The sequence below is a fragment of the Vombatus ursinus genome, unplaced genomic scaffold, assembly GCF_900497805.2.
Source record: "Vombatus ursinus unplaced genomic scaffold, bare-nosed wombat genome assembly UNPS02010639.1, whole genome shotgun sequence".
Classification (NCBI taxonomy): domain Eukaryota; kingdom Metazoa; phylum Chordata; class Mammalia; order Diprotodontia; family Vombatidae; genus Vombatus; species Vombatus ursinus.
The window spans coordinates 1,694,200-1,838,378 of record NW_020950417.1 but is presented as its reverse complement, the minus strand read 5'-3'; the positions used below and the strand labels follow the sequence as shown (position 1 = coordinate 1,838,378).

Below are 144,179 nucleotides of genomic sequence, written 5' to 3'. Positions count from 1 at the left end.
CAGGGTGAAGTGACTTGTCCAGGGTCACACAGCTAGTTAGTGTCTGAGACCAGATTTGAGGACATAGGATACATACACAAATAGCTACATGTAACAGGAACGATTGGGGACCTCCTCATCTGCTGGACTTGAGCACCTCCCATGGAACTGAGCATGCATACATTGGCTCTATGGGAATGAAAGTAAGGTAGAAACATAATTTGTCAATAAAAAAAATTCTAAATGCAAAAAAAAACCCTGTCTTTGAGCCAACTATGCTTTCTTAACTATTATTCCTGTCTGAGTCTGACTTTTCTTGTTTGTATCTATCCAGAATGAACATCCACCCCTACTATAACTTTTCTTAAAACTCTTTTCCTCATTCCACCATGGTATAAATACATACCACACTGACGGTTCTTAAAAAAAAAAAAAAAGAAAGAAACTCTGAAGCAGAAGAAAGAACTGTTGAGACACGTCTCTGGGACAATGTGTCAAAGCTGAATCTTCATGTTTTTTTCCCTTTAGGAATACATCTCCAATTTTATTATGCAAATCATTGGGGAAATAGGATTGTACATGCAAATTTGTCTTTATAGACAATTCTTCAGCAATGTGCTTCATCCATATACTAAAGGACACACCTAGTTTTTGTTTGTACAATTTCTGTTTTACAGTTGTTACTCATGAAAGAGCAGCTGATGCCAGGGATACTAATTCAATATCATTAATGTGGCACTGATCCTCTCCTTCCCCAATATAGAGGAGATAGTTGGATTTATTCATTATTCACTAAATCCAGGTGCATCTGAATTCCAGTGAAGATTGAAGGACAAAATTTCAGGAAAAACAAGGGAAACACTACTCTACACATCTGGTTGCAATCATTTGGAACTTGTTACTCTCAGAGGCCTGACCCAGACTCACCATGATGGCTAATGCTCACAACGTACATTCATGCCACAATGCTGCTAGTACCCACCACCTCCAACTCTTAAAACAACGATCAAGGCAACAGTACCATTCCTAGAAAGGACATGTCAATTCTGTGCTCTATGACTCCACTCACCATTCCACTGGCTTCCCTGAGCAAACCACCCCATCCCTAACTACCATTCCTCATGTATTATCTTCTCTTATCAGAATAAAAACTCCCTGAGGGCAAAGAATATCTTTTTTTATTTGTATTCTCAGCACTTAGCAGAGGTCCTGTTACATAGTGAGCACTTAATAATTTTTTTTAATTTGTTCATTCAGAAATTGTACAAGCAAAAAAAATAAATATGTACAAGGATTTAAATAATTTATTAATTGATCGAATTGTGTTAAAAATATGATAGAAATGGTTGGGGTCCGCTAATACTGACATGAATTTTATTCATCAAATATTTATGAAGGAACTCTGTGAGTCACTAAGCATACAAAAATGGAGAGTAGGGAGAAAGCATTATTTCCAGCCCTCAAGGAACTTATATTCTCTGCTATGATTAGGGCGGTACTAAGCCTATACAAGGTTTACAGATAACAGTACATGGTAGGGTATAGGGTGAGGACAAAGAAGATATTCAAAGTGCTCTAGGAAAATTTGTCATTGAAAAAAATCATCCTACTTTGGAACAACCACTCATTGGCTTAACTGTTAGAGACAAAGCACTGGCTTGGATGGCCCTTGGATCTGACTCAGATGATATTTTTTATGTCCTTATCATGAAGTACCAGAGTCTCACACTGTGTAAGCAGTAGAAATGCCAGCTGGAGCAAGTAGCGTACATCACCAGGAATGGCCTGGTACTTCTAATAAAAGGAAACCTGCAGTGCCTGCGATAGTGAGAAGATGGATAGATAAATCACACTTACACTGCCACCCTTTGTGTCCAGCCAGGACCATCTGGGGAAGCTGGAACTCAAGGGCATTTTGTACTACAGTTCTGCTGGTTGTAGCCCACAGCTGTCCCAAATGTGGGAGTAAATCAAAACTAATAACAGCAGAGATAAAGGCAAGGAGGAGAATAATAGTAATCAATTATTTTTACTATTATTGTTAAGGCAACTAGGTGGTGCAGTGGCTAAGTGCCAGCCCGAAAGCTAGGAAGACTCATCTTCCTGGGTTCAAATCTGGCCTCAGACACTTACTAGCTGTGTGACCCTGGGCAAGTCATTTCAACCTGTTTGCCTCAGTTTCCTCATCTGTAAAATGAGCTAGAGAAGGAAATGTCAAACCACTACAGTATCTTTACCAAGACAACCCCCAATAAGGTCATGAAGAATCAGATACAACTGAAAAATAACTGAATCTGGAATTACAACATGTTGTAAATTCCTTTTGTGCAATTCTAAGAAACAAAGAAAAAAAATCTCACTAATTAAATTAATTCACTAATTAAATTAATTCACTAATTAAAATAATTCTGATGACAGTAGGAGACATAGATTTTTTTTTTAAAGTAAGGCAATTGGGATTAAGTGACTTACCCAGGGTCACACAGCTAATAAGTGTCAAGTATCTGAAGCAGGATTTGAACTCAGGTCCTCCTGACTCAAAGGCCAGAGCTCTATCCGCTGTGCCACCTAGCTGCCCCAACGTAAATTTAGATATCAGGTTTGATATCTAAACCATCTCTTTTTCAATATCTAAATGCTATGTCCAAATTTTGTGGCATTGCCATGGACTAAAATCTTTTCTCATATCTATGAAATCTGGTAGAGCTAGGAGTCCGTGTTTTTTCCCAACCCAAAGACTGAACAGCTCTTCCTAAGGAGTCTCAAAGTATGTGCTCCTGAGTTTGGCAGTTCCTGAACATAGGGAAGAAGACATAAGAACAATTTGGCTCAAGCAACTGTTAAAACTGTCAAATAGACTTTTTGTAACGGTACCTTGAATGAGATTGGAATTCTTTTGAAAACAGCAAATGCCTTTCTTCATCCCCTCCCTCAAACTCTGCCAAAACATTTGTTGCTCCACGGATTTCTGAAAACCATATTATTTGAATTTCCATTTTAATCTCTGCCTTCATTAGATGATGATTAAACTGCATTTGTAGATGCCACCACCACTGAAAACTGAAATACTGGGTCAACTAACCAGGCTTCTGTTCTACTCAAAGCCAACTAGTCAGTTGAACTGATTTTGTTTTATTGATTGCTTGATTGAATTCACTCTCAAAGAGGAAAAGGAAGAAAGGGAATCAGGGATGGAAGTTTCAAGAGTTCTAATTAAAAGTGACACCAGTAGACTGTGGCAGAGCCAAAACTAGGACCTAGCTCTCCTGTCTCCCAGTTGACTGTGCTTTTTTCCACTTAGTAATGATATCTCTGAATAGTGTAGGCCAGGCATGGATGGACAACTTAGAGGCAGTGTGGTACAATGGAAAGAGCATTAGCTTTGAGTCAGAGGAGCTGAGTTCAAATCCTGCCTCAATAACATGGATCAAAATTCCAAAAGACTCATGATGGAAAATGCTATCCACATCCAGAGAAATAAGTGTGGAGTCTGAATGCAGATCAAAACATACTATTTTCTCTTTTTTTGTTGTTTTTTTTCTTTCTTATGGTTTTTTCCTTTTGTTCTGATTCTTCTTTCACAACATGACTAATGTGGAAATATGTTTAATATGATTGTAAGTGTATAGCCTATATCACATTGCATGTCATCTGAGGGATAGGGGAAGGGAGAGAAGGAGAAAAATAATTTGGAACTCAAAATCTTATAAACATGAATGCTGAAAACTGTCTTTACGTGTAATTGGAAAAAATAAAATAATATTAAGTGGGAAAAAAATAACAGATCATTTCTAACCTGTATGACCTTGGGCAAGTCACTTAACCTCTCTAGGCTTCTGTTTCCTTATCAATAAAATGAGAATATTAGAGAAATGGCATCTAAGGTCCTTTCTAGCTCTAAATACATGAAAAGAAAAGGATCCACACACATATGTATGTGTATATATGTATATATACATATATATGTTTATGTGTATGTGTGTATGTATGCATAGGCTAAACTGGGGGTTGGGAGTACGTAAATTTCCAGAAAAACTACATTAGAACAGCCTTAGCATAATATTGCTTCTTTGTGTCAATGGGTGGGAGAAGACCTGAAGGGAGGAAAAGAAGAAAATTTGGAATTTAAAATATTAAAAATGAATGTAAAATTTTAAAATAAATTTTTAAATAATGTTTAAAAAAAGAAAAGCCTTATCAGTTCATATGTACTCATGGACATAGGATTAAGTCTCATCAGATCTTAACATTCTCCCTGCATTATAAAGTGTTCTATTATAAATCCTGTTATTTAAAATTTGTTTCAATTTAAAAAGTTAAGGATTCTAATTTCAAAATTTTCCTAAAGTATACCCTAAAGACAGGAAACCAAGTAACCAAATTGGCTTTGTTATCCCAGCCGAATGAAATCAAACAGTATACAGAAAATACACCCATATGCTCCAATACCTATGTCAATGTTCAGATTATTCAAAATCATTAGCGTAAGTGAAGTTAGCAGAACCAGAAACATACGACTAAAATAATGTACATGAAAAGAACAAAAATAAATCAACTGAACACTGAAATTACAATGATCAAGTTTATCCTCAAAGATGATAGGAGAAAATGTCTCCTTCTTTGAAGAAGTAGGGGACTATAAGTATAGAATATTGCATATACTATCAGATTTGATACATGTGTTGATTAGTTTTGCCAAGCTACTTTATTTTCCTCTCTTTTAAAAAAAATTCTTGGTTACAAGGAATGACTCTCTGCGGAGGGAAGAAGAGAGATTTATTTGTAATCAAAGGTGATATGAAAACAAAGTATATCAATAAAACTTTATTTTTAAAAAGAAATTACATTTCTTAAAAAGGTTGTATTAATGTAAATGTGTTGTTTCTAGTTTTGATACTTCTTTTATTTCTGTTACCTTCATGCAAGGTCCAAAGGACAGAAGAACTCTGGTTGAAATCCAGAGGTGATTAGGAGACAACCAGGTAAGAGGTTAGGTGAGGGACAATGAGGGAAGATGCCAACAGAGAGCAATATGGCAATGAAGCAATGAAAAGATGTACCCAATGTAGGAGGTAACTCTTAGGACTCCATCAGACCCATTTCCCCAGAGGACTTTGTGTGAGTGGCTCAACAAGGATCCAAATACAAAATATTAGAACCAAAAATAAAATAAAAACCTTCATACTAAGCCTGTGACACAGAGAAATACTCGTTGTAGGATCTTTGGGAGTTGGAGGTCACTTGTATATGCTTGTTACCAAATATGTTACGTGCATTGATTTTTTTCTTTTAATAAAACCTTCCTTGGGTACTTTATAGAGACCATGCTTACAGATGGGGAGTTGGTGCCCACCTCTAGGTTGTTTGGCAGAGATATTGCTCAGGTTTCTTCTTGGGAATTGAAGAAAAGTGAAGTGGAAACCTTCCATATGAGTGTATATAATGTAGATAATATGTGCACAATATGTGTATATATATATATACATCTATACTGTATATGCATAAGTGTAATACACATATGTATATACATATGTACATATATACTACACATGCACCTTTATATACTATATATGTACTATGTATATGCTGTATATGTAGTACATATAAATATATATACTATACATATACATGTGTAACATACACACATACATGTGTGGTGTATATAAAGTATGTGTATAGATGCATATATGGTACATATAAAGTATATATACACATATATAGTATATATAAAGTATATATACCACATGTGTATATAGTGTATATATAATGTATATATAAAAGTACATGTGTAATATATAAAGTGTATATATGTATATGTATGTATATGAAGTATATATAAAATATATATAACACTATATATAGTATATCTAAAGCATATATATAAAATACTATATATAGTATATGTAAAAGTATGTTGTGTGATATATACTTATACATAGTATATATAATGTGTATAATTATATATGCTTGTGTGTGTATATATGGGAAAGATTTACACTTCATTTGTCTTGAATTCCCAACAAGAAAATTGAGAAATATCTCTGCCAAACAGCCTAGAGATGGGCACCAACTCCCCACCTGTAAGCATGATCTCTACAAAGTAACCAAGGATGGTTTTATTAAAAGAAAAGTCAATGAATGTAACATATTTGGCAACAAATCTATACAGTGACACCACTCCCTCCCCCAAGTCCCAAAGATCCTACAATGAGTATTCGTCTGTGTCATAGACCTAAGCATGAAGAATCTTCTTCTATTTGGGTCTTCCTTGAGTCGCTTACACAAAGTCCACTGGATTATAGGTCTAATGGAGTCCTGTTTCCGCCTAAAATCAAAGTTGTGTCCATCTCAGCTATGCTGCTCTCAGCTGGCATCTTCTCTCACTCCTCACCTTACCCCTGGTCTTGTTGTCTCCTAACCGTCTCTGGATTTCAACCAGGGTTCTTCCATCCTTTGGACCTTGCATAAGGTTAACAAAAATAAAAGTGTCAGAACTAGAGACCAGTGACCATTAAGACAATCTTTTCAATGGAATGAAATTTCTTTTTAAAAAAGATTTTATTGACATCCTTTGTTTGTATATCATCTCATTTACAAATATATCCCTCTTCTCTCCCCTCTCCAGAGAGCCATCCATTGTACACACACATATACATACACACAAGAATATATAGGTATGTATTTAGATATACATATGTACAGAGGTTGCATGCCCACCAAAAAGAATAATTATGAATCATAGTACCAACAAGCCTTTCTGACTTGATTAGAGGTCTCAATCTCCCTCAGTTACTCCTCTATTCTTCTCTCCTTTCTTTATCATGTACCCTCTTTCCCTACTCCCCACAATCCCCTAGAAATGACTTATATTGGTCTAGTCACTGTCAACAGCTTTCAGCAAAAGGGCTGTGAGAAGCTTGTCATGAAAACCACAAGGAGGACATTTTATAACAAACAGATGCTTAAAGCTCTGAAGGAGCAAGGTGTTTGACAAATGGCTTGTGCATATTATTTGACAGTTCCTAAGCAACATATTCTTCCCAAGAAACCAAAAGAAAAATGGAAGTAATAAAACCCCCACTAATGTCATCCCTATAGATGCCAACCAATAACTCAAGTTTTTGCAGAAGACTTGGATTTCCTTAACATTACAAATAAAAAGGAAAGGAAAAAAGCAAAATTCTGCTGTATGACATAATATCTAAAATCCAGCACTCCCCACTCCCACCTTGGAGGGAATCACAGAGCAAGGTTACACTTGGAGTTGGGAAGATCTGGGTTCAAAGTTAATCTCAGACAATTGCTAGTTGTGTGACTCCAGACAAATCACAAGCCTCAGTTTTCTCATCTATAAAAGAAAGGGGGATGATAATAGCACTAGGTGGTGCAATGGGTGGAGCTCCAGGCCTGGAGTCAGAAAGACATTACTTGAAATCCAGCCTCAAACACTTGCTAACTGTGTTAGTAAGTCACTTAACCCTGTTCATCTCAGTTTCCTCATCGGTAAAATGAGCAGGAGAAGGAAATTGCAAACCACTCCAGTATCTTTGCCAAGAAAACCTCAAATGGGGTCACAGAGAGCTGGACAGGACTGAAATGACTGAACAACAAGCAACCAAGAAATCTAATATGATTGTAGGCTACTTTAAAAGACTGATACCTTCAAGGGATAAGGAGGAAAGAGTCCTTCTGTACTCTCCCTAGGTTCATTTTTGAGTGGCACATTTTAGGAAGAACTTAAGCTAGAGAGAGTTCAAGGAAGAGCAACCAGGATGCTGACAAGACTGAAATTCAATGCTATGGGAAGATCAGTGGAAGGAATAAGGGATTTTAAGCCTGAAGAACAGAAGACTTATGGGGGATGTGATAGATGTCTTTAAGTATTTAAAGAGCTGTCACCAGGGAGAAAGATCAGATTTATTCCATTTGACCCCAGATGGCAGAAATGGAACCAAAAACTGTTGCAAAGAGGAAATTTAGACTTGACATCAAGAAATTAAAAAAAAAAAAACCTTGCTAACAATTAATTGTCCCAAAATGGGATAAACTGGCTTGGAATATGATGCATTTTCCCTTACCAGAGGTCTTCAAGAAAATACTAGCTGGTCATTTGTTGAGTGTGCTATAGAGAAAGTTCTAAATGGCCAATAAGCCCTCTTCGAACTTAGAAAATCTGTGAATTCTGTGATGATATGAAAACAAAGATGACTTATAATCAGGGATGTGCTGGTAAATGTTTAACAACCCAAAAAAATGCCTGAATAACACACTTTTAAGCTAAACTGCTTTTTTTCCATCACTTTCTTAATTCAGACAATCAACAAAATAATAAATCAGGCCCTGGTTTTTTCAGCCTTCAGATTTCTGAGGTGTAAATGCTCAGAATGAAGAGTGAACAATCAACTTTTGTGCCCTGATTGGAGCTGTTTACCAGCACCCTCCTGTCTGTAATAGAGAGGAAGGTAGGTTTAACCTATGAAAGAGGAAGGCATTTGGCTATGCTGGTAAGTAATAACACTAAAGGTAAAATATTCTTGAAAACAAACTCCAGGGAATGATGTGTATGTGATCAAAATATTCTGTCATGCTAAGTATTTCTTTCTTTCTTTCTTCCTTTTTTTTTGGAGGCAATCAGGGTTAAGTGACTTGCCCAGGGGCGCACAGCTAGTAAGTGTCTGAGGCGGGATTTTAACTCAAGTCCTCCTGACTTCAGGGCCTGTGCTCTATCCATTGTGCCACCTACCTGCCTTCTAAGTATTTCTTAAAATAATTTCCTAATCTATAAAATGAGGGAGTTGAAGCAGGACATGTGACACAACCATTGGACCCACTGGGTCCCAACCCATGGGAATGATGTCTGCCAAGTCTGGAAAGATAGGGGCCTCAAGCCCCTTGAAGCCTCAAGAACCTCAGAAGGCCACAGCTTTCCAGGTTGAGAGGATGTTAGCTCTGTCTGGGTCATTTCCACCTGGAGGTCTCCGATACTTCTTTTCAGGGAACAAGGTATACTACGTGTCTTCAACATGTACCCTCTATCTATTGCCTGCCGTGTGCTTTCAGTAAGCTATAGGTTATATAAATATTGCTTTTGAAGTCATCATTATGACAAATATTGCAGCCTGTATGATCTTGTCATACAAGTAGATTGTTAACTGATCTGGGGCTTGGAAATCTTTGTTTAATAGAAATTTTTCAGCATAACCGAGTGTGCTGATTTTTGACCTGGGATACTGCTTATATGATACTGCTTATAAGGGTGTACAGTTTTATAGTCCTCTGGGCATAGTTCCAAATTGCTCTCCAGAAAGGCTGCATTAGTTCACACTCCACTAACAGTGCATTAATGTCCCAGTTTTCCCACATCCCCTCCAATTTTATTATTTTTCTTTTCTGTTATTGTTATTTCTTTTCTGTTATTTTCTTATTCTGTATTGTAAGGATGTGACCCTTTTAGGCTTTGGCAATTTTACTGTTTGAAAGGGACAAAAACAAAGACACATATGAGATTGACATATTAAAAAAAAAAAAACCAAGAAAGCAACCTGCAGATACAATGCCCTTAGCCAAGACAAATATTGCTTCAATATAGTGTTTCCTAGCTATTCGTTTTCATATGACCAACAGGAGGAGAACATTATAGATTAAAAACTAGAGAATGCTGAACCCTGAATTGTTTTGTGATTATTGGACAAATTATGTTGCCTAGTTATGGCTTAGCTGGCAGAGATGAGAATTTGGTAAATGTACTGATTGATTGCTCTAGGTTAAGTGAGGTCTTGAACTGAGGGAACCCAGCCCTAAACTTGGAAATTTGATCTAAGGAAAGGCCTCAGATTCTAGCAAAAGAGAGGCTCTATTTCTCTACATTGCCACCTGTCACCTAGAAGAGTTGGTTAGAGAAAGAAAGGTTATATCTCTCTGTATTTCCACCTACTGCCTGGGAGGTAGAAATCCGTCAGAGCCCAAATAAGGAAACAGAACTGAAAAAGCTTCTGCCCATACTAGGCTAAAGGTCTCTGCTCTTTCTGGTAGAGTATAGGACAACCCTAGCAGTGAAAAGATTTGGCCCGGCAAAGGAAAGGTCTAGCCCAGCAGTCAGGTGGCCTAAACTAGCAGAGAAATGGCCCAGCCCCGGAGAAGAACAGCTTGGCCCTGAAGCCCAGACACAGAGTGGCTGTAGAACAGCGCCATTTTGCAGCAGTCACTCACCTAATGCTGACACTGTGCCCACCAGTGAATTTTGTGGGGATAGTACCTAAGAAAGGACATTAAGACCCACAGTTCCAAAGTTGTAAGTTGCCCTGACCATGTGTTTCCTACAATGTGCCTCAGTATTATATAGTTTATGGACTTTCCCCCAAAGACACTTTATGCATTGGTGCAAGTGTCCCCCTGGGTTTATGGGCAGAATGTTGTGTAATTATTATAATTTTCTTGTATAACCTTTAATTATTTTAAGAGTTAATTGAGGGGCAGCTAGGTGGTGCAGTGGATAAAATACCAGTCCTGAAGTCAGGAGGACCTAAGTTCAGATCCAGCCTCAGACCAAACACTTAACACTTACTAGCTGTGTGACCCTGGGCAAGTCACTTAACCCCAATTGCCTAAAAAAAAAAAAAAGAGTTAATTGAGTCAGCTAGTTAATACCAAGTATACTGGTAGGTTTCCAAAGGTATAATAGTAAGACCCACAGGGTTACCCCTTGACTCCTAAGAGTAATAGTTGCTGCCCTTTGAGGACTCAGCCTGCTACTAAGGATGAAGGTTGGAGGAATGAGTCAACATGTGGACTCCCACTATAATAATCTCAACCAAGCTTCTCAGTGACATTTATATACATAGATTCTCCTGTTATATAATGTAGCCTGCATTCTGTGGCTCACTCTTCCAAAATTGAGCTTCTGTATCTCACCCTCAGGGTTCTAGATGGGTAATCCCGAGGGCTGGGGATGTCTCTTCCCTACTGACATCATCTCAAATCCTCACAAACTATGTTCCCCCATTGATATGGACCAGTGACTAGGCCCCAGTTTCATTTAACCACTTAACACTGACTAGCTTTTTCAAAGTGATATTTACTTCAAAAATGTAGCAAGAATAAGCATACAAGGGGCTGCTAGGTGGTGCAGTGGATAGAGCTCCAGCCTTGGAGTCAGGAGGACCTGAGTTCAAATCTGGCCTCAGATACATGACATTTACTAGCTGTGTGACCCTGGGCAAGTCACTTAACCTTGATTGCCTCACCAAAAAGGCAATAAAAAAAAAAGTAAGCACACAAACATTTTCCCCACTACCTCCAGGGCATACTCCTCCCTATACCACCTGTGTCTGGGGAACTAGACTCAAAATTTGGCTCACTTCCTATATAATATTAATCCAACCAAATTCACACCCAAAGGTGTCATCACTACTGGATAAGTCTTCATTTTAACTTCCATTGGGTAGAGGAACTGAATGTCTTCCATAATGTTGCTCCTTAGAACATTGATGCTGGGCTGGCTACAATACCCCTTCATCCTGGGCTGTGACTCTCAGATTTCTGCAGATCATTCTCTTGACCTTTCAAAGTTCCCAAGGTCAGAGACTCCACTCCTATCACCAGATGCTAGGAGGAAAGGAGTCATCAAGATCCCCTAGAAACAAATGAAGCAAAAAAGCAAGTAGTTGAAGCTAATGAACTTTTAAAATAATAATAATAGTAATAATATTTTATTTTTCCCAGTTACACGTAAAAACAATTTTAACATTTTTTTTTAAATTTTGAGTTTCAAATTCTCTCCTTCCTTCCTTCTCTTCCCTCCCCTCTCATTGAGAAGGCAAGCAATAGGTTACACATGTGCGGTCGTGCAAAATATATTTCCATATTAGTCATGTTGTAAAAGAAAACACAAACAAAAAAATGGAAAAATAATAAAGTGAAAATGGTATGCTTCAATCTGCATTCAGATTCCATCAGTTCTTTTTCTGGAATTGGATAGCACTTTTCATCATGAATCCTTTGGAATTGTCTTGGATCATTGTATTGCTGAGAATAGCTGAGTCATTCACAGTTGATCATTGCTTGATTGAGTATTGCTATTACTGTGTACAATATTCTCCTGGTTCTGCTCACTTCACTCTGAATCAGTTCATGTAAGTCTTTCCAGCTTTTTCTGAAAGCATCCTACTCATCATTTCTTATAAAACAACAGTATTCCATTACAATCACATACCACAACTTGTTCAGCCATTCCCCAATTGATGAGCATCCCTTCAATTTCTAATTCTTTGCCACTACAAAAAGAACTGCTAAAAATATCTTTGTACAAATAGGTCCTTTTCCTTTTTTTTAATCACTTTGTGATATAGACCTGGTAGTGTTATTGCTTGGTCAAAGGGTGCACAGTTTTATAGCCCTCTGGGGATAGTTCCAAATTGCTCTCCAGAAAGGTTGCATTAGTTCACACTCCACTAACAGTGCATTAGTGTCCCAGTTTTCCCACATCCCCTCCAATTTTATTATTTTTCTTTTCTGTTATATTAGCCAATCTGATAGGTGTGAGGTGGTACCTTAGAGTTATTTCAATTTGCATTTCTCATGAGCTCTTTTGAATGCCTCTGAAGCCAATCAGAGATCCTCCTCCTTCATTATGTGGTTAGCTGACCAGAATCAACTATGAAATGTAAGGGGCATGCTCTATAACCTCTCCAAAGTGCTTCCCTTATACATCATCCTGATTCTCCCAGAAGAAAGCTCCCAGAAAGCAGAGCAACCTGATGGGGTCTGTGCATGTACCTAATACCCATAACAATTTTTGTGGTTGTTCAGTTATTTCAGTCATGTCTGACTCTTCGTGACCCCTTTTGGGGTTTTCTTGGCAAAGATACTGGAGTGGTTTGCCATTTCCTTCTCTAGCTCCTTTTATAGATGAGGAACTGAGACAAACAGGGTTAAGTGACGTACCCAGGGTCACACAGCTAGTAAATGCTTGAGTCTGGATTTGAACTCAGGTTTTCGAGATTCCATGCCCAGTGCTCTATCCACTGCACTACCTAGCTGTCCCCTATCCATAACAATAGCATTGCCAATTAAGGCAGACACAGAAAATAAAATAACTCACTAGCAGCAGAATACAAGGGACAAAAACCAAAAATTAAAGTGGAAATCATAATAAATATAGTACTTTAATATTTGCAAAGTGCTTTACAAATATTATCTCATTTGATCCTCACAGCGACCAGAAGATAGGTGCTACTTCTATCCCCACTTTACAGATGAGTAAACTAGGGCAGACAGAGTTAAGTGATTTACCCAGCATTCTCATACATTCCATAATTGGTTCTGGTCAGCTAACCACATAGTGAAGGGGAAGGCTCTCTGATTGGCTTCAGAGGCATTCAAAAGAGCTCATTAGAAATGCAAATCGAAACAACTCTAAGGTATCACCTCACACCTATTATTACCCTTTCACACCACTAATAAGAATCTGAGGGAAGATTTGAACCCTGGCCTTCCTGACTCCAAGTCCAGCACTCTACCCCCTGAACTCTGATCTTCCTGACTCCAAGTACAACATTCTACCTATCTGAAGTAGCATGATGTTTTGGAGAAAGCATTGGACGAAAGGTGAACATAGTAAATGTTGGAGGGGCTCTAGAAATTCCTACTAGTGGAGCTGCAATAGGTCTAACTATTGTGGAATATCAGTTGGGACGCCACTAGAAAAATCACTAACTATGTACGCTTTTTGACCCATCAATATCACAACTAGGCATAGTCAAAGATAGAGGTAAGGGTCCCATATATACAAAATATTAATAATAACAATTTTGTGATAGCCAAAAATGAATAACAAAAGGGATGCCCACCAGTTGGGGAGAGCTAAACAAACTATGGCATATTAATGTAAAGGAATATTATTCTGGTCTCATCCACGACATGAAAAGAATTCAGAGAATCATTCTATCAATAGACACTGCTTCTAGATACAAAGACAAAAGAGACACTGTCCCTGACCATATAGACTTAATGAAGAACAAAGTAAGTAGAACCAAAAGAATAATTTACCCAGTGAACACTAACTATTAAAGGAAAACAACACTGGAAGACAGCAGAACTCTGATCAGTAGTGTGAGCACTGTTGACTCCCGAGGCTGACTTCCTCTCGCCAGAGAGAAGGTGGACTACAGGTGCAGAAGTAGAAAGACACATGGGCAATGGGATGATTTACTTTGCTCGCCTTCTCTGTTATAGGGAAGGATTATATGACACAGGGCAAGTATCGAGAAGTGACTAGGCTGTTTAAAAAAGACCTCAGTAAAATTGGGTTACATTAAGAGAAGCGTGGCTCCCAGGAAAAGCCAGATGATCATTTCATTATTCCTTGCCCATGTCAAACCTCAACTGGAGAATTGCCTTTAATTCCAGGTGCCACCATTTAAGGACATTTATAAGCTAGAGACTATCTAGAAGAAAGCAACCAGGATGGAGAAGAGCCTTGAGTCCATGTAATACATGACCACCTGTTCAAAGAACTGGGAACGTTTAGCAGGAAAAGAGAAGACAGGGTAGGCATGATAGTTGTGTTCAGATTTTGGAAGGGTTGGCGTACGATAGAGGGGTTAGATACATTCTCGTTGGTCCCTGATTGCAGAACCAGGAACAATGGTTAGAAGTTACAAAGAGGACAATTTCAGCTAGATGTCAGGACAATTTTCTGAACAATTAGAGCTGTTTAAAATCGGAATGAGAGGCCTGGAGAATTGGTGAGTTCTCCGTCCCTGAAGGTTTCAATCAGCGGCTAGGTGACTGCTTGCTTCCTATGTCTTAGCAGAGATGCGTTCATGTAGGGGTTAGACTAGATGGCTTTCAAGTCTTGATTCAGTGATTCTGTGGTTCTGTGATATTTTTTATTTTAAAAAAAAATAAAGAAGGCAAACATTGGACTAGCAATTAATGGAGCTGAGTTCTAGTCAAGTTCTCCCATCATTGAGTAAAGTCATTTAATTAAGTCATTGGTTAAGTCATTTAATCTCTCTGGGTCTGGTAAGATGAATAAGTTAGACTTAACGATATTTAAGATCCCTTCCATCTCAAAAAATTCTCTGAATTTTGATTTACATTCCCCCATATACCATTGTCCCCATCGTCCCTCCCCTACACTAAAAGTTTCAGTCTGATACAGTCAACTTTGTCAGGTTTAGCTCTGCTCCTACTTTCCCCTTTGGGACCTGGCCATCTCTTATTTGGGTTATACAAGAAACAACAAGAAACACCCAGGGATCCAAGATTAAGCTCGGGTCTTCAGCAAAGGCTGAGCAGTAAGAAAGTTTCTGCAGGCCATGCCAAAATGCTATTTTTATACACAAACCTCATCTGAAATTGGTAATAAGAGGGATTCATGTGAGCGAGACAATACTGCCCTCTGGTGGTTACCAGTAGAGTGCCGTGCAAGCCGCACTAATAGGAGTCAGGGAGTGAGATTTTCCCCTAAAACAAAACACATCTCTCCATCTTTCTGGATCTGAGCCAAAAGGGCAGGAACTCTTTCAGCTCCCAACAGTCCCTAATAGAGGACTCTTCATCCGTGTTTCTAAACAGTAGCTCTCTCTCTGCAAAAGGCCACTAGCTATTGGTATGCTTGTCAAAGCATTATGACACCCCACCATAATTACATAGCACCTTTCTAAATAATGAGCTCAGAGTACCTTTCAAATCTGACCTATTCAATCCCCACAACACCCCATAAGGCACCATTACCATATTTTTGCATATGTAGAAGCCTTCCCTTACAGACCCACTGTTCCCAAAACTCTTCTACCCCAAAACAAAGGTTGTCCACAGGCTACAAAACTCTAAGAGCCACTTGCCTGGTGGGGGTGGCTCCAGTAAGATGTGCATAATTTGGAAATGAGTTCCAGAACTGTGAAAGCACAAAGCCATCCTTGGGACAGAAAAGAAGAACTCGGAGCTATGGTATGGCACACTGAAAGCATGGGCTCTGACTTGGAGCTAGAAAAACATACAAAGCCACGTAGTCTACCCTCTCCTCGCTTCCTAGAATGGAAAATTGCTCACCAGAAATGGTTAATAGACAATAAACATAAAACAAGTTTTTATAACACCTAAGCACGCAGCCCTCCATGTCACTTTGTTCCTTAGGTAAGATGCAAGCCACTGGACCCCATCCTAAAAATCAGGCGTGTATGCCCCCTGAACTCTCACAGAGGAAGGTTTGCAGATGGAGGGTGCATAGAATATAGTCCAGGGGTGCTGGCACAACCTGAGACAAGCATCACCCTAAGGCTAGACAATGAGCCTGGATCCCCCAAAGTGAATAGGAAAAAGGAACTAGAGAAGCTTTGGGAAATTGTGGTGCTTCGAATGACTCCAAGCTTCTCTCTGACCCGAAAAACATTCTTTTTAAGATCAATATTCTTCTGGTAGTGGTGTAGGATTGAGTTGTGGGATAATAATTATTATAACTAGCATTTATCCAACACTTTAAGATTTGCAAAGCACTTTGTAAATATTAGCTCAATTTATCCTCACAAGAACCCCAGGAGGTGGGTGCTATTATTATCCCCATTTTACAGATAAGGAACCTGAGGCAGACAGCAGTTGAGTGACTTGTAGAGGGTTTCTCAGCTAGAGTCTGTGAGGCTGCATTTGTACTATCTTCCTCACTCCAAGTACAGCACTCTATCCATTGCTTCACCTAGGAGCCTGTCTTGAGTACTACTGAAGAATGTACCTTTCAGATACTACACACACATCCCAGAGTACACAGGGGCCACAGTATGGATGCTTATGGTCACAAACGCCCATGAAGACTCAACTACCTTTGTATCTACAAAGGTGACTGATTTGAAAAGAGGTCTTTGTCTTTCCCAGGCATCTGCTCAGACATGAATGCCAACACTTCCTTTTCTATGGGCAGCTCCAATGAGGACTGAGAAATTCCTGGAACTGGACAGCCCTGTTTGATACTTATTATCATGTTTCCATAATTCTACAAATCTATAATCTCAGAGATGTAGGTACTTCCTCCAACAGTTCATCTGAAAGCCCATTCTTGCCATATCTTCCTGCATGATGAGAATCCTCTGAGACATCCTACAAAATAGAGTCTACTGAAATATTCTAATAGTGTTTTTTGCAAACTTGAAAGCACTATATAAATGCTGGCTTCCATTATCATCATCATCATTATTATTAACTTGCTGAAGGCCATCCTCTGAGGCTCTTGACATTGTGCAATAAACAGCATAACTGTCAAGTTATCTATCACTTACTCTTCACTGCCACTATCTGACTGGTCAACCTCTTCTTCTGGGCATACAGCTAAAATAAAGATATGAGATAAAATGAGATAACATTTGAAAATGCTTACATAAATGCTTGTCATTATTATTATCATTATTGTCTCCCTGATGACATCTTTCATGTTGCTTCTCCTGTGTAGTTCTTACTCAGTAATATTTTGGAGCCTTTTCATGCCTGCCATGTTTATGGCTCCCTGGGTAACCTGAAACTTTAATTCTTTAAAGACTGGTATCTCCCAACCTACAGGAACATAGCATCACCGAAAGAATGATGATGTTTAAAAGACAGCCCTTTGTTTCAGAGAGAAGCTTGGGATCATTGAAAAGTGCCACACAGTTTCCTAAAGGTAGCCCATCCCCTTTGAGTTCATCTGTTTCCAATTCACTGTCCACCTAGCATCTAGGTGAAATCTAAACACTGATTGACCAGTTCAGGTACCTAGGTGGACTTCATCACCAATAGTAGATATATAAATATTGAGAACCTTATGCTATTTTTTCTTTTTTTCAAAAAGATTATCACCAAGTATTGACTGGGCAGCTAGATGGCACAACAGATAGAATGCTGGGCTTGGAGTCAGGAAAACCTGAATTCAAATCTGGCCTCAGACACTCACTAGCTATGTGACCCTGGACAAGTCACTTCACATCTGTTTGCCTTAGTCTCCTCATCTGTAAAATGGGGGTAATAAGGGGGTAATAACCTAACAGGGTTATTGTGAGCACCAAATGAGATGATAATTGTCTAGTGCTTAGCACAGTGCCCAGCATAAAGTAAGTGTTATATAAATGTTAGTTATTATTATTTGTTTATCAATAATGCATCACATTAATTTACAAATGAATAGATAGATAGATAGATAGATTACCTTAACACCAGTAACTCCCTATTACTTCTAAGATTCAATACAAACTCCTCTAGCTTGGCATTTAAAGCCATTCCTAACCTATCTCCAGCCCACTTTTGTATCCTTCTTATATGTTTCTCCCCTTCGTGCACCCTCTTGTCCATTCAAACTTGCCTTTCTGCTCTTCCTCATACATGACATTCTATCCCTTGTTTCTGTCCATACCTTGCTTAGTGCCTCATGCCTAGAATGCCCTCCCCTCTTCCCCTCTGATTCTTAAAATCCCAAGTTTCCTTCAAAGTTCTACTCAAACACTACCTTCTACATGAAGCCTTTCCTGATTTCTCTCCAGTTGCTAATGTCCCCATTAGCTGGTATTTATTCAACATATGCTTATATATTATCATATGTATGTCCCCACCTATCCCCCAAGAATTTCAGCTCCTTGAAAGAAGAAATGGTTTCATTTTTTTTTTCTTTCCATCCCCTAGTACAGTGCCTGGAAAAAAGTAGGGGTTTAATAAATGCTTGATTCATTTATTGAGCAAAATTCCTGTGGGCACTGTGAAGGATTCAGAAGATGAGATGGCTCCTTCCCTTTCTTGCTTGTTGAAAAACTATCAGTCTTTCAAACATAATACTCAATTCTATATTGTCTCATATACTTTATAAGCATTCATTCTCTGCTCCATTCATTCTCTGAAGTTCCTTGAAGACAAAAACAATTTAATCAATTCACCAACCACATATTAGGTAGTTACTGTGCACAGAGTGTGCAGAGCCCAAGAATCCACTCAAGTTCTTCTTTTTCCTTGAAGCCTTACCTCATCCACAACCTTCCCCCTCCGTCCCACACATTACTTATTTCATATTTCTCTAGTGCATTTATCTTGGCCTTGTACACTTGTTAAGCTAAAATCTCCATGAGGGCAGGAACTGAGTCTTCTATAAACTTTGAATCACTCCTAGGCTCTGTACTTAGTGCTTAATAAGCGGTTGTTCAATTGAATTGAATTGTTTTTGTCTTCAAGGACCTTAAGTCTAGTTGGGGAAAGGATTCATACTTAAAAATTATAAAGTATACAGGACAGTATAGAATTAACTATTGTACTATATAATTATATAATATTAAATAAGTAATAATAAATAAATAATACTAAATAATTATATAATATTATATCATTTAGAGCCAAGAAGGAATGTTAGCAAGAATCTGGTTCCATCCCTTCATCTTACAAATGAGGAAGCAAAGGCCTTAAGAGATTGTGTGACTTTTCCAAGATTGAACAGATAATAAGTATTAGAATCAAGATTTGTACAGATGATCCCTGACTTTAAATCCAGTGTTCCTTTGAAGAAGTAAGCCAAGGAGGACTGGGGTGGTCGGAGACAGCTGTTTGGTTTTTTTCAGTCACTCCAACTCTTCGTGACCCATTTTCTTGGCAAAGATACTAGAGTGATTTGCCATTTCCTTCTCCAGCTCATTTTACAGATGAAGGGAACTGAGGCAAACAGGGTTAAGTGACTTGCCCAGGGTCACACAGCTAGTGAGTGTATGAGGCCAGATTTGAACTCAGGAAGATGAGTTTCCCGGAATCCAGGCCCAGCACTCTATCCACTGCAACACCTAGCTGATCATTTGGCTTTTTAAAGCCCTTTATAACCTGACCCTTTCCATTCTTTCCAATGTACTCTTCAATCCAATGACTCTCTGCCCTCCTTGTTATTATTTGAACGAGACACTCCATTTTGTGACTCTGGCCATTTTCACTGTCAGTCCTCCATGCTGGAATACTCTCCCTCCTCATCTCTGCCCTCTGGTTTCCCTGGCTTCCTTCCAGTCTCTGCTAAAAATCCCACCATCCACGAGAAGCCTTTCTTGATCCTCTTCCATACTTCTGCTGATTATCTCCAGTTTATCCTGTCTATATCTTATTTGTACATAGTTGTTTTCATGTTATCTCCCCCATTAGAATTGAAGGCAGGGTCTGCTTTTGCTTTCCTTTGTACTTTCCCAGCACTTGGCTCAGTGTCTGGCACTTGGTAGGCACTTAATAAATGCTTGTTGACTGACTAGAAGAGATGAGCCTTGAAGGATGAATTCAATAGGCTTTGGATTTGGGCAGGCACAAAAGGGTAGGTGACAACCTAGGAAGGGAAGCAACATGATCAAAGGTAGGAGTAAGCATAACCTGTCTTGAGTAGAGGATGGATGGTAAGAAGTAGTGGGAAATAATGTTGGCCAAGTAGGTGAAGCCATATTTTGGTGGAACTGGAAAGCCAGGAAGTGGTTTGGTCTTGATTTGGTGAAAAAATTGAGGGAGGGAGGGAGTATGTTTTATTAATGACTTTTTTTTTACACCTGTTATCTCCCACCCAACTACCTCCAGACAGAACCTGACCTTCTGACAAAGAAAAATAATTAAGCAAAAACATCTGTATATACAATACATCTGTGTATACAATAGCCTATGTCAGCAGCCCCCCACTTCTCTACCATGAAGGAGGAGAGAGGCTTCATTTGCTCTTCTCCTGAAGCTACACTGGTTTCTCCATGACTCAAAGTCCAACTTCCTTTTAGCGATCTTTTCATTTACATTGGTGTATAGATTATTCTCTCGGTTCTATCTATTTTTTCATTGGAGCTTTTTGGACAAGAAAAGCACATGATCCCACACGTACAAAAATATTCATAGCAGCTCTTTTGGTGGTGGGAAAGAATTGGAAATTGAGAGGATGACCATCAATTGGGGGATGGCTGAACAAGTTATGGTATATGAATGCAATGGAATACCATTGTGCCATAAGAAATGATGAACAGGCTGACTTCAGAAAAACCTGGAAAGATTTGTATGGTCTGATGCTGAGTGAAGTGAGCAGAACCAGGAGGACGTTGTACACAATAACAGCCACGTTGTGCAATGACTAATATTGGTAAACTTAACCCTTCCCAGTAATACAAGGATCCAAAACATCTCCAAAGGCCTCGTGATGGAAAATGCTATCCACATCCAAAGAAAGAATTATGGAATTTGAATGTAGATCAAAGCATACTATTTGCTACCTTTTTTTCTCTTCTGTTGAATTTTGTTTCCTCTTTCTGGTGGTTCCTCCTATTGGTTCTAATTCTTACTTACAACACCACTAATGTGAAAATATGTTTAATAGGAATGTATACGTATAGCCTATATCAGATTGTGCGCTGTCTTGGGGAGAGTGGTGGGGAGGAAGGGGGAGAAAAATTTTACACTCAAAAGCATATGGAAGTGATTGTTGATAAATCAAAATAAATTAATAAAAAAAACTTTAAAAAAAAAGAAAAGCACATGATGAGAACAGTGTTTTACGAAAGTAATTTTGGGGATGTAATGTAGGAAGATTAGAGTGTGGGGACTCTGTCAAGCAGACCCCCAAGAGGCAGCTACAATAAATAATATAGAAAAAAGTGATGAGGGCCTGGAATTCAACTGGTGGCAATGGGAATGAAAAAAAATGGATAGAAAAGACATGTTACCACCCCCAGGTCAAAGGCAGTGTTGGCAGCTTTAAACAGAAAGAATGTCTAAGAGGCTACTAGACATTAGTAGCAGCTACAGCACTGAACCTGGATTCAGGAAGACCTGAGTTTAAATCCAGCCTCACACACTTACTAGCAGTGTGACCCTGGGCAAGTGACTTAACTTCTGCCTGCTTCAGTTTCCTCGTCTGTAAAATGGGGATCATAATAACACCTTCCTCCCAGATTGTAAGGATAAAATAATACTTATAAGGTGCTTTACAAACCTTAAAACACTATATAAATGACAGTCTCTTTCAACTAAGTGATTTGTGTTTCTCTGAAAGGAAAAAAAAATTAAGTCAGCCTTTCAACTCAGACTTTGTATGTCCTTCCTATGGTGCTTTTTACATGCATACTGCTTTCTTAGAATAGTTGATTAAAACTGTCACCTTCAAGGGACAGGAAAGCTGGTTATCTTCTGAAGGATGAGAGTGGCACCTGGTGGCCAAAGAGGCTTTTTTATCTCTGCTCGGGTTTGCCATGTCTGAGAGAGACTACTTCTCAGAACAACTCCAACAGAAAGACTGAAAAAACTGCAGAGGTGACAGTACCTTCCCTCTGTGGATTATCTCCAATTTATCCCATATATTGCTTGTTTGTACAGAGTTGTTTGCATGTTGTATCCTCTATTAAACTATGAGCTCCTTGGAAGTGAGAAATGTCTTTGCCTTTCCTTGCATCCCCGGTGCTTAGAGGCACATAGTAAGTGCTTCCTAAATGTTTATTAAGTGACTGTCACGTAATTCCTAAAACCATTTTAAGCACCTTCTGCCTTTTAAAAAACAGATCAATATTGTGATAGAATACTATTGTGCTATAAGAAATTACGAGCAAGATACTCTCAGAAAATGGAGTGGAATGACTGACATGTACTGATGCGAAGAGAAATGAGCAGAACCAGGAGAGCATTGCACACAGTAACAGGAATAATGTATGATGATCTATGTGAATAACTTAACTATTCTCAGCAATACAATGATCCAAGACAATTCTGAAGGACTTATGATGAAAGATACTGTCCATTTCCAGAGAAGAAATTGGTGGAGCCTGAATGCAGATCGAAGATACTTTTCCTTTATTTTTCTTGGGGTTTGAGTGTGTTCTTTTTTTCACAGAATAACATATGGAAATGTTTTTTGCATGACTACACATATACAACCTAGGTCAAATTGCTTACCTTCTCAATGGGGGGGGATTTTGGAACTCAAAATTTGAAAAACGAGTTTTAAAATTATTTTAATATGCAACTGGGAAAAATACAATACAAATTTTTTAAAAAATAAAAAATAAAGAACATTTAAAAAATGAAATAAAATAAATCAATAATTACTTAGGAACATAGTATTAGAAGGAAGGAAGGAACCTTAAGGGAAATCTAGTCCAATAATATTTGTAAAGCAGTTAAATGGAATAGATATGATGGAAAGAGAATTTTGACCAGTTTTTGTACCCTTTCTTATGTAATTTATTGTGTTTATCGATTGATATTTATGTATAGAAATATACAATCTATATAGAGACATGAATGCCTCTATATGTGTATACATATATACACATATGTAAACATTATAGACATCTATATGTATTATCAGTCTACACATCAAAAGGACCGATTTTGTTGTGGTGGTTGTTGTAATGATGGATGACCTCTAAGGTAAATTTAAAATACACTTATAGAAAGAAATACAAATAAAGCACTGGTGTTCTACATGAGCTCAATAAGGAACCCACAAGATTATTTCAATTCTATTACATTTTACCTCTGACCCTGACCTCAGAACCAGAAAACCTGCATTTTGAGTCTCAGATCTTATTAGTAGGTGACTATGGGCAAGTCAACGAACCTTTCTGAGCCTATTTTCTAAACTGTCAAATATGACTTGAATGACCTATCTCATAAGGTTGTATGAAGGGCAGTGCTTTGTAAACCCCAAGATATTATAATAGAGCGTAGGCTCTGATGTTAAAGACTTGGTTTCAAATCTTACCTATGATGCCCATTACCTGAAAGACTTTGGAGGGGCAGCTAGATGGGGCACAGTGGACAGAGCACTGGCCCTGGATTCAGGAGGACCTGAGTTCAAATCCAGCCTCAGACACATAACACTTATTAGCTGTGTGACCCTAGGCAAGTCACTTAACCCCATTGCCTAGCCCCCCCCCCCAAAAAAAAGACTTTGGACCAATCTCCCTGGGCCTCAGTTTCTTCAACTATAAAATGGGAAGGTTGGGCTAGGTGGCCTCTTAGCTTTCCTCCAGTGCTATATCTATGACCTTCAGGTGCTATATAAAGAGGAACTGGTACTGTTTTTAACTATTATTCAAAAATATTGGACATGAACTCATATAGAAAAAATGTGGCAATTTTTCACTATGAAATTGATTTGAATATTTCTGGTTTGTTCCATAATTTTCCTCCCCACCATGCCATTATCCCTGTACTGATTTCATACCAGTAGATCTCTCCAGACCATTATTTATTAATTTTGCCACATACTTCCAAGCTCAAAAGAGCTCCATGACTAAATTAGTTTGGAAAGTGCTGGCTTACATCAATGTCACCTGTTATATTATAAAGGTCAGTTTAAATAGATTTAGGTGAAGATCCAGTACAACTCTATCTACATGTGAACACAACATGAGTTGATAAAATACTTACTCCTATACAACTTTTTGGTTATATTGTGGAATATTATCACATATGAATATAATGAAATAAGAAACATTAAAGATGAAGAATTCAAAGAAGCAGGGGAAGGCCCTTAGAAACTGATGCAGAATGAAGTAAATAGAACCTGGACAATATAAATAATAACTATAATAATATAAATAAAAAACTACCAAACAGCAGCCAAAATCTGATCAACTGTAATAGCCAATCTTAGCCCCAGAAAACATGTTTGCCTCTTCTCAGTAAAGAGATGAATGCCTACAGATGTCAAGTATTTCATTCCCTGTCAGACATGGTCACTGTCTATTACAAGGAAAAGGAAGAGCTCAATGTTCCATGGTGGAATATGCCAAGAAATGAATGTAATATAACAGCAACAATTAATTTTTTAAAAAATTTTAATGAAATATAAATAATTGAACAGCTATTCCTTATCTACAGCAGAGTCACACCAGCATAGTATAAATGGCGATACTACTGAAATTAATTTACAAAGCTAGCACTAAACCAAACTACTGCAGCACACAATGTCAATGGGAGAGGGAGAGCCAACAGAAAGCTTATAGAAAGCTACCAGTGAGGCACATTATGTAAGGAGACTCAAACACTCAGGGCAATTTCCAACTCTGGACTAGATGTTGGCCTAGATGCTTATGGTCTCTTTAGGGAACAGTGGGCACCACTGATCAACTAGTAGTTGGATTGCTTCCCTTCTGAGCCTCTCTGCTCTCCTGTTGGACAAATCTATTTCTCTGTTACTCTCAGGATACTGAAGCAATGTCAAGTTCCTTTAGCTAACCACAACCTTAAACTTGGGATCTGCAGAGCTTCCAAGGCATGCTTCCTTGGCTGGACACCAAGTCACATGACACTCTTTCAGTGAAAACCAGTACCCTTTAAGCCTGGGATCTGCAAAGTTATTCAGATCTGCTTTCTACAGGTTTTGAGGAATTTTCCTCTCTCAAGCAAGATAGGGCAGGAAAAGACAATGTAAGCAAACTGGGTTTGGGGCTTTGGGGTTTTGGGGGGAGAAGACCCCCTTCTCTCAAACTACAAACAGCAGGAGAGAGTAATTCGGCCTCTTCCTAACCAGTTCGCCACACAGCATAGAATGCTTTCCATCAGCTCCCATCATCAAAGCTTTCCTCCAATCAGATCATCTCCCTGCATCAAATGCAAAGCCTGTTCGCAGGTCTTAGATCTCAGTTTTTGCCGGCTACACAGCTCTAACGGCTTCTCAACTCCTTTGGTTTCTGTCTTCTGACGTCTGGGCTTCTATAAACAGCTTTTCTCATCGGTTTCTCTGTGTCTTCTCTAGCTGGCTTCTCAAATAGCTTCGGATCTAATTTTTAATGCTTCAGATCAGGATATCCTCATTGTGAAAGTGACTCATTATGTGGAAATATATGTAAGTATAAATTAAAGGCTTTCTGTCTGCATAAGCTTTACACACATATAGTTCTGCAGGTTAAACCTATTTAAAGTGAGGCCTTTTTACAAGGTTCAAGGACATAGCAACAAAGGTATATTCACAATACATTCTACTTAATAAACAAACATTTCTGTCTTGATTTGAGATCTCCTATATAGTGTATGTTTCTGACAGTTACATACGTAAGGAGGGAATTGATACAATCCCCCACATGGAAGATGTGGAATGGAAATACCTTGGTCCCTGATTTTTAGTAGACATTCTATAACTGGTTCCAATCTGCTGACCATGTGGTGAAAAGAGGTTTTTTTGATAGGTTATGGAGCCAGAAGTGAGGTGTATTCAAAAGACACTAATCAGCATGGCAACCTGGCCCTTACTTTGCTTGGTCTCTCATCTGCCTAGCAACTGTTTGGATGAGGGAAATAATGGAATAAAGGGAGAAGTCTTGGGCCATTTCCATCTGAGACCTACACGTGGTCCATGAATACACACATCTGTTCTTTGAATTTCATCTTTGCTGTGTCAGGTAAGGAGATTGGAGATGGCTATGACACTGTGAGCTTTGAAAGGTCAGAAAAGCCAGGCACCAGACACCAGAAGACGGAGACCGTGTCCAGATTTTCCAGAAGCCAGACAATGAAGAGCGAAGACCTAAACAATTTCTTGACCCAGCACGGCAGCAGCAAAGATGTAAACTCACCCAACCATTAGCCATGCTACATTTGGGAGTTAACCTGGTGGAGTAGACGCTACATAGAAACAGCATAGACTTTGAGCCCACTCTTCCCAGAGACTGAAGTGGTATGAGATAGTGTGCCCATGAATGTTAAGGGAAAATGTAACTCTTGTCATTGCTATATCATTTGCAGCAAATATCTCTCTGTAAAAGCTAATAGATGTTAATTGTTTATATGGAACTGGGGCTTTACTTACTGCTAGTTAATAGGAAGAACAAACCAGAATGGAGGCTCCAGCTGATAGCATTAGGCAAAGACACTCTCAACCCTCTGATACCTCTACAACCCTGAGGGGAAGACGTAGGTAACCTTCCTCTGGGAGAGTATAGGCCAGAGTCATCGGTGCACATAGGCACGATCAAAACTCACAAGTGACCTATGCGTTCATTTGGGCTATAACTTTGCCCTCCCCTTTCCCCCTCCCCAATACACAGGCACAAACTCCATTCCTGAGTAATGAAAGAACTGTTAGATGTGATTGCTGAGAATACTGTCCATGATTGTGTGTGTGTGTGTTTTAACACATTATTTCCCAGCTCAAAAATCTCCACCAGTCCCCTGTTGCTTCTGGGATAAAATACAAATTCCTCTTTTTGGCATTTAACTCTTCATAACCCAGTCCCAACCTAACATTTCCAGGATTTCTGCACACCCGCCTCCAAACCACACTCTGAATTGCAGCTAACCTGGCTGTCTTGCTGTTTCCTTGTCCCTCACACTCGGGATGGACTCCCTTTTCGTTTCACCTCATGGATCCCCTGGCTTCCTTCAAGGCTCAGCTCAGAGACTGCCTCCTACAGGAATCCTACTTATCCTGATTTCCCTAATGGCTAATATGCTTCCCTCCAGAAATTACTTGGAATTAACTTTGTACGTATTTTGTATTTAATGTTCTATGTCCACACTGTTTTCTCTGTAGAAGTTCATCAAGGTCAGACTTTTTTTTTGTATTCTCAGAACCCAGGACCATGGCTAGCATATAACAGCTATTTAATAAATGCTTCCTGAATGAATAACTAAACTCATTTCCTTCTTTTGGCAAAGGTACTGGATTTATAAATCAGTGAAAAAAGCATTGCATTTGGAGTCAAAGGACCCGAGTTCAAATTCTGCCAATGTCACTTACTCTCACCTATGTGACCTTGAATAAATTGAATACTCCTCAATTTTCTCACCCATATAAAATAGGGAGATTGTACTAGATGGCTTCTAAGGTCCATTCCAGTTAGGAGGCAACTGGTTGTGCAGTAGAGTGCTGGGCCTAGAGTCAGTGAGACCCAAGTTTGAATCTGACCTGACATTTATTAGCTGTTTGAGCCTGAGCAAGTCATTTAACCACTATTTACCTGAGTTTCCTCAACTACAAAACGGGGATAACAATAGCACCTAACTCCCAGGGTGGTTGTGAGGACCAAATGAGATAATATTTATAATACTGGCTTAGCAGAGTGCCTGGCATATAGTAGGTGTTATGTTAAGTGCTAGCATATCCTACATCCCACTCACAATGAGAACACACTCATCATCTTGCCGAGTTCCAGCCCCAATGTGCTCCTTCTACTCATGGGGTACAGGGGAATCCCTGAAGTCAGATACCTCAGGATCCAACTACGAGGGTGAACAGTGATGGTCACTGAAACCTTTAGTCTCTATCCTCTTGTAATCCTTAACCCAGTCTGCATGGATTGAGAGAGTATGTAGGTCCCAGCTTGTTGCTTGCAGCATCCTGCTAGAATTTTTATAGGACTAGAATTAGTTCCAATCAGTGCTGACCTCCCAGTGAGTACTGGAATAATAACAGTGAGAGAATAGTTATGAGCTAAACAAACTTCCTGATCCTCAAGGGAGGATTAGAAGGGATGGAGGGAAAGAAAGAACTACAACTAGGGAGGTGTTCTAAATTGTCTCTTATGCAACTAGAGAATGGCTGAACAAATTGAGGCATAGGAAAATTATTGCATCATAAGAAATGACAAAAGACATGACTTCAGAGAATTGGATAATAGGAACTGACTCAGAGCAAAGGGAGCAGAACTAGAAAAACAAATTCACACAAGGACAACAGCACTTTTGAAAGACAAAAACTCTAATCAAAGCAATGACCAACAATGTTTCCAGACAGAGAAGTGATGGACAGAAGGGGCAGAGACGTGTATTTTGGACACAGCCGCTGTGCTGACTCATTTTGTTTAACTATGCTCATCTGTTCCACTAGTCCAAGTGAGAAGTTATTAAGGACCTTAACTAGAGTTGGTTGTGCCCATGTGAATGCAGAGAAAGGGATATATAGGAGAGACACGTAGAGGTGGTTCTAATAACGCGTGGCAACTAATATCCACAAACACGTTCCACTGTAACATTTTACCTCTAAAGAGGCTAAGATTAGCCCTCACACTTTATCACTGAGAGTTTAGGACAACCAAAGAGCTCCAGTTGGCTAGCAATTTCGATGAATATCTGGCAATTTCTTATCAAAGCAAGTGACAGCAGACCAAAAAAAGCATGAGGCATGTTTAGTGGGAATTCTTTTTCAGGTATGGGTTGAACTAGCCATTGAGAATCATTCCAACTCTAAAATTCTATGATTGGCTAGAAGAAATTGAGGATAACTCTGAAGTTGCCTACCTGAGCATATGAAAGAAAGGGGAAGCTTTAGACTTGTCCTTCATGAAGGCAGCATTATGGATCACTTAATCTAAACTACCTTCCTGCAGATCTTCGTCAAGTAGAAACCGGAAGAAAACATCAGAGATATTGTAGAGGGAATTCTGGTTCAAGTATTGATTGAATCAGATGACCTCTTAAATCCCTTCCCACCCTGAAACTGTGAGATTCATCTACCTAGGATGACTTAAAAGAGTCTTATATAAAGGCAGGAGGAGGCACTAAATGTGCTTTTAAGAACCTCCTAAGATCAACCTCAACTGCAAAAATGACTATGAAAGGGGCAGCTAGGTGGTGCAGTGGATACAGCACCGGCCCTGAAGTCAGGAGGACCCAAGTTCAAATCCGGCCTCAGACCAAACACTTGACACTTACTAGCTGTGTGACCCTGGGCAAGTCACTTAACCCCAATTGCCTAAAAAAAAAAAACCCCCAAAAAAATGACTATGAAAGAATGGAAAGGAAAGATGAAACACCTCCTATTTCCAAGACAAGCTTGCCCAGAGAGAGCTGTAGGTCACAGAAGAGAAGCCCGGAAGGATTAAGTATGTACATAATCCCATCTCAAAAGTCCCTCCTAACCCCAAGATGTCACAGGTTTCTTCCAGTTCCATTTCTCCCCACGAGGTGTCTTGTACAAGACTTTCCCAGGAATGGAACAAGGACCCTACCGGTTATTTTTTTATATAGTGTCCGCTATAGTATGAAAAATCCCCCCACCCACACCCTCCAATAAGGGCATCTATGATGTAAGTCAGTGCTGGTGCTGACAAGACCTGAAACAGACCTCAAAGTAAAAAAAGCTGAGATTCAGGCCCAGTCATGTACTATGGGGACTGTCAGTTCTGAAGGACAGGGGAATGGATTGTGAGGTTGTTGATTGCTACCTGATCCTGTGTGCTTTTAATAAATCTCTATTTAGTCCAGGAAATCTCTTGCGTAAGTCACTTGTATCACCTGAACTGCAAACCATAAGACCAAGTACTTTCCAACTTTTCAAAAACATTTTAATAAGACAAACTAGTCATACAATGTTACAAGTAGACTAAACCTTGCAAAAATTGAGATAATGTTTTCAAATGATCAAGGGTAATAGTGTACAAATCAATCCTTCCTTAATGGAACAGTCTCCTCTTTAATGCCATCTTTAGTGACAATGCAAATCTTAAGTGAGTCTCCAGTGTACACATCTCTCTCAGCTGCAGAGATAAAGACATCCTTCACTAGCTGCATAGCCCTTTCCAAGGACAGAGGAACATGCTCCACATTCTGCATATTCTTAAAACCAACCTAATGAGGAAAAAGAAAACAACTAGGTGATTAGTGCATGTTGTAATATTAAGAAAAAAGGCTTTTAAAAATATTTTGTCTAAGACCCTAATAGTTTTAAAAGTATAATTTCTATCATATATGAAGAAAGGTGAATACATTTTCATAAACACTTTCAAACACTTCCCCCTACTGCCAAAAGAAAGTCCTTTCAAACATAGATAGCCACAGCATTTCCCAAAAATGCTATAAGATACAGTGTGTGATCAAAAAGTGCTCACTTAATAAAAAAATGAAACTTAACCAAATTCACAAAGTAGCAAGAGATTTTGATTTCTTAAGTCTTCCAAATAAACTGAGGAAATTATATTACAAACATTATAAATTATATTACAAATTACAAATTATGTTACATGAAATTAAAAGCAAAGTATTTATTTTTGGACAGGATAAAAAATTGTATACAGGTTCATTACCTGATTGTCAAGGAGAGGCTGAAGCATAGCACTTGCTGATCCTCCAGCCTTGAAGGAGTCTCTCTGGTAAGACCCTACAGGATCAAAACTGTACACAGCTCCTTTCCCTTAAAAAAAAAAAAAGAAAATTTTCACTGATTCCACACTAGAAAAGCATTAAAAACTGGAAGACAATTCACTCTTAGATTCAAATGTTGTCTATCATCTGATTCAAATACTTAGGATACCTTGTTAGTAAAGGTCACGGAATTTTAAAATTACAGTTGGAACAGCAAGAACTTTCTATAAAAATTCTAGTCTTTATTGCATAATACCATCTTTTGAGAAAATCCCAAAGGTTCTTTTTAATGGAAGTGTTAACCAGATAGACCAGAGGTTCTGGGCTATTTTCTTTAGGGAAATCCATTACTTATTCCTTCCAAGTCAAAGCCAATTTCAGTAATGAGAAAACTGGCCCACTCACTTAGATTCTGTGTTCAGGATTTCCAATTTTATTAGGCTTTTTTTTTGAGCGACTAGTTAACAACTACACACACACACACACACACACACACACACACACACACACACACACTCTCTCTCTCTCTCTCTCTCTCTCACACTCTCTCTCTCTCTCTCTCACTCTCTCCCTCTGTGCTTTTTCTCAGAAAACTGCATAGGAACCAGGAATTGAAATAAGACTTTAAATAAGTTAATAATTTTTGCATTGCAAAAACATGTCTTTCCCACATTCCAAATTCCGTCGGCTATATAAATTAGAATTCCTCATTCTTTTATTAATTCTTGAAATTGATCTGGATAGTGTTACTCAATCTACCTATCTGTCTATTCTTCTCAAACCTCAAAAAGGCTTAATTTGGTTACCAACCAGAAATTTCCTCACTTGGAAAATACAATACCTGGTTCTATCAGACTTCTACTGAGTACACTAGAGGAAATACAGCTCAACATTTTTACAGCTCAAATGTCAAATCCTTATTCCAATGTCTCTATTCCAGGCTCCACGGCACAATTATAAAGAGTGATTATAGATATTTTGGGAGCGAGAAATTATGTATTACTGAAGGCATTACTATAAAGTATTACTCAGTGGTTTTTATAAACATACCAAAATACATCTAAACAAATACTGTTTCCTTCAAATTACTTGCTTTATTCCCAACATGCTGTTACCATTGATTATAAAAGGGAGATTAAAAGGAGAGAAACAAGGGGTAAAACCAAACAATTTATGTCTGGACTGTGTAAAAAGACAAAGAGCAAAGGAGCAGGATCAGATCACCTCAATCAGAGGCTACTAGGCTAGATCCCATTGTCTTTCACCATCTTCTTTTTCTTTGTAAAAGGAGAAGGAGCCAAAGACAGGAAACATGATAATAGGGTACAGTGGAGGGGAAAACATTTAATAATCTAAACTAACAATATGAAATGGGTAAACTCACCTAAAAAACAAAGAACAATGAAATGGATTTGAAAGTAGAATCCAATAATGATACTGTGCCATTTACAAGAAGCAACTAAAACTATTCATGAAATGAAGATGAGAAGCTAGAAGAGAATCTGTTATGCTCCAAGTGAAACCAAAAATCAGGAGTCATAATCACGATTTCAGTCAAAGCAACAGTAAAAACAGACTCGGTCAAAAAATTGCCATTGCTCAAGACATTTTCTGGAATGCATCTTTTGGAAATGCCTTCATTCAGAATCTATAGTACCGCCTTCTTGAATATTCTCAATGGTGACACATCTGCATTCTTTGAGGGTAGACTTGATTATCGGCAAAAGCCAAAAGTTATAAAAATACAGAATCTGAGAAATAGAAAGGACCTTAGTAATATCTAAGTTCATTTTTAGATGAGGAATCCAAAGCCCACAGAAGTCAAGGACCTTCCACTGAGCAGCTGAGCTGAAACTAGACCACCTGGTCTGAAGCTGTATCTTCTAGCTTACACTGTGCAGAATCTGTAATACATCCCACTTTTGATATTTTTTTAAAGTATGAGAAAGTTTTAAGACTGATTTTCAAATCCAGGAAACTGGATTCAATGGAAATTTCAAATACATTAATTTAGCCATTCAAAAGTTTACAAGTCACTTTCCTCTGAATATCTTGTAAGTAGTGCAAATATTATTATGCCCATTTTACAGACGAGGAAATTAAAGTACAACCAGATGAAATGGCCTGCTCGAGACCACACACTTAGTAAAAATCCAACCTGATATTCAAAAGTCCAACTACAGAGTTGGACTCTGAGATCCCTTATAGCAACAATGACTCCTGAAAAATTCCAGAAGTGTTTTGAGGTCAATGGCCGCAATACTGGAATAGAAGAGTAGGGCTATTGGGAAAGACAACATTCAGCGAGATAGGAAAATTCTGAGATGATTACTTAAAATATTTCATTACTTTACAGTCTTACATAGAGTAGCTATTTCTACCATTCTCTTAACTATATAATTCTAGCTATCTTATTTAACTTCTCAGAACCTGTTTTCTGAAATGAGATCAAAATATTTTCTAATTTACTGTAAAATAAGAGTGAGAATAATAATACTGCTATTCATTTTTAGTAACATATAGCTGAAGAAATGAGAAACACCATTCACTCTCCCTTTTTCTCTAGAAAGAAATTCTAACCTTCTTCATCAAGTCCACCAATGATGTTATAAACATAGTAAGGAAAGAAGCGTCTTGAATAGAGGATTGTAGACAACATTGCTGCAATTGCTCCTGTAGTCATGGCCTTATTATTGGAATGCTTATACATCTGAATTTATGAAAACAGAAATAAACGTTATTACACAGGATAACTCTGACAGGCAAATACAAGGCAATTTCACCATTATTAGATAAAACAACATAATTAAGAATTATTATATGCTATAATTAAGGCTATCAGACTTCTTTTATAAAGACATTTTTAAAATGCTGAATTTCTAGTATCTTTTAGTAGAACAGTCCAATTTTGCAAGCCTATATTTTCTAAGGCAGTTATATGTATTTTTTCATGTTTTCTAGGCCACAAAGTTCCATTTTAGCACATAAGCATACAGAGAAGACCTAGAATATCACCATGGTACTCTGCATAGTAAGACCATTTCTAGCTTACAGTCACATACATCAACCATTTGAAGGAACAGGGGAAATGGAGGTTCACAAGGCATTCTTTTATTCTAGATAAATTTAGAATAGTACATGGTAGCAGCCTTGGCACTTAAGCTATCCCCTTGGAATACAGAACTACACAAAATACACTCATATTGATTCCTAGTTCTGGTTTTGTAACACCCCAGGGTTACCATTTATTGTCTGAAGGGGTACCAAAATTCTCCAGAATATTCCAAAACTAATTTTAGTTCAACTTAACCTATTTCTAAAATATGCCTAGTAGCTATTTTTAAAGAGATGTGAATTGATGCAAAATCAAACAATAATAGTGTCACAGCTACCAAAAATTTGCGAATCATTAAAATACACATATTAATCAAAATATTTTTTTAAGATATACAGGTTTTGAAATGAAAAATCCTCTTTACAACTTTTCATTTCAAAAACATGTCTTATAATTTATAAATTCAATAAGTACTCTCACAACTATGATGGACAGACTTCTGGCAACATAGATGAGTAAGAGGTAGTATCTAAACCCAAATTCCCTCCAGCATTACAAAATAGCAAAAAAAGTACCAAGATTGAGCACAAAACAACAAACAATAAAGAGGGAATAGGAAACACTGGCTCACAAGATAACCCTTACAAAAAAAAAAAAACACAAAAGACTGCTTTTTAAAAAATAAAACAACCAAAAAGAGGCTCTAAAAATGAATACAATGGAGAAAAAGAAAGCAATTAAAAAACCCCAGCTAGGAAGAAAAAATCTGCACCAATAACTATAAAAAATAAAAAAATGAAGATTTGTTAAGTGCTTTACTATGTGCAAAGCACTGTAAGCACCATGGTAAGTTTTGAGTAAGACCCTCCCCCCAAAAATGACCATGAAACAGGAGCAAAAAGCCCCACAATGTTTCAGAAGAGCAGTATATTAAAAAAAAAAGGATAGAAATGAAAATTACCAAACAAATTTAAAAAAAAAAAAACCACAAAACAGCAAATAACTTAAAACTACAGAAAATCACTTAAAAACATTAGTGTCTGAAAAAGAGAATGGCAGATCTGGACCTCAAAAATGCAGAGAGCAGCGGATAAAGCACCAGCTCTGAAGTCAGGACGACTGGAGTTCAAATCCAGCCTCAGACCAAACACTTGACACTTACTAGCTGTGTGGCCCTGGGCAAGTCACTTAACCCCATTTGCCTTTTAAAAAAAAAAAAGCAGAGAGCAAAAAAAACTAACAGCTAGGTCACTGCTAATAGTTGTGATAGCACATGTCAAGTGTCACATAAAACCACACAAAGCAAAATAAAGCTAACCTCTAATATCTCAAAGCACTTACACTAAATATATAAGTATTGCTTAGTTTTGCTGAACTGCTCTTTTTTCCTCTTTTTTATTCTTCATTTCATAACAAAGTTCAATCTCTGGGCAGGGAAGGGAATTGCTATATAACGGGAAATAAAGTAAACAAGATAGCTATAAAACTTTTTTTAAAAAAAATTGTAAAGTAACCATTCTGCCCCCACCCTCAAGCAAAACAAACAAAAGGTTTTAAATAGTAATAAGCATCTATGTTTATCAGTAGCCTTCTTTTTTAACTAAGCTATATTTGGAGCTTCTTAAAAAATAATTACCGAAAGCTGAGTCTATGTATCTATATGTTGTCTTAAGTAGTCAAAAGACGGCACTTTAATATTGTTTTGAATATTTGTATTACAAAGCAAAACACAAAATTTGGCATACAGTTTGTATAACAAATACCAAAGGGTTATATCAAATTCTTTTCTTGCAGTTGAATTGTTGCCCCAAATATTACTTGAAATAAGACTAATACACCAGCAACCTAGAGTAGTAGGAGATAATTCTGGGTAACAATGGCCACAATCAACCCTGAGCAAAACTACCAAGGTAAATTTAACCTCTTTTCTTCCTCCTCAAAATCCTGAAAACCATTCTTGTTCTTATCTGGCTTTTATCTAATTCTTGCTAATATTCTAACTTATAACTAAACTGCTAGTTGATATTAGGGTTAAGGTGTGACCCTCTTTCAGAATGGTTCCTGGTCTACTCCACTCCAAAAACTCAAGGCTTTAGTAAGCATTTTTCTCCAGGGTACCCAACTAAGCTCCTATGTTCTAGCTGCCTCACACAGCAAAAGATCTTTTGGTAGAGGGAGGCCTGTTTTCTAGACAAACTACTGATTTCTCCCTCACAAAAACGAAAAACCGGTGCCTACCCTACCCTCTGTACTCTCTGAGGATGCTACTTCTTAAAAATTACTGACCCCCCTTATTTGGTACAAAGATGTTTGCTAATAGTATTTCTTGTAACATTTGAGCTATATGGTATTGAGCAAATGGTATTGCTTTAGTGACACTGCATACAACCCATTTACCATGGCACGACATTTAGTGGGGAAAGGAATGTTAGGTTTCTATAGTTTCATTGACCTAGTGTTCAAAGAGTAACAGAGTCTGTGAAGCTGTCACGCTAACAGGGCCTGTTGAATCAGTGAGACTGTATCAAGGACATCTACCTTTAATCTTGCTTCAATAATTTTAGTAAGTGTAAGGCAGTCTCCATGAAAACCACTGCATCCAATGACTGTTTTGTCTGTTCTGTAAAACACAAATTCAAAAACAGTATTATTTGCACTGCAGGGAAGGAGGGAAGGACAGAGGGAGGAAAAGAAAGGAAAAAGAAGGGAATGAAGGGAATGAGGGAGGAAGGAAGGATTCAGAGGAGGAAGGGAAGATATGAACAACAAAAAGGGGGCAAAGAGAGGTAGCCTGAAGAGAGATGTTCTTTTTAAAATGTAAATATGTCCAGGAAGATTAGGGGCTCTCACTCATACCCTAATAACAGATTAATTGGATTATTTTCTTCATTTCCATAGGTACTTATTAAGCCAGGAATTATAGCAGACTATGGGGATACTAGAACAAAAAAAAAAAAATCCCTGCCATCAAGGAGCTCACATTCTACTAGGAGAAAAAAAATACATACGAGAATACAAAGGATATAATACAATTAAATACAAATTAATTGGGGGAAGAGGAGGGTGCCCAATGAGGGAATCAGTAACAACTTCTTCTAAGAGTTAGTATTTGAAGTAATCCTTGAAAGGCATTATGGATTCCAAAAGGCAGAGCTAAAAAAGAGAGAATATTCCAGGCATGGGGACAACTTGTGCCAAGGCAAAGAATATTATGTTTGGAGAACATCAAGTAGACCAGCTGGCCAAATCATAGAATGACTGAAGGAAGTGATACATAATTATCCTAGAAGAATGGGTTAGAACCAAACTGTGAAGTGCTTTAAATGGCAAACAGAAGAGTTGGTATCTCTCCTAGAGGCAATGGGAAGCTACTGGGTATGACATGGCTGTCAGATTTGTGCCTCCTAAGATCTACTGACAGCTAAAAAAAGTAATGGGATTTTCTCTAATTCTATGTAGAAGACAATTTTAGAACATAAGGCACTTTAGGAGAAGCATAGGTCTAAACAGAGTGCCAAACTGGGGTCCTAGGTCAACACAAGAGAACTAGATGACTCAGAATGGAAGAGAACACCAAGAGGTAACAAAGGTGTACAACGAAGATGTAGGAAAGGTGGCAAATGCCAAGGGCTATCCATAATCGCCAAGAAAGGAGGAGAAAAGTCTCTTCTTATTCTATACCTCTGTCCTCCTCCACTGAATGTTCCCTTCTTTAAGGACTAAGAATTCAAACTCATCCTATTTCAGTAACATTATGAATTAAATAGGCTTCTATGGACTAGCTTAGGAACCTATCATTTAAAATAGTTTCTACGGGAAGACAGAATGCACATACCTCACAGGTAAGTTGTTGAGAGGAAAGTATTTTTAAAACTACATAAACGTGAGTAATTATTATTAACAGACTTTTTAAAAAGATTTTTGGAACACATAAACCTGAAATTGCCTCCATTTTGCATATTATTCATTCATCTTGATGAATACATGGTGTATTTCCTCAGAAATTTACTTACAGTTTATAACATTTGGGGCTATCCCGAGTGTGAATTGAAAAACCTTCACTTAGTCGGGTATCAGAGGCAACAATGGAAAAATCTTCTCCAGCAATTGCCAAAACAGTTCTAGAAAAAAAAGAGAAGGTAAATCAATTAGGTTTCCCCAAGGCTCTGTCCTTTAGTCCCCTCTCTCTCTCTCCCTGATCGTCAATTATTAGCTCTATACAGATGATTCCCAAAACTATACTTGGGATTCCTCTAAGTCTCTGGCCCAAATTACCAACTGTCTACCAAACCCCTTTACATGGATACCATGACAGCATCTCAAGGTCAGTAAAAAAACAAAACTTACTGTAGACTCAGGAGATATATAAATCTGTCTCTCTTCCAAACTCCCCTTTTTCTCAGTCTCTACCCTGAGGCTCAAAATCTTGGAGTCATCTTTGACTGTCTCCTCTCCCTTACTTACTACTGTATGCCAGTTAGGAGATAACTGCAGTCCAGTTTAAGGGCCTATATACTAAGAGAGCGGTCAAGGGAATAGAAAGGAAGTGGGAAGACAAGAAGAATGAAGGAATGGCCAAGTAAAAAGGAAGAAAAAGGACTCCATGAGTGACTCTAGGTTGAAGAAGAATGATGAAAGCAAAACGGAGTAAGGTAGGGGAAGAGTTCTGAAGAAAAAACTAGTTTTAAGTATGTTGAATTTGTAATACTGAGGTGATAGCAAGACATCCAAGTGATGTCCAACAATCAATGGGAGATAAAAGACTTACTTTGTTCAAAAGAGAGGTCAGGGCTAAAGGTGTGGATTTGAAATTATAACAGTAAAAGACTGTGTAAAGGTTAAATGAAGCCATGAGAGATGAGCTTTAAAAGGAAAAAGATAGATAAAGCAGGAAAGATGGCAACTGAGCTGGGAGCTTTTGAGATCAAAAAAATGAATGATTTAGAAAGATTTCTGTTTGGAAGTGTGCACAGGGCTACACAGTTGAAAAGGAAAGTAATCACAATACTAGACCTAATCTGTGTGAACTGTAGATGAAAGACTGGTCAGTTTCCAAGATTCTCATGCACTAGTGCCAACAAAAGCAAACACAACATTTGAGGAGAAAATACATTGATGGAGTACTTGGAAAACCCCAATAAATACATCCCTAGAAACAAAATTATCTTTGGTGGCATTAGAAAGGTCAGGCTTGATAGCCTATAACAAAAAAGCTACCAGTTGTCTATTGTCTTATTTATAACAAAAAAGACATCTCTTAAAATGAGCCACTTCATGTATGTAAGTTTACAATATTTAAGCAGGCTTCAACAGAAGAATCTTGATCATAAATGGCCATTTAAAACTTTTGCTCAATAGTCCTAATTTATGAAATTATGTAAATGAGATAGATTTGTGTTTAAATTAATGCAACTATTTTCTGCATTTAGTCATTTCAGTTGCAACTGTCACATTTTAAAAAAAAAGATTTGGGGCAGCTAGGCAGTACAGTGCATAGAGCACCAGCCCTGGAGTCAGGAGGACCCGAGTTCAAATCCGGTCTCGGATCAGCCACTTGACACTTACTAGCTGTGTGACCCTGGGCAAGTCACTTAACCCCAACTGCCTCACCAAAAAAAAAAAAAAAAAAAGATTTATTCTAGTGTCAAATGACCGATATAATAAATAATGGGAAAAATCTATTTATTAAGTCTTCTGAGACTTGTATTGGTGGGGGGAGGGGGGGAATTGTCTCTGGTGCACAAAGTCCTATTTGTTCCTATTTGCCTATCACTACTCCAAGGCAATAGCTAAACCAAGTCTATGATTAAAAAAAAATAAATCTTATGATCTTTAATTTCCAGAAGCAGCTGGTGGAGCAATAGAGCATTGAGTCTGGAGTCAGGAAGCCTCAATCCAGTTCCAGGTACTCACTAGTTGTGTGATGTTGGGCATGTCATTTAATATCTGTTCCTCAGTTTTCTCAACTCTAAAATGGGGATAATACCTCATAGAGTTATTGTGAGGAGCAAATGCAATATTTGTAAAAGATACTTAGCACAGTGCCTGACGTAAAGTAGGAGCCAAATGCTTCTTCCTTTCCCTCTCTATGAAGGAACCTAATTATAATTCTCTTTCATAAAAGGAGTCTATTAGTGAAACGCACCAAGCACTTATTAAGGAGTTATTTGCCAAGCATTCTGCTTTGTTTTACTGTATAATAATTCTAAATAAAGTGTATCTAATCCATATCCCCTTTTACAGTGTATAAGATTTTTGAACAAATTGCCCAAGTATCAGGGAACTTAATTAAGACACAGACCTAAAGTTCAGTCACAGAGTTGGATTTTGTTTGAGCTTTTAAACATCTGAGTCATTCTAAAGTGTACCTCAGAACTGCTCACAATATAAGACTTGCAGTTACTTTGCAGAGTAAATAAACAGTAGTGTTTCAAATTTCACCTGTGACACTTATTAGTGTGACCATGGGCAAATCATTTAATCTCTCTCTGCCTCAGTTCTCTGCATTTGTAAAATGAGAGGGCTGAACTAGATGGCGTCTAACATTCCTTCTAATTCTAAATCTATAATCCTATGACCTTTTTATATCTCATTTCAAACATAAAATTATTCAGGGGAGACAATATGACCTCTAATATAATTAAGTCTATGTATTAATAAGCCTTGGTATTGGGTTCTACTGTATCATATTGCTACCAAAAAAAAAAAATCAACTGTAATTATGCAAAGGACAAAAAACAAACATAAACAAGAAAAACTTTATAGTATTTTAAAAATCATAATGACCTAACTACACTCATTTTTTCTGACTGAAAAAAATATCTACCTGATAATATCTAAAATGAGAAAAATGTACACACAAAAACTTGTTGGAATGGAAAACCTTAGCCACTACTTTGATTTATGTTTTATGTTAACTGTACAAGTCCTAAACAGAATATCCGAGTTACAGTGGCAATAGTGCTGTGCTTGAGTCAGAGAACCTTCCTTCATATTTGGGCTCCCCTTCTTATTAGATATGACCATATGACCATAGTTAGCATCTCTGCTCAGTTCCTGCATCTGAAACATGGGAATAGATTCAAGACTTCACAGAAATGGTGTGAATAAAGACTGTATCCACCTTATGTTAACCAAATGTAAGTTATAAATATATGCGTGTGTGTAGACACATAATATAACATTCACCAGAACTTGAGGATTCAAATTGGATTTACAGAGATTGTATTTAATGGCAATATAATTAGTACTATAATTAGTAGCTTTAAAAAAAAGAGGGACTTTGGACTTGTGACTTCACTGGTATAGGAAATTCTCAGATGAAGAAACTCCCTGTACCAAAGAAACTTATGGTCTTAAAAGTTCCCTAAAGCACCGGTTAAGTGACTTGCCCAGGGCCACACAACTGAGAGGTGTCAGGGGCAGGTCTTTCTGGCTTGAAGACTGGCTCCTTCCACTATACGAGGCTGCCCCTCCTTTAAAGCGATGAGCAAAACTAGTGTAAGATGCACTACAATTAAACGGTCCTTTTCAATTCTAAAATTCTATCATTCTTACAATTCTTTTAAAAGTACTGACACCAACCCTGCCAATACAATTTGACAACTTTCTTTTCCCGTTAAAATAGCACGCGCAAAAATATTTTATAAAACACGATAACTTAAGAAACCAAATTCGATCAATTATATATATTTTTGGCGAGGATCCAAGATCGCATACATGGGGGGGGAAGAGGAGGGTCCCCAGTGAGAAAACTCCCCCCAACGCACAGTTGGAGACGCTGGGGGGGGGGGGGGGGGTGGAGAAAGAATGTCAAAGCTTGAATTCAGGTCTCCCTGATTTCCAAGCAGCTTCCTGTGCACCGTGCCACACTGCCCGTCACATAATACAGCAAAGCACAGCTGGATGCTCCTTCTTTTAGAGGGGGCAGGGGCGGAAGGCGCCTCGGATTTCTGCATACGAAAAGGGGTCAGAAAATATCCAACCGAGCCCACTGCCACAAAGGGAAGTCTAAGGCTGGCCTGAAACCCCCGGGGAAGTGGGTCGGAGGCAGCAGCCTCGAGATCCGGGGGCCAGGAGCGAAACGAAAGTGGAAGCGATGCCGGGTCCCCCGCCCGGCCTCCCCGGCAGAGCGCGGCGGCGCTGCGAGGCCCAGCGAGCCCTTACCCTCCGTTGAAGGCGTAGGGCGAGAAGCGGCGCTGCACGGGGCCCGCGCTGCCATGAAGCTCTAGCTCCCGCTCCGTCCCGAGCCCCGCGAACATCGCGGCGAAGTGGGCAGCAGACAACATCGCGAGGAGCGGCGGCACGAACGCTTCTACCGGCTGCTGTCTCACGGAGAGATTGCTACCCCGCCGGAAGCCGAGTCACTTCCGGATCCCGCCCCCCGCCCAACTCTGCTTCCGGCAGAGCCGCTCTATCTGCTCTACAGTCTATCATCCGCGCCTTCGGGCACGGACACCCCCTGTGGTTGGGAGCCGCTCTGGGCCTCCTAGCTCTCAGGGGGGCGTAGCCACTGGGTGTGGGGGGTGTGAGAGGAAGGGGTGGAGGAAGGATCTTCTTCCTTCCGAGCCTTTAAAAACTTGCTGCTATTGTCCTGGGCTCAAAACAAAAACAAAAACTTGGTCCTAAGGTGTTACCAGTTCTGTGAAACTTATTTAAGAATCCTTGCTACTAAACTCAAATCATGTAATACAGAACTAACCCCAAGAGTCCTGCGATCAAGTCCTGCCCTTAACAAGTAAGAGCCCTGAGTCACAACTGAAGAACTGTCCTTGGAGAAAGGCAGCCCCGGGTTCAAGTTCCACCTCTGATGCCTACTGACTTCTCTTGACCCTGACTGGGGAAGTCCCTTGACCCCTGGATCTTTGAGCTCACTGGAAGGGACAACTCCCGGATGAGCAAGCTCACTCTCCCAGTGCAGATCGCACCTTCTCTGCAATCTCCCGTTTTGGAGAGTTACCTAGAGAATTGAGAGGTTCTCGCCTACCCCTCATTTTTTGGATAAAGATGTGAGGTTCAGAGTGGCTTGCGCAGGGTCTCGCGGGGAAGGAACAGCAGGATTCAAACCCAGGCCCTCTGACTCCAGATCCGGCTAGGAGCTCTCTGTGAAAGTACCAGCTTTCATCAGGAGCCAGCGCTGAGGACTGGCCTCTTTCATTCAACCCAGCCATGGACTGCCCTGGCAGCCAAGCCATTGTATTCTGCAAGTAAAGGGGTGGCTGTGTCGCATCCAGAATTGGGAAGGGGAAGGGGAAAATACTTAATAACTCTCGCCATGGACTGAGCTGGTGGGAGATAGTGTACTTTTGATTCTGGAGGGGTTTATGTTTTTGTTTTTCCTATATCTTCTTAATAAAAATATCCTTTTGTAAAAGCTAAAAAAAATCAAGTACTGGCTTTGCCCTTTGGTGGTTTGTTTAATTCCTCTGAAACTCAGTTTTCTTCTCTATAAAATTGGAGAGGGTGGGAAGAGATGATATTTGGGGTGCCTTCCAGTTCTAAAAAGTTCTTGAAAATGACAATATTGGTGCAAAATCATAAAGACCAAGCTTGGCTTCAAAGAGAAGATAAGACACTTCCCCACCCCCCAACCCCCTCCACCTTTGCATTAGGGGTAGTCAATTGGACCACAATCAGCTCTGCCCTGCCCTGCCCAAGCACCACTTAATGGTTATTTTTTGGGCCCTCTTGGCTCAGAGTGAAAGTAAATAATCCCAGTTTGATTTTTTTTTCTCTAATCAAGGGGCCTACTCACTGAATGGGCATTGCCTCACTCAAAGTGAGAACTTGAAAAGACCTTAGCATAAAAAGGCCAAGGTCTCCTACTGCATCCTGGGCCATCTCCAGTCATCCCGATGGACATCTGGCCACTAGACCCTGTTGGCTCTTGAGGAGAAAGTGAGGCTAGTGACTTTGCACAGCCTTCCCTCACTCAAATTCAATTGCAAGTCATGTCACCATCTCCCTGATGTCATCTTCGAGAACAAAGGACAAACCACACACACACACACACACGAGTCAATTGGTGAAGAATATTGCATAAAACGTCTGATTTTTTTTATGTCAATCTGAATGCTGAAATTTTTTTCTCTTCCTCTTTTAAAAAAATGGTTAATAAAAAAATGGTTAGGAGGCAGCTAGGTGGTGCAGTGGAGAGAGCTCTGGTCTTGGAGTCAGGAGGACCTGAGTTCAAATACATTTGACACTTGATAGCTGCATGACCCTGGGCAAGTCACTTAACCCCAATTGCCTCGCCAGAAAAATAAAAAACCACAAATAAAAAAAATTAGTTATAAGGATCAACTCTATGGGGAGGACAAGAAGCTGGGCTATGTACAGAGAGATAAGAAGCAAACAGGAGCAATGTGGCTCAGATCCCAGGAACAGAAAGGGATCTCAGTTCCAGCTTCAAGCTCATCCTGAAACCTGCAGAACAATAACCAAGGCAGGAATCCCAGAGCTGAGGCTAGCCTACAATTCTCTACCTCTGGACCAGCAGAATTTCTCAGATGGCTGATAATAGCCAAGTCCGGCAGTAGTCCACTATTACCCACACCAGGAAGTTGCAGAGGTCAGACTAAGCAGGCAGCTATCAGACTTTGCACTGGATCAGACAACTTTACGAGTATTGAAAACTAGCAGTTCCAAGCCTGAGCTGCTGCTGAGATCTTGAAGTAAAACAACATTCAATACGCCAAGAAAGCGGCCCTAGAACCAGCCCAGACGTTCCCTCCAAAAGTGTACAGATGCTGGCCCTAACATTAAGTCTGAAGTCGAAAAATAGGCTTGAAAAATGAACAAAGAATCCCATCATAAAGACCTATTATGGTGATAGGGATGCTCGAAACAAACCCAGAAAAAAAATTACTTCAAGACAATTACAAGCAGAGTTTCAAAAACCAGCTTAGGAAAAAAAAATCAACCAGAATTCCTAGAATAGATGAAGCAAGAGGGTTTCTTTTTTTGTTTTGTTTTCAGCCAGAGATGAGGTTTATTAGAACATCCGTCATACTGGGCAGACTCTTAAGGAATCTAAGCATTTGTATCACTAATACAAGGGGGCCAGATTTTAAGAATCTGAACAGACTCTTAAGGAATCTAAGCATTTGTATCACTAATACAAGGGGGCCAGATTTTAAGAATCTGAACATTTGGCTAGATTATAAGAATCTGAGCACCTTAATGGAGACAAGATGGACATTATACGCAGAAAGACTGTGAGAGGGATCTAGGAGTGGCCAAGTAGTCTTCGGGTAATAGAACAACAGAGATCTGGACCACATGGCCAAGGGAGAATGGAGCCTACCTAGGATTAAGGGTGGGAAGTGATTGGGGGGCCATAGGGAGGTTAGGTGAAGTGGGGCTAGGGTAGGTTAAGGGTAATAGAATTGGGAGATTGGGTGCAGGCTATAACAAAAAGGCCAGTTGATGGGATTATAGCCTCAGGCAAACACCAGAAATTTGGCCATGTGGGAAAGTCCAGGTTTTTCCTTTTTGGGGTTCATATCCCAAAGACATGGTCTTTTCCTTTTAGGGGTTGACATCCCATCCCTATCATTCCCCCCTCAAACAAATGGGACCCACATTCATTTGGAGTAAGGGAGGAAGGTCTTGGCTTCTGAAACTGCTTCCTGCTGGCAAGGGGCATAGAGCTGTCCCTGCCTCGAGGAAGTCCCAAAGAGGTTGACTGGAACTGAGCACAGGCTGCATCCAGGGGATAATGGGGGGATGTTGGCTGGTACCCACTGTTTGCTACCAACTGTAGGTGAATGGCCTGTAATCTGGAAGTCACAAATCTGACAGAAAAGACTGCAGGGCCCAGATATAGGGAGAAGTAAAAGTGTAAGTGCCCCATTAAGATCATTTACATTTGACCTGCTGGATTATCTGATTATTACTTGTTACTTTTTCTAAAGTTTAAGTAACACTTTTGCAGGTAGAAGTTTTCCACCCCTGAGTGCAATAGTCATACAAATGAATTTGCCAGAGTTTGACTCACTTCAGTTATCACTGAAATTTTCCTCCCCAAACTAAACTGAGGATGTTTCTGACTTAATTTCAGTTGTTTTGGGGGTATTGAATGACCACACATTCAAGTCAAAGCAGTGAGATCTCACACACTTGCATTGATCTTTTACTGACCACTTGTTCTGATTATAGAAATTTGCAATAAAAGGATAAAGTCAGTGACTAGATTTAAGGCCCAAATATGACAGGATAAAACATCCTTAGCTCTGTTTGGATTCAGATAATTCAGTTTTCCAACCATGCAGTATCAAATCCACCTGATAGCCAGATTCAGGAATAGCCAGGTGGGTAACATTCCTTTTCAAAGGAACATAATGGGAAACTGAGCCAGGAGGATCCCATCTTAGACTGAGGCTAAAATTGTCCTCTCAGCTTTTCCTGATTATTACTTCTCATCAGTATCACATTCTCTCTGAGAAGCTTGTGGCATTTCTCTCAGTTGGTAGATTATTGATTATCAATGGATTATTATGATCCATCAGACAACTCAAAATAAAATCCCATGAACCTTTACCTCAAACAGCAAGTTTCACTAATCATGGCTTAGGAAAAACTTTTCCAGGATTTACATCTCAAATTTAAATTTGTCCTGGTGTAAAAAGCCAATCGTTAGAGATTGTTTTTATATACTTGCAAATTCTCAGTAAGACAAAACCCAAACAAGCTTTTTGGCAAGTTTACACATTAAAACAATAACCAACAATAACCAAATTGTTTTAGCGGTAACCAAATTATGAAAAGTTGCTTGACATAACTGATACAAAAAGTTCACCAATTTGAAACTTGAAACAAACCCATTACCAATCAGGTGACTTCAGTTTTGTTAAATGCATTTCCAAATTACTTTACACAGAGAATCAACATCTCATCATTAACAGTTAAAACTTTAAAAGAGCGTGCTTACCCAAGTTCGGAGGCTAGCTTCTTTACCTTGAGCAGGATGTGCTGAACCTGGGTGATGCTTCCAGGCAAAGGTTGCCCCAGGGCCCAAGGCCATTGACAATGGGGCCCATGTTGTAGACAGCATATATTCAGGTGGGGGTGGGTGGGAAGGGTGAAACTCTTCTCCTATGAGAGGGATTAACAGATCTCTCTTGACTCAAGGGAAGGGAGTAGGAGAAGGAAATGTCCAGGATTGTAAGGAGGTGTTTCAAAACACCTTAATGATTCATTACAAAACTTTCAGAATCTGCTAAGATGTTTTTAGCTGTTGTAACTTTTCCCTGTAACCTCCATGAAGCAGAATTCAGGGGTGTAGAGGGAAGGGAGTAAATAAGCCTCAGGGAACCCAAAAGCAGCTAGTTTTCCCCGATTCCCTAGCACTGAGAGAATTGACAAAATTGGGTATATGCTTCCAGACAGATCATCGGTTCTTGTCCTCTTTGCTGTGGGAGGAGTACCCAGGTCCACGGCCTCAAACCAAACCAGTGGACTGACAGCCTGAGAGCGCCATGCTGAGGTGCTAGACAGCCTGTCTGCCCAAAAAGCACCTCCAAGCCTTCCTAGGTGCTTGGAGAGCAACCCCAACTGCAGGGCAAGAAAGAAGGGGATGGGGAGGCTTATATGCCTTCCACATCTTGGCTGGAGAACTTGGGATTAGGCAGTTTCCCATATGGGCCACCAAAACATTGATGTTTAGGGGTTAGTGGTGCTGGGACCCCAAAATCATGACACGCAGGACCTGCTCCAAAGAATTCAACCCAAGCCTTCCTTAACCTGAGACAAGGTTTATTAGAATATCCGTCATACTGACCAGACTCTTAAGGAATCTACGTATTTGTATCCTAATGCAAGCAGGCCAGATTTGAAGAATCTGAGCACCTTAACGGAGACAAGATGGACTTTATATATAGAAGGACTGTGGGAGGGATCTGGGAGTGGCCAAGTAGTTTGGAGTGACTGGAGGAGGGGTCTAAGGAGATCTGGATGGGAGTGGCTAGTAGAAAATGGAGTCTAGATAGGATTAAGGGTGGGAAGTGGCATGGGGCAGTTGGTAGTTAACTGAACAGAATTGGGAGATTGAGTTTAGCCACAATGAAAGGCCAGTGGATAGGATTATGGCCTCAGTAGAACTCCAGAGATTTGACCTGGTGGGAAAGTTCAGGGTTTTTCCTTTTTGGGGTCCAGATTCCACAGACATAGTCTTTTCCTTTCAGGGGTTCAAATCCCATCCCCAGAGTGGAGCAGTAATTTTTTTCTTAATTTTTTTTGTATAAAACCTGAAGGCAATTATGTGCTTAATTATTTTAGAAAAAGAAGGGGTTGAAGTAGTAATAAAAAACATTTTAGGAGGAGCGTGGCTAGCAAAAAGTTTGGAAATCCCTGTCCAGGAAAGGTATAAACTACTGCCTGCACCCAGAGTGCAAAGGGCCTAGCTCAACTGATGGGTATGGGGGCGTGAACACGTGACTCTAGAAAGAGAAAAGTGAGTCTAGTGCTTATGACACTCTTGCCCCAGAGAACTAAAAGAGAAAAACCACCAAAGGCCCAACACCAGAAGTGTGAAGCTACCCACTAGCTCCGCCCACACATGTTCTAGCACCGCCCACTCCCAGTCACGTGAGAGAATTTCCGGAAGTTATACGACTGCCCACACTGAACATGGCTATATAAGTCAATGGCTGCGGGTGAGAGTGAGGCTAAACGGAAAGGTGGCGGAAGTGGCGTCGCTCAACGCGCCTGGAGGTTAGGAAGGCCGGGTAGACTCGGGTAGCCGTGGCGGGTGCAGAAACTGCCTCCGGTTCCACCGGCAGTAGCGGTGGCTACGGTGATTCTAGGTATCATTCCTTTTGATTTCCCCCCTCGCTGGAGATTCAGGAGATGGGGAAACCGGCAGAGCGGCTTCAGTGGGGCGGCCGAAGCGCCGGCCACAGCGCCGGCCACCGTGTCGCGCGCGGGCTGCCTTTCGGGAGGGAGGGTGGGGGGGATGGGAGGAGGGTTGGCGGGCGCGCGGGAGGCGGTTGGGGGCGCGGGGCTGGGGGGCGGGGGCCGCCTCTGGAACGACCGGCGGGAGGCGCGAGGTGCTTCGCAGGGCTCGCAGCCGCAGCGCGCCGGCCCTGGATGCGGCGGCCGCTGGCCGTTTTATCCCCTCCCCGCCGGCTCTGTCTCGGTCCCCGGGCCCAGCGCATTGTTGGGGTTTGGGCCACTTCCCGGTAATTTTCTCCAAAGCCGGAGGAAAGGCTGAGGGGAGATTGCGCACGTGCAGGTGACCCGTAGAAGAGGCATCCCTGCAGCTCGCTGCAGGCTGACTTGGGCGATCCTCTTGATAGGATGCGAGGGGTAACTTGGATTCCAGGGCTGACTGTTGGCGTCTTTGTGACCCCGAACCAATCTCGGTGCCCCCGGCAGCCCTCTGACGTTGTTATCTGGAGGTGATTGTTTGAGTTGATACAGTTTTCTAAACCTTTCTCTTTGATAGTGTGTATTTCTTATACCAATGAAATCACTGGGTCGATCCACAAAGCACTTATTAAGTGACTTCCTAGTTGTTTGGAACTGTGCTAAACCTGGGGATGGGAAGGAAGATGGAAAACGGCCCCCGCCTTCAAAAATCTTAACAGTCCAACTGGGAAGACATATAGTTATGTACAAGATGCAGACCAAGTAGGTTCAAGGTAACTTAGTAGCAGCCGGGAAGACAGAGAAAGGCCTGTCGTGGAAGCTGATGCTTGAGCTGACTCTGTGTAAGCCCACGAGTCCCAGAGGAGGAGGTGAGAAGGGAGAGCATCCCAATTATGAGGGATTGCTAGTACAATTGCACAGAAAGGGAGATGGAGCATCCTGCGTGAGGAACAGCAAGGAGGCAGCTAGAGCCTATGGAAGAGCAAAGTGGGTGAGACTGGGAAGATAATTAGGAGCTAGAAGAGTTTTAAATGAAGAACAGGAGTTTATATTTGATCCTAGAGGTAATAAAGATTCAATGGAATTTATTGATTTGGGGACTGATGTGGTTGCCGGCAGCTGGGTGGCCTATTGGATATAGGACCGGGCCTGCTTTGTGACCCTGGGCAAGTCAGTTAACTTGTGGTTGCCCTAATCCACTGGAGAAGGAAGTGGCAGACCACTCCAGTATCTGTAGTACTGCTGTGCTATGGTTCATGGGGTCAGGAAGAGGAGGACATGACTGAACAACGTGGTCAAACCTATGCCTTTAGCGTGATCACTTTGGCAGTTGTACGGAGAATGGAGAGATAGCTGAGGCATTCCAATTGGAAGGCTAGTGTAATCCATCCAAGAACGTGGTGGCTGTGTTAGTGGAGAGAAGAGGACAACCTGTAGAAGAGATAACATGAAGATAAAAAGGACGAGATCTGAAAGTTAATTGGGTATGTGGGGTTGAGTGACTGAGAACCAAGTGTGGTTGGTGTGACTGGTGTCCTTCACAGTAATGGGGAAGGTTCAGAAGAGAGGTTGGTTAGGGGGGAGAGGAAAAGTTCTATTTTGGACTTTTTTGAGTTTGAGGTGCCTTCCAGTTTGAAATGTCCAGTAAGCACTTCTTTGAAGCAAGTGGCACTTAAGAGAAAGACTAGAGTTAAATATCTAGATCAGGGAGTCTTCTATAATAGAGATGATAATTGAATACAGGGGATCTGATGAGATCAGCAAGTGAAAGAATGGAGTAAATGGGATTCCTTTCCCCTTTTTTTTTTCTTCCTCTCTTTAAAAAAATTGACCTACCTCAGAGGAGCTTGGGGTTATCCTGTGTCCTATCCAATCCTTGCTGCTTTCCCAAACTAACTTTCAAACTAGAATGCTGAAATGTAGGTGATATACTGACATCCTGCTGGAGAGCTGGTAATTTCTTCAACATACTGTAAAATTTAAGAAATAAATGCCATTTCCAAAACTCCATAATATATGGGTCTTAAGTCTCTATGCCACTGTGATAGCCCAAGTTGAAACACTGCTTAAATTTCTCAGGGGTTGTTGACAGATTTGCTCGTTAGGTGCAGCATTTAGCACTTGGTAGGTACTTAATAAATGTTGATTGATAGATCTTGCTTGCTTCCTAGCAGAGTGTAAACACATACTGTTATCTACTTCTTAAATTGAGCCTTCCCCTTAAGAAATCTTTGATCACCAAGAACTGCTGATAAGTAAAATGGATTTAAAATGTTTATGTCTTGTTTTTTGTTCACATTATATTAAATATCTACTACATGAAAAATACTGTGCTAGGGATACATCAGGCAAGAGGCAGGTGACTCAGTGGATAGAATATTGGGCCTGGGTTCAGGAAGTTGTTCTTCTTGGTACTCTTCAGTCGTTCAGTCATGTCCAGCTCTTCATGACCTCATGGACCATAGCACTACAGGCCCCCCTAACCACCTCTCTCTCACACAGTCTGTCCAAGTTCATGTTAATTGTTTCCATGACACTATCCATCTCATCCCTGCTGTCCCCATTTCCTTTTACCTCCAATCTTTCCCAACATCAGGGTCTTTTTCAGTGAGTCCCATCTTCTTATTATATGACCCTTTGGTCATATAATTAAGTTTCAGCTTCAATATTTGACCTTCCAGGGACAGCTAGGTAGCACAGTGGATAGAGAGCTGGCCCTGAAGTCAGGAGGACCTGAGTTCAAAATCCGGCCTCAGACCAAACACTTGACACTTACTAGCTGTGTGACCCTGGGCGAGTCACTTAACCCCAATTGCCTTTAAAAAAAAATTTGACCTTCCAATGAATAGCCTGAATTAATTTGTTTTAAGTATTGACTGATTTGATTTCCTTGTTCAAGGGGTTCTCAAAAGTCTCCTACAGCACCACAATTCTGCAGTGCTCATCCTTCCTTATAGTCCAACTCTCATAACCATACATTGCTACTGCAAAAACCATTGCTTTGACAATATGGACCTTTGTAGGCAAGATGATGTCTCAGCTTTTTCAGTATGCTGTCTAGATTTGCCATAGCTTTCCCATCAAGGAGCAAAAGTCCTTTAATTTCATGCCTGCAGTTGCCATCTACAGTGATCTTTGAGCCCATGCATATAAAATCTGACACTGCTTCCATTTCCTCTATTTGTCAGGAAGTAATGGGACCTGTTGCCAAGATCTTAGTTGTTTTTGTTTTTGTTTTTGTTTTTTATGTTAAGCTTCAAGCCAGTTTTTATACACTCCTCTCTCACCCTCGTCAAGAAGCTTCTTAATTCCTTTTTACTCTCTGCCATCAGAGCGCTATCATCTGCATATCTGAGGTTGTTGATGTTTCTGCCAGCAACCTTAATTCCAGCTTTTGATTCCTTCAGGCATTTCACATGATGTACTCTGCATATAAGTTAAATAAGGTGACAATATACATCATACTCCTTTTCCAATCTTAAACCAATAAGAAGTTCCACGTTTGGTTCTAACCATTGCCTCTTGGCCCACATACGGGTTCCTCGGGAGACAAGTAAGATGATTTGGTACTCCCATCTTTTTGAGGACTTGCCATGTTTTGTTGTGATCCACACAGCCAAAGGCTTCTTAAGGCCCACTTGACTTCATTCTGTAGGATGTCCGACTCTTTGGTAATATTAAGATCTTTCTTGTGTAGTTCTTTTGTGTATTCTTGTCACTTCTGCCTAATCTCTTCTGCTTACCATTTTTTTCTTTTATCATGCCCATTTTTACATGAAACAGACACCAGCTTTATGACCCTAGACAAGTCATTTAACCTCTGTTTGCCTTTATCAGCTGGAGAAGGAAATGGCAAATCATTCCAATATCTTTGCCAAGAAAACCCTTGGACAATATGGCCCATGAGATCACAAAGTCAAACAGGGTTGAACCAACAACAGGGAGTACAGCCGTGGTTTCCAGAATCTTTTGAATAAGCACCGGCTTTGCCTAAATGATGGGTATCACTTAAGACTCTGTCCTGGGTCCTCTTCTCTTTTTGGCAGTACTATCCCTCTTGCTGATTTTGCTTGTTCCCAAAGGTTCCATGATCACATTTCTGCAGAGACTCTCAAGTCTGCATGTCCAACCTCAAATAGCTCTGTTGAATTTCAGTTCTGCATTGTAAAGTGACTCTTAAATATCAGACATTTTATACCTGGATGTCCTCCCAACCCTCAAGTTTGATCTGCCTGAAAACTAAAGTGATTGTGTTTTCCAGGCCTCCCAACTTTCCTATTTTGATTGGTGATACCATATTCTTTTTATCTTTTCTTTTTCTTTTTTTTTTTTTTTTTTTGGTGAGGCAGTCAGGGTTAAGTGACTTGCCCACGGTCACACGGCTAGTTAAGTGTCAAGTGTCTGAGGCCAGATTTGAACTTGGGTCCTCCTTTTTCCAAGGCTGGAGCTCTATGCACTGCACCACCTAGCTGCCCGGTGATATCATATTCTTATGCCTTAGCATGGAACCTCAGTGATCCTAACTGCTAAACCATTCCTCCACACACACACCAAGGGTGCCAAGTCCTGTCAGATTTTTACCACCTCAATATTTCTTCCCTCTTCATCACTCATACTGCCAATGTGACGAGGATTTAACTATCCAGTGAGATATATATAATAGTAGTAAATTAAGAGGTGACAGCGGCAAGGGGCATGTGCATGTGTAACATTCCTCTTGCAATATTGAGTAAGCAGAATGAGTTGAAGCAATAGTGAAAGCATTTTCTTGCACTTTTAAATTTCTCAAGAAGTATTGTGAAGAGCACAAAATAATTTTTTTTTTTATCGTGATAGAGTAACTTTTTAGAAACTTCAAATTTAGTGTGAACGTTCAACTTATAAGTTTTAGAGCTGGGAAAAAACCTGAGGGATCACCTACATTTTTCAGATAAAAACACTGATGCCCTGAAAGTGTCAGTAACTTGTCTGAGATAGGAGCAAAGCTGGGATCCAAGACCAGGCCCCACTACTCCAAATTCAAGTCATATTCCATGACACTACCAACTTGCAAATGGTTCCTGATATTCTTGCAACAAGAGTGCCTGCTTTTCATTGAAGGGATCTCCAGTTGGTCCAGGGGCTGCTCTAAAATTCAGATTATAAGGAATATTTTTAAATGTATAAATTTTAACTTGAACAAAAATGGGTGTTTCTCCCCTTTTGAAGCAGGACATAATTAAGAATTTAAAGGTTCCTTAGTAACAGATTTAGTATTTCTTTTGCCATGCTAAGGGCACAGATCAAAGAGTTCATGGGCCATTACAGAAACAAAATCTTGGCGCCCTTAGAATTTTTTCTTTCTAAACCTAGCCCCCTGTATAGGCTGGAAATGACTAGGCTGCTCCACCACAGCTTTCTCTAAGGCATCTTTTCCCATCTCCATCTCTTACAGCCGTTCCTTGGATATGCTTATATTTACGGTATTCCTCTTCACAGTGTATATACCACAATCCTAAAACAACTTGTAGCCCTTTTTTTCCTAAAAGGTTAAAAAGAAACAGCAAAATGTATAATTTTTAAGTGTGTGTGTGTGTGTGTGTGTGTGTGTGTGTGTGAGCGAGCGCACGTGCTCGAGAAACAATATGGAATATGGGTAAAGAAACAACCTTAGAAACCAGGAGAAAAGTATACACAGTAACAGCCACACTGTGCGATGACTAACCTTGAAAGACTTAACTCTTCTCAGCAATGCAAGGATCTAAGTCTACTCCAAAAGACTCATGATGGGAAAAAGCTATCCACATCTAGAGAAAGAACTATGGAATCTGAATGCAGATGGAAGCATATTATTTGCTCTCTTTTTCTTTTGTTGTTTTATTTTGATTCTTCTTTCTAGTGGTTCCTCCCATTGATTCTAATGCTTTACATCATGACTAATGTGAAAATACACCTCATATGAACGCATAAGTAGAGTCTATATCAGAATGCAAACTGTCTTGGGGAGGAGGGAGGAGAGGGAGGGAGAAAAAATTGAAATTCAAAATCTTATGGAAATGAATGTTGAAAACTAAAAATTAATAAATTGTTTAATTAAAAGAAATATGCAACATTAGAGTCATGAAGTCCTGGGTTCAAGTCTCTGCTAGATGATCGCGGCCCCGTCACTTAACTCTTCAGTATCCAAGGCACCGTGTTGCTTATCTGCTTGGTATGAAATCATAGTTTGGGACCAAAAAATGCATACATGCATGTAGGTATATATGTGTTTGTTTCATCAAAATGCATCATTCGACCCTGTCAATCAAGGATTCTCAACTTGGGTCCAAGAAACTTATTAAAAAAAATTTTTGGTAACTGTTTCAACATAATTTGTTGCCTTAAAATCCTGTGTATTTTATTTTATGCAGTGAAAAATGTCATTCTGAGAAAGGGTTCATAAACTTCACCAGACTGCCGTAGGGTCCAGAAAAGACTAGGAACCCCTTGCTGTAAATTATAAATTAACAAGTCATTGCCATGCTTTGTGTTGGTAACTCACAGAGCAACAAGTCCACAGTTAGTGTTTAGTGCTTTGGGACCGATAATACCTATTGCCTGTAATATGCTTTAGAATTCGAAAATTAATCTTTTTCTATAGTGGTCACAACCTTTATGTGGCATACTTGACCTGCCTAGGTAACAGGAATTAACTGTCACAGAGACTGAATTTGGTCCAGTGAGTGACTTTGACACCATAAACTTAAACGAGGTATTGCTTTGTAATATTAACATTTTCATAGGGGAAACTTAAAGATGTGGGAAGAATGTGGCATCTAGCAGTGTGAGGTGCAGAGGAATACTTCATTGATTGTTGGTATTTGTGAGGCCTGGCTTTAAGATGTTGTTTACTTCACATTGTTTCTCCATTTAAGCTTCAGATTTTTTTTCCCCCAAGAGACATCATATTTCCTTGAAGTGGATATAACCCAAAGAGTTTTGAAAGGAGCTAAGCCATAAATACTTGTGATGCTTTGAAGGACAAACTGAAGCAAAGGGAGCAGAACTCTTTGGTTTGTCTCAGAAGGAAGTCAACATCATGGATCAAAACAACAGCTTGCCGCCTTATGCCCAGGGCTTGGCCTCTCCTCAGGTAATACAGCTGGACCATGGGTAGAAAGCTGCATTGTAAGGGACAGGTAAGAGGGAGGGAAGGGAGGTGAATTGTTGAAATATTGGCATGGATTTGCATTTATTGTTTGAACCTTGTGTTACTGTTTGTTCAGACAACTCCACCAGGTTTTGAATAGAAATTATGAAAGCTTTTGTCATAGTCAGGATTTTATTTTAAAATAATAAAAGTATGTTTTTTTAACAAGGGGGATACCTAATTTCTGGATAAATCCTGGAGGTATACCAAATGATTATAGAGGCAGATTATTAAAAGCTTGTGATAAATATTAGTATTCTAGTTTTATCTTTAAGCCTATATGTTTAAAAATCTTAAACCACAGGCCCATTTTTTAAAAATCTAGTTGTAAAGACTACTTTGCATCAGCTCTAAATGTGTGTGAATCAGGTTGTTCTGCATGCTGTAAATGTGTTTATGAACCCTTAAATAGAAAGTTAATAAAGTAGGAAAATGCATGTATTGTTAGAGCTTTAATATGTGGCTCTTTCCCACCCCCACCCCTTTTCTAGTCCACCTTGTTTCTACCAGTATTTTGGGTGGTGGAAATTATTTAACAGAAATATTCTATTCCTATGAAATAGGAAGAGTTCATAATTTCTGCCCTGTGTTACAGGTAGGGAGGAGTTGCAAATCTTCAGTATCTGTCAGTTATTAGTACTTAGGGTCTAGTAGAGCACCGAGATAAATGGAGTCTGAACTTCCTTGCACAGCCACTAGCTAGTGCGGTAATCTTGAGAAAACTGAGACTTGTTTAACTGTAAAGTTGGGGATAATCATGCTGTTAACTAGCTGTGTCTTTGTGAGGACAAAATAATCTACGTGAGTATAATTTGAAAAGTTAGAAAGCATTTTAGAATTGCAGGATATTCAGGTAAATGATGGAAAAACTGTTGATTTGCCTTTTTTGTGAGGGTTAGAGTTCAACTCTGAGGCACTGTTGAATAGAGAATAACGATTGTGGTCATTTTTGAGAGCAGTCTCTTTTTTGTTTTCAGTATCTCAGATGTAGAAAGAACCTCAGAGCATATATTCTTTATAACTACAACTGAAAATGCTGAATACTAAAATGAGGACATTCTCTCCCCTACATCTTACTAATGCCAGTCACACCATATATACTCAGCCAAATGCCTGAATAACTTAGCTTATTCTTGTTCTCTACAGGGTGCCATGACTCCTGGAATTCCTATCTTTAGCCCAATGATGCCCTATGGTACAGGACTGACTCCCCAGCCTGTCCAAAGCACTAGCAGTCTTTCTATTCTGGAAGAGCAGCAGAGGCAGCAGCAGCAGCAGCAGCAGCAGCAGCAACAGCAGCAGCAGCAGCAGCAGCAGCAGCAAGCTGCCCAGCAGTCCACGTCTCAACAAGCAACACAGGGAACTTCTGGCCAAACCCCACAGCTCTTCCATTCACAGACTCTTACCACAGCACCTCTGCCGGGCACTACACCCTTGTATCCTTCCCCAATGACCCCTATGACCCCCATTACACCAGCCACACCTGCATCTGAAAGCTCTGGAATTGTACCACAGCTACAGTAAGTGTGTCTGTGTCTTGTGTATCTGTCTACTTCCTTCCACTGAATTAGTAGGGAAAGTATTTCTTTTGGAGGTTTATCTATTCATTTTAGAGATGTCCATAGTAATACCTTAGTTAAAACTTGGCTTATTTTTTACAGATCTCAAAGAAGCTTCTGTAAATGAGCTTTAGTAAACAGATTATTATTTTTGTATTTTAACTGCCTCTAACTCCCTTTAATTTTGTGCTGTATAGAAGGCACTAAATAATTATTTGTTAAATTAAATTGAATGCAGGAACTTGGTTATGGGAATCAAGACGGTCCTTTATTTACTCCCCTGAATAGTCAATAATTAAAATTAACCCACTGATCAGATACTGCTTTAAAAATTCTTTACCCTTCCAGTCTTCCTTTCACAGATAATTTTTTTTCTTTTTGGTCAGTGATAGCCCACTTGATCAAGGAAAGGAGTCAGTCTTTTGTCTTAAATGGAAGACAGTAACGTAGAGCCTGAATCTATCACCTTTTGCCAAGAGATCTTTGCTTTAGAAGATAGGTTTGGTCCCTCTTACTTGTATTGCTCCAGTATCTGAATAAGTAGGCTGTTTTGTTTTGTCTTCTTCATTTATACTAAACTGATTGATGATGATTTTTTTAGGCAGGCTCAGTATTTAGGCAGAGTTCAGTATTGTTATGAAACTGTTAATCCTAGTCCATTCTGTATGTTAGGACAATGATTAAATTATAGTGATTAAATAATTATGTAAATTATTCCTGTTTTCTCTTTAAATTGCTTATAGGAACATTGTATCCACAGTGAACCTTGGTTGTAAACTCGACCTAAAAACCATTGCACTTCGTGCCCGAAATGCTGAATATAATCCCAAGGTAAAAGCTGGTTTAATGTTCTCAAAATTTAAAATTATATGAGGACACATCCTGCTTAGAGGTAAAAAAATTGAAATGGCAGTACATCCAGAATTGAGGAGCTGGTATCATGTTTTCAGGTTTCTTTCAATCTCCAAACCAAGGCTATAAAGCCCAAAATACTTTTATATATAAAGTGATAGCCTCTTTAAGAGAGACATTTTTCAGTGACTAATAGAAAAAGTTGACAAGTGCTCTGAATTTTGTTTCTAGCTTAAAGTACAGGTTCCATTATAACTTTAGGGGGATTTGCCCTGTCTTTCCTTAAAATGGGTAAGAAAATTGCCACATATTTACTAGTGGATATTGTAAAATTTAACTAGCAGATAAAGCTTTTATGGAGACTGAGTAAATAATATTCTGAAAACGCAAATTATGTTCTTCCTCTTAACTCACTTGCCTATCCAAAGAAACTGTCCTAGAGGCATTTGTTAAATTTAACTTACCATTGACAAAGACTGGTACTCTTAAATCAGTGCTAAACATGGAACCTCCATTCTTTCTGTCTTGCATTGATATAATATTTTTAAGCCAAACTGTGCATGTATGGAGTACCAGTGTGTAAAGACTGCCACTCTCTCCGTATACTTGTTACGAATATCATCTTTGGGGACCTGAAAAAAATTGAGATTCTGCGAGGCATATATACTCCCAGAGGTAAAAAGAAAGGCTCTGTATATGCCAAAATATCTGTACCAGGGCTTTTTCTTATAGCAAAGATCTAGAAACAGTTCTCAGTTGGAGAATACCTAAACAAGTTGTGCCACATGAATATAATGGAATATTAAATGATGAATATGATGAACACAAATATGGAAAGACTCACATGAAATAATGCAGAGTGAAGTAAAAAGAAAACTATAACCAGTGACTACAACAGTGTAAATAGGGGGAAGTTGGTACAAAGCAATCAAAAATAAATGTTGCAAAATTGCAGAGAATAAGCTTGGTCCTGGAGGAAAGACATGAGAAGAAACCCCCCCTACTGCTTTACAGAGGTAGGGTGTTTGGTGGCAACCATGAGTATGGAACATGGTGTATACTGTCAAATTTTTTTTTTATCTAGTATATTGATCACTTGCTGAATTTTTTTTTCTCTTCCTCTTTTTTCTTTTAAATAATTTTTTGCTATAAGAGATGGATCTTTGGGAGGGGTAGGGATACAGGAAGAAATTTAGGCAATGTTAAAACAAAAAGACCTTTTTAAAAATTAAATGAAACCTAAACAAAATATACACCGGGCAAATGGGAATTTTAAAAAATTATAATATTCATAGCACCAGTATCCTCTAGCTAGTTGCTCCTTAGCTTCAGAGAGGTCTTTTAGAGTAAGACCTTCACAAAGAAGCATTGGCATTTTGGTAGAGAGCTTTGTAAGTCAAGCCCTGTATTGTTTAGTAGAATCACTGTTTGCTCAGTAATATTGCTAAGGATTTTCTGTGATAACATTTCAGCGTTTTGCTGCGGTCATAATGAGAATAAGGGAGCCAAGAACTACTGCGCTTATTTTCAGTTCTGGGAAGATGGTGTGCACAGGAGCTAAAAGGTAAGAGAGAGCATCACTTTCCTTCTGGTGAACATTCAAGGAAAAGACCATGAATCCTGGGGTTTGGGAGCTCTTAGGATAAATTAAAAGTTTGCTTTGGTGTTTTAAATACCATTCTTTTAGTAGAGTGAGCTTCCAAGCTTCTTGGGCCAGTGGTTCTCAACATTTTTGGTCTCAGGACTCCTTTATACTCTTAAAAATTGAGAACCCAAATAGTTTTTATGTGGGTTATGTCCATCAATATTTACCATATTTAAAATTAAAACTGATAAATGTTTTTAAATATTCATTTAAAAATAATAATAAAACAATTATATGTTAACAAAAATAACATTTTTATGAAAAAAAACTTTTTCAAAAAAATTTTTAATACAGAGAATGACATTACCTTAATATCTGGTTTAATAGAAGATACCTGGATTCTTCTATCTGCCATTCTGATGCTATTTTTTATTTTGGTTGAAGTGTATTAGGAGAATCTGGCCACACAAAGATATGTAGCTAGAGAAAGGAAGAATATTTTAATAGGCAAATAACCTCTTAGTTTTATTATGAGGAGTTTTGACCTCACATACCCCTCCTGAATAGGTCTTGGGGCACAGACCACACTTTCAGGACTCCTGCTCTAGTCAATAGCAACTTTTTTCTGTTTATCATCATCACACATCTGTTATCAAGAATAGATGCATGCTGTAAACAGTGCTTTTTTTTTTTTCCCATCTGTATTTGGTAATAGTCATAATGTGAATAGTTTCTAACGAAATTTTTCTAATCTGGTCATTACAAATTTTTTTCCTTAACCACAAATATGGTAGCATGTAGAAAAAAAAAACAAGGAGGAAAATATTATTGTGGGCATTTTGATTTTTGCTCTTTCAGAAAGTAGAAAAACAGAATAGTTTGGTTTTTCACTTTACCTTGGCCCTATCATGAATGATTGTCCCCTTTTAGTCTTATTTGTTTCCACAGAATAGAGCAGAGGTATGAAACTCCTACATGAGACAGATTAAAATGTAATTGAGAAGTGTTTAACAAAATAAATAAAAATATAATACAACATAGATAATGCTTATTTGTGGTTTTTCTGAGTCAATATGCTGCTCCAGGGATTGTTTCTATTTGAGTTTGACATCACTGGGCTAAAAAACAGGCAAAGTAGACTTTTTCATAGAGATAAAATATTCCTTTGCTTCATCTTTTCCTTCAAAAGTACAGTGACTTTTTTCGGAATAGGAAACTTCATAGAAATATGTACTATGACATTTATGATTTGTCTTTCAATTCCATAAATTTTTTTTTCATTACTCCATGGCCTTGTTGTTGTTGTTGTTGTTGTTTTTACAGGCAGCTAGGTGGTGTAGTAGAGAGAGTGCCAGGCCTGGAATCGGGAAGATTCATTTTCATGAGTTGAAATCTGCCCTCATACACTTACTAGCTGTGTGACTCTGGGCAAGTCACTTAACCCTGTTTGCCTCAGTTCATCATCTGTAAAATGAGGTGGAGAAAAAAATGGCAAACCATTCTAGTATCTCTGCCAAGAAAATCCCAAATGGGGTCAAAAAATCAGACATGACTAAACAACAAATATTTTTAAGCCCCTATTGTATATAGGACATGGGCAGTAGAGGAATGATACAAAATTTAGGTGAGAAACCCTTGTTACCTTAATGTGACTTACAGCTTAGTAAGGGGTAGAGGTGTAAGCTGTATGCTGAGATGCAGAAAGTGAACAGGCATCACTAACTGCAAATCAAGAAAGGAAGTCGGATTTGAGTTGGACTCTACAGAATGCATTTAGGCTTCTAAGAAAAAAGGAACCACGTGAGCAGAAGGTCTGGGGAAAGCACAGCTATGTTGGGAAGATGGTGAATGGACCTCTAGTTAGAGAGCAGTGTCAGGAGTGCAGTGGTATGAAATCAGTTCTTAAAGATGAGGCCCTTCTGTGCCAGGCTAGGAGTTTGAACTTTACTGACTAGGCAGTCGGGAATCATTGAGGTCTTTTAAGCAGAAGAGTTACATGAATTGAAATGTGAATAAAAAAGATTAACTGCACAGTAAAGGATATATTGGGGGGAGTGAAGAAAAGGGAATGTAATGAAGGCAGAATGCTCATGCTAGGATGGTGGCAACGGAACAGAGTTAGAAGCAATGGTGTGGATGGGAGAGATGCTGACAGTACGTGATACTGATTAGATATGAGACAAGAAGAGCAAACTGCCCAAGAGAACATTAAATCTGAGCTTGTGAGAATGAGTGGGCAAACAATAGTGCTGCTGAAAGAAATAATGAATCAATTGATCCAAGTAAGACATCCAAATAGAGGTGTCATATAGGAAATTAATGTAGGTCTGGAATTGAGGAGAGAGGGCAAGGTATCTGCATCGAGGGCATAGTTGAAGCCCAGGGAATAAATTAAATTGCCTTTTGAGTGAGAAGAGAGGCAGGTAAAGAAGAGAACCTTCAGGAAGATCAACTTTAAGGATATGAAGGGCTGCTTGGTATAAAGGAAAAAGCATTAGAGCTGTAGTGTGTTAGAACCAGATTTGAATCCTGTCTCTAACACTTCACTAGCTTGTATGCCATGAACAGATCATTTAACTTTTCTGTAGTGCTTTATCTGTAGAGATAACAATACCAATGGCACTTGCCTTACAAGGTTATTGAGAAGTCTAAATAAGAATGAAGTACGGAGTCAGTAAGAGTAGAATTACTTCTACCTTTTTTCTTTGGAAATTTAGGGGCAATTACCAAATAATGTCACAAAGAGCAAAACTGACCACATCTTCATACTTTTATTAAGGGACAAAGCTTAAAGCAAATGTTCTAATCTAACATTAAAGAACAGTCATAATTTGCTTTATCATAAATTTAAATAGTGTTTTTTTTCCTATTGGTTGGTTACCAGATGAGACGTTTTGTTTCTTTTATAGTACTTGTTTTGTCTGATAACATCTTTTGACTATTTGGGGCTAGAAATAATTTTGTGTTTTTTCTCCTCAGTGAAGAACAGTCCAGATTAGCAGCTAGGAAATATGCCAGAGTTGTACAGAAATTGGGCTTTCCAGCTAAGTTCTTGGATTTTAAGATTCAAAATATGGTGGGGAGCTGTGATGTGAAGTTTCCAATAAGATTAGAAGGGCTGGTACTGACACATCAACAATTTAGCAGGTAAGGAAAAATATAAGGAATTTATGTTAGAGACTATGCTTCCAAAATAAATCTAACACCTGTAATTATGTCCAAAATTTTAAGTCTCTTATTAGCTGCCTGGACTATCTATAAATCTTCTATCTTCACCAGCTAAATTTTCCATCTTTTAGTCCACTTCATCAAATCAGAATTCCCTTTCATTGGAATTAATTTGATTTCACTCCTATAGTTTTTGCCACATTATTTTTTTCTAATATGAAAAGGGATTTTGTAGAGTAGGAATGAAAAATAGCCATAAAGGGACCAGGTCTTTGCTGTTCATGTGTCTGGGTAATATGAAACATTTTTTAGGAAAGTTGTAACTGATCAAAATATCAGATAAATTGAGGATAGACAGTGAAGCAACAGCTGCACTGAAATAAGAAACCTTCCTGATTATTAAGGGCACAGTTTTTAACTTCATTAACTTTTCTATTCAAATCTCTCAGTCCGCCTTCATTCACATGTAGTTTATAATCGAAAGAGGAGGAAGCCTACTTCCGTAATCTCCCTGGCAATATGATTCACGGTAATGCTGTGCAACTAGAATTTAACTTCTTGGAAGCTGTGCCCCACAGAAATATTTATTGAAAATCCATCTTATGGAAATGATTCTAACTTTGCGACTATGTATGAGCAATGTCCAGTGCTGCAAAACATTTTTGATAAAATCTCATTAAAGTTCATTAATGGCCTATTTATTGCCAAAGGCCAACCAAGATTCACATCAACTTTAAAAGGATGTGTGTGTGTTAGTAAAGTATGATAAGTTACTGCAGGTTGAGGCCATCATTGTTTCTTCTATTTATTTAATGTTCACATGTTCTAATTTTAAATGGTTATAAAAAATTAAATCATTTTTGAAGCAAAAAATATTTTTATTAAATGAGTTATAACTGTCAAACTAGCTAGATCTCCCAATCTGTGTCTCATATTTTAAAAATGAATTAGTTAACTATTAATTAGGGAGAAACTAAAATTTGCTTGTGAAATTTAGGAAAACTTAAATAACACAATTGTTTCTCAAGAGTATTTGATAGATTTTAATTTAGAGACCACTTCATTTGTGTCTAATTGAAATCTTTAGCAGGTAATGAACATTTTTTTCATTTCCTGGGCAATAGAATAATACCTGTGCCCATTGCAAAAGTTTAAAGAAAAGAGTATTTAGTACATTGACGGCTAGAGCTTAATGAAAAACAAATATCCTTTCTGTTCATCTTTACTATCTTCTAGTATTATGGATATCCATTAAATGCAACCCCCCCAAAAAAGAAAAAAGAAAATAGATTTGTAGTTTGGAAATATTCATATTTAATATTTAAGTATCATATGTAATCGGAAAATATCGACATGTTGGTTTAATTTTGTAAGTTAAAATTATCTTTTCATTCATTTTCTTCAGTTTCTTCACCCTTCTCTTTTTTCCTTTCCTCCCTTGTAGTCTACCGTCCCTCCCCACCACTCTATTTGACCTCACAGAGATAATCAGTGATAAGCTAATTGGTTGGTTGTTGTCCTTTATTCTCGGTGACATCACTATGTTGGGGTTGGGGTCAGGGTACAGTGTGGCTGATCAGACCCGTACCAGCTTGGAATGCTGTATCACAGGTTGGGCACAAATAGTCCACACGAACATTTGGAGTAAAGATATCTCTAAATTTTGTGCATCTTGCATTTCTTTTCAGCTACTGAAATTCTGCTTTGCTTATAGAACGCAGCTCTTTCTTTGATACAGGCACATCATGCTGGGTGGCCGGGCATGTAATGGGCACATTTGTTTATTTAGTTGAAATCATTATCAAATCTGTGGCCTCATCCACTATGACCTTTGCATCATTTGACACTATTGATGACCTACCCCCTCCATTGTGATATTATTGGCTTATTTCACCTTATTTCCCATTCAGTCCTATGTTTCTGTCATCAAATCTTTATTTTCCCTAAAAGGTTCAGCTTAGCTGTCTTTTCCTCCATAAGCCTTTTCTGATCTTCATTATTAGTGTTTTTTTCTCTCAAATTGCCTTAGATTTTGTGTGTGTGTGCGTGTGTGTGTGTGTGTGTGCGTGCGCGCGCGTGCATCCATGTATCTCTCCCAATAGAATGTAAGCTTCTGGTGCATGATAAATATTTGGTGAATTGATGGAATTTACCTAAGTTGACCTCTCTAACCCCTTCTGTATCTCCTTTGCTGACTCTTCATCCTCTTCCCTACTTTTTAAAGTGGGTGTTTTAGAAAGGTGTGAGATTGGCACCCTCTTTTACACACACACACACACTTGAAAGTCTTAGCTGTCGTATCTATCCACGTGGTATCCAACAGGCTCACATCTCCATCTGCCTTCAGTATCTACTTCAATATCTGCTGAGATATTACAAACACCCTAAACCTAACCTGTCCAAAACTGAACTCGTTATCCTTTTTTCCAATGTTTTCTCTTCCTACTGACTTCACTGTTTCTGCCTATGACAGCACCATTCATCCAGTCTCCTAGGTTGAAAACCTTGGTTTTTATCTTTGATTCATCCTTCTCCCTTTCCTTTAATATCCAACTGTGACTCTTGTTCATTTCTTCTCTGTGTCATCTCTCCTTTCCTTCCTTTCTTCTCTATTTTCAAGCTGCCTCTCTAGTACAAGTCTTCCTTACTAAGAAATCTTTCCTGCATCAATCTGGTTGTTTGACTCCATTGTTCAAAAATTTTCTAGGACTCTCCTTAGCATGGTATTCAGGATCCTTCAAAATCTAGTACCATCTTGCCTACTTTTTAGCCTTCCCTTTCCTGTTACTCCTTTGTGTTCTATGCTCCACTCAAACTGAATTACCTTCTTTGCATTAAACAACATGCATCTGTGCTCACAAACTTTTAAAAATAGTAATTACATCGGTGTGGGAAAATTAGAAAGGCATTTGCCAATAAGTCAATTTCAAAAACACTCTCAAATTTTAAGTGTAATGAACCAGGCCTTCAAAATACTGGCTAAAGGGGGAACCACGTGTAGTAACTAACGTTTTTCATTTTCCTACAGTTATGAGCCAGAGTTGTTTCCTGGACTAATCTACAGAATGATCAAGCCCAGAATCGTCCTGCTTATTTTTGTTTCAGGAAAAGTTGTATTAACTGGTAAGTTGGAAGGTGGTTTTGGTGGGGGGGGGGGGGGCGCAGTTATCCCCATACTAGACTGTGTGTTCTGTGAGGGCAGGACTTCTACACTTTTATCACACCTAACATAGTTCCCTGCACACAGTCGCCACTTACTCAGTGTTTTGGTATATTTAAGTAAATTGGATGTTTACCAGGTGTGTTTAAACAACTCTTTTTTTTTCTCTATCTCAATCCTTTAGGTGCTAAGGTCAGAGCAGAGATATATGAAGCATTTGAAAACATTTATCCTATTCTAAAAGGATTCAGGAAAACAACGTAACTTCTCACATTTGTATTTTTTTTTTTTTACAAGTTGTCTTGGTACATTACATGGTGTTATTGTGTACAGCACGGAAGTGAGATGGACTTTTAGTTGCAAACTGCAACACTTAAAGATACTTTTCTAGTGCCTATTTCCTGGCACTGTTGAAGGAACATTTCTTGCAGAGAACATCTACGCGGCGTTACTGTGAGTTGCTTTTATGGGGCTGTTTTGAAGCAGCACTGTCCATTTATTTATGTTTAGATTTTAAACACTTATCCTCAATTGTAATTCACAAGTGGGCAAAAACTATGTTACTAAGTGTTAAAAAAAAACTACTTCCATTGTTGGGGGGGTTTGTTTTAAACTTTCATCTGCAAACCACAATTTTTATATTTCTACCATAAAATGAAACCTTTTTAAAAGTGTTTATTTCTGATTTATAACTTAAAAGGGTTTTGTTTCTGTTTTGTGCCACACATTCCCTTTCCAGTGTTGCAGGACAAAATAGATGTATTAATAGAAGCTTGGCTGTACATATTCTTCTGAGACCAGAACTGTCATATTTCTTCAGAGCACTCTGTACAATAAATGCTGTTTATACAAGTGTGAGAAATTGTTTTAATGTTATCTCATCAGGTGTTATCTAATAATAAGGTGTTCATATTACAAAAAGACAGTATATTAGATACAGCATCTAGTATCATCTCTTCATGTGTACTGAATCCAAGTAAAAAGGGATTCTACCTAATCCTAACTGTTCTTTTGCCACACAAATTGGTCAGCCAATTCAACAACATGACTACCCTACAAAAATAAAAAAAATATTTCTCCACAGCTCTGTTAAAACAGCCACAATAAGTACCCCCAAAAGAATAATCTGTGAACCTTTCATCTTTGAATTGGTGTGTCTGAGGTAGCAAGGGTTTTTAGAGACATTAGTCCAATCTCCACATCACAGAGGAAGAAACTGAAGCCCTGGGACAAAAAGAATTGCCCAAGGTCACAGCTACACATGTTGAAAGATGTCAAGTTGGAGCATTTACATTGTAAACACCTTCATCTGTACAGTGTAGACATAGGTGCTCAATAAATGCTTGCCGAATGAGCTAATGAAATTTCTCTACCAAAAGGATCCCTTGTTGGATGGACTTAAATTTTTGTTCAGCAGTAAAGTTTTCCCATGCAAAACAGTGTTCAAATTGGCTGGGATGTATAACCTTGTTAGGATGAAATTCAAGGTTATTAATACTTTTTATTAAATACCAAGGATTCCTTTGTGATAACAGGAAGTAAAGAATGGGAGTAATGGAGTAATGAGAAGGTAGCTTTCTGTGTTATAGCTAGGGCAAAATCACCATTAGTAAATAGTTGGGTCACACTGGATAACACTATCTCCTCAGAACAAAGAGATTTAACAAAAGGTTATGCTTTCCTTAATCTTTCTGCTGACCTCTAATCTCTGGCTGCCTTTCAGACATTTCAAACTGGATGTCCAATAGACAGACATCTTAAACTCAAAATGTGTAAAACTAAACTCATCTTTTCCCCCAAACCCTCCTACTCTTAACTTCCCTACTATTGAGGGCAACATCATCCTCCTAGTCCCCTCCCCCAAGTTCGCAACCTAGGTGTCATTCTCAACTCCCCAGTTATCTCTCACCCACAATATCCAATCTGTTGCCTGGGTCTTTTGATTTCACCTTGGCAACCTCTCTCCTATATGCTTCTCTCCTTTGATACTGCCACCACCCTGATGCAAGCCCTCACATAACCTGTGTATGTCAGAAACAGAACTTGAACCCAGGTCTTCCTGACTCCAAGGCTAGCTCTATCACCTAGAAAAAAACATTATTTTTAAGGGAAGATCAAAAGAGAATATATTACTTTATGTTTAAAATCCTTCCCCAGTGATTGAAAAACTAACTGGTAGTTCATTGGAAAAAATTAAAACCCTATCTAAAAGCCACCCCCCCAACACTGGAAAAAAAAAAAGTGCTCAAAGGATACCAAAAGAATTTCAAACTAATAACCACATGAAAGTGTGTTCCAAATCACTGAGAAATGCAAATCAAAACAACCTTAGGGTTTCACCTCATACCCAGCAAACTGGCAAAAATGGCAAAAGGAAGTCAGTGTTTGAGTTGCAAAAGCATGATAGGCACACTAATTTATTTTTGGTGAAGCTATGAATTTGGTAAGACTGTTTTGGAAAGCAACTGGCACTAAGTAAATAATGTTTGACCTTTGATCCAGAGATTCCACTGCTGGGCAAATACTTCAAGGGAGGTCACTGATAAAAAGATTAAAAAAATAAAATTTATAAGCACTTTTTCCAATATCAAAGAATTGTAAATAATGCAGAAGCCCATCAAATATATAATGCAATATTACTGTCCTCTAAGAAATGACTATGTAAAGAGACTTATTAAGGTTGAACTGTTTACATTCCTACATGGAAAGATGATATTTGTAACTCATGAGACCTTTGTCAGTATTAGGGTAGTTGGATGGAAATAATTATATGTATATATAGATAGAGGGCACAGGGTGAGTTAAAAATAAAGGGATGATATCTAGAGAATAAAATTAAGGGGTGAGAAGATTATACTGGGAGGAGAAAGGGAGAGGTAGGATGAGGTAAATTATCTCACGAAACAGATAAGAAAAGGCTTTTACAGTGGAAGGAAATGGGGGAAGGTGAGAGGGAAGGAGTGAATCTTACAGGATTTGGCTTGAATAACATACACACTCAGTAGGGTATGGAAATCTATCTTGCCCTACAGGAAAATGGGGGGGAGGGGACAAGAGCAGGGGGATGATAGAGGGGAAGGCAGATTGGGGGAGGGGGTAATCTGAGGAAGGACAGGATCAAAAGACAGAATAGAACAAATGAGGCGGTGGGATAGGATGAAGGGAAATATTCTTAGTTTTTCACAACATGACTACTATGGAAATGTTTTGTATGACCACACATGTATAACCTGTACCAAGTTGTTTGCCTTTTCAATGGGGGTAGGTGGGGAGGGAGGAAGGGAGAAAATTTGGAACCCAAAGTTTTAAAACACATGTTAAAAAAATTGTTTTCACATACAATTGGGAAATAAGAAATACAGGAAATGGGGTACAGAAATCTATTCTGCCCTACAGGAAAATAGAAGGGGAAAGGGATAAGAGAAGGGGAGGAGAGATAGAAGGGAGGGCTGATTAGAGGAAGGGGTATACAGAATGCATGCCATCTTAGGGTGGGGGGAGGGATGAGATAGGGAGAAAATTTGGAACTCAAAATCTTGTGAAGTGAATGTTGAAAACTAAAAATAAAAAGAAATGTATGATGTATATATACAGAGAAGCATGGATTTACATTTGCAAAGCAGAACTAAGAAAAAATACAAAGTAATTTTAAAAACATAAATGGAAAGAACTACAGAATAATAAATGTTGCAAAATAATAAGCTTGACTCCAAAGAAACGTGCCTCGAGTTAGCAATGGGGGAGGGTTCCATAGATTTAGAACACTGCATAATATCAGATTTCCGATATATTGGCAATGTTTTTCTCTTCCTTTTTCTTTCCAAAAATTATTTTTATATGGAATGGTTCAGAAATGGGAAAAGGAACACAGGAAAAATTTTAGCCTATATAAAAATAAAAATTTGTAAAACTACAATTTGTAATGGTCAAGCAGTCTTACAAACTATAGCTTTGAGTAGTCTAAATTAAAATTCAACTTTAGTGATTACCATGTAGCTTTCCATTATGGGGACTGTTAAACCTCTAATTATTTTAATAAAAGATACTCTCAAAGTCGAAATTTGAGTATTTTCCACAATACTCCAATTAGTCACTAAATATAACCTTGCCCAGAGTCACACAGCTAGTAAGTGTTGTGTCTGAGGCCATATCTGAACTCAGCTCTTCCTGACTCCAGGACCAGTGTTCTATCCACTGTGCCACCTAGCTGCCCCTCAAGGATAATCTTCAAATTCATACTACTCAGTTCCCTTACCCTAGTGTGTAGCTGATCCTGGGTTCCTTAAGGCTAGATCAGGTGACCTTTCCTAAAAAAATAAATGAAACATGCTTCCCTATTCTCAAGTGAAGAGGATGATGACTCAGATGTTACACACATTGTTAGACTTTGTTGCTTTTTGCTTAACTTTTTGTTACAAAGGAGGGTTCAACTGAGGGTTGGAGGGAATTGGTATTTGGTAGGCAGTTAAAAAATAAAAGCACAGGGGCAGCTAGGTGGCACAGTGGATAGAGCTCCGGGCCTCGAAGTTAGGAAGACCTGAGTTGAAATCCAGCCTCGAACATTTAACACTTACTAGCTGTGTGACCTTGGGCAAGTTACTTAACCCTGACTGCCTCACCAAAAAAAAAAATAAAAAGCATCAATAACTTGGGGGAACAGGGGAAAGGGGCTTGGAGTCTAGTTCTGGTAAAATCCCATGCCCACAATGGAACCGTTTAGAGGTTTGGCAAGGCTAACATGTCCATTATCAGACCAAACAACTTAAGTAGCGAGGGGCTCACCACCAGTTAACCAGTATTGGCTTTGGCCACAGCAAGTTATGAATATCTTTAAAAGTATGGAAACTGTATGATCTGTTATACTGGACAGTATACCCCCAATCTTTAAAATATTGAAACAACATACTCCTAACTCTCGGACAATTGAGAGCTGCAAATACAACCCAGTTTCCCCCAATAGCTGCCTCCCTTTATGCCAAGTACAAAACCTTTCAACATGTTACTCTGAGACACTGTAATCTTGTATACATACAAGATGTACTGATGAACAATGAATTGGGGGACCCAGAAGTGGAGTAGGTCAAGATGGACTGCACTTAGGAAACTCTACAGTACTTTTAAGGTTTTGAAAATCTCTGCTAGTGAAAAAATTTCTTTAAAACAACATTTTAGTGATGCTATGTTGTTATGGTTCAGTCCTGATCTACTCTTCATGGCTCCATGGACCTGGAGTGGTTTGCCATTTTCTTCTCCAGTGCTGTCTAAGGCCGGATTTGAATGCAGGTCTTCTTGACTTCAAGACCAGTGCAATCTAGCTGCTGTATGGCTTGTGAATTATGGAGCACCACAATGTTGGAAGAATTAAAATTACAAATAATCCAGAGGCCAATAGAAGCATGGCAGACAAAGTCATACAGCATGTTTACCAAAGACAATTTCTGCCCAAGTAGAGTAAGATACATCAAAATACATCATTTTATCTGTTTGATCATAAAATGAAGTAGACTCTTCCTTCACATAGTGGGATATTAATTCTGATAGTAAAAGCCTCCTTTTAGTACTCCGCATAATGCGCTTCGTTCTTTTTGCCTCCAGCAACAGTGAGTTCCTCTGGAATTATGAGAAACAAGATTAAAATCAACCAGGATAAGAAGGTATAGGGGAATGGAGAGAGTGTTTGATCCATATCAGAGGTAAAACTCAAACTGTTAAAACTGCTAATCCAAAATCACCAAAAAAAAATATTTTTGTGAACCGTGACAAAAGCAAGATATAGCTGAAACTACTGCCACTATGCAAAACGTGGGGCCATAATCTGTTTGTGAGTAATTTATTACTCAAGGGAAAAGAAATCTAGACCTAGATATATTTTAATTTTGTACAATGGCCCTGACCATAAGATTAGACCCTTAGAGGTTCCACAGTTCAATCAATTCATGTTACAGAGGAGAAAAATAAGGCCTGGAGAGGCTAAGCAACTTGCTCAGTCACTCAGGGAACTCACCTAGTGGTAGAGCCAGAGTTTAAACCCAAGTCCCTCTGACTCCAAATCTGGAACTTTCTCCCCTGTACAATGCTTATGACTGAGGTTGGAAGGGGAAAAAAGCTAAGTAAGGATATTTTAAAATTTATGATTATAGCCCGGCTACTTTCAGAAACAGTTTGAGAAAATGTATACAGTTAACACAAAAGACAGGAAATTTTTATTTTTTAAACAATTAAAAGGAGCAAATGTGGTAAATTTGTTACTCCAGATGAGCACTGAACTTAGCTCTTAACTTTGTGGCAGTTAAGGCAAAAAGGATTGGTTTAAGGAGGTGTTAGTGTCTGAGAGGTACGCAGATCAGAAGTAGAAACAAGACGACAAAAAAAAAAAAGATTGATAGAAGGCAAAGCGGAAAATAAAACAAAACATCCAACCTTAAACTTAAGGAATGAAGTGATCAGCAGCCTCATATGCAAAAGGGAGTTCAATTATTCCTGTCATCCCCCACCAGAAACAGGCTGGGCTAATAGCTGAGGAGTTCTAGTCATTAAAAAGATAAAAGTACGGCTCTGTATTATTGTATCATGTCAGCATACTGAGTGTGTAAAAAACAGTACTTCAAGGGCTTTGGCAAAAGATTCTGTTAATTAAGAAAACAAGAAACCACCATCAATAAGTTGATACTTGATTATGTGATTATGAACTAAGCTTAAGTTCTCTGATATCCAGCTTTGCAGTTCGCTATAATAAAATCCTTCATCCCATGATGTAGCAGGCACATCGGTAGGTGCATTAAACTAACTGTCCATTACAATCAGCTCGTCAGCAGACACTGGGGCTGTTGTGATGAGTTTTATCTAGATTACTGTAACATTAGCTTTTCTCCTCATTACACCAAACATACAAGGCTTGAAGATTGTTAGGTATTAAAACGTGTAGAGTATAAAATAACCAGACTAGAGATTTGTCTTTCACGATTTTAAGTTGCCTCTGTAAAGTCTTGTTTCCAAATGAACTCCTCTTTGTACTTGGTGCCCAAGTTGCAGTTCTCCACACAGGTAAAGACAGCCAGAGTCCCCCAGTCAATACTTCTGCCCAGTCTGTCAGCCTTCAGGTAATTTAGAAGCTGTGGCATAACCTGAGAAGATTAAGGCTAATTATAATAAGCTTGGCTTTTATACTTTTATCTTAAATTATTAAACTCTTTAAAAAAGATCATAGTTATTATGTAACTGACATTTTCAGCAAATTTCCTGGCCCCCTCAATGGCTCCACCTCCATGTGGCCTTCACTTTAACATATGCCTGTTTGTTGGGAAGGAGCAGCCAAGTTAAGTAAATAGGTGCAACTCTCACTTCACAATCTACAGGTCCCAGAGAGATCATCTGTCCTGGTTGTTTGTTTTTTTTTTTAATTAAAATAGCTCTAACAGCTATGGTGACTAAAAATGTTAGAATACTAATGTTACCCCAATTTATAATTGGTCAAAGGACAAAAACAGGCAGTTTTCTAAAGAAGAAATCCAAACTACCAATGGCCATATGAAAAAATGCTCCAAATTATTGAGAAATGCAAATTAAAACAACTCTTGAGATTCCAACTCATATCTATCAGACTGGTGAAGCTGACAAAAAAGGACAATGATAAATATTGGAGGGGCTAAAGGAAAATAGGTAAATTGATGCACTGCTGGTGAAGCTGTAAATTAGCCCAGTCATTCTGTAAAAAAAATTGGAACTAGAACCTCTAAGTTACTGAACCATGCATACTCTTTTATCCAATGATACCACTATTAGGACTAAAACCTAGAGATCAGAGAAAAAAGAAAAGGACCCATATGTACAAAAATATCTATAGGAGCTTTTTCTGGAAGCCAAGAACTGGAAACTTAAGGAGATCATTTGGGGAACAGCTAAAGAAATAATGATAGATAAATATAAGAAATTAAAGGTGAAAACCAGAGAAAGTTGTAAAGACACATACGAACCGATGAGAGTCAAGTAAGCAGAACCTAGAGAACTATGTATACAATAACAACAAAACTAAAGAAAAACTACTTTGAAAGACTTAGAACTCTGAACAACACAATGACCAACTATGATTCCAGAGAACCCATGAAGAAACGTGTCACCCACCTCCTGACTCAGGGTGCAGAACGAGACATTTTTAGACATGGCCAATGCAAAAATTAAGTTTTGATTGTGCATATTTGTTACAAAGGTTTGATCCCTCCACCTCCCCTCCCTCGAAAAATATAAATTTTTGTTAATTTTATTTGAAATCTTTTTATTTAAAATATTCTAATGTTAAGAAAGAGTACTATTAATAACAATGTATAGGGGGCAGCTGGTTGGCGCAGTGGATAGACAGCTGGCCCTGAGGTTGGGAGGACCTGAGTTTGGATCCAGCCTCAGACCGAACACTTGACACTTGCTAGCTGTGTGACCCTGGGAGGGTCGCTTAACCCCAATTGCCTTAAAAAAAACAATGTCTACAGAAACCATAACCTATTGAGTTATTTTGAGAAAGAGTAAAAAAGTAGGATTGTGCCAATATAGTTCTACTTGAAACTGTATTCTATAATAGATCATATACTGGCTAATCTAAAAATCACTGCAATTCCAAAATAACCAACTAGGAGACACATATCAAGTGCTTTAAAAATCAGTCTCAAGTTGATTTACGGAAAGAGTAAAATTCCTACTTAATGTGAATAGTCCTTACTCACCACCAAATAATGAAACTATGTTTTCAGGGCATTTCTACTAATTATGTATTTATTGCAATATGCATATTAATTGTATAATTTCTATTAAATGCATATAGATTTCAATGTTATTAAACCATATGATATAAAAATATCTAAATTTTTTTAAAGATCTAGTCTCTCCCTCCCAATTCCCTCTACCCAGTGAAAAAAGAAACAAAACAAAATCCTTTTAACAACTATGCATAGGTGGACAAAACTAATTTCTGCATTGGCTATTTCTAAAAAAATATATCTCATTCTGTACATTGAGTCAAGAAGCGTATGTCATGTTGCCTCATGGGTCCTCTGGAATCCTGGTTGGGCACCGTGTTGCTTAGAATTCTAAAGTCTAGGGGCAGCTAGGTGGCGCAGTGGATAGCGCTTCGGCCTCAGAGTCAAGAAAATGTGAGTTCAAATCCGGCCTCAGACCAAACACTCGACACTAGCCGTGTGACCCTGGGCAAGTCACTTAACCTCAACTGCTTCATCAAAAAAAAAAAAAAGAAGAAGAATTCTAAAGTCTATTAAAGATGTATCTTTATAATACTATTGTTACTGTGTAAGTTATTCTCTTACTTATGCTCACTTCACTCTGCATCAGTTCATACAAGTCTTTCCAGGTTTTTCTGAAATCTTCCCTTTCATCATTTCTTCCAGTACAAGAGTATTCCATTACATTCATATACTATAACTGGTTCTCAGTTTCCAGTTCTTTGCTCCCACAAAAAAGAGCTATTATAAATATTTTTGTACATATGGGTCCTTTTGCTTGAAAAGGGACTCTGTTTACAGTTAACTACTACAGAGTAAACACTCCTTACAGTCTGATCCATGTTCATCACTGAGTACTTCCCCTGATACAGATCACCTTTCCCCAATGTTTTTTCATCCCATGTGATTCCAATTTATGACTTTTCACAAATGTTCCATAAAGAATCCATTCCTTTTATGTGTCAAGGGCAGATACACAGATTAAAAAAATAGTAATTCAGAAAATAGTGTAATTTTTAACCATTTCAGAACTCATACCTGAAATTCAAATATCCTCCTGGCACCACATGGACAATTTGGAATATCTTGTTCTTGAGGAATATTTTCACCAGAAATCCAGATAGGGTCAATTCCTCTGCCATATCTAAGAATCTAAAATCAAACAGGAAAGTTCTTAACACATTATCACTCACAAATCTTACAAAAATAGTTATGAGGAAAAAATTTTTCATCAATAATGTGGTTTTACAAATAGCTTTGGAAAGTTTACAGAGGTTTGGAAAGTTCCCCTAAATATGGCAGAAATATTTATCTAAACTAGTCTGATATATAACATAACATGTCCCAGAAAATACCTGTTATTATGCACTAGTAATACTTTCTCAAAACATACACTGTGATATTAAAACTGATAAATCAACTCAGTTCATCAGTAATGAAGGCACTATGACTCAAGAGAAAGATCTCAAAACTATTCTATGCTTATTCCATTTATCACAATCCTTGCATTCCACTTAGTGCAGCTGGCAGCAGAGCAAAGTAGAGCAAAGCAGAGTAAGGAGGCAAAGTGTCCAGATTAAATCTAGCCTATGGTCCAGCAGAAAATATCTCCAGTCTTTAGCATCCTATACTTAAGATATATGTTTAAGGTTGGTCAGATGAAATTAGAAACTAAATTAGAAAAACTGAACAAATGCCAGAAGAAATACTCTCTGGATCAAGGTAAAATCCATTAATGAATCAACTCTACCAAATGTCAGTTCTGCTCTAACAGGACGCTGTTAAAATTAATACATAGCTAGAAACCATACACTTCATTCCCAGGATCCAAACACCAGAGATGACTGTGGGGTACCTTTCATATGAAGTAATGCTCCGAACTTCTTCCCATTTATGCCCTTGTTCTCTTCTGAGCTTGTTGCTTAGGTTTCATTATATTTTAGGGACAGGACTTACACAAACTTAACTGTGCTTTTTTCAGGTAGCTGGCATGTTTAAAGTGAAGAGAAATGAGGCAAATTGCAGAGTAGAGTCCCATGAATGACAGAGGAAAAAAGGAAAGCAAATTATCTTCTCCTTTTTGAAAAGGCAAACTACAGAGACCTCATCATACAATGATGCAAAGACATCATAAAAAGAAAAAATTTTTTATAAAGATTATCAATCATAAAGAATTAATATAACCACATTATCAGAGCATTGTTTTTATAGGCTGCCCATCAAGGCACAGTCCTTTGTAAAAAATATTTGTTGTGGTGGATTTTACCTTCTATGATAACAACTCAAAGAATATTTTTCTAAGGTAAAAGATGTAACAATTACTCTTAGTCTACTTTACCTGGTCTGGCTCAAGGGCTATGTGAGTTTTAAATTTCTGGAATATTTTATCTTCCTTAGATTCATGCTTTGCTATGGAATCCAATTCTGCCTCAAGTGCTTCATCTGAAAGAAACAAACAAATGCTATAAACAAATTCTAATGGCAGCAGATACACAACAGTAACAATAACTCACTTATTTAGCACTTCATAGTTCATAGAGAGCTTAACAACTGTGAGGTAACTATTAACAATATTATCCCCATTTTACAGATTAGAGCACTGAGGATCACAGATGTTAGTAACTTGTCAGGGGGGCCTTCCTCTATACCATATCAATATTAACTCTACTCAAAGTAGTTTTCATGCACTTATATCTTCTGAACATTTAAGTGAGGCATATAGGTAGTACAGGCTCTGGAGACAGAAAAATCTGAGTTCAAATCAGACAATAACTGTGTGACCCTGGGCAAGTCACTTAACTTCTTCTGTCTTCCTCAGTTCTTCATCTGCAAAATGAGGAATATGATAGTACCTACCTCCCAGGGTTGTTGTGAGGATCAAATGTGATCTCTGCAAAGCTTTTAAGAGTACCAGACACATTGGAAACACTTAATAAATGTTTCCTTCCTTCGATCATAAATGCTTTTTCATTCAATCACTGATTCAAATATTCCCACCTCTCCTCTACCCAGCAAGCCATCCCTAGCAAACAAAGAATAAAAAAGAGAGAAAAAGACCCTGCAAAATGAACCAACAGATCAACTGAGTCTAACAGGACATACAATGTTCTACACAAATAATCTCCTACCTCTGCAAAGAAGACAGAGAGGTGTCATGCATTTATTTTCCTTTTAGTATGTTAAAAATTAAAGGCCAGCTATTTTCACTGCCTTCCTCAGGATCTGAATCATATCCACGCTTCAAATTCCATCTCCTCCTTTAAGCTATCCCTATTTCCTTCTTTGTATGGTAATACTAAGTTGTAAACATAGCAGCAGTGCAATATAACAGTTAACTGTTCTGTTTCTTTGTGTTATGAGACAGATTCCAGACTCAAAGAGTTTACAGTCTCATGTGGGAAATTACAATACCATTTAACATTTACATAGCACTTTAAGGTTTACAGAGCACTGTACAGACATTACTTCATCTGAGACCCTATAAGGGACTGGCTATTAATCATCTCCATTTTACAGAGGAGGAAACAAGAGAAGTAAAGTGGTTCCCCCAGACAAAATGATCATCAGAAGACAAGGGTCAGAATCTATATCTTACAAAGGAGATAGCCTTCTCTCTGTGGGGTACATGGAGGAAACATGTGAGCTGGGACTTGTGAGACAGATAAATGATGACAAGCAGAGAAGGCAATATGGAGTCTAACGGGCACTTCAGGTAGAGGTGATGGCACAAGGAGAAACTGAGCAGAAGGCAAGACAAAGACGAGTTCAGGAAAACTGAGAAGACAAGTCAGCTAAAGCATAAAGTTCACACAGGAGAGTAGCGATAAAGTTTAAAATAGAAGTTGGGGCCAGTTTAAGAGAAGATGTGAATGACAAAGCAAAGAAGTCAAGATTATTTGGCAGGCAATGGGATGTCACCAGAGGTTTTCAGACAAGAGGATGACAAGATTGGAGCTGCCTTTAATAATAATGAGTCTCATTTGATACAACAACCTTGCAAAGTAGGTGCTATTATTATCATCATCTTACAGATGAGGAAACAGAGACAGAAATTAAGTGACTTACCAAGGGTCACACAGCTAGAAAATGTCTATGACTGGATCAGAACTCAGGTTTTCCTGACTCCCAGCCCAGCACTCTATCCACTGAACCATAAAGGTGACAAAGGAACTGGCAAAGGAAAACGATCTAACGAGCTATTGCAGTGCAATGAGAAAGTAGAGTTAACAGATATACACTAATTTGTTCAAAAAATCTGACTGTAAAGAGAAGAATTACAGAGCGAGAGCAAGGTGAAATAAAATTTTCCCTCCCAGACAGGAGGGATTTGGACATAGCTGTATACTCAGGGCAAGAAGTTAATGATTTGCCAATAGATAAAGTTGTTAAAGGACATGATCCTTTAAATGAAAAAAAAAAAAAAAAAAAAGGAAACTATCAATAGTCATATGAAAGAATACTCCAAAACGCAAATAAGATAACTAAAACAAAGTGAGGTGTCTTCTCAAATCTATCAGATTGGCAAAGATGACAAAAAATTAAAATGATTAATATTGGAAGGCCTTTAGGAAGACAATCACACTAATTCCGGAAAACAATTTAGAAGTATGCTAGAAAAGCTAATAGACGTACATACCCTATGACCCAGTAATATTACTACTGGACACATACACCAAGAAGGACAAAGACAAATGGAAGGACTTACACAAAAGCATTTAGAGGCACACTTTTTTTGTGGTAGCAAAAAAATAAGGGATAAAAGGGATCAGTGAGGGGAGGAATATTAAGCTAAAGAAGATAGAAGATGAGTAAACACATGCCCAATGACTTATTTTCTCAGTAAAGGAATGGGAGGGAAAGCTTTTAAAAATTCAAAATTCACAAGTTCAATAGAACTTAAATGCAACCTGATATTATGAGAGGAAAAAAATCAAAACCAAATCAGCCTTCAAGTTTGGGTATTTATAATTCAAATTACACGTAGTTAAAAACTTTTCATATCACAATAGCTTAAAAATACTTACAATATGTAGTTTTTATGTAATTTTCAAATACTTTATACATAATTTTGTTGAATATGTTACTCCATTGTACAGCTAGAAACCAAAGTTTTTCTCAACTTCACATAACCCTACAATTGCATTTAAAACTGAACTCTCAACACAAATTTGATACTATTCAAACTGCTTTGAAATGGCTTATTCTTTCAAATTATTAGGAGATATATACAAGGTATTAACTTGGGTGGTATGAATGGGGTAAATTACTTAAGACAAAACATCTAATTTCTCTGGGTGAGTATAACTCTCTAACCACTTCAGTGGCCACCATTAATTAGAAAATGCCTCCCATGACAAAGGGATTAAAATTTTCTTGATGAATTAATAAACTTTCTCCTGACACTTCTCTGCCTAATGTTAACAACTACATTTATGTAGAGTATCATCAATTACATTCTTTTGCTTTGATGAAGCTACAACAGACTGCAAGGCTGAACTACAGCTAAGGAAGCTAAAAGGGAGAAGATACATATTTTCCATCTGCAACATTATTTATTATTTATAGGCTGCAGCTAGTAAAGTGGCTAGATTAGTGACATTTGGCCTGGACCACAGTCAACTGGAATGACTGTGTCTGGAATCCTAGCATTTTCCCTACCAGGGAGGAATGGAATCCTAGATGTTTAATGAAAAGGGCTTACTGACATCTAGTGATGAAAAGCATTACTGAGAGCAAGGAATCTGAATAATTTATTGCAAATTATTGTCTAAAAAACTGTCATTTCTGATATTTTGTGGACCTGTCCTTTTACCCTGTTTTTTATTTTTATTTTGACTGGTCCGGTGATTTCAACGATGCTCTAGGTGAAGAATTTCCCTCTAAAAAATGCATGCTGGCTAGTCATTAAGAAGTTAAACGATGTTCTCAGGATCACATATCCAGTATATGCCAGAAACAGGACTGGAACTCAAGGCCAGTTCTCTACCCATTATTCTACACTGCGCCTCTACTTTCATCCTATTACATAATGAAATCAGAATGTAAAAGCACAGGTTAGCCTTCTTTTTCCTTCACTTACAGTTTACATCTGTCTAGCTAATAATAATGAGATTATCTTTGCTATAATGGTCTATTTTTCTGTGAATGAACTGTCCTCTTAAAATTTACTTCTTACCCATATTGCCTATGAGCTCTGAGTTTTCACACTTTTCCAGGCCTTCAGGAATGCAGTCAGGAACTGGAACACTGTCAGGCTCCATGTCTTCTGTTTCTATTACAACTTCATATTCCGGAAAAAGGAACTCGTGGTCTGGGATTGCACTATTCAAATTATCTAAAAGAATATGTCTGTATTAGTTACCCTGTAAGGTTATATCAACTCAAGGATAATAGAAAAATGACTCTGTGGGCCTCTTAAGAAGTTCACGATCTATATACTGCAGCCCTTCAAATAAAACTATTTGTTGGGTTCAGCAATGATGGATGCTGAAGAAAGGCCTACTTGGAGGCAAGGGATATGGTAGAACTGTACCTGACTCCCTCTTCAATCCTCTGACCTATATCAGATTCTTATGATTTTGAAGAGACCCACCTATTTTTAAACATCAAGATTCTTAGTGAATATCATCAGAAGTTTTAACACATGCTTTTTGATAATTCCATTCATGTTTTTTTTTTAAATTTTTAATTTTTTTATTTTTAGGCAATTGGGGTTAAGTGACTTGCCCAGGGTCACACAGCTAGTAAGTGTCAAGTATTTGGTCTGAGGTTGGATTTGAACTCAGGTCCTCCTGACTCCAGGGCTGGTGCTCTATCCACTGCGCCAACTAGCTGCCCCTCCATTCATGTTTTAATATTTCAATTAACATCCATCCATAAAGTACTTAATTTCCAAGAAGATACCAAACCACATCATATGATGTAATATAACAAACTTCACAGAAAGTAATCATCTCTCCCAGCTTTAACAGTCAAAGTGTCACTTTACAGGGAAGTGTGTCCTCCCTCTTCTTTGCAAAAGAAAGGGGAGCAGAGGTGTGGAATACTGAGCACAATGTCAGACTTTTCAATATTTTAGTTAGTTTTATGTAACTTTTTTTTCTTCTTTCCTCTTAAATTCTTTATCAGAAGACGTCTGACTCTCTGGGAGGGACATGGGAAGGACACAGTGGGAAAGGTAGGTGATGTGAACAAAAGATATCAATAAAATTTTATTTTAAAAATTAAATTAAGTACACCCCAGTGGCTTGTCTTTTTACAACAAAATCATTTTTGACATCACTATTAAGAACTCAGAACCACAAAATAGAAGGATAGGGAGGCCGAAAGAAAATTACTTGGAAAATGATATTTAACTAACCTGATGTTGTACAAGACTGCTTATGTCCCAACTTCCAATCAAGAGTCTGATGATCCTTACTACAATAATGGGCCTTATGACACTTGGAACAAACTTTGGGACCCAAACAGCCACAAACCCAACAGAGATGAACACCAGATCGAAGCTGTAGACTTAGAGAATTATCTTCTTCATCTGGTGGCTCTTCAGATGGCGGTTCATAAGAATAATGGTCATTTTTCCTGGGTAGTTGATTCCTAAAAACTAGAAAAGTAGAATGGAAATAATCAAAATATATCCATAAAAATATTATGCCACTAAAGGAGTTCTCTAAATTATGTCAAAAGAAAAATTATAGTATTCACAGGAAGCTGATGTTAGGGTAAAAACACTGATGCTCCTTCAATGCTTCTGGAATTGCTCATAGTGCCAAAGAATCTGTTACTTGCTGAGTGGTCACCAGCAGAGTTCATAAACTGTTCAGACTGCTCCTAAAATATAGGCTAAACTCCAGTTTAGCCTAAGGATAACAGGGAATGTTACACTGTTGTGCATATTCTTTTTCAGGTCAGTTTTCCATTTCATTTGTTTCTTTATCAGGTATAATTTTATTTTTTACCCCATTTGATCTGAAATTTTTTCATGGAAATGATGCTTACTAGGCAACATTTTAGAAGTATGTTGGCGGGAAATTCCTGCTTAAGCACAGACTGGATAAGAATCTTTGAGGTCCCTTTCCAACTCCTAGTTTCTGTGATTCCATAATATGCCAGATAAAGGAACAAGCAGCAATTTTTTTTAGTGGAGGAAAATTTCAACTCAACATAATGAATAATTTATTTATCAGTTTGAACTATTAAAAAACGAAAGAAAATAACTTCTATTTCCTAGCAGAAGTATGATATACCAAAAATAGCATTGAGACTTGACAGTCAGAAGATATCTGAATCTGAATCCCACCTCTTATACTTTCTAGCTTTATGAACATGAACATGGCACAAAATCACAAAGTAAGCCCTATAAAAATCCTTTTCTTGGTCCTCATCCTCCCTGACCTCTCTACAGTATCTAAAGTTGCCAAGCGATCCATCTTCTGGCTCTTTCCTCCCTGATTCTCTTCCCATCTATCTCACTGATTCTTTTCAACCTCCTCTGAAACATCATCATCCACATCCCAGTCTTGATGTGGGTGTACCCTCAGGCTCTGTCCTGGACCCATCATCCGCAGCCTACAACCTACCAGATACCTCCATCTCTATGTTCCACAGAAATCTAAAACTTTCCAAGTCTAAAATACAAATTTCACCCTAAACTCAACCTAGCTTCCTGATTTACATCAGTGACATCACCATCCTTCAAAGGCTGCACTCTTTCCATGTACTCACCCTTCCATATGAATTCAATAGCCAAGTCTTGTGAATTTTACCTCCACAACATCCCTCTCTTCTGTCTCATTCTCTCCATTCATACTAGTTCAGGCCCTTGTCAACTCTTACCTGGATTACTATAATAGACTTCTAATTGGTCTCCCTGCCTCCAGTCTTTCCCCTCTGCAAACCATCTTCCACATAGCTGCCAAGTTGATATTCCTAAAGCACAGATCTAATTATGCAATTCCCTGGTTCTAGAAACTTCAGCAAATCTCCTTTGCCTGTAGAATAAATATAAATTCCTCTGGGATTTAAAACCCTTCACAACTTCGCACCAGCCTCTTCCCAAGTTTATCACACATTACCCCAACGTAACTTTTACGTTTCAGTCAAAAAGACTTACTTGCTATTCCCCAAACATAACATCCTGCCCCCCATCTCCATGACTTTGCCCAGGCTGTCCCCTACCCCTGGAGTGTTCTCCCTCCTGTCCTTCAGCTCTTGGAAGCCCTGATTACATTAAAGGGTTAAGACCTTTTCTTCAGATTTCCTAAACCTCCTTCCCACCCCCCTGCCCCAGCTGTTAGTGCCACTACCATTACCATATATTTACTTCCATAGATATTTGGTATCTAATCCTAAATCTGCTTCTCCACTGCATACTGCACCCACTGTTTGTAGGTCTACACTCTGAGGAGTTAATCCAAACTGGTGGATATGGACTTGAAACAGGCACCTCTAGGTTTAAACTCTTCCTCAAGACATTTAATAACTGTTTCACCCTGGGCAAGTCACTTAGTCTCTTTCAGTTTAGCTTCTCATCTGTAAAACTGGGGTATTAATAGTATCTCCCTGAAAGGCTTGTTGTGAGGTTCAAGTGAAACAATATTTCTAAAGTGTTTTGTAAACCTTAAAGCACTATAAAAATCTAATTTTTTTTTTATCATCATCATTACTACTGTTATCTAAGGTCAAACAGAACAAATATAATCCCTCTTTCATGTCAGTCTTTCAAATACTTGAAGAGGTCATATGTCCTACACAAACACAGCACATACTAATAATGGAGATCTAATAATAGTAACTAAGATTTATATGGCACTCGCTATGTGCAAAAGGCTTTACAATTATTATCTCATTCGATCCTCACAACAACCCTGGGAAATAAGTATTATTATCCCCATTTTGCAGATGATGAAACAGCCAGATATTAAGTAACTTCCCCAGGTTCACACAGCTAGTATGTGAGTGAAGTCAAACTTGAACTCAGGTCTTCGTCTCCAGGCCCAGCACTCTATATTCTCTACACCACCTAGCTGCCCCCATCTTCCTTGTAATCCTGCCTGTGCCAGTTACTGTGTGACCAGCTAACAATTCACCTAATTTTTCTGGGCCTCTATGTTTTCACTTATGAAATGGGACTAATGATTGTAGATCGTACTTCTGAGCTCTGAGTACAGAGGAGGCTGATTTTTTTTGTTTAAACAAGCCAAAATCCAAAAGGGAGGGGAAAAGAGAATCAGAGGGAAACTTTTAAAGGAGCAAAAGAATAATTAAGGTAGAGAGTGAGAAAGAAAGCAAGCAGGAACTACTGGGAAATAGCTGAAAACCCGCACTCTACAGCACTTCCCTCCCAATATCCCCCACCATACACACACACCGCAGGACTTCCGCCCAGTCCCTTGCTCCCCTTTTTTTCCACGTTCTCCTTCCCTCTGGGACAGCTGGTGGCTCGCTCGTGGAGTCAGGAAGACCGAGTTCAAGTCTGGCCGCAGACACACTTCTAGCTGTGAGACCCTGGGCAAGTCACTAAACACTGTTTGCCTCAGTTTCCTCACCTGGAAAATAGGAATTGTCTCCTAGAGTTGTTTCGAGGACAGAATAAGATAACAATCCAATCGTAAAAAGTGGGCTTGGCACTGCTCCCCCTTCCCTCACTCCTCGGATACCCTCCCGGGCGAGGCCAAGGAGGCCGGGACACTACTAATAAAGGTGGCCCGGCCTGCCCTGCCAAGGTGGAGGAGGCGGCGGAGGCGGAGAGGGGCAGGCCGCGGGCGGCGGGGCGCGGAGGGCGAGCGGGCCCTGACCTCGGAAGGCGGCGCAGCACGGCGGCTCCCGGCAGCAGAAGACGAAGAGGCTGCGGTGGAAGGCGTCGGCGCGGTCCGGGAGCGGCGCGTACAGCTGCAGCAAGAAGGCGAGTGGCCGGCGGCACAGCGGGCACGCGAGCTCCGCGGGGCCCGGAAGGCCGCACTCGGAAAGCCACGCCGGCCGCCCGCCCACCTTGCTGGGGAACTGCTCGCTCCGCAGGCGCCAGCCCGGCGCTTCGACGGCGAAGCCCAGCTCCACTGCGGGGACCGGGGCTGCGGCTGCGGCCGACGCCATGACAACACGCCCGGCACCGACACTAGCAGAACACCAGAGGGACCGACTCACACTTCCTCCGGAGCGCAGCTTGCCGGAAATGGCCCGGTCGGAACCGGAAATGCGCCCTAGAGAAATGGGTCCGTCGCACGCCGTATACCCTGGACGACGGGTTCCCTGTCGGAGTCATTCTGCTCTGCTGTTCTGAGACTCTTAGCTACAAGGTCGGGTCCTGTGGGGGTGGGATGGGAAAGGGAGATTGAGATAACTGAGAATGATAGCTGGTATTTATATAACATTTTAAAGTTTGCAAAGGGCAAATAATAGTAGCTAGCAATCATATGTTACTTTAAGATTTACAACATACTTTCCATTTTTCACATTTTATCCTCACAACAATCCTTCAAGATAGGTGCTCTTTATTATTCCCGTTTTACAAATGAGGACACTGAGGCAGACAGAGGTGAAGTGACTTGTCCAGGATCATACACTCTGCTGTAATGTCTAGGCTACATTTAAACTCAGGTCTTCCTGACTCCAGGCCCGCTACTCTATCCATTTCACCACCTTCGTTATTCAGTCATTTCAGTCATGTCCGATTCTTTTGACCCCATTTTGGGGTTTTCTTGGCAAAGATACTGGAGTGGTTTGTCATTTCCTTCTCCAGCTCGTTTTACAGATGAGGAAATGGGAAAGAGTTAAGTGACTTGCCCAGGGTCATACACTTAGCAATATCTGAGGTCATATTTGAACTAAGGAAGATGAAAGAGTCTTTCAGACTCTAGGCAGGGCACTCTGTGCACTATGGCACAACCTAGCAGCCTAGAAAGAGGATGGAGAGGATGTCTTTCTTGATGGAACTGTTTCAACTTTTATCTGAGCCTCATCTGTAAAGGATGAAGAGAATTCTTATAAAAGGACCTTATTTGTTATCCTGAGTTTATTAAGACTGTGGAAGTGGAGTCGTTTTCAGTTGCAATGAGGAATTCAGGTGACCCTGGCTGTTATCTGTGATTAATCTGACACCATAATCTACATCTTTATTTTATGATTGAACGTGCCCCTAGGACACAGTCTGCCTTTGTTTCCAGCCACTCATCTGCATGAGACCTAACAGGAATCTGGGAAATGTCATAGATATGATCACCATAAGCAAGGATGGGCTTCCTCACTTAGGGAACCCTGATCTGAGCTAGGAGGTTTGTTAAGCAGAAAAAACAAATTGTTCCAATATCCTGCTTAGTGATGTGTTAGACCAGAATGTAGAAAATCAAAGAGAACAAAGTTTCTGCTAATCTTAAGTTAACACCTAGACCGACAAGAAGCTGGAGATCACAAAAAAGGGAAGCTGTATAGCGAACCAGAAAGTGGCTAGAGCTAAATTTAGATTTAGACCTTCTTGATTCTGGCTCTAATGTGCTATTTACTGTGCCACCTAGCTGCTTAAAGTATACTCGTCATAGAAAGTACATTCATAACCTTATGGCTTTGCCTGCCAGGCCTTAAGTTCTACCTGGCCTTTTCCAGAAGCTAAATCTTCTTTATTTGTGTGTGTTCCATAATTAAAATTTATTTAAGTTCCTTGAGAGACTTAGTACAGTGCTTAGTAAGTGCTTAATAAATGTTTTTCCATTCTGTTTCATAATAGCAAAACAAAACCAGCAATAGTGATATGAATAGGCCTAAAAAGGAACAAAACATGCGTAAGCACTAAGCGTATAGCATACCTATAAACAGGTAGCACAACAATGAACAACTAACTGACAGAAGTTGCTGTGTTATATTAGCACAGAAACAAATGTTAACAGCCAAATAATAAAGTAGGAACACAACTCAGACATGTATATGCAATTATATCCAAGGCATCCTTTATGTGGACAGTCTCTAGTCCTGTCGACTGGTTTCGTATGTAACCACTTCTCCAGTTTTACCTAGAACATCAGCTGTGCCCTTTCTGTCCCTAAACCTCACTCATGAGACTGATTATCATCCCCTTCACAACTACAGTCCTTCCTTCTTTACGCCTGAAGTTGTTGAAAGGCCAGTATTTCCATGCTCTGTGGGTTGTCTCTCTATTCTATAATTGGTCCTGTCCCCTTGTCTGAATTAGGATTTTCCTCAATTTGAAGCAAGGTTGGATAATAGTACACAGTGTTGTTGTTGTTGTTGTTTATTTCCAATAGAAATGTTACTTTTTGAATTGTTATCTGGTCTAAACAGTCCTTATACAACTGGTGAATGGTCGCTTTTGCTTAGAATTCACTGATCACTTCTCTCCACCTGTTCATCAGAGAGTCCATGTACCTCCACTATCTCACTGCCATGTTTGTGGCAATTCCGTGAACAGACAAGTTGCCCAATCTCTTAACAGGTTGCTATGAAATAGCTCCCCAGAGCTCTGCTAATTTGTGTGTCCCTTGAACATCACTGTTTCTTAGCAAAACTCTGTCTCCTTGTTGGAGTTCTTGATGACAAACTCAGGTATCGTACTGTTACTCACTTCTGCCAGAGTTCTTATGATCAGAAGTTACTGCTAGTTGGCAGGCTTGTTTTGCCCTTTCCCTTAGCTGAAAAACTTTGTCGGTATTTACATCTTTTCCATCGTTTGAGATTCCAAAGTATCTCATTAGGTAGGTGTGGCCCTCTTCCAAACATGAACAAATATGGTATAAAGCTTATGACATCATTACTGGTGGAATGTATGTATGTACTATAAATGCCACATGCTGACTCTGCCTAGCTTTCTTTTTTTGTTACCTAACGGCTTCTAACATGTTTAGCACCACATTAAAATAAGACCTAGAAAGTAAGAAAATAATTACAGTTGGCTTTAACATTCTTCTTTCTGACAAATCTCATGAAAACATAAATGAGAAAGAAGTTAAGGATCTAAACAAAATGTTAAAAAAGTAACTATGATGGATCTTTATGATTGTTGAATGGGAATTTTAAAGAGTCTACTTAGTATCAACAATGTCTTTACATAAAAAAAAAATCACATTATAGAACGTTATTTTGATCTCAATAAAACTATGACAGCTGCAATATATTCCATAAAAGTCTGGTTTGTAGTTCTGTACCCCTTTCCATAATTGTATGTGAGGATAGTCACGCTAAGATTTTCATGACCACAAAATGCTTTCCATTATGAATGCAAACAAATTGATATTGTTTGCTAGTAAATGTATATATGCAAACACATATATAGTATGTAACTATGTGTGTAAAGTGACTTCTTTTCTCCTTAACATTAGAATCCTTAAGAAATTTTCCCCCATCTAAGTCAACTTTCACAAGTAGAATACCAAGGGAAAGATACAAACTATTTTGGCAAAGACTCTATTATTTTCTCCTCAGCCCCTCCCCCCTCCCTAGCATATGCCTCAAGGTCATTTCCCTTGGCAAAGGAAAAGTCTATTTAAAAGAAAAAGAATGCTCCCTAAAATACTTTCTTTGTTTTCCCACTTACTTAGGAAATTTATTGCAATTTTACTATTTTGTCTTATATCTCTGACCTGTTGGGAAGATTTCTCTCTACTTCCAAATTTATAATAATGCTCACCTCTCAGGATATAAAGTAGCCCACATAAATCATCAGTATCCGTATATGTCACCAACAAAACCATACAAGAAGTGATAGTAAGAGATACCCTATTTAAAATAAGCAGGAGGCAGCTAGATGGTGCAGTGGATATAGCACCACCCCTGGATTCAGGAGGACCTGAGTTCAAATCCATCCTCAGACACATAACACTTACTAGCTGTGTGACCCTGGGCAAGTCACTTAACCCTATTGCCTAGCCCCCCTCCCAAAAAAATAAAATAATAAAATAACCACAGACAGTCTAAAATGCCTGGGAGTATACCAGCCAGAACAAATCCAGGAACTATAAAAACAAAATTATAAAAAAAAAAAGACTTTTTATACAAATAAAGTCAGATTTAAATAATTGAAGAAATATTAATTGTTCATGGATAGGCAGGGCCAATATAGTTAAAATGGCAATTTTGCCAAAATTATATATTTGATGCCATCCTAATTAAATTACAAAAAATTATTTTACTGAGTTAGAAAAAATAATAACAAAATTCATTTGGAAGAACAAAAGATCAAGAATATCAAAGGAAATAATGCAAAAAATGTGATGGAAGGAGGTTTAGCAGTACCAGATCTTAAACTTTATTATAAGGCAGTAATTATCAAACTCCCTGGTACTGGCTAAGAAATAGAAAGGTAAATCAGTGGAACAGAGTAGACAAACAACAGACAGCAGCAAATGACTATAGTAACCTTGTGTTTGACAAGTGTAAAGATTTAAGTTTTTGGAATAAGAATTCATTATTTGGTAAAAAATTATTGTGAAAGCTGGAAAGTGGTCTGGCAGAATATTTTATACCATTTCCCAAGATAAGGTCAAAATGGATATATGACCTAGATATAAAGAGAAATATTACAAGAAAATTAGATGAACATGAAACATATTACCTATCAGATTTATGCATAGGTAAACAATTTATTAATAAACAAGAGATAGAGAGCATTGTGAGATATAAAATGGATAATTTTGATTACATTAAATTAGAAAGGTTTTGCACAAGTAAAACCAATGTAGTGAAGATCAGAAGGAAAGCAGAAAATGGGGAGGGGGGTGGAATTTTATAGACAGTTTCTCAGATAAAAGTTTCATATCTCAACTATATCAAGCACTTTGTCAAATCTATATGAATACAAGTCATTCCCCAATTGATAAATGGGCAAAGGATATGAACAGGCAGTTTTCAGATGAAGAAATTAAAACAATTCATAGTCATATAAAAATGCTCTAAATCATTACTGATTAGAGAAATGCAAATTAAAACAACCTTAAAATATCATTTTACACCTATCAGATTGGCTAAAATGATAGAAGGAGAAAGCAACAAATACTAGATGGGATGTAGAAAAATTGGGACACTGGTTCATTGCTGGTGGAACTATGAACTGATCCAACCATTTTGGAGAGCAATCTGGAATTATACCCAAAGCATTATAAACTGCCTTATACCCTTTGACATAGCAATACCACCAGTAGGTCTGTTTCACAAGATGACTAGGAAAAAAAGAAAAAGAATCTGTACATTCTAAAATATCTATAGCAGCTCTCTTTGTGGTGGCAAAGAGCTAGAAATTGCAGGGATGCCCATCAATTGGGGAGTGGCTAAAGAAGTTGTGGCGTATGATTGTGATAGAATACTACTGTGCTATAAGAAATGATGAGATTGGTTTTAGAAAAACATGGAAAGACTTGCAAGAAATAATGAAGAGCAAAATGAGCAGAACCAAGAGAATGTTGTATACAATAGCAGCAATACTGTTTTAAGAACAGCTTTGAGTAAATAAGTCATTTTGAGTTTTATAAATACCCAAATGAACTGCAAAGGACCTATGAAGGAAAATGCTATCCACTTCCAGAGAAAGAACTGATAAATAGAAGTATGGCTAGTATGGTCTTACATATATGTGTGTGTGTATGTGTGTGCATACATATATATATATATACATGTATGCACACACATACACACACACATATACATACACATATTTATGTCTAATGGTACTCATCTCTAGGACAGGGGGTGGGAGAGGGATGGGAAAAAATATAAAAAGTGCACAGCGGAGAACAAAAGAAAATGAAAAAAGAAGCATAGGAAGCAAAATAGCTTCGAAAAGGAGTAATACTTATATAGTTTTTCAAAAAAGGAAATGGTGTAAAATGTCAATTTTGTCAATGTCAATGTGGTTTTATAGTGAATCCTCTTAGGTCGTGCTATGTACGTAAAAATGTTCTTTTTTTGTCTTTATGTATTTAAGTTCAAAATAACTAAAAATTTAAAAAATAATGCTCAACTCAGTACAAATGAAGTAGTTTCTTTTACCACCTCAGTTCCCATAGATTACAAGTTTCTGAATTCCGCAGAGATATTAAAGATGAGCCTTCTGATCCTGTATATCTACAATCTCATCTAGTTAATCACTGACCTAGAATCCTTCTTGATTTACATCAGACATGGGACCTTTTTTCTGTATATAAAGGAAAAGCTGGTGTGCCATCTTTGAAGTCTGTATTCCCTCTCCTCTAATCACTATTCCTCGATGGAACTGATGCGGTTTAGAGGTTCAGGGGTCCTGGGACCCCAGAATCACAATACGGGTCCCGCCCAAAAGAATTTGACCCAAGCCTTCTTTCAGTCAAAGACAAGGTTTATTAGAACATCCATCATATTGGGCAGACTCTTAAGGAGTCTGAACATTAGTAAACTATTGGCTTATTGGCAAGATTCTAAGAATCTAAGCAGTGGCTAGATTATAAGAATCCCAGCATCTTAATGGAGACAAGATGGACCTTATATACAGAAAGACTGTGGGAGGGATCTAGGAGTGGCCAAGTAGTTCGGGGTGACGGGAGAAGGGGCCTAAGGAGATCTGAATGGGAGTGGCCAGTAAACTGAGGTGAACAGAACTCCTGGGATCTGGACAGTGGAGCCTAGATAGGATTAAGTGTGGGAAATGGCCATGGGCCATAGGGAGGTAAGACAATGAAGGGGAGATTGTGTGTAGCCACAATGAAAGGCCATTTGATGGGATTATAGCCTCAGGTGACTGCCAGAGATTTTCCTTTCTGGGGCCCAGATCCCAACCCCATCAGAACTATTACCTCACATATGCAACCCTATCATCCCATCTTTGGTACTGAAACCTCCATCGGCCATCACCCCACTATAGCTAACTCAAAACCTCAGGCATCTGTAGTAATGCTACTCAGATAACTGGTAGAGAGCAATATAGATTAGGCATTGTCTCAACTCATTTCCAGTCCTCCAGAAGACCCCTACTGGCTATGAAGTATTATCCTTCAGTAAATTTCATCAGGACATGTAAATTTTGTGCATATGGCCAGTTTCTTTCCTCTATGTAGGTGGCTATTAGTTTATCATAAAATTAGTCATTAGAGGCCAATTTCCAATAAATATTGGAGGGAATATAGATATAGCGGAGCTGCGTGGCACAGTGGATAGAATGCCAGGCCAGGAGTCAGGAAGAGTCATCTTTATGAGTTCAAATCTGGCCTCGGACACTTACTGGCTGTGTGACCCTGGGTAAGGCACTTAACCCCGTTTGCCTCAGTTCTTCATCTCTAAAATGAGCTGGAGAAACCATGGCAAACCACTCCAGTATCTTTGCCAAGAAAACCCCAAACGGGGTCACAGAGTCAGACATGACCGAAAAATGACTAAAAAATATAGATATGGGAATCTTCTCAATTTCATTTTCAGTTGTTTTCTGTGAATCCCAAAAGAAATTCTAATTCATTTGGTAAAAGAAGTAGTATACTAAATCAGGAATAAATATGTATTATATATAGGAATATATTATATATTTTATATCATATATTAATATAATATTAATATATAATAATATGTTAATATAATATAAATATATTATATATAGGAATAAATATATATTATAAATTCAGAAAGACTGAAAGGTTATGTAGCACTTCTATGACTATTTCCCCCACTCCCACTCACAATCAAGATTTGGGGTACCCAGAAGGTAGCTGCTGTTTGCTCTCGGGGTTCTAATCTGGAGGTGAGCTTGATGGGCTGAGGTTTTAGTACTTTCACTCACAAATGCCCACTGATGTATTGCCCATTAGTAATTAATTAGCCAACCAGGCAATCAGCTTTTACAAAAGATATTTACTAAGCAGGCATAGTAAGAACAATTGGTACAAAATAGCCCTTCACCCAAAAACCAGGGGAACATTCCTCCCTTGCTCACACGAGGCCCCCAGCGAAGAATAAACTCAAACTTATCATACAATCGTAGCGAAGTACAGATCATAAGGGTGCCCCCAGCGCCTGGCTCAGGAAGTCCTTTTCTCCCTTTGTGGGCTACTCGTGAAGTTCTCTCTAGGTGTAGCTCTCTGCTGAGGCTCAAGATCTTTCTAGAATCCACTGTCAGCCCTGCTGTAGCTATGCCTTGCTGGTTCATGGTCCTGAGATTGCGACGTCTCTGGGTGACTGTCTATCCATATCGAGCTGCAGCCAGTTTTGCTGATGATTACTGCTATTGCTATGACAGTTACTTCTACCACTGACATTCATTTCCAACCATTGATGAGACCTTTATTCAGACCTCTAGAACTCACAGAGTCACCTGGACACCTCCATTTCATAATATTACATTTGCCTATGATCAGGAAAGAAGAAACTCAAAGAGATAGAGGCAGCCATGTGCTCACAGTTGCCATGGCCATGTGGTAGACAGGCCTGCTACCTCTCTCCCCTAGACTCTTGTGACTAATTAAAAGTAGTCCTGCTGTTTTTTTTTCATCTGCAAAGGAAAGCGCAATGGAAGGGGTAGATCACCTCTTTTGTATCACCACTCAATTCCACCTCAGCGACTGAGTTATCAATTCTTCGGGCTTCACATTTAGAAGACTTTTCATCACCACACGGCATAAATGCCTTGGTCACAAGTGACCAGATACCAGCTCCCCACTCCCAAGTTTCCACAAGGTTATTTGGACTGAAACCAGAAAATCTATACATGCTTCAAGAACTGGACCTCCACAGACCAGTCCACACTGTTACAATTAAATGTATCCTTTACAAACCATAACATAAAAGTTGTAATCACTAAGGGAAATATTAGCAACAAACATGCTTATTTATATATTTAAAATTATAACAGAGATACAACCTATCAAAATTTGTGAAATACAAGTAAAACAATCTTCAGAGAAAAATGTATATCCCTGGGCACTTACATTAACAAAGAGAAAAGACTGATGAATTAAGCATACAACAAAAAAAAAAACTAAACTAGAAAATAATAATATAATTTTATTATATTAATAATATAATAATATTAATATATAATAATATAATTCTATATTTTTTAGTCATTTTTCGGTCACGTCTGACTCCGTGACCCCGTTTGGGGTTTTCTTGGCAAAGATACTGGAGTGGTTTGCCATGTTTTCCCCAGCTCATTTTAGAGATAAAGAACTGAGGCAAACGGGGTTAAGTGCCTTACCCAGGGTCACACAGCCAATAAGTGTGACCAAAAGCCAATAAAAAAAATAATAAGCACAGAAGTAGAAGCTTTGAAAATCAAAGAAAGAGAGCAGAGGAGCACCTCAGAAAAAAAGACTCAGTAGGAGATTCTGACATCAGTAGGCGCTCACCTACATATCTCAGGAGGCGAGGATGTTAATGGTTATGGACTCACTGTAAGCCAACCCAATTTGAAAGACCAACTCCCCATGGAATGAACCAAGGAAAGGCATTACCACTGCCACTAGAAGTCACTTTTGTATAAAAGGCAGAGATTTGGCATCTGAGTGTAAAACAACAGAAAGTTCAGATAGGCTGGATATACTCTTTATCCTAGAAAGAGTTATAAAACTGCCAATGAAAGCTTCCAATGTAATCACTCCACTGGCAAACTACTCATGAGCTGCTCCTCAGAGCCTATTTGTGGAGGGCCTTAAACGCCAAACTAAGGACTTTCTATTTTGTTTTAGATGCAAGAGGGAAGCACTGAAGACTTCCAAACTGGATAGTGTCCTGGTTAAAATTGGAGTTTAAGAAGATTATTTTGGAAGCTTTGTGGAAGATAGTTTAGAGAAGGGAAAACGGAAATGAGGAGCAGAAATAGGAAGCCATTAAAATAATCCAGGCTAGTAGTGGTAAGGGACTGAACTAGGGAGGTGGTTTTATAAGTAGGGAGGAGATGGGTGTGATTGGTGTTGTGCAGGTAGAAAGAAAGCATATGAAAAGCATTGTGCTGGGGTGACAATAGTAACAATAAGGTCCAAGGGTCCAAGACTTGGCGAGTTGATTGAGTGGAGGAGAAGAGGAAGTCTGAGATGACTGAGGTCTCAAACCTTGTTGACTAGGAGTAAGGTAGTGCAAGAATAAGGAAATAATTAAAATAATGGGGAAAGCTGGAAGAGAACCTGGTTTTCTGGAGGAGATGAGCTTTATTTAAACATGTTGAATGAGTTTGATATGCTGATGGATTATCTAGGTAGAGGTGTCCAGTAGGCCTTCAGATACAGGAGCCTAGAGTTCAGACAAAAGATTAGACTAGCAGCATTTTTTTTTTCTGGTAGCAAATAATAGAAACAAAATATATGTGTAACCATTGGGTAATGGCTGAACAAATTATAGCATATGAATGTAATAAAATACCGTGTTGTAAGAAACAATGAATATGAAGAATCCAAAAAGACTTGGCTAAACTTCGATGACCTAATGAATGTAGAACAAAGTAAATAAAAACAGAAAAAATTTACACAATAACCAAAATAATGTAAAAAAAACCCAGCATTGAAAGACATCAGGACTCTGGTCAATGTAGTGACTATTCTTGATTTCAGAAGATTGACAGTGAAACATGTCTCCTTTGTTTCAGCAGAGTTAATATTAGGTAATATGTATGTTATTAGCTCTTTAAGATGTGCAAAATGATGTACCTGCATATCATTTGAGATAATTTAATTAGGTAATGAATTATATTGGTATGGAATGGCACACCTATTTTCAGCATGGCTAAAATTGATTTGTTTTGCTTAATTTTATTTAGTACCATAGATCATAGTATAGAATAGCAGCATAGAGCAAGACCTAGAGGGCTCTCAGAGGACATTAAATCCAACCTCCACATTTTGTAGTTGAGGAAACTGAGGCCCAATGAGGGAAAATGACTTGCCTAAGGTCACAGTTAGTATCAGAGGCAAGACTTGAACCTAGGTTATTGGAAAGTAATAGCAATGTTTTAAAACAAGCATAAAAACTTTTAAAATTAGGTCTGGTTCTATGTATGTGTGAATCATTTGCATGCAGATGATTGAATCCATGGAAGCAGATGAGTTCAGTAAGACAAGGTATAGGGAGAAAAGAAAGGCCAGGATGCTAGGGAACATCTCTACTTAGGAGTCAAGACAGATGATAAACCAACTATGGAAACTGAGGGCAGGTAGAAGAACCAGGAGGGAATAATCACAAAAGCCTTAGAAGGAAAAGTGTATTCAGGAGAATAGACTGTCAAAAGCTGCAGAGAGACATGAGATTTGGAAGTTAAGAAATTATTGGAATTATTTCAAAGGGTCAATTAAGCTGCATGGACACCAAGCTGTATGAAACCGGGAGGCCAGAGCTTTTGATTGGACATCTCCCAGTTATCTCACTCCACATTCCAGACCTATTCCCCACTGAGTTGATTCCTACCTCTCATATTTCTTCCTCTGACATCAAGTATTGTTATTTTATTATTACATATTTTCCTAATCAACCTGTGCTAATAGCACAATCGCCAACATATTGAGGTCTGTGAAATTTTCATGTTAAAACAAATCCCACATCGATGAAAATATTTATTGTAGTATTCTTCATAATAGCAAAGAACTGGAAACAGAGTAGATATTTAGCAATTGGAGAACAGCTAAACAAAATATGATATATGAATGTAATGATAAAATGACTACCATGAGAAGCAATATAAAGAATATAGAACAGAGGAAGGCTTATATGAATAGATGCAAAATGAAGTAAGTAGAACCAGGAAATTAATATAAACAACAATGAAAATGGAAAAACTCTCTCCCCCTCCCCAGTCAAATTTGAATGCTAAATATTTATAATGACTAAGTTTGACTCTGAAGATTAATTTTTAAAATGGACCTCTCTCTCTTCTTTACAGAGGTGGAGAGTTATGAGTATGAAAGTGTATATATACACTGTCAGCCTTAGTTGATAAGTTGACTAGTTTTGTTGAACTGCTTATCTTTCTCATATACTTTATTAAAAGGGATGGCTCCCTAAATAGGGGGAGGAAAGATTAAGGTGATATTTTAAAAATATTTATTTTATATTATATATTATATATTTTTTGGGGTGTGTATGTGTGTGTGTGTGTGTGTGTTTTAAGGGATCTTCATACTCAGCAGGTTGGACCGGGAATCACTGCTTAAGTCAAGTCTATAAAGGAAGGGGAATGGAATAGCAGTAATAGATGAAGAAAACATGGAGGGATATAGAGAATTCAGGTTATACTGAGGACAAAGAAGTTTAGGAAAAGTGACAGAGTTGGAAGGGCAGGAGATTTTCATGAAAGCTAGGAATTTCAGAATCCAAATTCAAAGAGGTCAATGGTGGCATCTCAGGTTTGACCACCCACCTCTTTGGGTAGCTGGGCTGGAGGAGTAGAACTGTGGGTTATGGAAATTGAGGTTGATATATTGGGAGGCCAGAGCTTTGGATTGGACATCTACCAATTATCTCCCTCCAAATTCCAGACCTACTTCCTACTGACTTGACTCCTACCTCTAATAGTTCTTCCTCTGACATCAACATTTCTCGAATATCAATCTCATTGGTGTGGGTATTTATACTCCCTATCGCAAATTGCAACCCCTCCACACCACCTAATACTGTGTAATTTTTATCTCTTTCTTATAAACCCTACACAATATGCTAGAGGCCTTCCTTTTTAGTTCTATAACTGTTTTTTTTTTTTAGGCAATTGGGGTTAAGTGACTTGCCCAGGGTCACACAGCTAGTGTCTGAGGCTGCATTTGAACTCAGGCCCTCCTGACTTCAGGGCTGGTGCTCTATCCACTGCGCCACCTAGCTGCCCCATTTATAAGAATCCTTACTCTTAAAGAGTTTACTTTTTTTTTCTTTTTGGCTAGGCAATGGGGTTAAGTGACTTGCCCAGGGTCACACAGCTAGTGTTATGTGTCTGAGGCCGGATTTGAACTCAGGTCCTTCTGACTCCAGGGCTGGTGCTCTATTCACTGCACCATCTAGCTGCCTCTCCATTACTGTTTCTTGGATAGCAATGCAGTTCCCAAATTGTCTGTCTGCTATCCCTTGGTCTGTTTCATGACTAGCAATGCCTTTTTTTTTTCTTTCAGTAATACATGTACTTAATGATGCTTTGAAGTCATAGAATCATAGAATCTCAAGATTTCGAAGGGACCTCAAAGGCCACCTAGACTAATCCAGACACAAATCAGAATCCTCTTAGAACATCCCCAATAAAACTATGTCCAAAGGGCTATAAAAATGTGCATACCCTTTGACCCAGCAATAGCACTTCTAGGTCTGTATCCCAAAGAGATCATACAAATGGGAAAAGGACCTACATGTACAAAAATATATATAGCAGCTCTTTGTGTGGTGGCAAAGAATTGGAAATTGAGAGGATGCCCATCAATTGGGGAATGGCTGAACAAGTTGTGGTATATGAATGTAATGGAATACTATTGTTCCATAAGAAATGATGAACAGGCTGACTTCGGAAAAACCTGGAAAGACTTGTATGGTCTGATGCTGAGTGAAGTGAGCAGAACCAAGAGGATGTTGTACACAATAACAGCCACACTGTGTGATGACTAATATTGACAAACTTAACCCTTCCCAGCAATACAAGGATCTAAGACATCTCCAAAGGCCTTGTGATGGAAAATCCACATCCAAAGAAAGAACTATGGAGTTTGAATGCAGATCGAAGCAGACTATTTGCTATTTTTTATTCTTCTATTGAGTTTTGTTTCCTCTTTCTGGTGGTTCCTCCTGTTGGGTCTAATTCTTACTTACAACATCACTAATGTGAAAATATGTTTAATAGGAATGTATATGTATAGCCTATATCAGACTGTGTGCCGTCTTGGGGAGGGTGGTGGGGAGGAAGGGGGAGAAAAATTTTAAACTCAAAAGCATATAGAAGTGATTGTTGATAAATCAAAATTAATTAATAAAAAAAAATTTAAAATTAAAAAAAAAAATCCCCAATAAGCAGACATCTGACTTGGATTAGACTTCCAGCAAGAAGAAATATATACTTCCTGAGACAGTGCATTCCAGTTTGGGATAACTTCCAACTCTTGAGAAATTTTTCCTTAAAGATAAAACATAACTTTTTGTAACTCTCACCTATTGCTCCAAGTATTGTCCTTTGGAGGCAGACAGAACGAATTGTATTCCCTTTCCAAATAACAGCTCTTCAAATATCCAAGGAGCAATATAATGGTCCCCTTAAATTTTATCTTCTACGGACTAAAGTGCCCCATTTCCTTCTATATTATATTATGTCTTCTTAAGCCTTTCACCATCCTATTCACCTTCCTTCAAATGTTCTTCAGTTCTTCAGTTTATCAATGTCCATTTTATAATGGACTCAGAATTTAACCACATGTGGTCTGATCAGGAAAGAGTCCAGGAGGACTAACATCTCTCATCTGACTGCTTCCTTTCAATGGAGTCTAAGATAGTCTTTATCATAGATAAAGTGACTGTAATAATAAAGCTGACTCAGAGTGAAAGCTGACATCAAGGGTTCAATCCATTAAACTCTTAGATCTTTTCCAGATGAACTGCTACCTAGTCATACCTCTCTCCATCTTATACTTAATGAAGTTGCTTTTTTGAACTCAAGTGTAAGATTTTACATTTATTCTATCACATTTTATCTTACTGAACTTGGACCACTGTTCCAGTCTATTGAAATCATTTTGGATTCTCATCCTGTCAACCAACACCTTAACTAGTCTTCTCAGATTTATATTATTTATGAAATTGATAAGCATGCCATCTATGACATTATCTGAATCACTGATTTAGAAAATTTTAAGTGACTCAAAATAAAATTTTAAAAAAGCAGGGGAAAAAAACCCTCTACATAAGAGTTCAGTTTTTTCTTCTTTGTATGTATATGTTTTGAAATGTTTGTTGATAATTGTTAAATTCACAATAAAAAGAATTTTTTTAAAGGCCAAAGATTTGCAAGATTATTTGCAATCCCAGTAATCTAGGGATATTTCATATAGCCATGTGAAGCTTTAACATTTGTCCTCCAATTTCCAAAGCCTGGCATAAAAAAATATGTAATAAAAAAATTTTTTTTTTAAAAAATGTAATCAGATTCACTGTGCTCCGTCAACCATTACTGTTTCCATAGCAGTGATGACACCACACTAGAGGGCAGTAGAGGCCTATACTGGGGCGAAATGTCCCCTCAGGTAAACAAGAACCAGGATAAACAGTGAAGTCCTCTGCCTGAATTTAACTGGCTTATTCAACTTTGAGACCTCAAGCCCCTAACACACACAAAACAAACTGCTTAGATAAAACAAAAATTTTTATTTAAAATGACATTCATACACAACACATACTACACCCTGTAATTCAGCAGGGAGCTCAGCCTCCCAAGCACACACACACACCCCTTTCTGAAAAGGCAAACCTATCTGTCACCATCAATGAAAGGCTAACGCTTTGAGCCTCCAGCCCCAGATCTACTTTTTGTAGATCAGTGGGTCTTATATATTGTCATGGTGTCTTTTTCCTTGAGAGCTCTCATGGCCCCGGAGCCCCCTACGCAAAAAAGATGCAGCCGGTCTTGAAGAAGTGGCCAAACCGCCAAGTATTCCAAAGCCAGGAAGATGCTAGGATTCTCTAGAAGCATCTCTCATAGAAGGAACTGAGAGAAGGGCCCAGAAAACAAGAGAAGTTTCACTCCTAATTTACTGTTCAGAGCCCACAGCTCCAATCTCTTGAGCCTATTTGAGAAGCAATGTTCTGGCCCCAGGCCCCAGCTTCTCCCCTCTCCTGGGGGAGTCCAAACGTCATAAGACCCCAAGTGAGGGTTAAGTTCAGAACACATAAAGGGAGATATTCACTCTTGGAAGCTTAGCCATGTCTGTTGGTAAGAAGTTAGTGATGGGGAACAGGCATCCACCTGCCTGATTCTAAAGAGATGGGGTTTAGAAATCTTAAATATGGTCCAGGCAAGCCCATCAGTGATGGCAGAAGGGAAGGCAGGACAGGGTTATTGCTCCACTTCATTCATAAACACACACAGAAGCCCTGGCTGGAGGTCATCATTTAAAAAAATCCTAGGAGGAGATGAACTAAAAAAATAAGTAAGGCATCCTGTGAAATTTATAAACATCAGGAAGTCAGAGTCCAGCGGAATCCAAAAAGGACAAACTCAGAAGACAGAAGAGATAGGTTGGGATCACACCAAAAATGATGATGTCTGTCGGAATTCTCCCTAGGAAAACAAAACTTCAAGTGAATTCCCTGTAATTCCCACTGACTAAATAGTCCCATCATCACAAACTAGAAACCCCATCCATTCTGGCAAGACGACCCTCCCCCCTTCTTTCCCAAAGGCCCACACCCTCCTGTCCAAACCCAGCACACTCACATCACTGCGGGCGGAAGGCTGGCTATAAATTACTTTCTTACTGGTGGTCCTGAAAATAAATCAGCAAAGATAGATGGTCAGTCCTCTCACCCCTGATATGCAGTTTAAAAGCCAGATAATGCCCCACTTCCAACCTTACAGGGTACCAGGAATGGAGTATTTCAAGACATATAGAAGCCCATGAACCCAGTAGTCCTCCCTCCCAGGCTGGGCCCCTCCCACCATCTCCATCCCCAGCCCCATCCCCAGCCCCATCACAGGTCTGGGTTGTAGCTCCCATCTCCTTGCTCTCAGTTTCGGAAACTCCTATTGGTTAAGGGCAATTGTAAGTGCCTGATAAGAAAGGAGAGCCCAGCACTTCACTCACCCTTTACTTGTTCCTGAAAGAAAAGGAAAAATAGGGCCATAAATATCAGGCAACACTCTGCTTGATGCTCTTCCAGGTCCACCCGGTAGGATATCCCCCCTCCCTAACCCTACCCTACCCCACCCCCACAGAGGACTAAATAATGTAACTGCTCTAGAACCCAGGCAAGATCCATCACTTTGTGGGAAGTGGGGATGAGTGACAGGGAAAGAAGAGAAGGTGAAAAACAGCAATGGAGAATGGGGTAGGCACTTACTGCTGAAATAGCCTCGAGAGTAGGCAAACCAGACGCCAAAAATCAGGAGCCCGAGGAGGATTAGCGCCACGATTACAGCTGCCACAATGCCCCCTACATTCGGTTCCGCTGTAGAACAAAATTGGAGGCATCAGGAACCTGTTGCCCAAGGCCTTTTTCCACCAGCCTTGGCAACCCAAGCCGCCTTCAATGCCAAACAAACACAAAGCTGGGGAAAGACACTCGCTCACGAACTCCCTAGCCCTGCTTCATAGAGACTTGGTATCCCATCCCTGCCCACCTCTTACTCACCAGCTTCCATTCGTACAATCTCTGAGGTCTTGGCATTCCCAACCCCATTGTATGCTTGGCAGGAATACTCCCCTGTGTCGAAAGCTGACAGGGGTTCAAACACCTGGAGGAGAGGACATAAGTCAGCCTCTTGCTCCAAGGAGAGAGAGCCCAGGCCTCTCCCAAAGTTCAAGGGAGTCAGCTCAATTTCCTTTTCCCACTTTTGCACCAATCCCGAGGACCTATGACCCTCATACCAGTTCCCCTGTCTTAGAGTCGATGGTATAGGAAGAATTGATGAAGGCACGGGTCTTCTTGGGATCCAAAGGCATCAGAATCCCATCCTTGAACCACTGGTACTGAGGGGGTGGAGAACCATCCTCCTCAGAACAGGTCAGCACAACTCGATTTCCAATGGTGGCTGAAGATGGAATGCTGACTGTGGGCTTTGATGGGGGCACTAGGAAGAGAAGGAGGGACACCGATCTTAAGCACAAGGTAGGGGTAAGAAGAGAGCTGGTCACTGACAAACAGCACCCCCTGGAGGGCTCTATAACCAAAACCCACAAACACCAAAGAACAAGAAAGAGAAGGAAAGGGAGGAGTGATGAAAGCTTGCATTGGAATATTTTATTCTTTTAAAATGTGTGTATGGGGCAGCTAGGTGGCACAGTGAATAGAGCTCTGGCCTTGGAGTCAAGAGAACCTGAGTTCAAATCCAGCCTCAGGCACTTAACACTTACTAGCTGTGTGACCCTGGGCAAGTCACTCAACCGGGATTGCCTCATCAAAAAGCAAAAAAAAAAAAAAAAAAAAAAAAAAAAAAAAAAAAAAAAAAAAAAGTGGGTATATATAACATAACATACATACATACATACACACATACATATAAAATCTTACTTGAATCCTGACAGTAGGCTACCCTTGACTGTAGGCAAGTCAGGCTTAGCCATGATAGAAAGCTGGAATCCAGTTCTCCTGGATTCTAGCCATAATACTCCTCAGTCTCCATATTCCTTTGGCCTGATGCCCCCCAATTTCTATATGATTTGAGAATTCCCTCTCCCTGCCCCATCCCATGCACCAAAAGGTTCATTTCTGGGTCCCTCTTGCTTTGGCATTTCCAGCAATTGCCTCCCTTCTAAGCCTTGGAATTTCACTTAGAAATGAAGGAAGAAGACAATGAACCTTGAAGAAGGAGGGTTAGGAGAGGTCATGTTGTGGCTTTGTTTCTTTTTTGAATGCTTCCATACCTAACACAAGGAGCTCCACAGTGATCTCTCCATACTCTCTTCCACCATTTTCAGTGACCATACATGTATACAACCCCGAGTCCTTTCGGGTCACAGAATGGAAAGAAATACCAGTCTGGGAGAAGACGACCCGGCCTTCGTAGGAAGCTGTGGTTGCCAGGAGATAACAATGAAGGGAGAAAGACTAAGACTGAAAGTAGAAATGACACACCAAATTCATAAGCACCCCTAAATCCAAAGGGCCCAGAGAGCCTTCTCTCACCACCCCCACAACATCTAGCAGAACAGCTAGAGGGGCTATCTTGACACTAAATTGGCTCCACGTTTTCCTCTGAGTTATGGCACAATTGCTTCTACCACAGACTTGAGCACTTTGGGGATTAGGGAAGCTGTCAAGAGGACCCCAGTGTGGGGCAGCTAGGTGGCGAAGTGGATAGAACACCGGCCCTGGAGTCAGGAGGAGCTAAGTTCAAATCTGACCTCAGACACATAACACTCACTAGCTGTGTGGCTCTGGGCAAGTCACTTAACCCCAGCTGCCTCACCAAAATAATAATAAATAGATAAATTAAATTAAAAAAAAAAAAAAGAGGACCCCGGTGACTCACCAGTGATCTTGCTGTCGTAGCAAACCAGGCTGGTTGTGCTTCCCCGAACAAACTTCCACTCCACACGGGGTGAGGAGAAGCCCACGTAGGAACAGTGCAGTGTGGCAGCTACAGGAAGATGACGAGTGAAGCTAGGGCGCAGCAGTGAAGTGAAAAGGGAACCCCTAATGCCCACGTACGAGGCCTGCTGCCTTCACTCCCACTCCTAAAGCCATTCCATCCCCTTCCATCCCCCTACCCCACCACCTCCCACCTCATCCCACTCACGTTGATTCTCATCTACTTTAACTTGCTGTTGAGAAGTATAGACTGTGACACCGCCCAATGCTGAACAATCTGCAGGGGAGAAAGGTGAACGAGGTCAGGTAAAAAAAAGAAAAAAACATGACGAAAGAAGAGAAACACCTGGTAAAAAGGCAACTAGGATAGATGAATGATAAATATTAAGAACCACTTACACTACTCAACCTAGCCTCTAACCTCCAATTACAGCTTTTATAATTCATATTTACATAAAGCTTTGAGGTTTGCAAAGTGTTTTTCGCACAACAAACCTGCGAAATGGGTAATTTAATTATTTACTATTGAGCAGCTAGGTAGCACAAAAGGCCAGGCCTAGAGTCAGGAAGACCTGAATTCAAATCTGGCCTCAGACACTTACTGAAGCTATGTGACCCTGGGCAAGTCCCTGCAACTGTTTGCCTCAGTTTCCTCATCTGTAAAATGGAACAAAATAGCACCTACCTCCCCAAGGCTATTGTGAGGATCAATGAGGTCATATCTGTAAAGCGCTTAGCAGAGAGCTTGGCATATCATAGGTGCTCTACAAATGGTTGTTGTCATCATCGTCATCATCATTTCCCAGAGGAGAAAACAGGGCCAAGGCAGTTAGCTCAGTGATGTGTCCAAGGACACAAGCGTCACTGCCAGGATTTGAACTCGGGTGTCTCAATTCTAAATCCAACATTCTTTTTGTTTTGTTTTGTTTTTTAAGGCAATTGGGGTTAAGTGACTTGCCCAGGGTCACACAGCTAGTAAGTGTCAAGTGTTTGGTCTGAGGCCAGATTTGAACTTGTGTCCTCCTGACTTCAGGGCCAGTGCTCTATCCACTGCGCCACCTAGCCGCCCCTTTAAATTCAACATTCTTGCCACTATAACCCTCTGGAGGAGTTTCTCTTGTGCTGAAATTTCCAGGGAAGATACCATCACTCTCCTCTTTCATCACTTCCTAAGACTTGCAACCCATTTTCATTAAAAAGGTATCCCTAATATCTGGTTTAAAAATATTTCCTACAATTTCAGTTCAATTATTCTTCTCTCAGTGAAGATGAAAAACACAGCTTTTCACAAAACTTCCTTCATTTCTAACTTGTTTCCCTGTGACAACAAAAATCCCAACTGGATGATTACCCAAGAACCACCTCTAACATGACATTTGATTGGCTCAATCATTTGCTTAACAAATAATTACTACTCAATACATGCTGTTGAAGTAAACTGTGGTCAGATTCAAGATGGCTAGAAGAAGAGGAAGTAAAGCCTAGCTCTTCCATCAAACCTCCTCCACAAAGACCTAGAAAATATACCAAGATTGAATTCCAATTGGGAAAGGTAAGAAAAAGTTACAGTGAGTCATTTTTCCAGTCCAGGGTGACTTGAGGAGATAGACAGAGAGGTCTGTGGACACTAGGGTCTGGATCCGGCCAGGATAGAGCCACGTACACCAGCACCCAGGGAATGAAAAAGAGCTGAGACTAGGCACCAGAGGTCAAGAAGCACTTAAGGAGGAAGGGATTCCAGGGATCGCACTCTAGGGTGCAGGAAGAATGTCAGTTGGCAGCTTCGTCATTCATCACCCGATCCCCAAGAGAACTGAAGGGGAGCCCTGCCAATAGAGGTGGTGGAGCAGAGCAATCACATCACTTTTGGAGCTCCAAACACTTGCAGGCCTCAGCCTGAGCTGTGAAAATAGAAGGACACAAGAGGATAGAAACTCAGAGTATATATTCCCCAAAAAAGTGTTCAGAGCTCAGCTTGAACATCAAGTGCTAAATCAGGAAACAGTCTGGAAGAATGAGCAAACAAAAAAGGAACTCCACCAGAAAGTTATTATGGTGACAAGAGAAGCTCAAGACACAAACCCAGAATAAACAAACTATCTACAAGCAAGGCTTCAAAGAAAAATACAACTTGAACACAAGTCCAACCTGAATTCCTGGGAGAATTAAAACAAGAATTTTTTTAAAGTGTTAAAATAGGATTTTAAAAACCAAAACAGAGCAGTAAAGAAAAAAAAATAGGAAAAGAAATGAGAGCTATGGAGGAAGGCTAAAAAAGAGAATAGCTTGGAACAATCTTACCGAAGAAAATAACTCTCAGAAAATTAAAAGAGACCAAATTGAAGCCAATGATTTCATGGAACAGTAATTACTACTGGAAGCAGGGAAAAGGTGGAAGGGAAGAATAGTATATTGGCAACTGTACAGCATTTTATATTTTTCAAAGTATTTTAATAGGCATCCCATTTGATCCTCAAAATAAACTTGAGAAACACAATGACCAATCATAATTCCAAAGGACTCATAATAAAACATGCTATCCATCTCTAGACAGAGAGCTGATGGATTCAGAGTGCAAATTGATGTTCATTTTTCTTCTTTCTCTTTCTTCCTTTTTGACATGGCTAATGCAGGGATCTGTTATGCTTAATTATACATATTTGCAACGATTTTGGGTTTGTTTTTTTTTTTTTTCATTTTCTCAATAGGTAAGAAAGGGTAAGAGAGAGTAAATTCAAAACTGAAAAGAAAACAAAATTGAATTTTAGGAAGGAGAGCCAAGATGGTAGAGTGGTAGGAAGCAGTATACAGTGAAGCAACCCTCCATAAAACTCCTCCAAATAGATGTAGAAAATGTACTAGAGGGGCAGCTAGGTGGCGCAGTGGATAGAGCATGGGCCCTGGATTCAGGAGGACCCGAGTTCAAATCTGGCCTCAGACACATAACACTTACTGTGTGACCCTGGGCAAGTCACTCAACCCCTAATGCCTAACCAAAAAACAACAAACAACAACAACAACAAAGAAAAGAAAAGAAAATGTACCAGACTAAATCCTGGTAGGGAAATCCAGAAAAAGTCACAGTCATTTTCCCAGCCCAGCTCCACATAGGGAGATAGAGAGAGGAGTCTGCTGACACTGGGGACAGGGTCTGGCCAAGAGGACATGTCCAGGTAGGGGCTGTGCACCTGACCAAGAAGAGGTCTCGGACCCACACCAGAGCATCATCAGATCCATATTGGAGCACCTCAACAGGGAGAGGTGCAAACTGGTAGCTTCTTTACCCACTACCCAGTTCGGAAACACACATCCAGGGCAGACTGAAAAGGGGAGTGGCATTTCCAGACAGGGAGCCCTCGGGTAGTGTACAGAGAAGGGAAGAAGTTCAGAAACAACAGTGTGGTTTAGACGTCAGGAGCAGAGTAATCAGGGCAAGAATCTCAGACCAAAGGGGAGCCTACAGTTCTGCCACTCTGAACCAACACAGCTTCAGTTTCAATCATTCCTCTGACACAAACCGAGGTGATGTATTTACAGAGCTCTGACCAGCAATCAGACTTTGCCTGGATCAGACCACAGAAAGCTTTCGGGTACCCAGCCTATCCCTGAGATTCTGGATAATTCAACACTCAAAACCCCAACAAAATGAGCCCAAACCTTCCCTCCAGAAGTGCAGCAGAATCCAGAACTAACATTAAGGATGACGTTAGGAAACAGGATGAAGAATGAACAAAACAAAAAAGAATCCTACATAAAGTGCTATTATGGTGATAGATACAAAACCAGAAGAAGACTCCAAAGTATCTTTGGACAAAGACTCCAAGAAGGTGACTCCAAAACATCTATAAGCAAAGCTTTAGAGAAAATACAGCTTAGGCAAAAGTTCACCTAGAATTCCTGGAAGAAATTAAGCAAGTATTTAAAAAAAAAAAAGTTAAAAATGTTTTTGTTTTTTTTAAATAATTGAAATGGGGGCAACTAGGTGGAGCAGTGGATAGAGCACTGGCCCTGGAGTCAGGAGATTGAGTCAAATCCAATCTCAGACACATAATACTAGCTGTGTGACCCTAGGCAAGTCACTTAACCCCAATTGCCTCACCAAAAAAAAAAAAAGAAAAAAAGAAAAAAAAGAAAGAAAGAAATGAAATGAGAATACTAGAAGAGAAAACTGGGTAAGAAATGAAAGCTATGGAAGAAAGAAATCGTGGCACAGAAGGTACAAAACCTTGCCCAAGCAACACACTTCCTAAAAATTAGAATGGATCAAATAGAATCCAATGACTCCATGAAATAACAAGAAACAGTAAAAGAAAGTCAAAAGACTGAACATATAGAAGAAAATGTAAGTTATCTCATAGCAAAAACAACTGAAAAATTGATCAAGGACAAAAAAATTTCAGAATCAGTGGACTATCTAAATACCATGACTAAAAAAAGAATTTAAACATCCTATTTCAAGGTATCTTAAAAGAATCCAACCAAAAAAGTATGACTATCTCAATATATGCAGAAAAAGCTTTTGACAAAATACAACACCCATTCCTATTTAAAAACACTCAAAATGATAAGTATTATTTATCTAAAGCCAAGAGCAAGCATTATCTATGATGGGGATAAGCTTCAAGCCTTACCAATAAGATCAGGGGTAAAACAAAAATGCCCGTTATCACCACTATTATTGAATATTGTTCTAGAAATGTTAGCTATAGCAATAAGACAAGAAAAAGAAATTAAAGGAATTAGAATAGAATGAAGAAGCAACACTATAACTCTTTGCAGATGATACGATGGTATACCTAGAAAATTCTAGAGAATCAACTAAAAAACTACTTGAAATAATTAACAACTTCAGCACAGTTGAAAGGTATAATAGAATTTCACATAAATCATCAGCATTTCTCTATATTACCAACAAAATCCAGCAGCAAGAGAAAGAGAAATTCCATTTAAAATAACTGCAGCCAATATAAAATACTTAGGAGTTTACCTGCCAAGACAAACCCAGGAAGTATATGAACATAATTACAAAACGCTTTTCACACAACTCAGATCTAAACAACTAGAGAAATAGTAATTGCTCATAGGTAGGCAAAGCCAATATAATATTAATGACAATTCTACCAAAATATTCAGTGCTATACCAAATTACCAAAAAAGTATTTCTGGAACTAGAGAAAATCAACATAATTCATCTAGAAAAACAAAATAATACACAGTAGTAAATGTCCATAGTAATCTAGTGTTTGACAAAACCAAAGATCCAAGATTTTAGGACAAAAAAAATCACTATTTGACAAAAATTGATGGGAAAACTGGAAAGCAGTCTGGCAGAAACTAGGTATAAACCAACATTTCCTACCATATACCTTGGTCAAAATATAAAGTCAAAATGGGTACAGGATTTAGACATAAAGGGTGATGTTATATGCAAATTTGGGGAGCATGGAACATTTTATTCAGATTTATGGATAAGGGAAGAATTTATGATCAAAGAAGAGATAGAAAGTATTACAGGATGTAAAATGGATGATTTTCATTACATCAAATTAAAAAGGTTTTGCAAAAACAACACCAATGCAGACAAGATTAGAAGGGAAGCAGGAAACTGGGGAAAAAAACTTTCAGCAAGTTTCTTCGATAAAGGTCTCATTTCTCACATGTATCAAGAACTGAGTCAATTTTGTAAGAATGAGTCCTGGGGGCAGCTAGGTGGCGCAGAGGATAGAACACTGACCCTGAAGTCAGGAGGACCTGAGTTCAAATCTGGCATCAGATCAAACACTTGACACTTGCTAGCTGTGTGACCCTAGGCAAGTCACTTAACCCCACTGCCTAACCAAAAAAAAAAAGAAAAAGAAAAAGAAAAGAAAAAGAAAAAAGAAAAATAGAATAAATTTTTAAAAAGGGGGGGGCAGCTAGGTGGCGCAGTAGATAGAGCACTGACCCTGGATTCAGGAGGACCTGAGTTCAAATCTGACCTCAGACACATGATACTCACTAGCTGTGTGACCATGGGCACATCACTTAACCCCACTGCCTAGCCAAAAAAAAAAAAAAAAAAAAATTTAAAAAAGAACGAGTCCTTCCCCAAATGATAGATGGTCAAAGGATATGTAGGCAGTTGTCAGGTGAAGAAATCAAAGCTATCTATAGCCATATGAAAAAATGCTCTAAATCACTATTGATCAGAGAAATAAAAATTAAAACAACTCTGTAGTACCACCTCACCTTTATCGCAGATTGGCTAATATAACAAAAAAGAAAAATGACAAATATTGGAGGGGTATGGAAAAAATGGGACACTAATACACTGTTGGTGGAGTTGTAAATTGATCCAACCATTCTGGAGAGCAAGTTGGAACTACGCCTTAAGGGCTAAAAAATTGTGCACACCCTTTGACCTAGCAATATCACTGCTAGGTCTGTAAGATTAAAAAAACAAAAAAAAAAGGAAAAGGACCCATACATACAAAAATATTTACAGCAGCTCTTGATGTGGTAGCAAAGAATTGGCAATTGAGGGGATGCCATCAATTGGGGAATGGTTGAACAAGTTGTGGTATATGATTGTGATGGAATACTACTATGCTTGCTATAAGAAATGATGAGTAGGATGCTTTCAGAAAAACCTGGGAAGATTAACATGAACTGATGCAAAGTGAAATACACAGAACCAGGAGAACATCGTATACAGTAACAGCAATATTGTATGACGATCAACTATGAATGACTTAGCTATTCTCAGAAATACAATGATCCAAAACAATTCTGAAAGACTTATGATGAAAAATGCTATCTACCTCCAGAGGAAGAACTGATGGTGCATGAATGCAGATTGAAGCATACTTTTTTAAACATTCTTTATTATTCCTGTTTTTTTGGTCTGTGTTTTCTTTTGCAACATAAGTAATATGAAATGTTTTGCATGACTAAATATGTACAATTTATATAAAATTGTTTAACTTCCCAAGAAGGGGAGAGGGGAGGGAAAGAATTTGGAACTCAAAATTTTTTAAAATAGGGGCCAGCTAGGTAGTGCAGTGAATAGAGCACCGGCCCTGAAGTCAGGAGGACCTGAGTTTAAATCTGGCCTCAGACCAAACACTTGACACTTACCAGCTGTGTAACCCTGGGCAAGTCACTTAACCCCAATTGCCTTAAAAAATTTTTTTTAAATGAATGTTAAAGTGTTTTGTTTACATGTAATTGAAAAAAATATAAATTAAATTAAAAAAAGATTTCTTAAAAGATAACTGTCTGGATCTCTTAGAACTACCTCTTAGAACCAGAAGGCAAGGTGGAAAAAGAATCTACCATTTATGTCAGGAAAGAAATCCCAAAATGAGAATTCCCAGGAACATCACAGTCAAAATTCAGATTTTCTAGGTCAAAGAAAGATGACTGCAAGAAGCCAGAGGGAAAAAATAAAAAGAATTTAACTACTGAGGAGCCACAGTCAGGCTCACCCATGATTTAACAGCCACCACTATACAAAGGAGAAGCAAACTTGGAAGACAATATTCCAGGAGGCAAAGGATATGGGCTTAGGACTAAGAAGAACTTTTTCTAACAATTCCTGATGAACAGATCAGAACTGTGAACACATTTTGAAGTTCAAACACAGAAGTGAAGAGCAACTTAAGAAGATAGCCATTAATGAACAATGATAATGGACTAAACAAGGATAAAATCCTTACATTCAAATATGCGGAAATGATACCTGTGTCACCTCTAAATCCTATCATCATCAGGGCAATTAGACAAGGCCTCAGGAGTGGTTCAGTTATCTCCTGATGATCTTAGGAGAATAGACAGAGGAAGACCCACATACGGAGGAAGAGGTGGAATAGAGAAAAGATGGTTAGGGAAAATGATCTCACACAATTAAGATACACAAGTAAACATCTATACAAATAAGGAAAGGATTGGGGAAAACAGCTGACACTTAAACCTCACTCTCATCTGAACTGATGAAAAGGAGGAAGGATAAACTTTTATACACACACACACAGGTGGTTACAAAAATATTTCACTCAACTGGGAGAAAGGCAAATGGGAAAACAGAAAAGGTGGGAATCAGAGGAAGGATGGATTAAGGGAAGGTCAGTCCTAAACAAAACAAACTCTAAGAATGGAAATAAATAGATCTTTTTGGCTCTTTTTGAAGTGGCAAAGAATGAGAATCTAAGAGTGCCCATAAATTGGAGAATGGATAAAGAAAAGTTATGAAATATAAGTGTGATAGAATACTATTTTGCTATAGAAATAATAGAGAGTGTTTCAAAGAAACCTAGGAATACTTGTATGACCTGCTGCAGAAAGAGGTAAACAGAACCAGAACAATTTATACAATGACAACAATGTGATATAAGCAAACAACTGAAAGAATTAGGAACTCTTATCAGCGTAATGACCACCTGTTATTCCAGAGGATTAATGATGAAACACGCTACCTACCTCACTACAGAGAAGTGACGGGGCTAAGAAGGAAGAACGAGATAAATATCTTTTTGGACGTGGCCAACGTGGAAATTTGTTTTGACTACATATACTTGTAATGGGTTTTGTTTTTCTTTTGTTCACATTTAGAGCAGGGTGAGAAGGTGGATTTTTACTGATCGATACAAACTATTTTTTATAATAAAATTGAATTCTCAACACTTACTAGCTGTGTGACCCTGGGCAAGTCACTTAACCCCAACTGCCTCACCAAAAAGAAAAAACAAATAAAATAAAATTGAATTAAAAATAATACTGAGAAGTAGGAAGACTAAGTATTATCTTCATTTTTTATTAATTAAAACAACTACCACTTGAGTGGCACTTGAAGATTTACAAAGCATCTTACATATATAAACTGATTCCACTAAATGGAGTAGCTAAAGAGAAGGGAAGGCAGCTAGACAACCGCAGATCCAGATGCAGAAGGGGCTTTAGTGGCCAGCTACTCCTACTCCCTCACTACAGACCTCGTGAGGCTCAGAACCTGCCCAAGGCATCAGAATCAGGAGTTAAACCTAGAGCTGTACTACATGGATTTTGGGAGGCAAGGGGGGGGGGACGCCAGGGAGGAAACAGGTCTAATTAAAAAACATCTACTGGGGCAGCTAGGTGGCTCAGTGGATAGAGTCCAGGTCCTGGAGTCAGGAGGACCTGAATTCAAATGTAGCCTCAGACAAGACACTTCCTAGCTGTGTGACCCTAGGCAAGTCACTTAACCCCATTGCCTAGTCAAAAAAAAAAAACAAAAAAAAAAACTACTGTCAATGTCTAGGAATGAGCCCAGAAAATAGTTTAGAGATGGGAAAAAGAACAAAGTGGTCTATTTGAGAAGGAGTAATACACCAACTCCTTCTCTTTTCATACTTACTTTCACTCAAGACGAAACTCATGTTTATGTTCTTAACAAAGGGAAGAATTCATCAAATTCATGAAGTATTTTTTTATTTAGTGGTCTTTCCCCAAGATTAAATAAGGACTTCTGTCTTCATTGAGGCTATTAGCACATGAAATTGTCTTTGATGGGCCTGAATACCAGATATGAAACTTACCACTTAGAAATTTAAGTGTATATGTGAAATATAAACACTTTCTTCTTCTATGGAACCTAATTAAAGCATATCCCTTACTTAAAATAGCAACTAGCCTTGAGAATAGAAACTATAGTTCTAATTTTAGTGTAACAGATACATATAGATGCCATATATATACTTAGATATTACACCCACAATTATAGTCATAGAGTTTATATATTCTTCTTTCCTATCACTACTGCCCTAGTCTAGACCTTTTTATTTCTTACCTCAACTATAGCAATCTTTTTTAAAATTATCTTCTTTCCTCACCTCCCTCTCTCTATTGAAAAAATAAAAATAATATTCTTCTGATAAAATATCCAGTCAAGCAAAACAAACTCCTATATTGGCCAAAAATGTGTTTCTTATTCTACATATTTATCACATCTCTGTTAGGAAATGTGTAATAGCATGAGTCATTATTGGTCCTCTGGAATCACGGTTCATCATTGCATTGATCAGAGTCCCTAAGTCCTGCAAAATTGATCATTTTGACAATATTGTTACGGTAAAAATTCTTCTCCTGGTTTTATTCATTTCATTCTGCATCAATTTTCAAGTCTTCCTGGGTTTCTCTGAAACTGTCCCCTTCATTGCTTGTTACACAACAATAGTATTCCATTACATTTATATACTGTAATTTCTCCAATAGGACACTCCTATTACTCTCCAGTTCTTTGCCGCTACAAAAATAACTAATACAAATGTTCTTGTACATTTAAAGCCTTCTGTTCTTTCTTTGATCTCTTTGGGTTACAGACCAACTGCTCTCACAGTTTGTTTACAACTCATTATCTTTCCCCAAAACTGTCCCTCCTCCTAAGTCTCCCTCTTACTACTGAGTAAATTACCACTGTCCCAGGTCCCAGCTTTGCAACCTTGGTGTCATCCTTAACTCCTCAGTACCTTTTCACCCTCCAAATCTAATCTGTTGCCAAGGCCTGTTGATTTCACCTTTGCAGCATCTCTCAAATATACCTTCTCTCCTCTGACACTGCCAACCACTCTAGTGAAGGCCCTCATCACCTCGCACTTTGATTACTGCAATAGCTTGATGGTTGGCTGGCCTGCCCCAAGTCTATCCCCACTCCAATCCATCCTCTATTCAGCTGCCAAAGTGATTTCCCTAAATCCAGAGTCTCAAAAACGTCACCTCCCCTCACCTCAATAAACTCCAATGGCTACCTATCACTTTCATGACTAAATATAAAATCTTTTGGCATTTAAAGCTCTTCACAACCTGCCTCCTATTTTTCCAGTCTTCTTACACTATACACCCCGCCCCACTACATACGCTATGATCCAGTGACATTGGCCTCCTTGCTTACCATATGGTATCTCCCAACTGTCTGTCTTTTTACTCCCTCCCTCCTTGTCTCTACCTCCTGACTTCCAGGGCTTTCTGTAAATCTCAGCTAAAATTCCACTTTCTACAAGAAGCCTTTCCCAGTCCCCCTTAATGTTAGTGCCATCTCTCTAAGACTATTTCCAATTTACTCTGTATGTAACTTCTTTGTACATAGTTGTTTGCATATCGTCTCCCCGTTAGATTGTAAGCTCCTTGAGGGCAGGGGCTGTTTTTGCCTTTCTCTGTATTGCGGCACTTAGCACAGTCCTAACACACGGTAAACGCTTAACAGATGCTTCTTGACTTGATCAGGAGTGGCCTAGAGTACAAAGTAGTTAAGTGACTTGCCCAGGCTCCCAAAGTTGCTATCTATCACAGATGGGACTTGAACTGAAGTTCCCCTGGTTTAAAGGCTGCCTCTCTTTTCAATATGCCAAACTGCCTCTAATACAAAATAACCACAAAGTATTTTCAGGAGGCAGGGCACCGGTAGCTAGGGTAATAGCAATATCAAACAATGTTGTTTTCATTTTCTACCATATGATAAACAATGACAAAGAAATGAAGTGACTTGCCCGACAGTACTAGAACTCAGGTCTTCTGACTTAATCCAGAGTTCATTAGTAGAGGAAATCACTGAAATGAACCCTTTTCATTGTATTAAAGATCAAAGGTAAGCTTCTCACTGACAAAGTGCTTTATAGTCTCTGCCAAGATTACTCCACTCACCTTCCTTTCTCAGCCATCACAACATACCTCTCCTCTCAATTGGATCACACATATGTATTCAAAATAGTAACCATGACCTCATTTCCTTCCTACTCCAATGCCTTCAATTACTGCAGAATCTATTAGGAAGATTGTAGATGAAGAGCTAGCCTAGGCTAGGTTTTACAAGCTGCAGAAGCAACCAAAGTATCTTCTAGTCAGAAGCTTTCATGCACTTTGATTCCTGGCACCCATTTGTATTATGTCTGAATATACACTTCCCTTGTAAATAAGCCCTGAAAGTATGCACACTTGGATTCACTAATGTGTTGGCAAAGGAATGGTGGATGCTTGAAGTATTTCATGATAGTAGAAGTGACAGTTAAAGTGGACAAGTTTGTAAAGATCAAATATAGGGCTTCAGTTACTCAGAGCCATAAGTCAAGACATTTAAAGAATAGAAATGAAGTTAGTACTTGGTACACTTTCCCTTTTGGGCAAGTCTGTACAGTAACACCAGTTTCCAGGTAGCTGATTTGGTCAATCAACTAAGCAAGCACTCATTAAATGGATAGAGCGCTGGGACTGGAGTCACAAAGACCTGAGGTAGGGAGATCAATTAAGAGGCTCTTATAATATAAGAACACTTGCTATGTGAGGGGAGAGAAGATGGTATATACATAAGATGTGGAGGAAGAAACTTTTTGGGCAACTATTTGGATACGTGGGATGAGCCAGAGCAAGGAGTGTAGGATAACATCAAGGTTGTGAACCTGCACTACTGAAAGGAAGGTAGTGCCTTCCACTGGAATAGGAAAGTTCAGAAGAGGTGCAAGTTTTGGAAGAGATAATGAGCTCTGCATTGGCCATTCAGTTTGAGATGCCTATGGGATTTCGAATTCAAACTGTCCAAATGGCAGTCAGTGATGCAGAACCGAAGTTTAGCAGAGACAGACTAGGGCTAGATACGTGGATTTGGGAATTTCAGCCTGGTTCTCCCACAAGACCATTTCTGCATATGGGTTTTAATGAAAATACCTCTCAGAGTAGCTTTGTGTGTCTGTGTGTGTGTACACGCGCTCGAGCACATGAGCAGCTCGTGTGCACACACACTGAACACGGAGCAGCACAAAAACATTTCTGGCAGCCAGTTCAAAGACATAAAATCACCAGTGTGGAAGGGAAGAAGGGTATCATTCACTCCAAAGAGTCAAGGACAGCAGCAACAGGATGGAAGGAGGGATGGACCAAGCCAATCAAAACTCTTTCATTCTCATCACAGCAGTGGAAACACCTGTCAACGGTCCTTAGGTTAACCACTTTACCTTAATTGTCTGTGTATGCACATTAGCTCTTCTATTAGCCCACAAACTCCATGAGGGTAGAGACAATCTTATTCTTCTATATTGTCTTCACAGCGCCTAGCACTGTTGAATTGACACAATTTCCTAGATAAAACATTGCTATTTTTATAGAGTCAATGTTAAAAAAAAAAGACTACAATGATAGGGAAACTACAGGGTGGGGGAGGTGCTTTGGGGTAATTCCCAAAGACCCCCTCCAAGTTCAGTACGTATTTATGACGATGAAATTAAGGTACAATGAAAAAGTCTGGACACTACCCCACTCCCTTGAAGTTTATCATAATAGAATTCTGCTTGCATTTTCACTTCCTCTTATTATTCAAATTTCTTCCTCTTATGAAATTCCACTCCTCATAGGCATTATGTATTCATGTTACTGGGCATTAACAACAACAAAGTGTATAAAACAATACATCAAATGTTGGCTCTGTGCTTCTAAAATTATTAAACAGAGCACTGTATCCAATTCGGGGCTGAATCTTCACAAATTAACCCCATTAACCTCATCCTAGTCTTACTCCTGGATACAGTATGGTTGGAAAGTTCTAAGCCATTAAATTAATGAATTATAATTTTGTTTAGCTTTCTATTCTCAAGGAGGGAGAGGATGGGCCCAAAGAAAGAGGATATAAAGAAGGGTAACATGAGCATCTGTGAACCGAGAGAAAGGGGAGGGAGACAAACAATTGATGACTGAGAAGCAGTGCTACAAAGTGGCTAAAGAGCCAGTCTCAGAGTAAGGAAAACCAGGGTTCAAGTCCTGCCTCAGATACATTAGCTGTGTGACCCTGGACAAGGCAATTAGTACTCAAGCCTCTCTCTTTAGGATGAAGGGGTACCAGGGTACCAATCTGCATTGGCAGTTTTCTGTACTGATGAAATCACAAGTATATTTTAAGAAAGAAAAAAAATCAATGATGAAATATGTTAATTTACATTGCTTTGATTTTATATAACTGTAGAGATAGGCAGATATAATTATTTTGTCTCAGGATCTGCAGAGGAGTAGGTCACCTTGTTGATATGGGATAGCAATTATACATCTACCAACGGATTAAATCTAAGGACTAAATGCTGGTCAGAGCCAAAACCTGCGACCAATACCCTAGAAAGAAAACACACCTTTTAGAAGGAATCTTAATACGCAAGGCCAACTAGAGGGTCCACACTAAAAGATGGCTTAGGCATCAGACTGGATCACCTGAAACCAGTATAGAGTTGAAAAACAGTAGGGACAAATTTTTAGTTCTATGATTTCTCACAACCCATTTTTATAAATTGTAAACCGTTCCTCTTCCATTGTAAGAAAACCTTTCTATATTCATTTTCTCTTCATGATGAATAAGCAGAGGTAAGGTGAAATTCAAGAAGAAATACAGGGGACAGCTAGGTGGTACAGTGAATAGAGTACCGGCCCTGGAGTCAGGAGGACCTGAGTTCAAATCCAGCCTCAGACACTCAACACTTACTAGCTTGTGACCCTAGGCAAATCATTTAATCACACTGCCTAGACAAAAAAAAATAAAAAAATAAAAAAAAGAAGAAATACAGATGTTTGAATGCATATAGACCTAAATTTCGAAAGAACACTGGTCATTTAGACTGATCAACATTCTTGATCTGTAAGGTAGAAGAGTGATGAACTAACTGCCACAACAAAATTGGTCAAGAACCAGATTTAGTGTCAGTAATAGAGGAGGCCCTGGCTTGTGGCTGATGGCAAAAGTAGTCTCATTTGGAAGTTCTGTTCTTAGAAAAGTTTGGAAAATCAATGAAAATAGGGAACAGGAGAAGAATGGTAAAGAACAAGGCAGACACAGGTGAGATGGGGGAGACTGGGAAGAGTGAAATAAAAAAGGGAAGGCAAAAACAAAGACGGGGTGGGGGGAATAACAAAAAGTATACAAGAAAAGGGACTACAGTACAGAGTAAAAGGATCAATGGATACAAATAAAAAAAGAAAAAAAAAACGAAAGAATAGTGGATAAAGAATGAGACCAACTAACTAAGATTTGAGTGTATACAAGTCTAGGAAACGGAACAGAGGGAAAGTAAGGGCCAGAGAGTAAGATGTATGGGCTTGAGAAGTTTCTGGGAAGTAGAAATTTCAAGAAGACCAAGCAATATTGCTGGAATCTGGGCCTGGGGTTTTCACCTTCCCTCAACTCTTTCTGTTCTACTCCTACCTTCCTAGAAACAGGTGTCTTAACTACACTGCAAAAATATTGCTCTTGAAAACCAGGCTTAGCCCTTCCAACTGAGCCAGAAGGGTCTGATGCTAGTAGGTACTTTCCAAAAGACAAGGTAGGGCTAGGGCAGGGCAGGAATAAGTAGCATGAGAAGACCCAATGAGCCAGCCAACAGGCTGGGCTGAGCCCCAATCTGTCCATCCTTGGTTGAGTACTAAGTGATACAGGACCTGACATGGCCCAAGAAGGATGGCAAAGAGGGGCAGTAGCAGCAAAATGAGAGTTTTCACTCTCCCTCTCTGTCCCACCCTCTCAGTAGAATTTCCAGTTCTACCTGCTTAGCTCCTCCTCCCTGCATCCCTGCCAGGGGTGTGGGCCAGACCTGTCCAGGCATCATTACAAGAGACCCCACCCAACCCTCAGTCCTGGGCCTGGCGCCGTACTTCCTGTTTGTCCCTGCCCCTCCCCAACCTACAGCATCATCCCACCCCCACTTCAGAGAGCTGATTACCTAAACTGGACTTTAGACAGAAACCTCACCTATCAGAGAGTCACAGGCAGAATTCCCAGGGAAGGGCTAGTTTTAGTTCATGACTGTTCCTGTGGCTGGCCACTCAGCTGTCATGTGACTCCTGACCAAGACCAGAGCCAGACATTGAATCAGAGAGTTGGAAAAGCTTATAGGTTATCTAGTCCAACCTCCTACTCAATGCAAAAATTCCCCTATGTGAAAGGTGACCATCTAGGCTCTGTTCAAACTGTTGTAAAGTAAAACAGACTCTAGGGTCAGATCTAAATCCTTACAGTAACTCCCTAATTCTTATGTATATGAGGAAACTTTAACTTATGACAAGCCATCTATTTCCTCAACCCACCACTGCAAGGTTGTGTGTGTGGGAGAAGAGGTATCAGATTTATTATCATGTCCACAAAACAAGTGCAAATCGGAAAGGATATATACACTGTTACCACTGTCTCCTTAGATTCAGGGGCCTCCTGTTAAGGAAAAGGAGGATATTTCCGTCATCTAAGGTCTCAGCCCAAAACAAAATCTTTAGCTACAAACCAAATGCCTACATCAGACTGTCAAAGCTGAAAACTCCTAAAAGGACTGGATTAAAAAAAAAAAAACTACCACCAACTTGGGGCCAATTGGATTAGTCCCTGAGCATGAGGAATATTGGAAACAGAAACAAAAAAGCAGAATGAAGGTGCCGGGGAAAAGAAAAGAAAAGCCAAGCTAGGAGAAGGAAAGGAGAGAAAAAATATGTTTCCTAGTTCTCCTAGCTGAGGCAACTAGGTGGCACAGTGGAGAGAGTGCTGGGCCTGTAGTCAGGAAGACTTGAGCTCAAAACTGGCCTTGGACAGGTGTGCTAGCTCTGTGTCCCTGGTAAGACCACTTAACCTGTTTGTTTCAGTTTCCTCAATTGTAAAATGAGGATAATAATAGTACCTACTTCCCAGGATTGTCGTGAGGAACAAATGAGATAACATTTGTAAAGCTCCTGGCATAGAGCAGGTGATTGGTAAATGTTTGTTTCCTTACTTTTTTATTGCCTGCCATAGGATTTAAAGGAAATTTTGTTCAAGGATAGGCCAAAGGTGAATGGGAGAATGAAGAAGGGAGGGAGGGAGAGAACTGATTCATCTTCCCAACCCCTCATTCCCGTTGGCATCTGTGTCCTGTCTCCTCCCACTCAAGGAAACAAGTACAGAGCAGGACAGGCCCCCACATCTCCAGCTACAGGAGGGCAATGAAGTTAATGAACCGTTAACCACATCTCTTATCTTACAGCTAGCCAGTAATAATCCCCAGAGGAACCCAGCTGTAGCCTAAAAACAAGCATTTCCATAACAATTACATGGAATTCAGGAAATAAGGCCAAAAAAAAAAATTGAATACAGCACAGGAAACATGGGGACACAGCTAACAGATAGACAGAACCAGGACCTGGGCAGCAAGTTCCTCTTCCTCCACCTGAAATGCCTGGCAACAGAAAACTAGGACCTGCACAAAATGGAACAGATAAAAGTTTCAATCCAAGTTCTTTCAAGCCCCATGTTCTCTACTATCCCTTAAATGCCACAAAACATTCTCCCATGTAGAATTACATCAGAACTCCAGCCTGACGAAGTCTGTGCTATGCTGGGAGAACTCCTGGAAAGGAGATTCTAACCACCTCACTTAGTCACTAGTTCTGCTAGTTCATAGCTCCCACTTTCCCAATATCTAGCCCCTAAGCTTCCTGTTTCTGTAAATCTCCAGTCTTTCCTTCTAATTTGGTCCTCAGAGGAAATGAGAATAGCAGGTTCCCTTCCTCCATATAATAACCATGAAGAAACTTCCCAGATTGAGAGTCAGCCTTTAATTCAACAAACATTAAGCAACTGATATGTGCTATGGCCACAAATATAAATAACATCACAATCCCTACACTCCAAAGAGCTCACACAATCTAAGAGACTTGGGCACGCCTATTTATCTTCTCCACTTGCCCCTGAGGACTATTATATTTTGGTGGTTGTATTCCCAGTGCCTAGTACAGTATCTTATACATAATAGACAATTAATAAACACTGGATGAATTAGCCTATACTTTCAACTGCCTTCCTTATCCTGAGGGGTATCCTTCTAAGAGAACTCCGATTTTTTCCAAACATTAGGTTCAGCTAGCATAGCCCATTGTGGAAACCCCCAAGAACTTATCTTTGACCATTAAAGCAGAAGAGGTGTGTTGGAGAAAGGGGGAAACACAGGCCAACACAGGCCTGAGGAGTGGCTCTCAGATGCTTTAAGCAGCCAAATGAGAGAAACAGTCACACCGGACTAAAATCCCAGGAGCAGCCCTACTTTCCGAATCTTACCAGTAGGGAGTTAGAAAAATACACTCCCCCCTCTGCTTCATCTTCGCCCACTAAATATCCCATGATGCTCTTCCCAGACTGATCTCAGTCATAGCATTCTCCACCCTAGCCGATTTCAGGAACCCAAGTAAAAGGGCTCAAATCTGAGGCAGTGATCACCTGATAATACTATCTTACATTTATACCTATTATCTTATTTCATCCCCACCAAAAATTTGTGAGGTAGGGAAGGTTAGGAATTTTTTTTTAAAACAAATAATTAGGAAATCCAGAAGTTAAAAGTGATTTATTTACTGAAGGACCCTGGTCTCCTGACTCTTAGCCTTATTCAATTTCACCATCCTCGGAACGTACTATGTCTTGTACTCAACTACACTCCTAAGTCAACTGTACTAAATCAATCTTAAGATTCAGTTCCTTTTACTTCACCCATAACTCTGAAGATCCTCATACTGCAGCAGCTGTTCGTCTATCCTCAGTTCTCCTCACTTCACCTTACATCAGTTGACGTAAGACTTCCCAGGTTTCTCTGAAACTGTCCTTTTCATAATTTCTAATGGTACAATAATATTCTGTATATTCATGTATCTTAAGTGATGGGCACTCCTTTAATTTCCTTCTTTGCAATAATAACAAGAGCTGCTATAAATATTTTTTGACCATATGAGTCCTTTCCTCTTTCTTCCATCTCTCCAGGTTATCTATTCCTCCATTCTGTAACCAGACTACAATAAGCCATCTAATAAAAAGTACTCCCAACTTGGGTCAAAATGCCTGAGAATTCCCACTAGATGCAAAAGAAACCAGGGAAAGAGGACAGAAAAGAAGAGTCCATGATTCATTAACTTTTGACCCCTTAAAGCCACTGGCTAGAGAAAGAGGAAGGCTAGAGTGTCAGATTGTCTCTGGTAATTCAAAGAAGACATTTTGTCTAAAAGGGCTCAACTTCTTGAATCTTAGCTATGGCACAAGGGACTTAAGCAAAACCAGTACATTTCTAAGGTATAAAGAGAGGACAAGGAAAAAGGAAAAGGAAGGAAAAAAAAAAGAAAGGGAAATGAAAGAGAAACCAAAGGGAAATGGGAAAAATAAGAAAAGAAAAAAGACACACAAAACAAATGTACCGTTTATACCACAAGCACAGATACTCAGTTAAGCCAGAAAAACATTCATATAACTCATTTTCATATATACAGGTGCAAATAGGCTGTGACACAGACTAACCAATACGCAAACCGGACAGCTAGCCTAAACGGACATATCTAAAGGCACAGGCCCCACCAAAAGTGTTTTCCATTGTTCCAGAGGAAAGGGAGTTTATGAAAGAAACAAAAACTCAGACCCTGGGGAGGAGGAAGGGCAGTGTTTTTCTGGGCTGGGAAAAAAGTCCATCCAATCCACAAACACTTCCCCCTCCCCAAGGGGAATGGTCAGTTAATCAACAACAAAGATAAAGTTCTCTAGACGTACAACAGTAGGAGAGGAGTCTGGGGATGCTCCGCCTGTTTGTGGAATTCCAAATTTCAACTTTAGTCCAATTTGGAAATAAATGGGTCCCTGAAGCAACAACCATGACTTTCAAATGGTAAGGAACTAAGACTAAATAAAAGACAGAGGGGGAGGGACGGCGCATTCCCATGAAATCCGGCAACTAGCTAAAGAAAAGGTCTCCTCGGCAACAGGATAGAAATCTTCACCCCCTTCTCTTCTCAATCCACAGTCGACCATAAGCTGTGACCCCAGCCAGGTGGTGCGAAGACTCAAAAGGCAATTTTTCGAGCTATTTCTCATATATGTGGGTCTGCCATTGAGTCCCCTCACTGAGTTGTATAAGTATATGGAGGAAATAAGCGGGTGGACACAACCCCTTATAGGATTGCGTATGTAGGTTATGAATAGAGGAAGGGAAGGGAATAAGAGTGCCTACTATGTGCCAAGCACTATGTATGTGTGTGTTGAGAGAGAGAGAGAGAGAGAGAGAGAGAGAGAGAGAGAGAGAGAGAGGAAAGAGAGAACACATAAAGGCAAAAAGCCCTTAGTAGGGCTGCAGATGGGGGAGTGGGGAGAAGCACGTTGTGTATGCATGAGGGGAGGGGCGAAAACATTTTTCCAGGTAAGGGCCGAGCCTAGGAGAGGGGTGGAGCACCCGACCCCCATCCTACTCCAACGATCCTCCTCAAAGCCCAGAATACTCACACAGGGTCGCCGCCGTGAAAAAAAAGAGAAGGTGCCTCTGCCCGTCCCGCTCCGCCATCCTGATCCCGATTCCGATCCGATTTCCAGATCCCAGCCGCTGGCCAAGGGGCCCAGAGTCAAGAGTAGCCTCTTCCCCAACCGCCTCGCCCAGACTGAACCACAGCCACCAGGTGGGATCCCGCCCCCCACTTCCCGCCCCTCCCGATTGGTTGGCGCTCCGCCCCAGGATAGTTTGATTGGTAGGGAGAGCTGCCAGGGATCTTGAGTGACTCACCGTAGCCAGGTGCAATCCCACCCAGCACCTAACTCCCAGTAGGATTGGCACAGTTCCAAGACCGAAACTTTTCTGATTGGTTTAGGCAAACGTCACTCCCTCTGATTAACTCGGAGCCTTCTCCAGGTGAGGGCCACTGCGATTGGACAGTATTTCTGTTGACGGTGAACCACGGAATGAACGGCTGGGGTCTGGGAAGAGGCGGGGTGATTTGGGTAGGGTTTCAGGTAAGAAGGCAAGGGAGGAGCCGCATGTCTGGGGACTCTATAGCTGATGTTCCTTGAATACCAGGAACATCCTTGGTACTGCAGAACAAAATCGTTAGACCGTGCGAAGGCTGTTTCCGTTGCAGATCTATTCTGTGTAACCTCTACTAGGTCTTTCTTGCTACATTCAAGGCAGTTATTTTATTCATGGCTTATTCATTTTATCACATTCTTCACAGGGCTTCTTCCAAACCTCTCTACTCAAGCCTCCAAATCCACCTTTGCCCCCATTGCTCTCAGCAGTTCACCTCACCTGCCATCTTGGCCATCCAATTCTAGCTCTCTTTACCCCCTCTCTTCCCTCTTCTACAATCGTTTGTGACTCATCTTACATGCTTGAGGTATGAGCTTAGGCAATCACTTCAATTTTCTGATCCTCACTTTATAAAATAAGGAAGTTCATCTAGATGATTTCTAAAGTCTGCTTTGTCACATTTATAATTTCTTACACGATGTTACTTAATGTGAGTTTCTTCCTTCTCTCTCAAAAGAAAAAGGTGACTTTCCTTCTTGCTAATCCCCAACCCAAATCATTACATTCTGTCCTGTTTCATGACCTTCTTCCAATCTGGCACTTCATAGGCTCATAGAATTGTAAATTTAGAGCTGGAAGGGACCTAGAAGTCATTCAGTCTAACCTCATTTTATAAATGAGGAATCTGAGACTCGGAGAGATTCAGTGACTTTCCCTTTAGAGTAGGGTTTGTTTCATTCTTATTTGTACCCTACCCCCCAACCCAACATAATGCCTGCCACAGTATTTAATAGAATGCTTGATTCACTGATTTACCAGAGTCACAAAGGTAGTGGCAGAACTGGGATTTGAATCCAGGTCCTCTAAATACAAATTCATCACTCTTTACAGTATACCACTTTGCTTTTGAAATGGGGACATTTACCCTTCTCCAATTTTGTGATACCTCTCACACAAGATTGAAGAAGGGAAATTGTCTCCATTTAAGAAAAAAAATAGGGGAAGAGGGTAGAGTGTGCAAGCTATAGGCTACTGGGCTTGACTTTGATTCCTTGGAAAAAATCTAGATCAACTGTAGAAAGAGATAATTGGCAAACAATTAGAAAGGGAAATGTTGATTACAAATAGTTAACATGACTTCCTAAAGAACAGGTCATGCCATATTAATCCCATTACTTTTTTTGTCAAGATTACTAAAATAGTAGATAAATGGAATGCTGTAGATATAGTTTACCTACATTTTAGCAAAAATTCTTTTTTCTAAATATTTTTTCTAAATATTTCTAAATATTTTCTAAATATCTAAATATTTTTAATTGACTTTTTTGGTTTTTCGCATTATCAGAATTCTGCAGCATCCTTTCCTGTCTCTCCCCTCTCCCTCCTAGAGAGCCGTCCCATTTAACAAATAGTATTTTTTTCAAGACAAGAAAGAGGGGGAAAAATCAGCACAATTGATCAATACATTGAAAAAGTTCAAAAACATGTGCAAAGCAGAGCACTTATGGACCTCCCATATCTACCAAAGTGAGTTGGGATAGTCCTCTCCTATCTCTTCTTTCAAGTCATGTTTGATCTTCATATTTCTATGTATGTGTGTGTGCGTGCATAATATATATGTAGTAATTCATTATTTATTATTTTGTGTGTGTTTGTTTACTTTGTTGTTGTCACTGTATATATTATCTTCTTGATTCTGCTTACTTCTCTGCATCAGCACACATAAATCTGTCTGTGCTTCTCTGTATTTGTCACATTTATAATTTCTTACAGGATACCTTCATATTTCACAATTTGTTTAGCCATTCTTCAATTGATGGGCATCTACTTTGTTTGAAATTCTTTGCTGTCACAAAAAGTACTGCTATAATATTTTAGTATACATGAGGGCATTTTTCTTATCAATGACCTTTTTTTTTTTAATCAATAGCTTCCTTGGGTTAAAAGGTATGGACATTTTAGTCATTTTATTTACGTAATTCTAATTTGCTTTCCAAAGTGGTTGTACTGATTCAGAGCTCCAGCAACAATGTATCAGTGTGCTACCATACTATAATTCCTCCAACATTAACTATTGCCACTTTTTGTCATCTTTGCCAATTTGCAGGGTGCAAAGTACAAACTTAGGGTTGTTTTGATTTCATTTTCTCTTATTATTAGTGATTTAGAAAAATTCTGTCATGTGATTGTAAATACTTTGCAATTTTTCTTTTGAGAACTGTTCGCTTATCTATTGGGGAATGGCTATTAGTCTTATGTATTTGTTAATTGTTTATGTATTTTAAATACCAAATTCTTATCAGTGAAATTTGGCACAAAGATGTTTTTCCCATTTGAAAGCTTCCCTGATTATCCTAGATTTATTAGTTTTGTCTGTGCAGAAGATTTTCAGTTTAATGTAATCAAAGTTTTCTATTTTATCTTTTCTAATTGCCTCTGTCTTTTGTTTAAGAATATATCACCTACACAAAGCTGTGAGAGGTAGGCAATCTTCTATTCTAATTTTTTTATTGTAGGATGTTTAATATTAAGGTTGTGTATCTATTTAAAATGTATTGTGAAATATGGTATAAGGTTTTGGTCTATGCCTAATTTCTGCCAATCTTCTTTCAAGTTATATATTTTTACAATGGAGGATATAGAGAGATGGATTAGGTATTAATAGAGAGATTCAGAACTAGTTTGAAGGTCAGACTCAAAATGTAGTTAATGATTCAACTTCAAAAATATCTTCAGTGGAATGCTCCAAAGATGTGTCCTTGGCCATGTAGTGTTTACCATTTCTTTTTCATTAATGATTTGGACAAAAGCATAGATGATGTATGCTTATCAAATTTGCAGGTGACCAGAATCTGGGACAGATAGAAAACACACTGGGTAATAGAGTCAGGGTCCAAAGGGATCTTCACAGGAGGAAAAGAAAGAGAATTTCAGGCATGGGGGAAAGTGAGTGAAAATGCAGGGAATGGCAAGATAGCTGGAAGTAGAGGAAGAATAGTTGAGCTTTACCCTACAATTCCTCCAAACAGATTTAGAAAATGTGCCAGACCAAGTCCTGATAAGGAAATCCAAGAAAAAATCAAAGTGAGTAATTTCTCCAGCCCAGGTCAGCATAGTGAGGCAAAAGAAAAAGTCTGCTGACACTGGGGATAAGGTGTCTCCAGGAATGATGCTAGGCTGTGTACTGAGCAAGGAGCTTGTTCAGAAACAAGCTATGTGACTCTGATCCTGGGAACAGAGAGGGGTCTCAGTTCCGGGTCTCAGCCCAGTGTGAAATCTGTAGAGAAATCATTAGAGCAGGAATCCTAGAAGAGAGGGGAACTTAGAGTGTTATCACTCTGAACTAGCAGTTTTCCAGATGGCTTGTAGTAACTAAGTCCAACAACAATCTACTGTAACTTCAATGTAGGCCAAGTTCACAAGTATGTTGCTCTAACCCAACTTAGGTTGAGAACTTGAAATGCTGAAATTTGATGACTTTGCCCAGGATGAGACCTTTTTGAGAGCACTGAAAGCTTGCAGATCCCCAGCATGAACTATCCCAGAGATCCTGGAATAACACAATACTCAATACCCCAAAAAGGTATCAGCAGAAATCTAGAGGACAGAAGGTCAGTGCAGACATTGCCTATAGAAATCCTCAGAGCCCATCCCTAACATAAAGTCGAAAGTCTATATAGACTATAATAATAGTCTAATTTTATATATATATATATATATGTAACTAATAGACTATACAAATGAGCAAACCAAATTAGAGTCCCACCATAAAAAGCTATTGGGTTGCTCAAGACACAAATCAAGAGAGAATAACTACAAAACCTGTACAAGCAGAGCCTTAAAAAAAAACATAGCTTGGGCACAGGTTCAACTAGAATTCATGGAAGAGATGAAGCAAGAAGGGTTTTTTTTTAAGAGTTTTAAAAGATTTGTATAAATGAAATGAGAGTACTAATGGAGGGGAGGGAGACTGGAAAAGAAATGAGAGCTATGCAAGAAAGAATCAGAAAAGAAATCAACAACCTGGCAAAAGAGGTATAAAGCCATTCCCAAAGAACAAACTCCCTGAAAATTAGAATGGACCAAATAGAAGTCAATGACTCCATAGGGTGATTTTAAAACAAAGTCAAAAGACTGAAAAAGTAGAAGAAAATATAAGGTTTTTCCATAGTAAAAACAACTGACATGGAAAACAGATCAAGGAGAGATACTTTAAGGCTCATTGGACTACTTGAAAGCCATGAACAAAAAAAAAAAGAGGCTAGACAAAAACATCATAAAAGAAAACTGCTCAGATGTCTTAGAACCACAGGACAACCTAGAAATGGAATCCATTGCCCACCTCATGAACTCAAAATGAAAACTCCCGGGGAACATTTTAGCCAAAATCCTGCCCAGGTCAAAGAAAAAAAAATGCTTCAAGCATCTAGAAAAAAGGAATTCAAATACCAAGGAACCTCAGTCAGAATCACATAAGGTTTAGCAGCTGCCAATATAAAGGAGCAGAGAACTTGGAACGTATTACAGAAGGCAAAAGCTACGGGCTTATAACCAAGAATAAATTACCCAGCAAAACTAAGTGTAGTGCTACAGGGGGAATAATGTATCTTTAATGAAACAGAAGACTTCCAAGCATTCTTGATGAAAAGAACAGAGCTGCATATATATAAATTTACTTCGAAGTGCAAACATGAGAGGCAAGAAACACAAAGCTAAACATTAGCAAACATACATAAGGAACTAATAGGAGGAGATAATACATGTATCCTTTCAGAACTGTATCATTATAAGAGGTTATAGTGGGACATAAATAGACTGAGGGCCTGGAAGTGACTCTATCATATTTTGATTATCTTAAAGAAGAATGAAAAGGGGGTGGGGGGAAGGATTCACTTGGAAGAAAAAAGGTAGGGGAAGGAGGGAGGAAGTTATCTCATGTAATCAGGGTATGCAAATAGAAGTCTATACAAAAGAGGAGAAAGGGATTGGGGAGCAGCTGATAATTCAACCTCATCTGAACTGGTCAAAGTAGGGAAAATGGAAATAAGCATTTATATAGCTAAGCATTTTCATAAATGTTTTCTCATTTGATCCTCATAACAACATTGTGAGATGGGTGCTATTATTATCCCAATTTTATAGTTGAGAAAACTGAGGCAAATAGCAAATAGTGTGATTTGCCCAGGGTCATACAGCTAGTTAAATGTCTGACAGGATTTGAACTCAGATCTTCCTAATTCCAGGCGTAGCATTCTATCTACTTCACCACCTAGTTGCCCTAAACAATACAAATAATAACAATAATGTTATAAAGACAAACAACTTTGAGAGATTTAGGAATTCTGATCAATGCAATGACCAACCAGGATTCCAGACAACTCATGAAGAAACATGCTAACCACTTCACAGCAGAAAGGTGATGTTCTCAGAGTGCAGATTAAATCATGTTTTTTGGACACGGCCAATACAAGAATGGCACAGTAGAGAGAGAGCTGGCCCTAGATTCAAGAAGACATGAGTTTGAACATAGCCTCAGACACTAGCTTTGTTTCCCTGGGTGAAACACTTAACCTTTTTGTCAGTTTCAGTTTCTTCATCTGTAAAATGGGGGTGATAATATTAGCACCTACCCCCCAGGGTTGTTATGAGAATCATATTCGAAAATCACTTTGCACACCCTAAAGAACTATATATGCCAGCTTTTGCAATAGTTTTTTTTTTCTTTCTCAGTAGGAGGAGGATGAAGAGGTAGGAGACAAAGAAGGCATATGTTTGTTGATAAAAAAATAATTTTTAAAGGCTCTTGACAGTTTAGAATGAATCCACTAAGGTAAAGTTCTATAGAGATGAATGTAAATTCGTATACTTAGGTACAAAGAAATCAACTTTGAAGTTCAAGATTGGGGACGCATGGATAGACAGCTCATCTGAAAAACATGGGAATTTTAGTGGACTGCAAGGTCGATAGGAGTCAGTGGTGTGATATGGCAGCTAAAAAGCTGATGAAAACTTGGGCTGCATTAAGTGGGGCTTAGTTCTGCCCATCTTGGATTTCATGGGGAGTACTAGGTGAAGTTCCGGTTTTTGTGGTTTAAGAAGAACACTGATAAATAATAACAATCACTAGAATTTATACAGTGCTTTAAAGTTTGCAAAGCACTTTACATATGTGGGGGCGGGGCAGGGGAATGGTGGCAAATAATCTTTGTATTTTAGTCTTTCTCTTTCTGATGACTCCTTTCTTTCTGCATGTATTGTAGTGAAAAGAAAGCTGGATCTTCAGTCAAATGATCTGGGCATAAATCTTCCTTCTGCTACATTACTTGTATGACCTTGATCTAATTAAAGTCAATCTGGGCTGTCAATTTCCTAATCTGTAAAATGAGTTAGATTAGATTATCTCCAAGGTCATTTTCAGGTCTAAATCTGTCAACCTATGAGTTTTTCACTAAACCTTTGCTTTCTCAATCTCTCTCTCTCTCTCTCTCTCTCTCTCTCTCTCTCTCTCTCTCTCTCTGTCTCTTTCTCTCTCCCTCCCTTGCCTGCCAAATTTCTGAAAATATTAGTTTATACAGGCTGTTTCTTCTTCACTTGTATCCCTCCACCCACTCACTTTTTTCGTAATCTGGCTTCCATCCCACCACTCCTCTGAAACTGTTATCTCCAAGGTCACTGAGTACAACCTTATCAACAAATCCAAATGCCTTTTTTGAGTTCTCAACTTCCTAGAGGGCTTTGAATAATTTTGCACTTTTAACTACCCCCTCCTTGTTGATACTAGCCTCTCTTAGGCTTCTTTGATTCCACTACTCCATTCCCCGTATAGCTGGCATTCTGAGTCTCTGGACTTCACTATGATTTAGCTGCCTTCCTACCCTGGAACTTTTCTTATTGCCTGGGGCCTTCTCATTCTAGAACTTCCTTCTGCCATGCAGACCTCTTTCTCTCTTTGGTGAGTTCCTTACAAGGACCTCCATTTTGAGAAGGGGCTCAGGCTGGTCATTCTTCAATCCCCTCCTGGCTGTGCTTCTTTGGACTTCACCAACCTAGCATCTGCTGATGGTACCTTCATCTCCCACCCCCACCCTGGCTCTTCAGCTCCCTTAAGGGCTGGGACTGATTTTCTTTTTTGTTTGTATTTGTATCCCCCCCCCCCCCCAACTTAGCACAAAGCCAGGCACATAGTAAATGCTTATTGGCTGTAGGTACTTATTTGGTTCTCTCCTACTTCTGACCACTCCTCTCTATCCCTTGAATTAGCTCATTTTTCTTTCACTCCCTAAATTTTACCTTAAGTCATCTTCTCTTCTATCCTACTCTCAGCCTTGATGTTCTTGTCCATTCCCAAAAATTTAATTATTACCTCTAGGAAAATGACTCCTAGCACTGTCTTCTCAAAGATGCCATACTGTCAGTGTCTTACTAGATAATTCCACCTAGGCTTTTCAGAAGCACCTCAAATTCAACATGTCTAAAATTCAACCCATCCTTCTCCCCCCAAATCTTCCCCTTCTTCTATTCCTGTTTTTGGTACCACCACCTTCCTATCCACTACCCAAAAAACTCAATTTTCTTTTACTTTTCTCTCTCTTTTACCCCTATCATCTATTCAAGTCTTTTCAGTTCAACAGCATATTTTGCATCTGGCTCGTCTTCTTTTACTTTCACTGCTCTGAGAATTATAATAGCTTTCTGTACTCTCTGCACCCATGGAGCCTGATTCATGAGGGCCATTTTCACACTTTGACTCATTGGCCCCACCTGGAGTTGCTGCTGGAAAATCAGTTAGTCAGTAAACATTTATCAAATGCCTACTATTGCCAAGCATTTACCAAGAGCTGGGGATTAAAAAAAAAAAAGCAAAAAGACAGACCCTATCTTCGAGGAGCTCACAATCTAATGGGGGAGACAGCAAGCAAACAAATAAGTGCAAATAAGCTATATATAGAATAAATAGGAAATAATTTAAAGAAGGAAGGCATTAAAATTAAGAGGAGTTGGGAAGGGCTTTTGGTAGAAGATAGAAGTTTAGTTGGGATTTAAAAGAAAGGACAAACAACAACATTACCTTCTCTGATATTTGTTTTACTATGATTTGGATAAAGGGGTCTCTTTGATATTTTCTATGTGTGTTCATGGGAAAGGGGCAACCCTTGGATATAGACCTTTGTCAAATGACAAAGTGGTGAAAAGATAGGTGGAATCCAATCATGTCCCCTCCATTAATAGTATTTAAGGGGGTTGAACTTGGTCCAAGTTCAGCAGGTCAAATCTGTACCTGTAGTACCCCCCAAACCACAGTTTGCCAAGATGCCTAGCACACTGGGCAGCAAGATCCACGTAGCCCCAGCAAACCCGTGCCCACGGCCTGGCAGGCTTGATGGAACACCTGGAGAGGGAGTCCAAGGGACCCGAGCCTCCCGTTCCTCCTGGAGGAATGGAGGGAGCCTTTCCTTTGATGCTGCTGTTGCATTAGCACGAGAGAGGCAGAGGACAGAGGCTCAAGTCATCAGGAGGACCCAGACCTGTATTGGGGGTGGGGATGGAAGCCTCCTTCTCAGTACCCCTTCTTCCATCCTACCCCCAGCCTCTTCTTCCCGGCCTCTCAGTTGCTTGGAGCCCCCACTTCCAGGTCAGGAAGGGGCTGGACCCCGGAGCCGACGCAGTCTGCCACCTGGAGAATCCCAGGCTCTTAACACTGTCATTTCCCCACAACGAAGAACCTATGCATTTGAGGCACATGCTGACCTTGGGGAGGGGGAAGGGCTCTGAGTAGGACTGGAGCATTTGGGGTCAGCAGGCTCCATCTTCTGTCCACCTGTCTCTCCAGTAGTTCTCTAATCAGAGGAGAGATTCCCACTTCATGGGCTCTGACCCCTAGCTTCTGTTTTCAGACTGTAGAAAGCCACCACCTTGGATCATCTGAAGCTTAGTTCAGACACAACTAGCCCTTGGGACACTCCTAGCATCAGGGTCCTGCCCCAGGATCCAGGTCTATTAGCAGAGGGAAGCAAAGCAAGGAGACAGTAAGTAAGGTGGGCAGACAGAACACTGAGATGGTTTTCATTGAAAAAATGCATGGGAACTCAGTCTAAACTCCTCTGTTCCCTTGAAGCTGGAGATGCCTCTTCCTGGAGCCCACCATATCCCATTAGGGATATCCCCCATATACACTAGGATGTCTTTAAGAGATGCCCTTCTTCATCCTTTTCTTGGTCTCTTGGGTATTGCTTGAAATTTGAGACTTAGTTGGGGAGGTAAATGTTCAAGAAACCCATTGAAGAATCAGTATCAGGCTGTTCTGTGCCCCTTCCATGAAGAACTTAGGCATAGCTCCTTAACCCATCCCCACCCTCAACCTCCAGGGAGTTGGGGGAGTGGTGGTATCCTCTGCTAACCTCTCAGGTCTTCTGTCTTTGGAAAGACTTCCCTCCTTATGGCCCCATTATGGGGGGAAAAGAATGCAAGTATCCAGACCACAGGGCTATTGTTTCCTACCATGGAGAAAAAACATATGACCCAGTGTGGAGATACTAGGTCTGTGGCTGTAGGGGGTAATTTGAAATAAAAGATGTATTTTTTTTCATGGATGTAGAATGCCACTTTCTCAAATTGCTGGGGTGAGAGAAAGGTGATCTGAGCAGTAAATGATTTTTGTATGCATACTCACTTGCTTAGCAGGCAATTAAGTAATCAGACTGCAATCCCAGAATACCTGTGATTGCTCTGAAGTGGAGATCCAGGCTTCTCTGTTCCACCTCATCAGATACTTCTAGAAGCAGGCTCAGTAAATATCTCCATTGGTCCCCTGCACATACTCTCAGGATTGGGTCCTCAATGGCCAGTTTCCCAATACATAAGCATATGCAATTATTTACTTGTCTTTCTCATTAGATGTGATCACTGTTGTTTAGCACAGTGCCTGGCATGTAGTGAGTGCTTAATAAATGCTTGTTAACTATATGCTGTTGTAACTCAGCTTTGGCACATACCCAGCTCACCAAAGATAGAAGTGTCCATGTGCTAGATGGTAAGGATCTGCTTGTAGGAGAAAGATATCCTGCATTTCTCTATCATGTGGTTGGGAACAACTTCTTTCTCATTGGCTGTGTAGCCAGAATAGATTTTGTCTTTAAAATGTTTGACTGGGACAGTTCTGGCTCTCTTTTTTTTCTGGTATTGTCTGGGGTGTTGGTGGGAGGGTTAAAGTGGTGTTCTCCTGAGACATCTTAGACACCATACACGGGCCTGGGTGTGTGTTTGGAGAAAGGCGATTTCCCACCCTTTTCTTCCTTTTAGACCCTGTAGCACTAAGAATTGAGCTTGAGATTTTGGTCTGTTTCATTAGTCTTTTTTAGGTGTTAAGCACAGGTAACCTTGGAATCCAGGATTCCACATTGGAAATTGCTGTCAGCTGGAGAGATGAAATGTAACACACCGGGCCTTCAAGAAATGAGGGTAATTGGAATCACTGTTACAATATCAAGTAGTCAATCAGTAATCAATCAACAAACATCTTTTTTTTTTAAACAAACATCTGTTAAGAGCCTACTTTGGGCCAGGAACTGTGCTAAGTGGGAAGGGGGTACTACACAAATGTGAGACAATCTCTACTCTCAGGGAGCTTACATTCTGTTGATCACTACTCTTTGGGTACAATCATTCAACCAGTTTTGAACTACCTAACATTTATTCTATGTCTCTATATATTGACCAAAAAGATGTCATGAGATAGCTTTCCTTGCTTCCACCTTCTCAACATATTTTTTTAAAATCTGAATTGGTTGATGAGGTCCCTGTCCATCCATATCCTCTTTAGAGGATTCCTTCTTTTCTACTTTCCACCAATTGTTTGTTGAAATGGGATCTTACATCCCTCTTGGAGCCAGCTGTAGCATCTTATGGTGTGAAGTCCTCTTCTTTCTCTGAGTTCCGAAATCTGCTGTGCCTAAATCTAGGGTTTATGTTGGATTATGGCTCAGTTTTTCCCTCTTTTTCTAACATAAAATCAATAATAGAATTGCAAAGAAAGCCAATGATACTGAAATGCAATTATCAAAATATTTTTTAAAAAGAACTTAATTGACTGAAGGGTAAGATCTGCCTATCCTATTAGAATGTAGGTGCCTTGGGGGCAGGGCCTGTCTTTTTGGAAGTATCACCAGTACTTAGCAAAGTATTCGGCATATATTAAGGGCAGCTAGGTGGCACAGTGGATAGAGTGCCAGGCCTGGAGTCAGGAAGACTCATCCTCATGGGTTCAAAACCTCAGACACTTACTAGCTGTGTGACCCTGGGCAAGTCACTTAACCCTGCTTGCCTCAGTTTCCTCATCTGTAAAATAAGCTGGAGAAGGAAATGGCAAACTACTTTAGTATCTTTGCCAAGAAAACCCTAAATGGAGTCATTGGACACAACTGAACAACAACAAAGCATTTAAACATTTAGTAAGTGCTGTTTTCATTCCTTCACTTATTCATACTTTATTATCAAATACGATAATATTTGTAAAGCACTTAGAACAGTACCTGGCACTTGGTAGACTCTTAATCTTTGCATACCTAGGTCAAACTTATCTAATTTCATTAAGATCTTTAGGTCACTTACCATCTATACTTTTTTTAAAAATTTTTTTTATTTTTAACAAGTGTTTTTAAAACTTTGGGTTACAAATTTTCTCCCTTCTTCCCTCCCCACCCATCCTTATTGAAAAGGCAAGCATCTCGAAACACTTCCATAGTAGTCCTGTTGTGAAAAACTAAGTCTATTTCCCTTCATCCTATCCTACCCCCCATTTATTCTATTCTCTCTTTTGACCCTGTCCCTCCTCAGAAGTGTTTGAGTAGGGGGAAGGATGATTTTATTTTATTTTATTTTTTTTAGGCAATTGGGGTTAAGTGACTTGCCCAGGGTCACACAGCTAATAAGTGTCAAGTGTTTGGTCAGAGGTCGGATTTGAACTGAGGTCCTCCTGACTTCAGGGCTGGTGCTCTTTCCACTGCACCACCCTCAGCTATACTTAATGCATTTGTATGTACAGAACTGAGGCTAGGGGTTTTTTTGTTTTTTTTTGTTTTTGATGAGGCAAAGGGGTTAAGTGATTTGCCATAGTATTATGTGTCTGAGGTCGGATTTGAATTCAGGTCCTCCTGACTCCAAGGCCTGAGCTCTATCCACTGTGCCACTTAGTTGCCCCAAGGTTAGGGGTTTTACTGCTGCCATTTTTCTTGGATATATTAGCTCCTGTAAATTATTAATCTTCTTCACTGATAGTCTTCCTCCTGGGTTGTACAATTACAACTCTGTGAAATTTAGCTTGAAGGAATTATGTGGGAGGTTTTATCCTACCCTCTCATTTTGTGTGTAAAGTCTTCTTGTTAAGACTCAAGATCCAGTTCCACGATTATTTACTGAGCTGCAAACACAATAGTGGATCTGGAGTGGTGGAGAGGTGGCTGGAGGTGTTCCAAGGAAGGGGAACAGTATGTGTGTAGGCACAAAGGTAAAAGTGGGCATTGAATTGGGAAAGAAAGGAAACCTACGCCACTGGAACAGAGGGTTGATGTTGGGGAGTAGATAAAGAAGTCAGAGCCAAATCATGGACTTGAATTTGAGTAATAGGCTCAGGAATTTAGACTTGAGTGGTGCAATGCAAAGAGTGATGGACATGGAGTCTGGGATCAAATCCAGGCCCAGACATTTACTACTAACTGTATGACCTTGTGCAAGTTACTTACCTCCTATGAGCGTCAGTTTTCTCATTTGTAAAAAAAAAAAAAAAAAAAAGGTTACTAATGCCTGTAGTATCTGCCTCACATCATTACTGAGAAAATCAATTGGGACAGCTAGGTGGTGCAGTGGATAGAGCTCAAGCCTTGGAGTCAGGAGGACCTGAATTCAAATCTGGCTTCAGACACTTGACACTTACTGGCTGTGTGACTCTATGCAAGGATCTCACCAAATTGCCTCACCAGAAAAAAAAAAAAGAGGAGGTGGAGCCAAGATGACCAAGTAAAAGCAATGACTTGCTTGAGCTTTCCCCCAAACCCCTCCAAATAACTCTAAAAAATGACTCTAAACAAATTCTAGAGCAGCAGAGAAAATCAACTGATATGTTTACAAACATTAAAATGATGTATACAATCAGCTATTATTTGAAATAATAGGCAATATAGAACCATTCCCTTTTTTCTGTATAATAATAGCAGCTACCTCACAGGATTGTTGTTAGGATGGAATGAGATATTTGTAGAAAGCATTTAGCACAGTGCCTGGTACGAGGTAGGCATTATATACATGTTTATTCCCATCCCCCCACTGTAGTGACAGGAAAGGCATGTTGCAGGAAAATTAGTCTGGCAGTGATCTCAGTGATAGATGAGAATGGGAAGATCTTAGAGACAGAAAAACCAGTTAGGAAGCTGGTACAAAAAAAATCAGGTATAAATTGATATGGGCCTAATCTGGAAAGTATGAAGGAAGGAAATCTTGGGAAACTTTGGAACAGACGAGGACAGATGGAGAAGCTCCATCTATCTGGAAAGCTCAGAGCTGATGTTTTTTGATTACTGTCCCATAGGGAAGGTAGAAAGGGGCCCAAACACTTATAGAATAGGTTTAATGTTTTCAACAGGCAAAGGAGCCTGTTTGGCAAGACAGGGAAAAGTAACATCTTACAATGGCAAGGATATAATTAGAGCTAGGGAATATGAACATTTTGGCCCAATCACCTTGGTTCTGGGACTTTCTCCAACCATGCTCAAGGTGCATAGGTAATTAAAAAGAAGGGGTTGCAAGTATTTGCAGGTCATGAATGAAGAAAGTAAGAAAACACACTAGGATTTAAACAAGAGACAGTATTGGGCATCAGGAAGAACATTAGAGCAATGAGGAAATCAGAAACTTGTGGCATCTTCTCTACAGTTGTTTTCAGCCTAAAGAACCCTCTACTTAGGGCAGGCTAAGACTAGCAGGCTAGGTAGGGAGGAAGGTCTTAGGATCTCTGGAAGGGTTAGACAATGATGTAGTACAGTGGAAATGTGCTGGATGTTACGTTAGAAAACCTGGGCTCAAATTCTGAACCTGTTTCCTCATCTATAAAATGAGGGTGTTGGACCCAAACGCCTTTGAGGTCCCTTTCAGTTCTCAATCTGGGATTTTTTTCTTTTAGGCAGTTGGGGTTAAGTGACTTGCCTAGGGTCACACAGCTAGTGTCAAGTGTTTGGTCTGAGACCGGGCCAGTGCTCTATCCACTATGCCACCTAGCTGCCCCTTCAATCAGGGATCTTATGATATAATGTGATTAGTCAGAGGCAAGAGAGTTATGTGACAAAATAAATGAGAGGTCCACAGAAATAGAATGTCCTTCCTTAGTGTGAGAAAGCTTCCAGAAGTCAGTGCATTTAAAAGTACACCAAGGAAAAAGAAGAAGAGAACCCAGAATAAAGGACAGTCAGTGGGGTGGGAAAAGCACCAGATTATATTATAGCCGTGAGATAAGCACCAGATTATATTATAGCTATGAGATTGGGGTTCAGGTCTCAGACCTGAACTTAATTACTTCTGTGACTTTGGGCAAAGCACTCCTACTTTCCTCAGTGTCAGTTTCCTCACTCATGAAAAGGGGAAAACAATCCTTGCATATAACATCTTTCTGGGGGGCCGGGTTGTGAGAGGAGCATGGTATAAATCTTAAAACTCCACATAAATGTGATTATTATGCAAGGGAGAGGAGATAAAAGGGACACAAGACAAAGGAGGGTCTGGGGAAATCAATTATTAGGTCCCACCCCTCACCCAGACTTCTCTTTTACATGTAAAAGGAAGAAATGTTTAAAGACAAAAGAATTAGGGGATTGGGTTATACCTGCTGAACTACTGAGGTATTACTGAAACCTGAGGCCTATTTTGGTACCACAGGAGTCCAATCCTAGTAACAGTCCCTGTTACCTTTGAGACACATTTGTGTCTATATCTGTGTGCACATGCACATATATACATATTTTGTTTTTATTCAGTCATTTCAGTTGTGTCTAACTATTTGTGACCCCATTTGGGGTTATCTTGGCAAAGATACTGGAGTGGTTTGCCATTTCCTTCTCCAGTTCATTTTACAGATGAGGAAACTGAGGCAAACAGGGTTAAGTGACTTGCCCAGGATCACACAGCTAGTGTGGCTGAGACCAGATTTGAACTCAGGAAGAAGAATCTTCATGATTCCAGGCTTAGCACTCTATCCACTGTGCCACCTAGCTACAGTATATATCTATATATACATATGTATAAGTGTGTGGAGAGAAAGGGGGGGAGGCAGGTAGGTGACATAGCAGCTAAAGCATTAAGCTTAGAATCAGGAACCATTCCAGTATTTTGCCAAGAGCAGCTCAACCACACACACACACTCACAGTACCTTATATGGGTAACAGAAGTGTACCCCAAATATACACATATATGCAAATACGTGTATATATACATGCATATACACAGATAAGTTTTCTATCAATATCTATCTGGAGCCATTACTTCTTCAGCCAATGGAAATAAATCTGATATTGGACAGGCAGTGCCTAGGGAAGAATCATCATACTTCTCAAGGAACTTTATGTGTATATGTATGGATTTGAGGGAGTAAAGGAAGCAGGAAGAGACAAACGGCCCAGAGCTGGAATGTGGAAAGAGCGACATCTACTTGATAGTTAAAGCCAGGGCTGGAACAAGGACCAAGGGTCAAGTCTTAATAACAGACTAAACATCTGCAGGTTTTTCCATTCAATACTCTTTATTAGGTTACCTTGTGGGCACAGCACTGTACCCATCTACAGAAAGGTTACTGAGGAAAGGAATGTATCAGGGGTCCTTCCTTCTAACTAATCCTCTTTTCCTTGCCATGCTCTATACTCATCTTCGTAATTAGCCCTGTGGAAAGAAAATGACATGAGAGTGAGAGAGAGGGAAGGGAGTATGGAAACACACCATCCCAGAACACTGGCCCAATGCTCTTCACTCCTTCCCCTGTACCCTTTTCCCATACCCCAAATACTCAAGCTCCCTGGCAGTCTGCATGGCATGGCACTCATTGCTGCCAATCTGGCAGAAGAAGACTAGGTTCTCTTCTTCTAGTCTTGGCTTCTCTGCAAAGTATGTAGCCTGAAAATCAGCCGGCTCCATCCGAAGGGCATTCTCCAGTTCTGACACTGAGAAGAAGGAAGACATGGGGAGAGAATGGAGAAGAAACAGCTAAACAAGGAGGGGCCAGATCATTGGGCCCTGATGGCAATCCCTGGCCTCCAAAAAAAAAAAAAAATTCACATTCTCATTCTCTCTGTACACACACACCTAAATATAAGTCTATGTATGCACATACATACATACATTATACTTTAATCAGTCTAGACAGACATGTAAGCTGCTCCAAGATAACTGGCTCCTCAGGGAGAAGCAAACAGACATCCATCTCTGCAGCCCCTTCCCCTTTTATACTCATCTCGTGACCATGATTCCCTCACCTCTCCCACCCTCTGCTATGCTACTGTCCCTCAACTTAATTCGCCCCGCAAGGCTGCTGCTGGCACAGTCCCCCCCCCCCCCCGCTGTCCCGCATTGCGCGGCGGCTGCGGGCACCATCTCGTCCCCGCCCTGCATTGCCGGCCGCTGCAGGCGCCGTCCCCCACCCTCCCCCGCCCCGCACGGCTGCGGCAGGTCCCGGCCCCCAGGCAGGTCCCGGCCCCCATCCCGCACAGCACACGGCTGCTGCGGGCATCATCCTCGGCCCCCAGCCCGCAGGGCACGGCTGCTGCGGCACCGTCCCCGCCCCACACCCGCACCGCTCGGGCGTGGCCACCTCCGTACCCGGGATGTTGAGCGCCCCGGGGATGGTCCCCGCGGCCGACTCCTCCCGAGAGCGCACATCGATGAGCCGGACCCGGTCCCGGTCGGTAGCCAGGATGGAGCGGAGCTCCGGGAGCGACACGGCCGGGGCTGAAGTGAGGGAAGAGAAAAGGGGGTGGTGAGCATCCTCCTCGCCCCCGGCCTGGCCAGGCTCGGGCCCCTCATCCCCACATTACCTCGGCTCATGTTGCGGACCTCCATCGCGTAGCGACCCCCCTCCGGGAGGGCGAAGGGCCCGGCCTCGATGCCCCCACCATTACCGTTCGGCAGCATCTTCGCTCGGGACTGCTGCCGATGGAACCGGAAGAACCCCCAGGATTCGCACTGCCTGGCTAAGCTCCACCCCCATCCCCATGGAAACAGGAGCCAAGGCACCGCAGCCTCCTCACTGGGCAAGCTCCCAGCCCAGGGCGGGGGTCACTGGCGCAGACGACTTAGCCTAGGAAAGAGCTCTGAGGCCTATCCGCTCCCCCTCCCATTTTACTGACGAGGACACTGAGGCCTGGGGTTAAGTGACCAGCCCAAGGTCACACAGAGCTGTGGCCTCAATGGAACTACAAGCCAGGTCCTGACACCAGAGCCAATCCTCTCCATCACCCCACCCTACTGTTCCCACAAGACACGTCTCCCTACTCTCAAGTGCTGGGCCCAAGCAGCAAGATTAACAGCTCTAGGAGGCACCTGCATTTATTCTCCATCAGAAGAGGGGTCCATATGACCCCTCCCCAATCCCATCAATCTCCTCCCCACTCCTAGCACTCCCTCCCACTCCATTACCCCATAGAACACTAGAGACAACTGTGGCTCTGAACAACTTTATCTTTCTCTATTAAAAAAAAAAAAAAAAAAAAAAACCAAGGAAAAAAAGGGGTGGAAGCCCCAAGAAAGGGGAGAGCAAAGAACAGCACCTCTGCCTATTTTTGCCCCCCCATCCCAGAGATTTCTGGGCCCTAAATCTCTGCCCGAATTCCTTTTCCAGCTCTAACATTCAGTACTCAGCTCCCCCACCCCTGCTAAAGCCTGTCCCCTTAGGGGACTCAAATCTCAGGAACCTTAGAGCTTCCTTCCAATTGTGCCTCCCCTACAGGTCAGAGAAGGGAGGCTCCAGTTCTCAAATGCAACCCAGAGAGTTACCATCTGTCCATCTCTCTAGCTACATGCTCAGAGTAGTCACATAATAGGCCATGAGTGTGTGATATCCAGAGTAGAAATAGCACATGCATGTGCAAGACAAGCACAAGGGCC

At 39.6% G+C, this 144,179-nt stretch overlaps 6 protein-coding genes across 8 annotated transcripts in view; 1 reads left to right on the top strand and 5 right to left on the bottom strand.

The window, feature by feature from the left end:
• Nucleotides 1–30,178: 30,178 nt before the first annotated feature.
• On the bottom strand, nucleotides 30,179–42,403 carry PSMB1 (proteasome subunit beta 1). The gene is made up of 6 exons (XM_027854790.1): nucleotides 42,221–42,403; nucleotides 38,068–38,175; nucleotides 36,593–36,674; nucleotides 33,580–33,709; nucleotides 30,942–31,048; nucleotides 30,179–30,486 (listed from the first exon to the last, which is right to left on the bottom strand). Exons 1-6 carry the CDS (start codon nucleotides 42,340–42,342, stop codon nucleotides 30,301–30,303), a joined length of 735 nt encoding a protein of 244 aa, XP_027710591.1. The 5' UTR covers nucleotides 42,343–42,403; the 3' UTR covers nucleotides 30,179–30,300.
• Nucleotides 42,404–48,748: 6,345 nt separating this feature from the next.
• On the top strand, nucleotides 48,749–67,276 carry TBP (TATA-box binding protein). 2 transcript variants are annotated; one of them, XM_027854850.1, is made up of 8 exons: nucleotides 48,749–48,858; nucleotides 55,839–56,033; nucleotides 57,237–57,610; nucleotides 58,393–58,480; nucleotides 59,974–60,065; nucleotides 63,066–63,233; nucleotides 66,283–66,377; nucleotides 66,599–67,276. In XM_027854850.1, the coding sequence occupies exons 2-8, from the start codon at nucleotides 55,980–55,982 to the stop codon at nucleotides 66,676–66,678; spliced, it is 951 nt and encodes a 316-aa protein (XP_027710651.1). In that variant the 5' UTR covers nucleotides 48,749–48,858; nucleotides 55,839–55,979; the 3' UTR covers nucleotides 66,679–67,276. The 2 variants fall into 2 exon arrangements, with proteins under 2 accessions (XP_027710651.1, XP_027710652.1); XM_027854851.1 differs by having other exon boundaries at nucleotides 55,816–56,033.
• Nucleotides 67,277–72,228: 4,952 nt separating this feature from the next.
• Nucleotides 72,229–86,231, bottom strand: PDCD2 (programmed cell death 2). The gene is made up of 6 exons (XM_027854891.1): nucleotides 85,937–86,231; nucleotides 82,501–82,743; nucleotides 81,316–81,474; nucleotides 77,479–77,582; nucleotides 76,179–76,292; nucleotides 72,229–73,538 (listed from the first exon to the last, which is right to left on the bottom strand). The coding sequence occupies exons 1-6, from the start codon at nucleotides 86,229–86,231 to the stop codon at nucleotides 73,380–73,382; spliced, it is 1,074 nt and encodes a 357-aa protein (XP_027710692.1). The 3' UTR covers nucleotides 72,229–73,379.
• Nucleotides 86,232–101,385: 15,154 nt separating this feature from the next.
• F11R (F11 receptor) lies at nucleotides 101,386–125,687 on the bottom strand. Its single transcript, XM_027854848.1, has 10 exons — nucleotides 125,533–125,687; nucleotides 105,496–105,564; nucleotides 105,229–105,336; nucleotides 104,621–104,767; nucleotides 103,625–103,827; nucleotides 103,389–103,491; nucleotides 103,098–103,205; nucleotides 102,842–102,854; nucleotides 102,475–102,523; nucleotides 101,386–102,318 (listed from the first exon to the last, which is right to left on the bottom strand). Exons 1-10 carry the CDS (start codon nucleotides 125,588–125,590, stop codon nucleotides 102,283–102,285), a joined length of 894 nt encoding a protein of 297 aa, XP_027710649.1. The 5' UTR covers nucleotides 125,591–125,687; the 3' UTR covers nucleotides 101,386–102,282.
• Nucleotides 125,688–141,812: 16,125 nt separating this feature from the next.
• Nucleotides 141,813–143,709, bottom strand: TSTD1 (thiosulfate sulfurtransferase like domain containing 1). Its single transcript, XM_027854875.1, has 4 exons — nucleotides 143,111–143,709; nucleotides 142,896–143,024; nucleotides 142,078–142,240; nucleotides 141,813–141,962 (listed from the first exon to the last, which is right to left on the bottom strand). The coding sequence occupies exons 1-4, from the start codon at nucleotides 143,205–143,207 to the stop codon at nucleotides 141,914–141,916; spliced, it is 438 nt and encodes a 145-aa protein (XP_027710676.1). The 5' UTR covers nucleotides 143,208–143,709; the 3' UTR covers nucleotides 141,813–141,913.
• Nucleotides 143,710–143,735: 26 nt separating this feature from the next.
• Nucleotides 143,736–144,179, bottom strand: part of USF1 (upstream transcription factor 1) — a 6,134-nt gene continuing 5,690 nt past the window's right edge. For both annotated transcript variants that reach the window (XM_027854873.1, XM_027854874.1), the window contains one exon: nucleotides 143,736–144,179. This exon is cut by the window's right edge and continues 338 nt beyond it. The gene's annotated coding sequence lies outside the window, so the exon portion shown is untranslated.

What these genes read in the sequence shown, in the direction of transcription:
- PSMB1 (XM_027854790.1), bottom strand. Translation starts at nt 42,342, where the DNA reads ATGTTGTCTGCTGCCCACTTCGCCGCGATGTTCGCGGGGCTCGGGACG. An exon ending in CCCTACGCCTTCAACGGAGG is followed by an intron (nt 38,176 to 42,220) that starts GTAAGGGCTCGC and finishes TTTTTTTTCTAG; the next exon opens with AACTGTTTTGGCAATTGCTG. An exon ending in AGCCCCAAATGTTATAAACT is followed by an intron (nt 36,675 to 38,067) that starts GTAAGTAAATTT and finishes TGTGTTTTACAG; the next exon opens with AACAGACAAAACAGTCATTG.
- TBP (XM_027854850.1), top strand. Translation starts at nt 55,980, where the DNA reads ATGGATCAAAACAACAGCTTGCCGCCTTATGCCCAGGGCTTGGCCTCT. An exon ending in ATGCTGAATATAATCCCAAG is followed by an intron (nt 58,481 to 59,973) that starts GTAAAAGCTGGT and finishes ATAACATTTCAG; the next exon opens with CGTTTTGCTGCGGTCATAAT. An exon ending in ACACATCAACAATTTAGCAG is followed by an intron (nt 63,234 to 66,282) that starts GTAAGGAAAAAT and finishes ATTTTCCTACAG; the next exon opens with TTATGAGCCAGAGTTGTTTC.
- PDCD2 (XM_027854891.1), bottom strand. Translation starts at nt 86,231, where the DNA reads ATGGCGTCGGCCGCAGCCGCAGCCCCGGTCCCCGCAGTGGAGCTGGGC. An exon ending in AGAGCTCATAGGCAATATGG is followed by an intron (nt 77,583 to 81,315) that starts GTAAGAAGTAAA and finishes TGTTTCTTTCAG; the next exon opens with ATGAAGCACTTGAGGCAGAA. An exon ending in TAGCCCTTGAGCCAGACCAG is followed by an intron (nt 76,293 to 77,478) that starts GTAAAGTAGACT and finishes GTTTGATTTTAG; the next exon opens with ATTCTTAGATATGGCAGAGG.
- F11R (XM_027854848.1), bottom strand. Translation starts at nt 125,590, where the DNA reads ATGGCGGAGCGGGACGGGCAGAGGCACCTTCTCTTTTTTTTCACGGCG. An exon ending in TTTCACGGCGGCGACCCTGT is followed by an intron (nt 105,565 to 125,532) that starts GTGAGTATTCTG and finishes TCTCCCCTGCAG; the next exon opens with ATTGTTCAGCATTGGGCGGT. An exon ending in CTACGACAGCAAGATCACTG is followed by an intron (nt 104,768 to 105,228) that starts GTGAGTCACCGG and finishes TGGCAACCACAG; the next exon opens with CTTCCTACGAAGGCCGGGTC.
- TSTD1 (XM_027854875.1), bottom strand. Translation starts at nt 143,207, where the DNA reads ATGCTGCCGAACGGTAATGGTGGGGGCATCGAGGCCGGGCCCTTCGCC. An exon ending in GGTCCGCAACATGAGCCGAG is followed by an intron (nt 143,025 to 143,110) that starts GTAATGTGGGGA and finishes CCCTCACTTCAG; the next exon opens with CCCCGGCCGTGTCGCTCCCG. An exon ending in AGGGAGCTTGAGTATTTGGG is followed by an intron (nt 141,963 to 142,077) that starts GTATGGGAAAAG and finishes TTCTTTCCACAG; the next exon opens with GGCTAATTACGAAGATGAGT.